The sequence below is a fragment of the Vigna umbellata genome, chromosome 8 (assembly GCF_029865625.1).
Source record: "Vigna umbellata cultivar VRB3 chromosome 8, Vumbellata_1.0, whole genome shotgun sequence".
Taxonomy (NCBI): Eukaryota; Viridiplantae; Streptophyta; class Magnoliopsida; order Fabales; family Fabaceae; genus Vigna; species Vigna umbellata.
In genome coordinates, this window is record NC_142172.1 from 41,223,300 (window position 1) to 41,367,478 (window position 144,179).

The 144,179-nt window shown below is 31.0% G+C and overlaps 15 protein-coding genes and 1 long non-coding RNA gene across 26 annotated transcripts; 6 read left to right on the forward strand and 10 right to left on the reverse strand.

The window, feature by feature from the left end:
• The first annotated feature begins 8,672 nt into the window (after positions 1-8,672).
• LOC148194734 (uncharacterized) lies at positions 8,673-14,981 on the forward strand. Its single transcript, XM_088097501.1, has 3 exons — positions 8,673-8,822; positions 9,609-10,234; positions 14,775-14,981. The coding sequence occupies exons 2-3, from the start codon at positions 9,681-9,683 to the stop codon at positions 14,842-14,844; spliced, it is 624 nt and encodes a 207-aa protein (XP_087953627.1). The 5' UTR covers positions 8,673-8,822; positions 9,609-9,680; the 3' UTR covers positions 14,845-14,981.
• A 1,569-nt stretch (positions 14,982-16,550) lies between these two features.
• On the forward strand, positions 16,551-19,891 carry LOC148194735 (light-harvesting complex-like protein OHP2, chloroplastic). The gene is made up of 2 exons (XM_088095617.1): positions 16,551-17,044; positions 19,617-19,891. Exons 1-2 carry the CDS (start codon positions 16,638-16,640, stop codon positions 19,729-19,731), a joined length of 522 nt encoding a protein of 173 aa, XP_087951743.1. The 5' UTR covers positions 16,551-16,637; the 3' UTR covers positions 19,732-19,891.
• A 1,664-nt stretch (positions 19,892-21,555) lies between these two features.
• Positions 21,556-26,269, forward strand: LOC124836264 (putative serine/threonine-protein kinase At1g54610). Its single transcript, XM_088095613.1, has 7 exons — positions 21,556-22,309; positions 22,967-23,251; positions 23,336-23,653; positions 23,833-24,054; positions 24,516-24,610; positions 25,299-25,398; positions 25,660-26,269. Exons 1-7 carry the CDS (start codon positions 21,881-21,883, stop codon positions 26,008-26,010), a joined length of 1,800 nt encoding a protein of 599 aa, XP_087951739.1. The 5' UTR covers positions 21,556-21,880; the 3' UTR covers positions 26,011-26,269.
• Positions 26,270-27,709: 1,440 nt separating this feature from the next.
• LOC148194736 (uncharacterized) lies at positions 27,710-28,419 on the reverse strand. Its single transcript, XM_088097392.1, has one exon. It carries the CDS (start codon positions 28,196-28,198, stop codon positions 27,938-27,940), a length of 261 nt encoding a protein of 86 aa, XP_087953518.1. The 5' UTR covers positions 28,199-28,419; the 3' UTR covers positions 27,710-27,937.
• Positions 28,420-32,580: 4,161 nt separating this feature from the next.
• On the reverse strand, positions 32,581-35,299 carry LOC148194737 (peroxidase 12-like). Its single transcript, XM_088095728.1, has 3 exons — positions 34,875-35,299; positions 34,478-34,672; positions 32,581-33,361 (listed from the first exon to the last, which is right to left on the reverse strand). The coding sequence occupies exons 1-3, from the start codon at positions 35,130-35,132 to the stop codon at positions 32,741-32,743; spliced, it is 1,074 nt and encodes a 357-aa protein (XP_087951854.1). The 5' UTR covers positions 35,133-35,299; the 3' UTR covers positions 32,581-32,740.
• Positions 35,300-41,250: 5,951 nt separating this feature from the next.
• Positions 41,251-43,306, reverse strand: LOC148194738 (peroxidase 12-like). The gene is made up of 3 exons (XM_088095907.1): positions 43,026-43,306; positions 42,745-42,930; positions 41,251-41,968 (listed from the first exon to the last, which is right to left on the reverse strand). Exons 1-3 carry the CDS (start codon positions 43,278-43,280, stop codon positions 41,348-41,350), a joined length of 1,062 nt encoding a protein of 353 aa, XP_087952033.1. The 5' UTR covers positions 43,281-43,306; the 3' UTR covers positions 41,251-41,347.
• Positions 43,307-49,817: 6,511 nt separating this feature from the next.
• LOC148194739 (phytosulfokine receptor 2-like) lies at positions 49,818-51,585 on the reverse strand. Its single transcript, XM_088096012.1, has one exon. The coding sequence runs from the start codon at positions 51,186-51,188 to the stop codon at positions 50,073-50,075; it is 1,116 nt and encodes a 371-aa protein (XP_087952138.1). The 5' UTR covers positions 51,189-51,585; the 3' UTR covers positions 49,818-50,072.
• Positions 51,586-53,831: 2,246 nt separating this feature from the next.
• On the reverse strand, positions 53,832-64,246 carry LOC148194740 (histone-lysine N-methyltransferase ASHH1-like). 3 transcript variants are annotated; one of them, XM_088096942.1, is made up of 11 exons: positions 64,035-64,246; positions 63,162-63,194; positions 62,945-63,039; positions 58,939-59,095; positions 58,481-58,567; positions 58,225-58,309; positions 58,050-58,143; positions 57,712-57,910; positions 56,624-56,658; positions 55,068-55,518; positions 53,832-54,267 (listed from the first exon to the last, which is right to left on the reverse strand). In XM_088096942.1, exons 2-11 carry the CDS (start codon positions 63,162-63,164, stop codon positions 54,115-54,117), a joined length of 1,359 nt encoding a protein of 452 aa, XP_087953068.1. In that variant the 5' UTR covers positions 63,165-63,194; positions 64,035-64,246; the 3' UTR covers positions 53,832-54,114. The 3 variants fall into 3 exon arrangements, with proteins under 3 accessions (XP_087953068.1, XP_087953066.1, XP_087953067.1); XM_088096940.1 differs by having other exon boundaries at positions 53,832-54,253; positions 64,035-64,242; XM_088096941.1 differs by having other exon boundaries at positions 53,832-54,253; positions 62,945-63,009; positions 64,035-64,241.
• Positions 64,247-69,535: 5,289 nt separating this feature from the next.
• On the forward strand, positions 69,536-74,169 carry LOC124824248 (protein S-acyltransferase 8-like). The gene is made up of 5 exons (XM_047296658.2): positions 69,536-69,865; positions 71,808-71,993; positions 72,418-72,729; positions 72,852-73,085; positions 73,303-74,169. The coding sequence occupies exons 1-5, from the start codon at positions 69,824-69,826 to the stop codon at positions 73,804-73,806; spliced, it is 1,278 nt and encodes a 425-aa protein (XP_047152614.1). The 5' UTR covers positions 69,536-69,823; the 3' UTR covers positions 73,807-74,169.
• A 917-nt stretch (positions 74,170-75,086) lies between these two features.
• On the forward strand, positions 75,087-75,720 carry LOC148194741 (uncharacterized). Its single transcript, XM_088096618.1, has one exon. The coding sequence runs from the start codon at positions 75,128-75,130 to the stop codon at positions 75,656-75,658; it is 531 nt and encodes a 176-aa protein (XP_087952744.1). The 5' UTR covers positions 75,087-75,127; the 3' UTR covers positions 75,659-75,720.
• A 2,228-nt stretch (positions 75,721-77,948) lies between these two features.
• Positions 77,949-78,611, forward strand: LOC124824247 (uncharacterized). Its single transcript, XM_047296656.2, has one exon. The coding sequence runs from the start codon at positions 77,980-77,982 to the stop codon at positions 78,508-78,510; it is 531 nt and encodes a 176-aa protein (XP_047152612.2). The 5' UTR covers positions 77,949-77,979; the 3' UTR covers positions 78,511-78,611.
• Positions 78,612-88,766: 10,155 nt separating this feature from the next.
• LOC148194742 (ethylene-responsive transcription factor ERF110-like) lies at positions 88,767-91,481 on the reverse strand. 4 transcript variants are annotated; one of them, XM_088096063.1, is made up of 3 exons: positions 90,853-91,224; positions 90,573-90,735; positions 88,767-90,335 (listed from the first exon to the last, which is right to left on the reverse strand). In XM_088096063.1, the coding sequence occupies exons 2-3, from the start codon at positions 90,574-90,576 to the stop codon at positions 89,296-89,298; spliced, it is 1,044 nt and encodes a 347-aa protein (XP_087952189.1). In that variant the 5' UTR covers positions 90,577-90,735; positions 90,853-91,224; the 3' UTR covers positions 88,767-89,295. The 4 variants fall into 4 exon arrangements, with proteins under 4 accessions (XP_087952189.1, XP_087952192.1, XP_087952191.1 ...); XM_088096066.1 differs by lacking the exons at positions 90,573-90,735; positions 90,853-91,224 and adding an exon at positions 91,363-91,481; XM_088096065.1 differs by lacking the exon at positions 90,573-90,735.
• A 15,901-nt stretch (positions 91,482-107,382) lies between these two features.
• On the reverse strand, positions 107,383-116,400 carry LOC148194743 (polypyrimidine tract-binding protein homolog 3-like). Of its 2 annotated transcripts, XM_088096249.1 has the most exons (15): positions 116,243-116,400; positions 115,563-115,630; positions 114,447-114,518; positions 114,269-114,345; positions 114,044-114,122; positions 113,625-113,748; positions 110,484-110,548; positions 110,342-110,391; positions 110,173-110,214; positions 109,987-110,038; positions 109,823-109,880; positions 109,708-109,721; positions 109,120-109,227; positions 108,902-109,045; positions 107,383-107,934 (listed from the first exon to the last, which is right to left on the reverse strand). In XM_088096249.1, exons 2-15 carry the CDS (start codon positions 115,617-115,619, stop codon positions 107,545-107,547), a joined length of 1,332 nt encoding a protein of 443 aa, XP_087952375.1. In that variant the 5' UTR covers positions 115,620-115,630; positions 116,243-116,400; the 3' UTR covers positions 107,383-107,544. The 2 variants fall into 2 exon arrangements, with proteins under 2 accessions (XP_087952375.1, XP_087952376.1); XM_088096250.1 differs by lacking the exon at positions 115,563-115,630 and having other exon boundaries at positions 116,243-116,387.
• A 955-nt stretch (positions 116,401-117,355) lies between these two features.
• On the reverse strand, positions 117,356-120,423 carry LOC148194744 (large ribosomal subunit protein uL3-like). The gene is made up of 6 exons (XM_088097790.1): positions 120,318-120,423; positions 119,963-120,048; positions 119,522-119,632; positions 118,769-119,073; positions 117,925-118,334; positions 117,356-117,831 (listed from the first exon to the last, which is right to left on the reverse strand). The coding sequence occupies exons 2-6, from the start codon at positions 120,045-120,047 to the stop codon at positions 117,573-117,575; spliced, it is 1,170 nt and encodes a 389-aa protein (XP_087953916.1). The 5' UTR covers position 120,048; positions 120,318-120,423; the 3' UTR covers positions 117,356-117,572.
• A 4,424-nt stretch (positions 120,424-124,847) lies between these two features.
• On the reverse strand, positions 124,848-131,049 carry LOC124824253 (cellulose synthase A catalytic subunit 2 [UDP-forming]-like). 2 transcript variants are annotated; one of them, XM_047296666.2, is made up of 14 exons: positions 130,479-131,049; positions 129,681-129,876; positions 129,366-129,592; positions 129,160-129,262; positions 128,850-129,033; positions 128,401-128,667; positions 127,982-128,327; positions 127,740-127,877; positions 127,524-127,649; positions 127,207-127,419; positions 126,844-127,114; positions 126,553-126,749; positions 126,115-126,465; positions 124,848-125,796 (listed from the first exon to the last, which is right to left on the reverse strand). In XM_047296666.2, the coding sequence occupies exons 1-14, from the start codon at positions 130,557-130,559 to the stop codon at positions 125,215-125,217; spliced, it is 3,282 nt and encodes a 1,093-aa protein (XP_047152622.1). In that variant the 5' UTR covers positions 130,560-131,049; the 3' UTR covers positions 124,848-125,214. The 2 variants fall into 2 exon arrangements, with proteins under 2 accessions (XP_047152622.1, XP_087953915.1); XM_088097789.1 differs by lacking the exons at positions 129,366-129,592; positions 129,681-129,876; positions 130,479-131,049 and having other exon boundaries at positions 128,850-129,049; positions 129,160-129,264.
• A 5,910-nt stretch (positions 131,050-136,959) lies between these two features.
• On the reverse strand, positions 136,960-142,875 carry LOC124824254 (uncharacterized). 4 transcript variants are annotated; one of them, XR_015781404.1, is made up of 6 exons: positions 142,542-142,874; positions 142,293-142,458; positions 142,025-142,179; positions 141,212-141,428; positions 139,703-141,097; positions 136,960-137,574 (listed from the first exon to the last, which is right to left on the reverse strand). It is a non-coding gene; the product is annotated as an uncharacterized LOC124824254 (long non-coding RNA). The 4 variants fall into 4 exon arrangements; XR_015781405.1 differs by having other exon boundaries at positions 139,703-140,183; positions 140,917-141,428; positions 142,542-142,872; XR_015781406.1 differs by having other exon boundaries at positions 139,703-141,428; positions 142,025-142,099; positions 142,542-142,875.
• Positions 142,876-144,179: the final 1,304 nt, after the last annotated feature.

Below are 144,179 nucleotides of genomic sequence, written 5' to 3' on the forward strand. Positions count from 1 at the left end.
TAATCTGTGAATAGAGAGAATAAAGACACGCATTTAACCGCAATTCATACAGTCTTATTAGGGTAAACTTAAGAAAGTTCTTAAGTGATGATTCATTACGTTTGGTGAAAGCTTGATAGTTTTTAAAAGAAAGAAAAGAGAAGGGTTTACCCTCAGACAAATGCAGTGTTCATGGAATGAGAATAGAATGGAAGAAAACTTAGCATTGGAATCGCTTGTGCTGTTGTGACAATGAGATGGCATTGGCCCAAAAGGCATCTTAGCATCAGAAGAATTCTTGAAGCCAAAGGATAACATAATAAAAATAAAATAATTATATAGTTTATAATTTATTCTTTTCATAATTTTTACATTTGGTAAAATGTGTGAATAGGGGTGTTTCAGTAAAATTCAGTTTAAAACGGTCGTGGGAAGTAGAAATTTGAGGAGGCAATTCGAAACATGGATCTTATGAAAAGCCCGTAATCTTCCTTTGGGCCGTAAGCTCTTGTATTGGTCCACAGATATTTAATCTAATCAAAGTGTATGTAAGTGACAACACATCTTAATTTAGGAGGTTACTCCCTACACCACCACACATTGCTTCCTGCACCACCACACTTTTCTTAAATTCCAAAACTATCCTTAATATTTTAAAATATCCTACACCTCCTCCTTTTCTCTCGAACGGATGTCGACATCCGTTGAAGAAAAAATTCTTTAACGGATGTGCCACATCCGTTAACGGATGTCCCAAATCCGTTTAGTTTTTTTTTTTAAGTTTTTAGTTTTTTTAAGTTTTGAAATTAATATATTTTCATTGTAAAACTGTTTGCTCATCTTCATGACTTCATATAGAATCAAACTTGTCCAGTTTATATAATTCTATAGAATCGACAATTAATATGAGATACAAAGGTTTAAAGAATCCATACCATACTCATCAATTGGAGCATCATAATCATAACTAGTAGAAATGAAAGGTCCACCGGTAGTTCGGCCAAAATTAGTCCCTCCATGGTACTTTTTCCAAGCAAGGAACAGAAAAAGTAGAAAGCATAAGCTCTTTTCCTATCTTGAATAGCTTAAATCATTAAACAACATGCAATATTGTATCATCATGTAGTAATTCTGAAAAGTTCCACCTTGCTGGTAAAAGCGTGGCACAGCAAAAGCAAGATCTTCCACTGGTCTGTAAGGCACAGCACCACCAAACGAAAGAAACCTATAGTTTCACAGAATTCAAAAGGTTACAACAAAAAAGAAAAGTAGAGTTGATTGAGAAAGTGCTACACAATCAATCAGATCATATTTTGAGTATGACATTCAAATAACTAAATGATTTATATAGCAAGGACACTAACCATCCACTCCAGTTCTCAGTCCACATTTTTGGTTTCGAGTTAGAGTTTGGTTTGAATTGATCGCAGTAAAATCCATTGCATGTGCTAATCTGCGTATAGTTAAGATTACAAATTATGGAGTAAACAATCAAGTAGGATAACGGATGTCGCCACATCCGTTGAAGGTTTTTTTTTTTTAAATAAAAACAATAAATTAAAATATAAAATATGTGAATGGACGGATGTCAACATCCGTTGAAGGTGAAACGGATGTTGACATCCGTTTTAGAGAAGGGTAAAATTGGTATGGGGTGGTGCAAGAAGCATTCGGTGGTGGTGGAGGGAGCAACTGCCCTTAATTTAATCTCAATAAAACAACACCATCAATTCTCACGCTTTCTTTTCCCTTGGCCATAATATATACACATACGAATTTTATTGTATTTCTTATCGTCTACGTATTTACAAATGACTTCTTAAATACTAAGCATATTATTCTTACTAAGTTATTATATTAAACTCATTTTTCTCTTCTTCAGATTATTATATTAATGAATATAGGTTATAAATTATCAATAACTAATATTTTAGTTTGTGCATTGCACAAAATAAACATCATTTCATATATCTAAATTTATGATAAACAAACAATTCAGATATATAAATTATACCATAACTAAAATTGTAATAAATAAATATTTTTAACATATGAAATAATATAAAGTGTATTGCAGTGTATTGTTGTTTTCAATTATTGATATTTTTTAAAATATTACAATTTAAGTTAGAATTGAAAATATTATATTAAAATAGATAAAATGTTGAATCATTATGTTAATATGGAAAGCATTAAAAGTGTTTGAATTTATTTAAATTTTATTTGTTTTAAGGGGTATATTAAGAGACTTAAAAAAGGATGGAAATGAGAAAAATGAAAGTGAAAAAGAAGATTGTTTAAATTAAAGGAAAATAAAAAAAATTATAATTTTATTCTCAATACTAACAACATTACTATTAATTTTGATTATTTATTATTAGTATTTAATTTATATATTTTTTATTTTATTATATTAATTATATATAATATGTAATGAATATAATCGATGAACATGATTGATATATTAAATGATATTTTGAATTTTAAAGATAAAATATGCATTTGGAATTTTATTGTTATTGTTATATCAGTGTTTTTTTTAATATATTAGATTAACGAATAATCATCTTATTTGTGTAACTTAATACTTACAAACTTGACAAATCTTTACGCATACAAGTACAAGTATTGAACACTAATTTGCCACTGGATGGAATTGATTTTTTATATTCTATTACAACTTGTTGATTTTTTTAATTGATATTAAAAGTCAGAGTAATTTTTATTTGAATTTAAATAAAGTAATTCAATTATATATGTATGTTAGAAATTTTGATTATCTAAATGTAATCACCCATTATTTTTCTTAATTTCAGGTTCAAAACATACTGATATCTCTAGTGTAGGTATGGAATGAGATGAGACAGCAGTTCTAAATGATATGATAGTGACTAATTAAGATAATGGTGGGACCCATAATGGTGATTGAAATTAAAATTGATGCTGTCATGCAGTGCAGAGAGACGATGATGGTAGGTATAGCAGCCTAAAACAATTCACAATTTCAAACGAAGTTATTTAGTATTCATTTCAATCACAACGACTTGTCATCATTTTTTTCATAAACAAACAAACAATTTCATATTATTTTCGTTAAATATTAAAAATATAAAACATTCGTTCCCATGTCCGAGGTGATGAGGTTTTATGATGGCTTGTTTGTTTCTCCAAATAGAAAGTTTGTAAGTGTAAAAATGTAAAGAAAGTTAGAATATGGAAATAATAAATTATAAAAAGTAAGAAAAAAATTCTTCGTTCAGCTTTTCTTCGAGGAGAAAGTGTGTTTTCTTTTTAATTTTTATATTAAAAACCAATTTCATGATTATTAAATAAATAAATCTAATTAATTAAAAACATAATAAATAAAATAATAATAATATAATATAATAAATAATAGTATTATTAATAAAAATAATAATACCATTATAAAATAAATAAATAAAACAATAATAATAAAGTAAGTATAATAATAATAATCTTTCAATTTTATCAATTAAAATATTTTTTTAATTTATTAAATCTACCATGTCGTTTATTAATTTTTATAAAATTTTATTTTAAATTCCTTAATCCAAACTAATTCATTTTCACCTCCTCTTCCTTTCAAATTTACTCATTTCTAATTCTTTAAATTAAGTTTTCAATCCAAATACAAGATACAAGCTACATGAAAGACAAAAGGAAAATATAAAAACTATTTATATATTTTATGGTTGATGTTTTGTTAAAGATCTTAAATCATTTTTCATAATTTCCAAGTCCAAAATTTATGAGTAGTAATATTTATTTGAAAGAAAATGAATGATTGATGCAAGAGAGTGGTGGTGGGCTCTCACAATGATTACGTGGAAGAGGAATTCACATTGGAACTTTCATGTTTTACTCTTCACGCATCATACCAATGAATTGTTTTATACTCCAAACTTCAATCGAGGCATTTCGACTCACACTTCTAAAATTAGGTTACGATGCTGATATTTTGCAGTTCCATTTTTTATTTCATTGATAATTTACAATTTTAGTATATGATGGTCTACCAAAAAGGTACAATTGAATTAGATTTTATTCACTCGTATCGTAATATCGTTTTGGATGGTACTAAGTGGAATAAAGAAGATTTTTATTTCCTTGTCTCCTACTTAAAAGAAAAATTTTAGTTTTATCCTCGTACTAATTTTAAAACATAAAAATATTTAATTTACATATATTATTTAAATATAATTATACAAAAAAATTGATAAAAGAAAAAATATATTATAAATAAAATAATAAAAAGAATAAAAGTGTGTAATCTATTTCTTTCTCTTTCTTTTATATATATATATATAAACCAAATGTGTTTTAGTCATTTAAACAAAAAGAGAGATAAGGACGTAGATGAGTATCATGACAAGTATGAAAGAGATGAGATAAATTAGATATGTGCATATACATTCTTATCTATATATCTAACTAAAAAATTAGGTATTACCCATAAAAGTTAATGTAATTTTTTTTTTCAAAACGATGATAGGTTCACACAATATTAATGAGGACGAGTTTATTTGTCATCCATATCTATAGTTCAACTCTGGACAGAGCTGATATGTCATGACTTTTAGTTTCGACCAGCTTGGCTCGACATTCGACTCGAGCCGACTTGACTTAACCTTTAGCTCGAGTCGACTCGACTTGACATTCAACCTTCATCAACTAAGCTCGAAATTTAGCTCGTGTAGACTTGACTCAACCTTCAATCCAGACTAATTTGACTCAATCATCGGCTCACACCAACTTAATTTGACCTTTGACTCCGACCTCACTCAACTCAACGTTTGGTTCAGGTTGACTTAACTCAACCTTTGAGCTGAGCTTGACTTAGATCAACTTTTAGTTTGAGCTTGAATTGATTTAACCTTAAACACGAGCCTTACTTAACTTAACATTTGGCTCGAACCGATTCACCTCGATCTTTTATGGAGACTGACTCAATTCGATCTTTAATTTGATCTTTTGTTAGATTCATGTCGTGCCATATGAGAATGTTATGTCATGTGATAATATCAATGTCACATATCATTGTTAATACCATTATTAAAAAAAGTGACATTGACATATAGGATGTCATATAACAATAACACTATTATGCAACATATCATGAACTTGATAATAAAAAAAACTTAAAAAACAAAAATTAAAAAATAAAATAAATTTTTAAACAAAAAATATAAACTTACACGTGACACGTACAAAATTGTGTTGACAATGTTTATACAAATCTAATAAAAAATATTAAATTGAGTTAATTTAACATTCAATTTAATTAAAATAAAAAAAAAATCAAATTGAATACCATAAAATCGGGAATAAAAATATTTTAGCCAACATATAAATAAAATATAATTATTGAAAGAGAGACAGATAATCGTACTTCCCCTATACCTATTTAACATCTGTTATAGTATATGTGATTACGGATAAAATTTATGATAGATAATTAGTATGTATATATATTTATTATTGTACGTAATAATTATTTTAATATCAGTTTATAAGTAAGTCAGATGTAAGTATTATATAGTATCTATTATTTATAAAAAATTAAAAATTAAAATTTAATTTTTATTTTATTAAGTTAATTTTAATCAAAATTAAAATTAATTTATATTTTATTAGATTAAATTGAATTAAAATTAAAATTTAATTGATATTTAATTTAATTTTTCTTTCATTTTAATTTACTTTTTGTAAATTTATTTTAAAAATTTATAAAGTTCTTTTATAAATATTTTCAAATATCCAAAGATTTTTACATAATTTAAAATATTAATAAGTATTTTTAAACAAATTTTCGATGAATAACAAAATAAATAACGAATGAATATTTTTATTATAATCCGAAGTATTACCATCCTACTTATTAAGCTTCAATCCATTATGGTTTTGACTTATATGTGTGTGTGTGTATATATATATATATATATATATATATATATATATATATATATATATATATATATATATATATTTCTCTTTTCTCATTAAGATGGTGATTTGCATATACAAGTTTTAAAATGACATCTCTCATTTTATATTATATATAAGGGACAGAGGGGACACCATTTATTTGTGTATGGAGATTAACAATTTTTGTTTGGTTCGTAGCAAGGTTTTAACAACTTTACAATATTAAAAGTCTCAGCACGTTCTTATTCTCCAAATTGCAAGAAACAATCAAAACATCAAAAGGTGTTACATCATTACATCAATATTATATTATACAGATTAAACATTAGGTTAATTCTCATGGTATGTATGCTTTTTCTTATCAGTGTATGCGTGGGAAATAGTTATTGAAAAATAATAACTATAAATACAGAGTATTATATTTAAGTATTGTAATTTTGATTATTTATGTAAAGCTGTACCACTTACACAAGCAAAGTTAGGTCAGGTATTTGGAAAACTTTTTTTTTTGACATTTTTTTTTATTATCGGAAACATCTCCGATACAAGCCACTTGTGAGATATTGCAACAATCTTATATTGGTAAACTGAAATATTCTTATTTAACGTGTCAGTTGTGTAAATTTTAGTCACTGGTAAATATAAATAAAGCAAAATTATAAAAGTATTACAACTCATATCTTGAATTTGAACTATAGTTTTGAAATAAAAGAAGTCTCAACTAATGTTGCATTTCTTAAGAGAATTACTTGAAATATGTGGATTAACAAATAATGATTTAATAATTACAAATTTATGTTTATATTAGTGCATTTTCAATTTATAATATCATTAAGATTTGGACCTTATTTTAAGAGAAATCTTTTAGAACTTTGAGAGATCCTTTCATTTTCACGATAAATTAGAAAAACTTTAAGTGCTTTCATATTCAATAAACAATACAATCTTAATAAAAAAACGAGGGTAAAAAAAAGAAACTGGAACGTAGTTAATAAAGTAAGTTTGATATCATTACTGATAACAAAATTACCTTGTTATACAATTTTAAAAATATAGAATGAATCTCTTTAAGAGAAACAAAATCAATAAAACACGAGTTCCATTTATATAAAAGAATAATACTAACACAATCTCAACTTTAAGACAAAAATTTAGAATTTTTTTTATATGATATTCAATTGTTTTTTATCCTTCCTTAAAAAAAAATTAAACTCACTTAAATTCAACCATAATTTTGTAATTCCCAACATAAATTTGTATGTAAAAGTCAAATCACTCCCATGCTAAAACTTGTTTTCTTCCTTCATTGAACGGGGATGAATTTATACCTACATTCCTGATTTTCCTCATATTTTATTTGGTATTAATACTATAGCGTAACATGTAGGAATGATTAGGGTGCTGAGATGTTATGATAATTTAAAAGTCCATGGTGCAGAAATCAAAGGAGAGGAATAGAAAATCTCTGGTGAAAACAACTTTTGTGTTGTGTTGTAGTAAGGTGTACTGCATGAAAACGAGCAACCATGTATTTGCTGCTGAGATAATCTCACTCTCCCATGGGAAAGTGTGCAAATGGTGAGGATGATGCTGTTCACGAGGTCAGAAACTCTATTCATTCCATTATCATAGGTTTTGTTTGGAAGTGAGAATTTTGGACCTTAGCTTTTCATTTCAGAATGCCAAATTTGGACCCTTGCTTTCCAGAATATATTCCACTCCTCACAATTTAGGATTACTTGTTCCCCTGTTTTGCTTTGGAAGAAATGTGTAGCAGCTACAGAAATATTCTCAAAAGAGGAAACATTAGCTTCTACCACTGCTTTCAAAAGTGCCACTATTCTGTGTTCATTTTTACAGCCCAACCTCTTCCTTCTGAAATTGGACCCAAACTCAAACGCAACTTACCTCAAAAACTATCACATTCTCAAGTCATTTTTCTCACTATAAACGTGATACCGTTTTCTTTTACTGTTACAGATATTTGAACAATCTAATAACTCACCCTACAAACAATTTCATTTCATCTGTTGTAATAATTGGCTCAACATACTTTTGAGACATTAAATAACAAAAAGTTTCCCCTTTACCCAATAGGGGAATCTGGCCAATAAGAATACAGTACTGTTTTAAAAAAACCTTTATGTCTGATTTAATTATAAAAATGTCAGCTTTAATTAATGTGTACTTGGGGAGACATATTGTATCCATCACTACAACTTACTTACTGGAGTTTTTTTAGTAAACATATCTTAATTAAGGTTGAAAAACATTTCTTTTTTCAATTTGATCCCTCTTTTGTTGTTAAAAAGCTGAACGAACCAATTTCCATATATCAATTTCATCATGTCTACCATTTTACTGTTTGGATTAGGGTTTAGGGTTTAGGGTGTTAAAAAGCAGAGTGACGTGTAATTACACTGTTTGGATAGTATTTTTCTTTCTAAAATTTTCCACACATCATTTGTTTAGTCATTATTGAACCAGTTTTGTTTAACGACTTAAAAGACTTGCTTTCTAGATTTGTCGTGACGATTTTTTCTCGAGAAAGAAAGCATAACAAACAAGGATTAAAATTAACCATTCTTTAACTACAGAAGAAATAAATAAGAACAGCTAAAAAATAAAACAGTTATGTTAGACAAATTAAGTAATAAATAAAAAAACATAACATGCCATTGCGCACATTAAAGAATGGGTCACGTCGCTATCATGCGCCGTGTGGGTCACTGTCCTATTCTCCTTTTAAATAATTGAAACCAGAAGAAAAATATACATAATCGGATTTTTTTCCTTCTTATTCATCGTTCAATTCAATCACTCGCCGAGTTTTCGTCCGGATGCTCCGAATCGTTGCTGTCCATCCACGCGCCGGCGACCTTCCGTTCTGATTCTCGGTACTGTAAACTCGTTCCTTCTTCTTCGATCTAGGATTTGCAGTTTGTTTCTCGGAGAAGTGTTGGAAAACCGACACTTCGAAATCTCGCTCTGCGTTGTTCGATTTGAGTGTGATTTCAGTGTGCTAGGGGCTCGGTGTTTCTGATTTTCTTTCTCATGCATTTTCAAGTAACTCAGAAGCTTTCTTTTCTTTTATCTTACCTTTTTTTGGTTTTAGCAATTTAATTTGGTTTCTTGGATTTTTTTATTGTGTTCGAGAAATTGCGCACTAACGTATTTTCGGAGTGGTTGCATTGAAGTAGAGATCTTTCTGTCTCGGTAGTGAATCGACGGAAATTGTTTATTTATGTGTGTATCATATGCATGCTCAGTAGGATGGTAAGAAAATATACATGACGGATTATATAAGATGCCTGGGAGTATTTATAAAGCGAGTCGTGTGGATTTCGAGCTTTCTTTTGTCCAAATATTTTGATGATTTTGGCTAAAATCGTATCTCAAAGTGTGGCAATTTTAGCTGCGTGGATTTATTATGTGTTTACTTTGAACAACAGATTCAGCACGTTTTGAGCATCTGGAAACTTGAGGATGCCTCGAAATGGTTCTAGTTCTGTGAGATTGCGCTTCTGTTAACTCTCAAGGCTTTTCAAATCCGTGTTTTTGCTATGAAATGCGCTTTTCTAATAGTTGAAAGAGTTAGTGGAATGAAAAGTATTGTTAAGAATGTTAAAAATTTTATAACTGAAGGAAATCATTCTGATCTCTGGTTACTTTTGGTTGATAAGGCTGTTAGGTTCTTCAGAGAGAAGGGAGCCTCACATAGAAATCATTTTATGGTGCACCGATGAGAAGAACTGATGTTATTGGCAGTAGAAGGAGGAGGATTCTTCTCTGCTTCGGCTTCAGGGTATACTAAGGGCCTGAGCCTTCTCCTCTTGGGTCAGAGGGATGAGGATAAACCCATGAGAGTAGCTCCGTGGAACCAGTACCAGTTGGTAGACCAAGAAACTGACCGCGAGCTCCAGCTGGCTTCTACAAAGAATCGCCTCACCCGCGGCTGTGCCTCCTTTGTTTGCTTTGGTCGCACTTCCGCAGGTCTTGATACTCCGTCTCCTCTTAAAGTGGGCCCTGCCCAGCAGCATGAAGTCTCTCCAGGACCTTTGGTTTCCAACAAGGGAAATGATCCTTCCGCACCACTCGATGATGGAAATGATAATAGAAAGCTTACACTTAAAAGTAGCATAAAGAAGCCGCAAATTGTTAAACCCGTTCATGTTGAGGCTGCTAGTGAGCAGGAAGCAGCAGGTGGACAGGGGATTTGTGCTCCTGGTGGTCAAGCAGAAAGAAGGAAAGTGCAGTGGACTGATAACTGTGGTAGCGAGCTTGTTGAAATTCGAGAATTTGAGCCCAGGTATTTAAATATTTTATTTTCTACACCAACTTCTCTTTTGCTTGAATGCTAAATTTTAACTCTCTTGTTTATCAGATGTTATCATTGGGAATTCCTGATACGTAATATTTTATGATTGACATTAGTGAATTAGATATACTTTTTAATGGCCTCTTCATTTCCCCCATCTTTATTATAAATGACACAAACATCTGATGTTGTGATAAATAATATGTGAAGCATTTAGCATTTCTGGCTTGTGCTTAAGTTGAATGAAATAATGTGTGAACTGAATCTGATTAGTGAAGGAGCATCTATGGTTTCTCCAAGGAGGTTTATACTCTTTTAATCTAAATGCTATTAGGTCCAACTGGCAGCTTGAAGACTAAGCTGGTAACTGGGCTTGATTATTGAATGAAAATGTGGGATTCCCCTTTGACACACTATGTGTTGAAAAATTCACATTCACGCCTTCTATGTTCTACTTTACCAAACACACCCTAAACAATCAAGGATAAGAGATTTGGAAAATTGTTAAGTCAATCATATGTTTAGTTTTTAAAATATGACCTGTAGAAGAATAGTAAAATCAATTTTCTTACTCTAAGTGATTTGGGAAAAGTCAGATTACCTGGTTAAGGTCTAGGATACGTGTTCTAACCTCCAGTTATATGGAATCCTAGAAATGTCTAGTGCTTAGGATATGACCTTTCTTGACTCTTTATCTAAGGTTTCAACTTTCAGCATGAATTTGAAGTCTATTATTTTCTCTCTCTGGTCAAGTGTCTGGTAATTTACAGAATAATAGTCATTTATGGAAATTTAGGGCCCCTTTATGTGTTTATTCATTTCTTGTTTTTATTTTTTGTTTTCACTCAACCCATGACCAACCAATTACTTCATCCCTTTTTTGGATGCTGTAATCTAGGATAAGTAAAAAGATTTGCTGTTACTTAGTAATCCTCTATAACGCATTGTGTTGTGAGCTTTACTTAGTCTAAACTAAAGCCATTTGTTTTTGCATTATTTAGCTCTTTTGTATTGTAATTATAAGTATTAAAAGGATGCTTTTCTCGTAACCTAAAAATAATAGCTTTTGAAAAGATGTTCTAAGAGAAGAGATCTTTTACAGGCCCTTTTTGTAAAGCTTAAGCAAATGGGCCCTTGAATTCTTTTATTTTAAGCTATTTTTTGAGGTGTTTGATGGAAAAATTAGTGGCGATGCTGTGGCAACAATCAACATGACTGTTTTGAAGTTTTTTGGAATCTTTAATTTTAGAAGAATGATAGATATTCGGGTAATTTTTCATTTCTCGCACTTTGGTTCTATATGAAGTGGATTTGTAACTTGGAAGGGTTAAGTTGATTTGATTACCCCCCTTTGGTTTTTCTTTTTGTCCCTTTATTAAAGGATGCCTTACGCTCAATCATTGTACTTAATTCCATTATGATCAAGTCCACAGGAAGAAGTATATACAAGGGTTTCCTGAATTTACCTTTTTGTTGGATGTGTAATCACTTAGTCTCTGCTATTTTCATTTCTTGCACCTTATTGATCACTAAAAACATCTGGCACTTTTCTCCTTATTTTGAAGTTGAAACTTTCTTGAGTATATGCACATAATGCATACAAGGTTATTCATCATATATGTTTATTTAGTTATTTATTTAACTTATTAAGCTGTATTACTTTTGCGAACTTAAGTGGGTTTATTTGTGTTGTATGAAAATTTCCACCAACTACTCTAAAATAATGCTTTTTTGCCCAATAAAAAAATGGAAGAAAACTTTAACTAGTAATAAAGAGATATTTTACTCTCTTGTTGAGCCATGGACATCTTTTGTAACATTGGTTTGGCATAAAGATTAGTTCGCATGTTGGTTGTGGAGATCAAATTGCAAATAGCATGAAAATGGAGCATTTGCTAGCATTTTGACACGGTGGGTGGGCATCGATGCTCAAGGAATGAGTATAGAGTCCCAGATTGACCTTGGTAGCATATGCTTGCTTTTGATTTTTATAAATCTTTTCAACGTTAATACACTGTTTTTTGATCTTTATATAAATCTTTTGATGTCAGATTCAGTTTGTTTTTTTGCTTGATCGCATAAAGTTTATGACAGGTTTTACTTGGGGTGGGGTACTTGATTCCTCTAAAATGAGGGGTGTACTTTAAAGGACAAACTACAATTACGGCAGTTGATTAAAAAATTAATGAGTTGAAATTTCATAGTCTGTTTTATACATGCTATATTTTTTTTACCTCTAAAGTACATTGCCTCAGTTTAGAGGAATCAAATCCTTGGGAATGTTGTGGTGTTTGATGGTGTCTTTTTTTGACAACAAAAGCTGCAAATTTGTATCTGACCATTTTTTTCAAGTTGTCTGAAAATCAAGTTTCTTTCGATAAGCACACTGGGCGTTTTTTCAATGCTGCATGGTTGTTGATTATGAGAAGTGTATTTAAAATTCTGCTGTTGACGTTTTAAATAAACATGCTAGGTGGCTTTTCTCCTTTGAATTTTCAACCCGTTCTAGAGCTTTGTTTTAATAGTTCTTTTGGCACTTTAGATGATCATAGCAGTTTTACAATAAATTATTCCAAACACGCCACCAACCTGTGAAACAATAAAACCATTTTAGAATAAATTGTAGATATTCTCATACAGCGTCTGCTTTTCGAGGCTAAATCATGGTCTACTCAGGTAAAGACATGCAGTTGATTATATTGCCCTCCATGCGTGGATTTGTATAATGTGTTTGTGTTCTCGAGATCAATTGCTCTTGGTCAGTATTGATCAATTTGATTTACTCTAACTAAAGTTCACTTTGGTTACGTGATTGTTTTTCAGGGGTAAATAATCTTTAGTAATCATAGCTTCACATAATTCTTTTTTGCATGCACCTTTTTCCACATGCGAGACCTTTTTAAGGTTTTCCACGTGATACCACATCTTGATAACAAAATTTCCTTCCCTTTCCTGTGACAACTCTTCACTGTCTCTCGTTTTTCAACCCCACAAAACAGTCAAAATTTAAAATTCAATATTTGCAACTTCTATATATAAAGCCCTGTGGCTGAATACTTGTCCTACTCTGGTAAATATGCATTTCTTGCTGTGCTGATTGGTGCCTTCAGCATCTTTGTTTGTTGGTGATTGAATATTCCATAGCCCAGAAAATAGTTTCCTCTGGATTTCTAATGCTATTGCCTGGTAAATACATCTTATAACTTCCTTCGTTACCATTCTAGGCCCAGTAGAATACAATTCCTTTTCTAAGGACAAAGGTTTTGCCTTTTGTTCCTGTCATCTTTTTGGGTCATTTGTTTCAGTTCAGCACTCCCTAGTAGGTTGGACTTTTGAAAGTCTGTGGCCCTTCAGTGACTAATGGTCCTATCCCGTGCATCTGTTTCTGGACCTGGTGGTTGTTGGTATCATATTTTTGGTAGACTGGATATGGCAAAGAATGCATCTATGGTCTTTTGAAATGTTTTCAGGAGATAGGGTTGTAATCTAATTCCCAAGGGACTTTGTAAAGGAACGTGCTTTGTTTTTTAGAGCCGAGCAGGTTGTAGTTAATTCTAATTGAGGGATGAGAACATTGAATTCTCACTAGTGGTTTTTGCATATGCCACATCAGCAAATTTTTGCATTATTATTTCTTGTGTCAGTATCCAATAAAAAATAGAATAATTGTAGGAATTCTATTTAAAGAGGCAAGAATCCATACTTGTTTTAAATTGCGTGTCACTTCAGGTTTATGTAATGCATGTTGTAGTGATAGGAAACCTTGAGGTTATGTTTCTCATTTTGTTCAATATTGCTGTTTATATCTTTAACGAGTACATTATAAATCAGACCATGCTACTATTAGTTTGTCAATTAACTGTCTTGTGATGACACTGGCACGGAGTTGGGGTGGGAAGTACCTCCTTAACCCCAACCCTGTCTATTATCTCCCTACTCCTATTTCCTCACTCTTCTCCTGTTCCCATCCTTGATTCCATGTGTTAATATTTTCCCATCCCTGACCCTGATTCCTTGAAGGTCCTCGTGTGACCTTGAAATTGTAAATATTAGTAATAAGTATTCAGCAAACTCAGGTCTCCTTTAACAAATTCCAAATTGTCACAAATAACATTTATATATTAGTTATTAATAGACACACTTAAATAGAGAGAATAATTCTCATTTTAAAGATGTGAGGATAATATTGTGATTATACATACTTATATATGGGCAGTCAAGAATAAAAATTAGTGATCACATTGTCATTTAAAAGTCTTGTACATTTATCTTATAATTAAGAATTTTCAATAAAATCTTAAAGAGTCATATCGCGTAATTAGTTTTAGCCGAATAAGAGTGATATTTTTCATTCTTCATATGTGGAAACCCTGGATAGGTTTGCAATCCTCAATTCTCTGGATTTTTGGCTGTACTACCTTTATCTATTCGTACATGTTTATAACTTTTTTCCTTGTTATGTGTATTTTTGTTTTCATGTTTTATTATCTACTTGTAATTCAATACGTTGCAATTTGTCATTCAACTGCAGTGAAGTGGATGGATCGGATGATGAATTTGATAGTGGAAACGACAGAACTTGTTCATGTACGATTATGTAAATTGGAGTTTCATTAAGTTGATAGGTTCGTCGGGGTCATTCACTGTACACAACCCATCACTCGGTTTGAGGCAAAAGAGGCAAGGTTTCAGTTTCCGTGGAGATATGTTCAACCAACACCTTGCCAAAGTGATGTGTTTGTCATTGCTTGCTGCGGCTTTAAATTTTGTTCCTCTGCTCAGCATCAATTTGTATCATTCTTGTATGTGTGAATTCTTTGCCTTTGATTCATCATTTTTATGCTACTTTATGTTCTTATTTTTATATGGATTAACCAAGTTTTCTTTCTATGCTCTGGCGTTTTCTGGAAGAAAGATAATATACAAATGTAAGATTTTGTAAAAAAGAGTGTGGCAACTTGGTAACAAACTTACGATGAGACGGGGATTGTTAAGGTATATTATCTGTTGAGAGGATAAAGAAAAGTTAATACTGTTGCAATTGCTTTGTTGTTGAAGATTGATCGGGATTTTGATAGGGGTAAAATTAGTTTTGGTCCATCATGCCTATAAGATGAAGCAGTTTTCTTGCATTCGGGCTCGGATTTGAAATACCATTTGTGTCCTATTTTTCTTTACCTGCTGTGTGACTTAAAGTACTCCTGCAGCTCCAATTTCACTATATCTAATCAATTAGTTTGATTTCATTTTGTTGTCATAATCCTGGATTTAATTTATACTAAATTAAAATTAAAGTATATTTCACTGCATTCGTTTCAAAATAGTTAAGATAGTATATTATTATGTTATTCCAAACATTTTTTATTAAATACAAACTATTATTAATCATTAGTACGCAATTGTTGGAAAAGGTAAAAATAATAGAAAAATATAATATAAAGTTGGATTAAACAAGTTTCAATAACATATTTAACTAAGAGTAAGATAGATTTATAATACAAGGGAGAGTGTAAATTTTATTTTATAAGTGAATTTTATAAAATTGAGTTAAATTTAAAATTTATTTTTTAAAATAATATTATAATTATGTGAAATTTATTTGTTAATTTGCCAATAAAACATGCTAGTCTAATTTTAAAATATAAAGTCAAAATTAGACAGGTTTGATTGATAAGGAAACATTCCATTACTGGAAAGTGGTTTTTCTTTAGTATAGGTTATATAGGTACCATAATATTTATTAGTATTGTTTACTTAATGAAGTGCACTTAGCTTATTTTATAATTTTTATTGTTTTTTCTACGAGTTTTATAACGAGAAACTATTTCAATTAATAATATTCTCAAACTTATTTGAACATTTTTAATTAATTAAAATTTATTTTTAATTACATGTCAAGAAATATAAATATATATATCCAGTAATCGACGGAATGGGAAAGCAATTATACCTAAATTATAAATAATTAACAAGAGTGATATTATGTTAACTTGACCAAAAAGCAAAACAAAGGTAGTGGGTAATAATTCTAATATGATTGAGGAAACGAAATTTAATCCACTTAAATATAATATAATAAAGTCATAATCATATAAATACAACCAAAGCAATAATAAACTGGCGATTTAATTTTTCTATTTTAATAAAATAATGGGAGTGAAACAGTAGCGAAATCCCACTGTTGATGTTTAGCTACTGAAGAGGTATAAAGAATAAAGACGACATAATGGAAGCCACCATCCAGTGGATACTTGGCCAAACCTTGTCCACACACATACTCACCCTCTCAGTTTGATAAGACCACATGTCCAACTCTAATGTTCAAACAAAGACACAAAAATAAAAAATTACAAAAATAAAATCCAAGGATTGAGTATCACCAATCCAAAAGAAAATGTCTGTGACATCTTCGTTTCCATGCATCAAAATCCCAGCTTGTTCCTCCTCTCCAACATGCACATCTTCATCAAATTCATTCTTTAGATTTTCTTCTTCCAAACCTTATGCTTCTATCACTGTAAGGAATTCTCAGACTGAAGGGCCTCTCAGAAGACCGGTGTCTCCTCCTGTTAGGGAACCATCTAGTACCATCCCTCAGCCTCTGAAGCCTTCACCTCCTTCTCAGCCTCCAGCCCAGAAGACTGCTCCTGTTGTTGGAGACGATACGAATGTCATTACATTAGAGTTTCAGAGGCAAAAGGCTAAGGAGCTGCAGGAGTACTTCAAAAAGAAGAAACTTGAAGAAGCAGATCAGGGTCCTTTCTTTGGATTCATAGGCAAAAATGAGATTAGCAATGGAAGGTAATTTATCTATTTATATTTTTCTTTTGGGACCTTTCAAAGTTGAAGTTTATCTTATGCTGGTTTGGCTAATTGCAGTTTTTTTTAACATCGGTAGAACTAGTCAATTGAGAGCTACTATATATTTGGTTGAATGTTGGGGGTCATGTGGTGTTGATCAAAATATTGACTGATCGTTCTAGCAAATTTCGAGGGATAGTACTTATAAATCGGTTTCATTTATGTTCTTCCCCTTTTCTGTGACAAGGCTATATATGAAAATTCATAATTAAAAAACATAGCATCTTTCACTGTGACGGTAATCTTAGATCTGTTGTTATGACGGAGTAGGAAAATCAAGATGATAATAGGAAGAGATCACTTTACCCGTTGTTAGGGAGCCAATTATAATCTAGGTCCCCTTTTGTGTTTTTTCTTCCATTAAGGAATGGCAAACATTTGAATGTGTTCGGTTCAATTTATTTTGGAAAAGTACTTGCTTATTTTTGTCAACTTTGCGTAAGCTTTTGAGAAATAAGAAATTCAAGAATCACTATGTTATTGTAGATTTTGTTACTGATATTACTGACGAAAATAAGGAAGGGAAACAGATTGCAAAACTTCAATAGTTTGAAAGGAAATTAGAGCAACCTACGAAGGACTAGGCTTCAATGTAAATTAAAATTTTCGGACTATTTTCATTTGGGTTCATACAGAAGTAAAAAAGTCTGAATTACCTGTATTTTCATTGCTGTCTCTTCTTGCATGAGCGACCAAGCTTGCCCCTTTTCTTCCGGGGCAGTGGTGCATACTTAAGTGTCGAAAATAATTTAAGTATGAGTCTAAGTCTTTGTATATAAATAACAAAAATAAACATTATATAAGAAAGAAGATCTATAAATTCATAATATTTAGGTTTTGGATTAAAAGTGATGTCAATTCTTTACGTAGGTTAGACTCAGATCACATTTATGTAACCTTTCTCTAATGAACTCCCCTAAAAGAAACCCATTACTAAGAGGAAGGGAAAATGTGACTTGAGGAAGGATTGAACTTCCAACATCAATGGCACACCCCAAATGTTAAAAAAACTTGTCCAAAATTTGCTCATTTTTTGGGCAGTGTTTCAGGAACAATTGTTCGTGTGTCAGAAAATCCAATACACATCAGTGTCAAACACAGGGGAAACCGTGTACTAAGTTGTGTGTAGTATAAACTGACGAGTACTGAACTGAGTACGGTCCCAGGGTTTATGTCCAAATATCACTTTCCAAGTTGAACAACCATCTACACTTATGTTTGGGATGAAGGCAACTCAACATAAAACAAAATATTAAAGCTTTTTGGAATTTCTTTTAGGAATTTAAATAACCACTAAGATGGCAAAAACGGAGATAAAAGTACTAGGGGACTGATTTCTCTTGATTATGAAACCAGACACTCCCTGGATAAAACATCCTTTGAGTTGTCACTTCCAATTTCCTTGTTGCAGATGAAATCCCCTACATTTGTTATAACTAAGGGTGGGCGAAATTAATCTAACTGTATTAAACTATAGTTAACTGCACTATATAATACTATACAAAATTGAACTATTCATAATAAAAACTGAACTGTACTGATTTATAGTTCAGTTTTAAAAAACTGAAATTTTATAAGTTAACTACTCACTAACTGATATGTAACTTTTATTTTTTCCTTTCTCTTCAATCGTGTCCTATCCTAAATAAGTTAAGATCCAGTTTCTTTGTAGCTTTTAGATTGATTAGTAGATGTGCTTTTGTAAAATCTTTTAGCACTAAAAGTATTTTCATTAAAGAATTTATTACACCTATTTGCATTTTTTTTTCATTTTACTATTTATTTCATATTTCCTTTCCTTTTGTTATAAAAGTTGTTGTATTAATTTTAGGTAGAGCTTCTTATAGCAAATTTAGCTATGCAACTCCCAATGATAGACAACCAAGATTCTTATAAAGTAATTGAAAAGGAAAACTGATAAAAAAATTGGTAGAACAAAAAATAGTTTAGTTCAGTCCATCTGAATTAATTTTCAGTTCAGTTCAGACTAATTATTTTATGGTTCACTGTAGTTTTAAACAGTGTAGTGCAGTTCAGTTAATTTTGTCCACTCCTAATTATAACCATGGTTTCTTTAGTGTAGCAACTTTACCCAAAATCTCCTGACAAGTCGAATTTTGTAGGTCAAATTAAGGATGTAAGGTCATGAAGTTTTATGATATCTATATAGTTAACTTCATTCATAGCCATGCTCGTATCTCGCTGTTCCTGGCATAAACATGAGCCGAAACAACAATTGAATGGTGTGGAGCATCAAAAAACATCACGCATAGCAATTACAATTCAAACAAAAGAAAACATTCGTAGAATTACTCAACTAAATTAAGTTTAAATATCATCAAAGCCAAATTAAACCATTACCTTGTGTTTGAGATTCAACTTAGCCAAATTTGCTCTTATGCGAATGCAAAGCAAACGCATAGGAACTTAGGTAGTATGAAATTCTCAATAAAGTATTTAAATGTTTCATTCTTTTTAGTATGATATCATTCTGGAATTTTGTTTGAAACAGATGGGCAATGTTTGGTTTTGCTGTTGGATTGTTAACAGAGTATGCAACAGGCTCAGACTTTGTTGATCAAATAAAGATCCTTCTCTCCAATTTTGGGATTGTAGATTTGGAGTGAATACCACAAGATTATATATACTGTCAATAGTTTCTTGTAGCTTATCCTAGCGCAAACAATGTTCATCAATTTGTTTCATCTTCATATATGGCAAGCAATCTTGCTTCTTTGTCTCACATTTACGAAATAACAAAAGCATCATGATTTTCCTTTTCCTTTATGCTCAAACTCTTATAAATATATGGTAAATTAAGTACAAACATGTTATGACATGAGTGACTGATAAGCATGTATCTTAAGTTTGTGATCAATCCATGTATATATGGAGGAAAATTTCTTAGAAGTAGTTAGTTAATTTAATGAATCTTAATTTTTCGTTAAATTAAGTTTGAACGTGTTAGCATTGGATGATGTCTCCAAAGCCGAATATTGATAACTTCATAGTTAACCACAAAATTTTGGTGTTTTTTTTGTTTTATTTTTTGCTTGAATTTCATTGACAATGACATCAGACAAAGATAGTTTAAAGGTGGCAAGCATTGATAATTTAATATCAATGGCCTTTTATGCAATGCTGTGAGAGTATTGGCTTGAGTTTATATCAATTTTAGATGGAATGGATTAAAAAAATAAAATAATATATGGCAGTTATGAAAGACTGCCTCTGGCTATTTTTATTTTCTAAATGTTCATATACCTTTTGGAGTTATGGTTGCATGGATGTATAAAGGAGATAATAAACTTATTTTCATATCTTTATTCTCTTTTTCTTCTACCGAAGGTTTATTGAGGATTTCATTCAAACAATCCATATACAATTTCTCCTTAAATTGATTACCTCAACCAAAATTGGTAGTCGTTTTGTGAGAAAAATAAATAAATAGATTAAAGAAGAATATTATAGATCTTTGAATAATTATTGAAGGAAAAGTAGGTTTTTCCTTGACAATTTTTTTATCACATTATTAATATGAACAATATTTTAGTTTTGCAATTATTTTTTTATAGAAAAATACACATAGATATAGATTAAAATCCTGACCCATGTGGAATGTGATCTCAACAAGGAAGTGCCTAAATGGATTTTTCGAAAGTATATTTATTTCCTAAAAATTCATTTTCTTTAATTATTTTGTATATTAGAATTAAAAAAAAAACTTTCCGATTTCAATAAATAGTGTATATATTTTTAATGTACCAAAACAATACATTCTTTGTTCCAATTATTTGTTGACTATAATGAACTGTAATCAGTAAATGAAAAATGTAACGTGGAGTTCTTTAGCTCATTTTAAGACTTCGCAATTTAAAAAAAAAAAGTTAATATATTGCAGAATACGTTTTTCCTTTACAGTTTTTTTGTCGTTGAAAAATTTTAATTGTTATTTTAAAATATCGATGTTTTGTTTTGATAAGGATTGATTAACATAAGAAAAATAAAAAAAAATTGTGAATTTATCCATACTCATTTGGATAGATAAAACAGAGAATAAAAATATATGAAAAATATTTTATAACAACTAAAATATACTTTTTACTAAAATTAATTTTCTTAACATAAATTATTTACCACTTTAAAAAATATATTATAACTTCTTAAAAATTAAAGCTAGAAATTAAGAGCGAAGTCATTTTCCTTTTATTTCATGTACTTCTAGTAAGAAAATATTTTTGGATAGGTTTCGTAGGAATAAGTTTTCTCTTTTTTATTCCTGTTCTGAGATAGTAAATAGTATAAAAAGTAAATAAACGTGTGATGTGTGATGATGTGTTAGCATGGATATACGAATCTTGGTGGGTGTCCGTATTCTGCAAAGGTTGCCGGCTGTGGGACCCAAACAAAAGAATAAAAGATCTAACATCTCTGCCATACACAGACACGTGCGCCCAACACTCACTCACGCCATTGCCTACTGTCACACTCCATATGTCTTTCCATCTTCAAAGTTTCACCCTTTCCTTTCCACTTTCAAAACTCTCTCTCTCTCTCTCCCATTCTAGTAACTGCGCAGTCATTTTCTCTCTCTGCGGAAAACCCAAAGAGGAAAACACCTCCATTGGTTTTGCCTGTGACTGAGAGTGATTACCCACAACAACATTCCAAATGTGCCGTCCGTGGTCGGCTTCTACCGTTATTCTTTGTCCCTTTCTATATCTCCCTTTTTCTTTTCTTTGGAGCTGCACTCATAGAAGCTGAAGAACACCTGTTATGGGCTGTGTTCAGGCCAAGCAATTGGATTCGGAAGGTCCAGACTACCGGGGCCTAGAGAGGTTGAAGTTGGATAATGGGTATGTCGCAAGCTCTGACTTTGTTGCTCACAGGAGATCCACTGGTCAAAGACATGACCCCAATAAGGACCACCATCACAGGCTGCATCAGCATCAGAGAGAACAGCCCATAAAGAATAAAGTTGAGTCCGGTGTTGCCAAGGATGGTTCTGGGCATCATAAGGGCAAGGTGGTTGGAAGGGAGGGGAGGCGATTCACGCGTCTTGATGATAAGAAAGTGACAAACAAGTGTTGCTTTGAGGATGAGATGGTAGATGGGTGGCCAAGGTGGTTGGTTGATAATGTCCCTGCACAAGTGTTGGCTGGCTTGGTTCCCAGGAGTGCTGAATCCTACAAAATGATTGATAAGGTTTTTTATTTCTTGGTTCTGTATGAATTTTGTTTATGATATGGTATGAAGGGTTGTGGGGAACTTTAAGTACAAATGTGTTTTTACAGAGTTTTTCTTGCAAAATTATTTGGTTATTCTGTGCACAGTGAATATGGTTAGCTGTAGGCTAGAGCTCATCAACAAGCCACATTGTGTTTGAAAAATGATTTCAGACATTTTTTAAGGTGTGGAGTCAGTGTTCTGCAATTTATAATTTTCTCTGCTTGAATCTCCTTGAGTTCCAGGTATCTCTACTTGCTCTGGGAATGGGCGATTTGAATTTGGCAATTTATGGAAGCAGACAGTTCAATTGTTTGTGCAATGCACGATTGATTTGAAAGCACTATTAATCTTAATCTCATATGTACTTAGTTTAATCGAGGTTTGATCAGTTATATCATGAAAACTTCAAGCAATTGAGTCGTGATATTGATTTCTATCTAGATTATAGAAATGTTAATCCGGAGCTGTATTCAACTACTTCTTAAGTTTTATTGTTTCCAAACTATTGACAATCCACTGTGCAAGTTTTGTTCAAATGCAGTTCACTTATAACAATCAAAACTGAAGTGTTGTCGTAACTGATAATGGCAGGATGGAGCAGACAAATTGACTTGTGTTATTTACGTTTTGCAGGTTGGACAAGGAACCTACAGCAATGTTTATAAAGCTCTGGATAGAGACACAGGAGAAATTGTGGCCCTGAAGAAGGTTCGCTTCAATACATCAGAGCCCGAAAGCATAAAGTTTATGGCAAGAGAAATTACCATATTACAGAGACTGGATCATCCCAATGTAGTCAAACTTAAAGGATTAGCCACTTCAAGAATGCAGTACAGTATATATCTAGTTTTTGAGTTCATGCAAACAGATTTGGCACGAGTCATTGCTCGTCCTGAAGAGAAACTATCAGAACCACAGGTTAAAAGATTCTCTTTGATGCTTTGGTCATTTTAACATTTGAACCCCTTTATACTCCTTAATGATCTTAAAAAGTTAATGTAGGTCAAGTGCTATATGCATCAATTACTATCAGGTCTGCAGCATTGCCATGATAGGGGAATTCTTCACCGAGATATAAAGGGGTCAAACCTTTTGATTGATAAAAATGGGATGCTTCAGATTGCAGATTTTGGACTTGCCAATTTTTATGGTCCAGATTATCATCAGCCTCTCACTAGCCGGGTTGTGACACTATGGTACAGAGCTCCTGAATTGTTGTTAGGTGACACAAACTATGGAGTTGGTGTTGATCTGTGGAGTGCTGGATGTCTCCTGGCAGAAATGTTCAAAGGATTCCCAATCATGCCTGGCAGAAATGAGGTGATGAAGATAGTGGCTTCGTTTTATGTTCAAGTATCTTTGGCTATTTCTGAAATTCCTTTCTTTTTATACTGTCTTCTATTTCTGTTGTTCTGTATAAGTTTGTGTTATGTTGCCTTCATTTCTTACTGACTTCAATTTTTCTAGATCTGATAAGAATGAACTTTCCCTGCTTCCAGGTTGAGCAAATTCATAAAATTTTCAGGCTATGTGGCACACCATCAGAGGAGTATTGGAGAAAATTGAAACTTTCTACTACTTTTAGACCTCCAAAGTCTTATAGACCCAGCCTTATAGAAACTTTCGGTGATCTCCCTCCTTCTTCTTTAGGTCTTTTATGCACCCTGCTTGCTCTGGATCCTGCATTCCGTGGAAGTGCATCCAAAGCTCTTAAAAATCAGGTTAGAAAAGTGTAAAGATTGAATCTTGAAAATCATATTCCTAAGTTATTCTGTCTCCAAACCATTAAACTACGCAATGCACAATACATTTTCTATGAAGATCGAACCTTTTCTCCAGTTGCAATTTGTTGGCTATGACTTTTCAATTTCGCACACCAATTTGCAATTCCAGTTTTCAATACATAGAATATATACTTTATACGAGTAGTTGGGAGTGTGAATGGCTTAGTAACTATGTGCACTTTTTATTTGACGAATCATCTTCAATGAAAATTACATTTTATGGATTTAATGTTCTCGTGATGATTCAGCAGTGGCCCATTGTCTTGTAGAACTTGTAGATGTAGAAAAAATGTGAAATAATATTAAATTCAATATGCAATTCCCAGTGAGCAGCTAGGAAATAATTAAATACCTAAATTACTTCAAATTTCCAACGTACGAGTGTCTTCTGTGTGCAGTTTTTCTTTACAAGCCCATTGGCGTGTGACCTCTCTGGTCTGCCTGTTCTCTTCAAAGAGGATGATGAGCATGTTCAAGCCAACGAACAGATCAAGTAAGTCTTTTTTGGTCATACAGGTTTTTGACAATCGTTTCAGTCATTTTATTACACATACATATCCTTCTTCTGTTACATAAGTCACATGTATATGTGACAGTGATTAATGGCATACCTCTTATTTCCATAGTGAGAGTGAACCATATCGGTTATTTTGTTTTCATAATTTAGCAAATTGTTTCATTTAAGCAGTATAAAATGAATCTAGTTACCAGAAAGACCATCTTGTGACGAGCTATTGGATGCCATTATTTATATCCTGTATTGCCATCATTAATGTAATTCTATTTTGAATTTGCTAGAAGTTGAGTGTAAGACAATGCCAAATGCTAGTAAATTATATAAAATCTGTTTTGATTTTTGATGAGAGAAGAGAGATTCTGGGCAACAATGCTGATGAGAGCAACTTCGTATACGAACCCCTTGTCCCAAAATGGATAACTAGATTCACTGTTCATACATAGGTTGCTACATATTGGTATTTGTGATTGGGTTTGATAATCTGACATATGTTTATGCTGAGGAATTTTTGTTCAACATGTGGCATTGAACTATATTTGAACTATATTAATCCAGGTACATTTGTTCAAATGTGGTGATTATATAAAAAATTATTGTCTTAAAGATTTAAATTATTAATTTCAGTACTGGCACAGAGATCTTAATGTTTTATTAATACTTACAGGTACATGAACTCTAAAATCAGACGTTCTCGTACATATCTGGAGCGTCGTAAGAATTCAGCATCTAAGAGGCCAACAGAGCATACTGTATCTTCTAAAGAGGTATTAATGAAAATTTGAGATTCCCCACTCTCATGCTTGATGGAGTTAGATTCAAATTTTTCTTTTGCCCAATTCCCCGTTAAGTTTTCTTCTGTTTAAGTGTTTGCACCAATAATTTAAAACTACAGATGTTATGTCTTCATTTTTATAGCTTGATCTTTAGCCATACTTTTCTTGTTATCATTTTGGTTATGCAGTCCTACTATTGCAACTCATTTGATGTATGTTTAATTGATGTATTGGTTTCACATGTTCTTTCAGGAATTGATAAGGAATGCTAAACCTGAAACTTATGCTCCAACTGTAGACATGGGTAGCACAAGTAGTACCTCATCTAGTGTAAACCCAGGAGGGGCTAAGGACCAATCACCTTTTTTTCTATCTCCATTTGGGGAATTAGATCGAAAGCTATCTCCAAAAACCCACCACCACCATGTTAATGTTGGTGAAGAAAACATCAAAATTCTTCCTCCATTACCCAAGTCTAAACCAAATGCTACGAAGAAAGATGACAGTAGATACAGACCAGACCAGTTTTTCAGGTCAGCTTCCACCAGAGAATTTAGATACTTGAAAAGGGAAGAACGTTTACTCTTGGATTTTGATCATTAGGCTATCGGAGAATATGTAAACCCAAAATGGTTATTTTTATTTTAGTATTTGGTGCATTCTGAAAAACTTAACACATTCTTTTCCCTATTGCTGTGGCCTGATTTCTCATCCCGTTCTCCTGATATTTTGATTCTTCCGTTCAATAAGCATCAGCACAAGTTGCATGCTTGTCCAAATCTCTTTGATTAGATTGTAAATGAACTTTACTACTGTACTATACATTTCATAGGCACAACTTTATGCACATGGTTCAATTCCCCTTCAGCGTCGAATAATTGATACCATAGGATACTGTATATTTATTTATCTTCTTTCATCTCAAATTTACTCTAAAATTTGATGGCACGTCAATTTTTTGTACGACTATACTGTTAGCCCGTTTATTTTGGAAAATGCTTTTCATAGGAGAGTGTAAAGGAAAAACATATGAAAGTGAAAATGGGCATTACGAAAATTATTTGATATTTAAATTAAAAAAATATTACGAAAAGGTTAAATAATTATGCTACACCACAAGATGCTTGCAAGCATGAACTATTATGACTGCAACTGATGTGTACGTAGCATTATTGTCGTAGTAAATAAACAACCATCTACAACAAAAAATTAAAAATCTAAATAAATTCTTATTTTTATTATTGAGAGAAGAAACATGCACTGAATTGTTCTATCTTTTGGTCCTGCTGTTTTATACAACTTGTAAAGGAAGAAACTTTCACACAAGTACTCACAAAATGTCTACTCGGAAAAAGGAAGAAAGAATGAATTTAGAGCTAGAGACATACAATTGGGTTTGGAACTTTCAATTGATTGTTTGACACTGCTGTATCAATAATTAAAGCAAGCATTTGCTTATTCATATCATTATCAAGCCTAGGAAATTTTACTTGTCTACATCATACATAACGATCTGTGAGTTGGGGTGTCACATATCATGATACCCTTGTCTAGATCTCTACCATCCTTCCTACTTGTTTGTTTCAATCCTTCGTCGTTTTCTGTTTCATAATCAATTGAAACAGTCCAGTCATTGAATTTGGATTTCAGGATTTTAAAGTTGGATACTGAGTTTGGAGGGTTAAAGTTGCTATTTTCGAGGTAAAGAGGTGATATATTAGAAAAAGATTACTGTGGGACTCACATAAATTTGGTGAGAAACTATGCAGCTCTTTTTTAATTACAGGGTTTCTTAGAACCATGTGTGGTGTGTTGAACATTGCAAATCCAACTACAGATATGAATATTGGAACAAGGGAGGCGTTTTTGGCTAGAATGAAAGGAAAATAATTTAGATTCTTGAGAAAATTAAATTAGGCAGGTTGAGGATAGACCTGTCTTCATCTTGAAAAAAGTCATCAACAGATATTGCAGCCACTCAGAGAACTGTGTTTAGATTGCAGATATTGAAACATGGTAAGTACCATCACAAAAGTTATGACCAGGAATTAATAAATATTTGTTTGTCTTGCAAAAGTGAAGGATAAACTAAGTTGACTCTTATACCTTGAAGCAGGGAATGTTTTAAGTTACTTTATTACCTGTATTGGATAGGCCTCAAATATGTAGTTTCTAGAATAAAAGATAGAGCACAGGTTTATTGTTAAAATTGTAAAGTAGGAACCCGTATTAAGATTTTTACTATTTCAGATCATTGGATAAGAAGTTCAAAACACAGATCAGACATTCAAAAGAGAAAAACTAAACAAAGAAAAGAGTTTATTACTAATCACAATTTTCAGAAATATTTTGAATCCTTGCTTGTTTGATACAAAGCATGCTAGTTAGCTCTCCCTCAACCCAGCCAGTGCTCTCTCATTTTTTATGCATAACATCTTACCTCACAAATACACAACTGCAATACTTCCTTCACAAAGGCCTTACCTTCAAAGTTGCTATAACTGAACACATGCTAGCACTTGGTCATAGTTCACACACCATAGCGAATGTCACTGAACTTGTTCTTGATCCACTTGAAGCTGTTTCTGACACTTGTTTTAAGCTTTCCTTCCACTGTCAACACATTATAGGCCTTGATTCTCTTCTTCCTCTTGAGTTCTGGATCATTTGATGCAGTAAAACCACTTCCCTTCTGGGTCGGCCCATTAAAATTATATGAGTTGGACCGATCTCTGAAACCAAATTCAGTGTAAGAACAGGAGTATTCAGGAAAAGACTTGCTTTTCTCCATGAAAAAAACTTCTCTTTGATCTCTCAATGCATGAAACAGGAAATATTTGTATTACATAGGCAAAAATGGACAAGCTGGTAGAGGGTTTTTAGAGGGAAGAGCTACATCATGATCCTGTGTGGTGGCACCCCATGTGTGGGCTTTGAGAATCATGAGGGTCATTGGTAGTGTGGGAAGTGGGGCAGGCTTGTAGAAATAGGAGCTGCCACCATCTACACTAGTGATGACACAATATGAATTCTCATGGCCACCCTTTATAGTGGGGGGTCCCAAGTTTGTTGTTTTATTTAGTTTTTGATACCGAGATAAGGCACTAGGCTATGCTTTGAACAAATGCTGAATTGCCATTTGCAAGCTATTATACATTCACACATTTATTTTGTTTGGTCGCGCCAAACTTCTACTGTCCCAACCATTTATTAATGAAAATAAAATACGACTCATCTCTCTCTTTATGTCAAAATCAGTGGCTTAGTGCTCTGTGGTCCCTCGACTTTCATGCAGATCAAAGATTGAAAAGATTATCTTCATCCGTTTGCTTTGGTTGAGAAATTATCTAATGCGATTATCATCTGCTGTGTATGATTGACCAGTTTAGTATCATTATTTTTTGCACAAATGGGACAAAACCATCTGTGCTCCACATTTTCTGATCAAATGTTTGATGAATTTCGCAAAGCCTTTCCATTCGGAATTATCCATTCAATTTTAAACAGCCAAATAATGGTTTGAACCCAAATAATTGAGGAAGTCGCATGGTTCTGCTGTCACATACGAAGTTGCATGCTCAAACCTCTACTTTCATTAATGAAATTGGATTTAGTAATACGTTATACACATAATACAAAGAGAAATCAGAATCTGTGTATGATTTGATTAGAGTAGACTTTTAGTGATTACAGATGTTAGAAAACTGAAAAATAAAGACTCTGATACACGGTAGACCCACATGTATTATGGTATGGGTACAAAATCAAGTGGCCTATAAAAGCTTTGGTTCTCCGTATTCTTATAGCCTCCAAAATATATTTATAGCTTCTGAATGAATCACTCGGTCGATTTGGTCTACTCAGCAAGCATCTTCATGAATCTTCTCAAGTTCAAGAGGAAAAGATTGCCAAAATGAAAGTATAATGCCCATAAAAGAAATAAAATTAAGTCAAATATATATATATAGTCTGAATTCTTTGAGAATAGGCATCTTATCAATTTGCTGTTTTGAATCCAAAAGAAGAAAACCTGGCAAGCCTCTACCAAAACAGATGCCGAAAAGGGACCTTGCTTATTTCGGAATACCATAATGGCTAAGTCGATGGATCGTTTGAGCAACCTATGCATGAAGGTTTATGCTCCCCTCCTTTCCTTTTTTACCTTTAAGCCTATGCTAATGATTATTCTAATCTTCTGATTTTACATTAATGTAAGGGAATAAAATCCAATATTTTACATAGAATACCTATCTTACGTAAGTCTTGATTCTCATTTAATGTTAAAGGACGTGTTGTAGCCGTTGAAATAAAACATGTACTGGTATAGATCCAAGTGAAGACAATGAGGACACTCTTCCCAACGACGAATATTGTTCATGCTGAAAGCAAATTAACATGCAACTCATAATTAATCTGGTTTTGCATTGACTAAAGTTGGGTGAGTGCATCTTCTCATCAACCTAAAGTTTATTACAGCAAGCAAAGCCAGCATCATGATGCTGATGCCAGAAGCATCTCTCCCTTGGCAATTCAGCATGCAATACTAGTGATTTTTTTAACATAAATCCTTCGATATTTAATGACTCATAACAATGATTGGTCCACATTGCATTACTCTGTTACCTATTCTGATCCAATGATGATACGCCATTATTTCATTTTGTTTAGATTAAATTTAACTAGACTTTTCCCTTTTAGTTCTAGGCATGCAGATAAAGACTTCGCATGACACAAACTGTTCTTCGTATGGAGTGGAGTGAATATGTTGCAAACTGCAATCATGTTTTGCCAAGCGGCTTATCTCTTGCTCTTTTTTTTTTTCTTTTTTTCTTTACACTGTTATGATCATTTCATAAGGGTAAAACTATACATCAAATTAACTGTATATGATCATACACAATATGCTTATTGCAGAGTAATTTATACAAACATCTTGGTGTGAACTACGATCTTTCTTGAAAAACAGGCATTCTAATTGAAAGTAGAAGAGTAAAACATGATATTAGTTGTTAAAAATTGTAATCATTTTAATGTTTAAATATACGAAGAAAGATACTTTCTCAAAGAGTATAAACCTTTTTGTGAAAATAGAAAAGAAAGTGGGTTTGATTTAGATGAGAGAAAAAATTAAAAAAGTTTGAAAAAGTGAAAATAAATGAAGAATAATATTAAGGATGTCTAGTTCTTAGTCCCCCAATCTCCCTACAGTATCATTAAGTACCCTCATTCTTGTCTCTTTCGTTCTCTTCATTTCACTTTCCTTTATTCATTTCTTTTCCACCCAATTGCTACTTTCCTATTTTCATGCTACTTATCCCAACATGAATTTCCTTTAACCCAAGTCTCGTATAGTGCTTTCTTACCTAAGCTTTTTCTTCAACCTTTTCTCCATTCATTATCATTTTTTCTAAATTTGATTTGATATACCACTACACCCTGTCGTTTAATTCAACGAAATATAGCCTCACAAAAAAAAAATTCTGATATTAATATTTTTAATTGGGAAGTTCACATGATATTTCATTTGCAAACATTTCAATTTAAAATACATTGTGCAATTATTATAACAGTTAAAAAAAACTTATATATAAAATTAAATTATAGTATATAAAAAGGTAAAAATAGATAGAAGTTTAGTTTTTCTATATTGATTTAAATTTTGAGTTATTATTTTATTTTTACCGTCCAAAATTTTAGGCACTGTAATAGTAAATGTACGTAGTGTGAATCTAAAACATATTTTAAAAAATATATATGTAGTTTCTAGTATTGAACTAAAACATACAAACTATGCAAGTATAAAAACTAACTAAATAAATAATTAAATGTTTAAGGAGGGTTTATTTGCATTTTTTAAAATTTTCTATTTCACCTTTTAATTAAAAAAACCACATTAACTTGAATATACTTTCTTAATTCCTAATATTTATACAGAAAATAGTAATTTTTGGTATGTTTCTTGCATATATCTTAAAAAATAATGTTATATTTTTATAATTAAAAAGTGAAAAAGTGCAACCAAAAATTCCCTTTTCTTTCATCATGTACTGTATAAATGATAATAAAAGAATTGGGAGAATGATGTAAGAAAAGAAAAATAAAAGAGCATTTGCTTCCACTATTCTTTACTGATGCAAGGAAAGAAGCTTGGTGATCTGGACTCGTTGAAATCAGCTAATTAGAGCTAATTTGTGCGATGGATTGCTAACAATTTTTCCTCACAAAAAGACAGTAAGAAAAGAAGGGTATGTTCCCTTGGCTTATAATTTGTATATAAAAAACCGAAATTTCGTTTGGGTTAGGTATTTCTCTTTCTAATATAATAACAAGTAAAATTATTAATAACAAATAAAAGTAATCTAAATAAATTAAGTTTCCATAATTTTTTTTATATATTCAATGTCTCATGTTTGATCTTTTAATTGAAAGAAAAGCTTAAAAGAGATAAAGAAAAAGAAGTGGGTAGAGAAGTAACTGTGATGAAGGGTTTGGAAAGGGATAGTTAGCTCCATGAGTGGTCTTGTGGTTGAAGTTTGAAGTATCGTCACGGCCCTGGAATTTGGTTGGCTTAAATCCATTTCTAGACTGTGGAATGACTGTGATTCTCTTTCTACTAATTAATGCCTGTCATAATCATCTTCAACCTCCCTGCATTCATTTTCTTCAATTCTATTCTATTCTATTCCCACCTTTTATTTTTCCTTAGTTTCACTCTATTTCGCCCTTTCACCCCTTGTTACCAAAAAATAACATTCCAGACAATCCAAGTCCACAAAACTACGGACCAATTTGAACCAGGCCCGATATAGGCATTTCCATCATTTGGGCCGTATGATCTGCTATGCAAAAAATAATGAGAAAAAAATTATGGAAAGAAAATTTTGGTCACCAATCCACAACAGGTGTTCTCTTGTGGGGTATCTTAGTCACCAATTTGGTTTCAATTTTATATAGTTGTATTATACTCCTCTAGGTCAAAATTGTAAATATGACAAGCTTTTTTTTATTTTATTCATGTTGAAATCCTCTTCCTTAAATGTTTAACTTCTTCAACGAAGCCTTATGTTCAGGATTTTACTATCACGGATGGGTTCAGGTCTGCTCTAAGGAAGTTATGTAGAAGATATATTGTGCGCATGATGATTAAGATGAAGTGTATTGTATACATGCCAATGAGAAGCTCTTATTCAGATTTTAAAATTTATTTCAACTCAAGTACGTATGTATATATAACTAGGAACATTAGAGAACGGTTCCCTACCACGTTAGATCATCCAGAAACAAGGGTTACGCATTATTCATGGTCATAACATATACAACAAAGAAGATCCGGTTACATTTCTATGAATTCTTGGGCCACATTTTCCACGACGGAACTCAAGAAGGCCTTGCTGTTGGCATTCCTCACGGAGCAGTTGGCACGAATCTCCCCTTGATTTCCCGTGAGCACACTGAGCTGACCCATCTTGAGCATGGCGAACACAAACTTCTCAAAGAAGAGACTCTGGTTCACGGCAAAGCTGGTGACAATGCCTCTGGTCCTCTTATCGGTGTAGAGGTCTTGGTCGGAGGTGAAGAGGCCCTGTCGGTTCATGAGGTCAACGTAGTACTTGTTGTCGAAGGTATTGGGGGATCGAATGTCCAAGACTGTGGTGTTGTCGGTGGTGTTGGTGGGGCAAGTGAGTCTGAGGTTTTTGCCAAAGGTTTTGTCCATGACAGGGTCCTGTGTAGGGTAGAGTCTGTTGTTGAAAGAGCTGCAGTGACTTATGCCTATGGTGTGTCCACCAGAGAGGGATACCACATCGGTGGGGTCGAGGTTTTTGGTGGCGAGGGAGTTTAGGATGGTGGTGGTGTTGCTTGAGGGTGGTGGAAGGTTGTCCAATGTCACCTGTCTAGAGGCAAAGGTTAACCCATCTCTCCTTCCCAAGGGAATCTCATAGTCTGGTCCCCCTGACTGTCATTCATAATAAAGAAACAATTTTTATACATTATCAATCCACAAAACGAGAAAGAAGGCTTTTGCTTTATAAAAGAAAGTGTCAAATGGAGAAAATGTAAAAACAAAATGTTGACCATTGTTTAAGGGTATGGTTGGATTGACTCACTGAACATCCTTTTATGTATTTTGTTTTCCATGAATATGAATGGTTCCATTTTCTTCAACGTGTATTAGTATAACTAGTTGTAACCAATTTGCTGACTTTCTTCTATGTATTATGATGTACAAAAAGAAGAAGCAAGTATTGAATAAAACATGCGTACTTATTTCTTCAGTATTCAAATGACACTCCCTTAATTGTTTAAAGTAGTATATTTAAAGAATGACAATTATTTTAAAATAAAAATATGTATATTATTTTTGTTTGTGTACGTTTTAACGATAAAAGATATAATGGTATTTTAAATATCTGCTCATTTTTAAGTACCTTTTTTTTTCAAATTGGAAGGAAAGGATTATATAGTACGGGACCTTGATTTTTTTTTTCTCTTAAACCTCATGTATTAAATGAGGGATTTATTCTTTTATATGTGCGTATTCTTTCTGATGTTGTTTGTCATGTCCTTTTCTCGTATTAAACGTGTTTTTCTCGTATCAAACAAAAGTTATTTTGAAATATTTTCTTATGTGTTTTTTTTTATCTTATGTTTATTTCATTTAAATCTAATGATAAAATGATTAATTTTGGGAAGAACAAAAAGTGTTTAGTTTCATGTTTGGAAAATACGTAACCTTCATCACTCCCTCAATTTTCTTTGGTAAAGATAAAGTCACATACGAATGACCAAGACATATTTTTCTAATTTTATAATAATGATTTTAAAAGTTATGTTTAGCATATTTTTCGATAATAACTAATACACAATCTCTGAATAATATTGGAAAGAAAAAAGTTAGTTTGTGACTGCTTTTTCTTCCATTTGACAACTGTGTTATTATTAAATTAGTATAATAAAATTAAATTTAAATGAAATTATTGAATAAAAAATGATTATATAGAATTGTTAAGAAAAAGTAAGAGAATAAAAAGAGAGTGAAAACATGAAGTCTTTCCAAAATAATGGTACTTACAAGGAAAACAGCATCACGTGCAGCGAGGGCAGTGATGTCTGAACATGAGACGACTCTTCCACAGCTCTTCTCTAACAGACCACGAATCCTTTCGATGATCCTAAAAGCTTCAGCTCTCAAAGTCAAGTTTGGTGGCGCATCTTTCTCACTCGGCCCACTTGCAGATCCATCCAATAAAACTGACCCATCACATCCCTACATCAAACGCATTTCTCACCATGATTTTTGTACACCCAAATCGATGAATGTTTCATAACAGCTAAATGTGGATTAATTGTTATCAAATTCTTTCTTCCAAAAATGTTTAGTGCCCACGAGTACCAAGTGTTTGTGTTTATGTTTGTGGAGTGTGTTTTTCACCGTTATTCATTCTGTAAACTAGTGTTTGATTAATTACCTGAACAAAGCAGTCATGGAAGTGAAGGCGAAGCAAGCCAGCAGCTTGAGCAATGTCGCTCTTGAAGACCTTTTTGAGCTCAGTTCTAACTATGGATTTAAGCGTAGGGCAAGTTTTGGAATAGAAGGTATATGATAGACCTCTGACAGTAGGAGGCCTGGCTTGTGCCTCACACACTTTAATAACTGAAACAGAAAGAATGATAGAGAGGAGAAGAAAGCTGAAAATAGCATTCTTATTAGAAGAAATAGAAGCCATGATCAAAAGTAGAAAGGTAATGGGTTCAGATGTAGCAAGGGATGTATAGTATTTATAGAGAATTAGTGAGTCTGAAGAATGGACCACTGCGTGAATGTGAATAATAAATGGAGTTTTGCAGATTACGAGGATTCTCAGCAGCCGTGTGGTTGGTTCAAGGACGTCTCCAGAGGAAACAAAAGGTTAGACAATGACAAGGCAAGTGAACGAGATTATATTACAATGAATAGAGCCTATATATTGACGATCTCCTCCGTTCAATTTTCTTTCACATAATAAATTGATTTTTAAAATTTAAGTAATATATTTTACATTTATTTGACAATAAAATGGTATGAAAAAATTTATAATTTTTCAGAAAAAGTAAATTAAAAAAATATATATATCAAATAAATATAAAAAATTTATGGATATTAAAATATATTTTTTTCTAAAATTTATCTACTTTTAATATTAGTTTTTCTTAGCTGTCTAAACTTGAAAGCTCCCTCGACTGTTCCTACTGCTCAACAGGGCACGTGTACAATTCAACTTTGACGGCCATCAATATGTTTCAAATTATTCTTTTTCAGTCAGTTTTGTTCCAAATTAATTAAAATACACGAATCCAGTAATATCATCTTTACCTCCATTTATTTATTTTTTCTCCTTGAAAGTAAAAAATTAAGCTGAAAATTAACCATTTTATTCAGTTTATTTTCAATAGCTAATAATTTTGGAAAAGTAATAAAGCTTTTATATAAAAAAAAAATACCTATAGGAGTTTTCAAACCTTACGCAAAGCTTAGTAGTTTTATATCTATTTCAATCTCATCAATATATAACTTGTGCTGCTTTTTATAACTTTATTGTACTATTTCTTTTATATCTATATTTTGCTCTTTTGGTATATTTTCTATGTAGTCCCATACGCCTTCTTGAAACATGTTTCAAAATTGCTTTATTTATTACTTTACTATTTTTTAATGTTTTATTTTGATAAAAATTATGTAAAATTAAACAACAATATAAATCAAGATGGTCTTTTCAGCATTGATAATTAATATTTTAATTTATTTTATTCATGTTATTGTATTAATCAAATAAATTAGTTTACCATTTAAACTGTTTTTTTTTTTAAATTAACTATGTGATTTTAACGTTTTATATTTGTTTGTATCGTTAAAGCATAATTATGTCATTTGTGTTAAGCTTTATCCAAGAAATATACACAAAAGGATAAGACTGTAAGGCCCGTGGGTCAACATTATTTGAAACCTAAAATTGAAGTTAGGTAGAAAAAAATATATTTGCTCAAAGTATTACATAAATGTTTTTTATACGATGACAACTCTTAAATACCTTTATTAATAAACTAAATATTAAAGATGACAATATTTAAGTCATTATTTCTATTATAGTTTAGGTGTTTTGTTATAATTTTCATTCTTGTTTTAATATTTCTTTAATAAAATATCACAGTAACAACTTTTTAAACACTAGTGAAAAAAGGTTTTTAATGTCTGTTATTTAGAGTTTTTAATATTTGATCTCACATTGACGTTTTGTTGGGAGACGTCAGATAGTATAGGCCGGACGTCTATATAGACGTCCAAATTGTGGGACAGTTGACTTTTAATGTCCTCGACGAATCTTGGTTTCTGTAATCCATTAGACGTTTTCATGTGCACCGTTCAAAAACACATTGGAGGGAAATGGAGGAGTGCACCGTTCAAAACCGCAAGAATCACCGGCCAAAAACGCTCAAAATCGTTGGCTAAGAACACGCGCAAAACTGCACCAAAACGCAACGAAAACGCATTATAATCAGTTCAAATGGAAGATAATTCATCAAAGAGTAATGTAATCGGAGTAAAACTAATTTTAAACGATGCAAAATAGAGAAAACAAACCTCAAAAGCTTTGGACATGGAGAGAAAACGTGAGGAAGATGATGAACACTAAGTGTGCGTAACTGTTGTCTCGTGTTCGCGGTTTTGGTAATAGCAGACATTTTAGAAGTCGGGCCCCCTCCTAGCACGTCTAAATAACTTTAGAAGTCGGACCTCCTCCTAGCAGACATCTAAAGGGCTTAAAATATAATTTTAGTGGACATATTTGGCGTCCGGGTTAGGAGGGGCTGACGTCTAAATAAGATTTTAAACGTCGGTGTGGCGGGATCGAACGTCTAAATGATAACTTTTGGAATTTTGACTACCTCATTGGCGTCCAATGGTGGGCCCCGAAGTTTAAATAGGTCTTAGACGTCGGATATCCTGAACTTGGACGTATAAAGCCAATTAAAATATTAACGTCTATTTTTGGCGTCCAATTGTAGGGGCCGACGTATCTTATTTTTTAGACGTCAAGAAACCCCCAACCAACGTCTAAATGGTGATTTTAATTACAACAATGTCACCGATCATTTTTTACATCAGATATTTGATGGTCAAACGTCTAAAAGTTGACGTTAAAGAGTTTTTCTGCACTAGTGAAAAATGATTAATCTTAATTACTTAATCACATAATTTTCCTTCAATTTTCATTTTAAAAAAGGTAAACTTTTATTACAGTGATCATATAAGTTTTACACGGTAAAAAAGAAAAAGCGTATGACATTATCTTTAATTGATTAAAATTAATTACACTAGACTGGGGACATGAAAGTTTGTTACATTTACTTGATAGAAAGTCATATAACAAAAGTAAATGTTGTTGGACTTGAGGGCATGATTGAGATCATTGGATAGAAGTTTGGGTCACTGAATTTTAAATAAAGTTAACAGACATTATATGTCAATGCATGAAAATATTATATAAATGGAAATTATAATTTGAGATTTAACATAATAATCAATATTGATAATTTTAAAATTAATATAAATATTAAAATTATCTATATTATTGTATAAGAGGATTTTCGCTTTTGGCGTATACATTTTATTTTTTTTAAATTAAAATAATTATTTTACCCTTTTTTTCTAAAATTTAACCTTTTTTAACTAAAATAAATATTTACAATAAAATAATTATCTAAAATAATAAAATTACCAATAATAAAATTATAAAATTATTTAAATTTAATTTTATAATTAAATTAATAACTTTATTACTTTTTGTTATCATAAAAAAGATAAACTCATACATTCAACACAATAATAAAGCCAAGATTAAAGTAAAAGTGTGTTAAAAATAATTAGATGAGAAACTCAAACCATGACTTATATAAATAAAAATAATTTTAAATCTTAAGAGACTTCATTGAATATCTAGAAACTTAATTTTTATTCCCTTTAAATTGTAAGTAATCTGGTGTAAAATAGACGAAAAAAACTAATCAAATAATTTATCATATGATTAAATTAGTAAAAAGACTTTATTTTTCAAATTTTTATTCACTCTCTATTGTCGGAACAATTGGCACCGATATAGAGTCGCACGGTGGAATAAGATATTCGAAAAGCGTGTTACGGTCACAAATCAAGTTTCGATGGTCCGTTTTAAAAAATCAATTTTCTTAGAGAAAATTTATCAAACAGTTGAAGTGCATAAAACAGTAAAGAGTGTAGGGAATAGAAAAGTTGACACACTGAATTTTTATCCTGGTTCGAATAAAAAGATTCTACGTTCAGTCGTTAATCACTATAAATAGTGATTAACCTTTTTCACTAAAAATATAGTTGTACATATTACAAGATAATGAAATGAGCAAAGAATAGAAAACACCTTCCTTCGACAAACGAACCAGAAGAGTGCAACAAGTAACTTCCTTCGACAAACGAACCGGAAGAGCTTCCTTCGACGCACGAACCGGAAGCAACAGCTCTGTCAACTTGAAGAGAACCGCTCTGACCTTTGATACACAAAGCGCAAGCTTCTCCTGTTCACAAGACCAGGCAAGAGCACTCTACCACTTTGAGAACTTCCTCAGACAAACTGTATTCTGAAAATGACATAGATCATTTTCACTCAAAGAGAGTTTTCCTTAGGCACAAAGCTCTAATACTCTCAATTGAAAAGTTCTTTCTAAGAGCTGTGAAGACCTCTATTTATAAGCCTAGTTTCGTGCAGGGTCAAAAACTGAAAAAACATCTCCCAAGTGCCACTGGTAATCGATTACCATAAGTGATAATCGATTATTTGTGTCTGTTATGGGGTTTTCAAAATGTGATAATCGGTTATCCTGAGCAAAAATCGATTATTTTAAAGACTTGGACAGTATTAAATGAAACAATGATAATCGATTATTCTGTGTAATAATCATTTATTTGTGCGAACAACTCTCTTCTAAATTGGCTCGTGATAATCGATTATTTGCGCAATGACTCACTAAATACGAAAACTACATCATTACAATTTATCCTATAGATTTGTTTCTACAAAATGCATTTAACAAATATGCATTTAGAATCTTCAATTATTCAGCTTTATCATCATTAAAACTTCACAGTAGCTTCAAGATATCAATGCTCCTTATTGGTAACATCTATCTTGTTTTGTGTAAGTCATATTGTAAACATTAAATTTTAAACTCTCTATGTGTCTATTGAAATATCGTAAGACTATATTAAATTTTATTATTTACATAGTTAGCTCAACTATAAGCATTTGGCTTCCGTTAGTTTTAGGATGTTTATTTACTTTAAAAGTATTTGCCTATTTGTAAATAATAAATATAGTTATAGAAATATGATTTTAAAATGTTTCATGTATCCAGTTTGAATGTTGCATATACCTATGGAAAGAGGGGAAAAAATTCCAATCCTATATTGCATTCATTGACATAAAGAAAATTAACTTTCTATTAGTCTAGACTTACAAATGAAAACACATTATTTCTTCTAAGCAAACATCAAACATGTCTAACTATTTGACATGTTATGTATTTCTTTATAATTTAATTTATTTTAGTATTTTAATTTTTCTTAAATCTTATTTTTACTTAATATTTTACTAATTATCCAAACGAGTGTTAACACAAATAAACATTTTTTTTTTGTTTATATGGAAACTAGAGTGATCTTTTCAATTTTACATTGTTTATTCAAAATTGTGAAAAAGAAAAAGAAATTATTTACCGATTCTCTTCTATTTTTTAAAACCTATTATTCAAAATAATAACTCTCGTCTAAATGTTATTAAGTTTTAAAAATATTATAAAAAAAACATCTTAATAATTAAAAATGAAAAGAACTAGAAATATTTATTTTAATTTCCTTCTTTCACGTTCTCCGTTGAAATATTCAACAAGACATGTTCAAATATACTGAAAACAAGAACAAAATTCTAAAACAAATAACTAAACAAGAAAATAAGCGAAAATTTATGTGTTCCAGGTAAGGTATCGAGGTCCCTTACTCAAAATGCTCAAAGCTGTCTTGAAGATGAGATAGACTTCCTGATAGTTCTCTTTTATCAAAGATGCGTTGTTCGTCTCTCTCTTCTATGTGAGAAAGAGTGCATGTCAAAAACACTCTGAGTAAGTGATTTTGCATAATGATAGTCCTCTTTTATCAAAGATGTGTTGTTCGTCTCTCTCTTCCATGTGAGAGAGTACATGTCAAAAACACTCCGAATAAGTGATTTTGCTTAATAATCTTCTAATAAAGATTGGTAATCACCCACAGTCCTTTTCGACATATATTTATAGATATTATATTAAGTTTGATCCATTTATTATCAATAAATGATATTATTCATATTAATTGTCAATTAAATAACTATTATTTTCATTAATTATCTATTAATAATTAATAATTGTTATTGCTAAGCTTAACTTTTGAAGATTTCAAAAACACAGGAAAAATGTATCGTATGTTGTAAAAACTAAATTATTAAAATTTTATTGCCTATATCATCTTTCTATTTCCATTTATTATAATAATATTTTATAAACTAACGCCGCCGAGGATATATTCATTAGAAAACAAAAATTTAAGACATTTCATTTAATTGATATTATTTTTTATTGTTTATTTTTTTCTCCTTTTCACCTTATTAAATCCAACGTGGCAAAATAAGACTTTAAAATTTTATTTTTCATTTTGAGGTTGAATGGGTTGGTTTTATATTAAGAAAAGTGTGATTTTTGAAGGGATGAGAGTATAAAGGGTTTAAAACTGGTAATCAGAATACGAAGTGATAAGAAAAGGTGAGGAAGTGAAGATTGAAAGAAAGTAAGGATTACACATTGCAGAAACGGTCATTAATTTATTAAATTAAGAAACAAACATTCCTTAATGTGACATGTGACCGCGTAAATCCACAGCTTCTTCCACCACGGAGGTTACCACCAAACCCTCCTTCCTCTTGTTGGCAACGGAGCACTTGGCGCGAACCTGTCCTTGATTCCCCGTCAACACATCCAGCTGGCTCAACTTCACCACCGCATCGGCAAAGCTATTGAAAAACACTTTCTCATTGGAAGCAAAGGAGTTCACAATCCCTTTTGTCCTCGAGTCGCTAAACAGGTCCTGGTCCGAGGTGAACAGGCCCTGCCTGTTCGCCAGGTTCACGTAGTATTTGTTGTCGAAAAGGTTAGGGGTTCGCACGTCCAGCACCGCCGTGTTCGGAGACTGCGCGCTCGGACACGTATTGCTCAGGTTCTTCGCCAAGGACGGGTCGATTGGTGTCTCCGTCTGGTTGATTCGACTGAAGAATGTGGAGCAGTGGGCCCGCCCGAATGTGTGCGCGCCGGAGAGCGCCACCACGTCGGTGGCGCTGAAATTTCTGGCGGCGAACGTTTCGAGGAGCTTGCCGGTTCTGGACGACGGCCCTGGAAGGTTTCTTGTGCCGTTTATGCTGAAGGTTAGACCGTCCTTTCTTCCCAGTGGCACTGCAAATTTTGGACCTCCAGACTAAAACCAAAGTGAAAAGAAAAAAAGAAAAAAATCATCAAGAGAATGCTAATCATTCTTATACATATAAGCAACACTCATTGATTCTTTCATTAAATAGTTAATATTCTTAATAATATAGAGAGTAATGATTAAAAGAATTAATATTTTTTTATTAAAGTGGTGTGGTTCATTGTACCGACCAATGAAAAAGAGAAGTATTGTCGTAGTCATTCTAGTAGAGAATAATTACACCCCTTCTTTTTAGGTCATAGTGCTATGATGATGATCACTTACAGGATGACTTGGTCAAGAGAAGAAATTATTTTACACAATTTCTTTCATTTAACTTTTGTGGAATATTTTTAAATGGGAGAAAAAATACATCTTTGTACAAGTTTCTGTACTAATATTTATAAAAATAAATCAAAGTTAGTTTAGGAGTAAATTAATTCTAAATTCTTTAGAGTTTTTTAAAATTAAAAATTTCTTTAAAAGTAATTCTGAAATTTTCTTTCTTTAATTCCAGTTTCTATACTTGTATTTTCTTTGTGTGTGTTTTGAAGGATATTAGGAAGTTTTTGTTGATTTTATTAAGGAAGATGTTTAACAAAAATTGACACCACTCTTTAAGATAACGAGTCAATGAATTTTTTTTCTTTATATTACTTTATTTTTTCGTTTTTATCTAACGTAAACTTGTACTAATATTTGGATATACATAAGTTTTTGGATGATTTTAGTTTAGAGATAAAAAGATATATTAGAAGATGCATGAAATGAATTAATAAATTTACCAGAGAAACAGCATCACGTGCTGCTAGAACAACGAGGTCAGCGCAAGAGACAACTCTTCCACACTGTTTGTGAACAAGAGATCGAAGGTCTTCAATAGTCTGCAACGCCTCTGGCCTTATCCCTATGTTTGCCGGTTGATCCTTTTCATTAGGACTTCCATCCAACAATATCGACCCATCACAGCCCTTCACCAACATCATCAAAATTTCAAAATATGTAAAAAAGCATCCATGCATGTAATATTAAATATCATCCATGCTAATACATATATATTAAATACCTGAACAAAGCAGTCATGGAAGAAGATCCTGAGTAAGGCGGGTGCTTGACCATTGTCTTGTTTGAAGACCTTCTGGAGATGGCTTCCGACTATCCTCTCAAGCCTGGGACAGTTCTTGAAATAGTAGTTCCATGATAGTCCTTTCACAATTGGAGGCCTTTCAAGTGCTTCAGAGGAAGCAAAAAGTAAGGAAGAAAGCAATAACAAAATGCAGAAGGACGTGTTGGTAGCAATGCCACTAACACTAGCCATCATTCTTTTGGTTAAATCATACTTCAAATTATAACATCTATCCACTTATTTATAGGACTGGGAGCCTTCTTCCCACTCAATCAGAGACTGGCACGTTCATGCCTCCCACTTTGTTTCATCACATGTGAATTGTCATCATTTTTTCAGAAATACTAAATCAAAACCTGATATAAAATAAGATAACGTATTTTGATAACATTTTTTTGACAATATTTTAACATCATCTACATGTTATGTTGTGATTGATTCATGTTGTTGTTTATGATTATTATTATTATTGATTGTGGAGTAATTTTGGACTAATAACATAATGATACGTAAATAATATTAAAATATTGTCAAAAAATATTGTGAAAATATCATTATCCTATGTAAATACACACGTACGGAACAAATAATGGAGATGACCGGTAGAAAATATCTATTAATAGTGAATAGATTCTTAAAAAATATATGCAGCTTTTTACTCTCTATATAGGTTTCAATGATTTGTATTTTCAGAATACACAATAAACTTTTTAATTAAAAAACATTAGCTTTGTATAAAAATATAAACAACAACTTTTTAAAGATGTTTTTTTTATATTATTAATTTACTTTATAAGCCAATTCATTTGCTTAATAATTTATTTTAAAATTCTTCTATAAAATTACATTCAGTAAACGATAAATTTAGTCTCTGAAAAAACTACTTAAAAAGTGAATTACGAAATAAGACCTTGAATTAGTTCAAATTAATGGTCACTGGGGATTTAGATCTTAAATTTCAGTACACAAAAAAATAAATATAGTTACTAAAATAAAACATTAAAACATACGCACCCGCCGTTTTGGTAAATAGAACTGATATTTAAGAGTATGATTCGAGTGGTGGTAAGTTTTCTTCTTCTTTTTTTAAGAAACGACTTTTAAAATATATTTTTTTTATTAATTTAGGATTAAGTTGGTTCTTAATTTAATTTAGAATTTATATAGGTCTATTTTAAAAGCTAAAAATGTAGTTTTTTTTATGAAAAATATGTTTAGTTTTGTTTGTATAACTGATGTTTGTTCTTAAAAGTATATTTGGTTAGAAAGAAAAAATAACAATTATTGGGATCAAATTCATTTTATCTTTATAGTTACGTGAATATGTGATTTTATTTTATATATACATTTAATTACATATTTAGTCGTTTAATGTTTCGAAACTAAACCATCATCATCTGCTATTTAGAGATATAATATATATGTTTTGTGAAAAAATTGCTGTAGTTACTCACCTATTCATATATGATAATATAAATGTTAAATAAAAGTTATTATGAGATATATTATTCTTTTGTTGTCAACAATTTAACAATATATATTAATATAAAATCGTACAGTGACATAATTATAATATTGTATAAAGGTGGATTACGCCTACTTTATAAATTAGATTAAAAAATAATATAAAATTGCATTTTAAATTTAAATCACTTCATTTCAAACTACTTCTATAACATTTATTTCCAACCAATTTTAAGAATATTAAGTCAAATACCACAACATTCTAGGGATAATAATGGGTTGAGTTAAGTATCGATAGTATTTATCTACAACCCAATTACCTATGTTCGACTGCAAAATAAAAATTTTACATGTAACTCATTCATCATCCGCATTGATATTCGTTTGAAAAAATTCACAGATTTTTTAAACTATGGGTATCTACGGATACCCACATATATTAAAAAAATATTTTATACATTTTTAAAATAAATTTAAATAAAATTACAAAAAATATATAAAATTTAATATAAATAAAATAAAATATAAATTAAAATTAAATTTGAATTATATTTAATTCAATAAAATATAAGTTAATTTTATTTTAAATTAATTGAATTAAATAAAATATAAATTAAATTATTACTTTTATTTTTTTGCAGGTAACTGGCACCACAGATCAAATAGTACAATACTTATATCCGACCCATTTATAAGCGGATATTAAAATATTCGTTACCTGTAAATTCTAGATAGTAAATATTCGTGGATACCAACTATCCGTCGTGAATTTTATCCACAAATATTCGCAGGCGCGGATCTTTTTCTATCCTTACATTCAACCATCAATTATGTTTTAAAAAATCAATATTAAAATTTACTTGTATTTTTCCTTTATGAATATTTATAATATTCAGTGATCGGTGAAGAAAGAAATTTGATGGGGTGCAGAAAAAGCCTCCAAATTGCACTTTTGCACGGCCCAACCCAGTCCACCTCTCAAATTTATATATCCTTTTAGTACAAAAAAAACAAACAAACTGGACAAAAAATACTATCTGCTATACACTTTCTGTGACAACATGGTGAGACAATCATTTTCATAGTCTTTAAAAACATAATTGGATTTAAAAAAAAAGATAAAAAGGAAAAGGAAAATGTAGAAATAAATAATACAATAATGGTTACAATTTATAATTTTTACAAAGTATATATTTATACCTTAGAAACTTTGATCCATAAATTAAGTTTTTTCATCTACCCTAGATATTCGGATTGTGTATTCTTAAAGGACTTTAACTTATCACAGAATAAGTTTTTCATTTTTTTTTCTTCGACTTGGAGGTTGTGTACTCTAAATATATATATTATAGGCAGTGTAAATAAAAGAAAATTTTCATTTTAATTTTTTAATTATGAAATATGAAAGTAAAAAATAATTTTTGAATTACATACTTTTAAAATAAAAAATGGTTAAAAAATATACATTTGAAAATTTTATTTTGATTTTCAAACTATATAATGTGAAAGTGTTTTTCTTTTAATTTCTTTTAAATATAAGCTTTTTGGTGTATTGGACTCGAGCCTTGATGCATTTGTTTCTGTTGACGGAATTAACATTTTTTACTGTTGATACAGAAAGTACAAAAAATATAAATAGAGTAAATACACAATTTAAAAAGTTTTTTTTTTTTTTAATTTCTATGGGATGTTGGAGAGATTTAGAAAAAGTAGATATATAATAGATGGGTAAAATCATACTCCATTATATATAGTTAATAGTTTATCATAATTTCATTTTTAAATAAATTATTAACATAATAATATATAATTTCTTATCTATTATTTTGTTATTTTCTCTGAGAAGTGATGAGTATAAAGAAAAGAAGAGTTGAATGGTAGAGTTTTGAGTAGATAAATAAGTAGGGAATGAATAAAGTGGGAGAACAGTTTTTTGGAATACTTGAATTGACCATTTACTGTGAGAGGGAGAGAACAATCTCAAATAGAAACGAAAACTCTGATCAACATTTCAACTGTTTCCATCGTTTTATAATAAACACATGTAGAATATGGTGACGAACTATATAAAAACAGTAGGCGCGAATGACACGGTCTCATGTATTCGTATAAGTCGCCTAAATATCAAAATCAAATTATAAAAAATAACATACCATTATAATGATTTGTGATTTTAAATATTATGTTCCTGTCTTTGTCATTATGACTTACAACTGCTACCGATACAAAATAATATTAAATTTAACATATTTGGGCCAACCAAACTTTATAATAAATAATGTTTTGTTTACTTTGAAATTTGTGTTGTGTGTATTACATACGGAAGAAATAGATAAAAAGAATTGGATAAGTAATAATAATCATAATAATTAAATAGGTTTTGAGTAATAATAATCATAATAATTAAATAGGTTTTGAGTTTTAACAAATTTAGTCTTAAAACTTTAAAAATAAATAAATATAATATTTTTATTTATTTATGTGAAATAATTTTAATGTTTTAAATTATTTTTAAGTTGATATTTGAATTACTTATACCCGTTAATACATTTTACTTTTCAGTAACAGATTAATATATAAAAAAATTGATATTGTTGGGTTAAAAATTGTTATATTTACTATTTTTTAAATTTGAAAATTAAAATGTATTAAAATTTGGATAAAGACAAATTTTAAAAATATTTAAATTAGTTATTATATGATGTAGCTAAAACTAATTACTTTCATTATGTCACTGAAAAAAATGAAAGATTGAACCATATTACAAAATTTTAAAAGAAAATAGTTAAACTCTCCATCCTATATAATACACCCATCAATATGAACATGGTATAGCTTGGAGAGATTTACTATTTGTGATAAAGAAAAAGAGAGTTGAGAATGTTCGTGATTTGTGTGGATTTGTGAGTGAGAATTTGAGAGATGAGGGTTAAAACCAATTCCTCCTTAGTGGAGAGGATTCGAGGGATGAGAAATAAAATTTCAAAAATAACCCTTAATAATAATAATAATAATAATAATAATAATAATAATAATAATTTTAATAATAATATAATTGTTTTTATGTTAAAAATTAATTTTAATATTTTTTTCTTATAATAATTTTTACAATTATACATAATATTAAAATTTACAATTTTATATTACTTTTATACTATTAAGGGTATTTTGGTAATCTTCAATATTTATCAATTATTTCTTTTTATTTGTCACATCGGTCAAATTCTATACTCATCTTCACACACTTTACTTTCAAATTCACTCTTGCTCACCTCCAAATCCCTTCAAACAAACAACAATTAATTCACTCTCAATTCTCCTTAAATTCATCTACTCATTCTCCCTCAAATCAATCATCTAAAGTGATCACACCCTTAGTGTGATGAAATAAAAAAATTAAGAAAAGTGGAAGAACAAGAATTTTTTAAAATTAAAAAAAAACTGTATATATTTCTATAACTTATTTTATTGTAAATAAATATATTTCTGAATGTGCAAACAATAATTATTTTTATTAATCTTTAATTTTATAAAAATAAGTGACATATAGTATATATTGACAGGTCAAGTAATCAAAACTAACATACCAATATGTAGATTGATCAATCTACTTGATTGTCAATCTCAAACACTTGACGACTAACGCAATTAACTAGTCTAAAAGAAACATAATACAAATCAATTAATTAATTTGTATTATGACATGATTGGACCGTAACGAAGTCGATAGTAAGTAAAAGTTCATTACAAACTGTATAAATTGGAGGTCCAAATAAGATAGTTTTTAACATTAATTATTGTATTTAATATATTCTTACGTTCAAACACCTACTTAGTATTGAAGCACGTTACACAAGTACTACTCGAGTCATTCAGGATGAACGAAACACACTTAATAATAAACAAATTGAAGATAAGAGTGACAAGAAGGCCAAACCATCAAGTAGTTCAAAGTACTTAAACGATTATACAAAAATACAAATAATATAAATAAGAGGTCCAAGTAAAGTACTACTTGAGCACTTTAATACAAATTTAACACATTCGATAACAAACAAATTGGAGACAGGAGTAACTAGAAGACCAAGTCATCTAAGAGTTGAAAGTGTATGACCGGTCATGTAAAAATAATTTTTTTTTACATTTCACCACAATTTTTTTCTATATTTCAAAGTTGGTATATATATATATATATATATATATATATATATATATATATATATATATATATATATATATTTGGAGACTTTGTGTTAAAACTTTTATAACATATACCATCAATATTTGAATTGTTATTATTCCAATCCAAAGTTTTTCAAAACTCTAAATTGAAGCATTCATGAGTAGTCCTCAATATGAGGATATATGTGGAGATCTTAGTCTAGTTAACGGGAAACACATTTTTTATTGCTTGGTATCTAAGGGTGTCATGTACTTTTCTTCAAGTCATCTCATGTTATGATATAAATCGTCTAAGTTTTGTAGGACGGATTCATACTTCACACAATTATGTTTGTTTTAGGTCATGAAATATAAAGGGCTTAAACATTCAACCGATGATAAATATCAATATCCAATAGAAATAAGATTTTTAGATGACACTCAACAAAAACTAATTGTTGTACACTTTAGTTAAAATTTATCTTAATTTAGAATCATTTTTTGTATAATGTTCATGTAGTATTGAATACATGAATGAAAAATTCATTTCAAAAGGAAATCTTGATGATAAAAAAGGAAGTTAAGTCCATTGTTTCACTTGATTAAAAACATTAGCTAACTCTCCATCCTTTTCGCTCAAACAAAAATGTAGCCTCTTAAAGCGAAAATCACCTTACTGCAACACTTTTGAAAATTTTCACTTAAATGAGAGTGTCTTATTAGAAATCTTTTAAAGAGTTGAAGAGAAAAAGAGAGGGAAGGGAGCGATAAATCAACTAGAAATGGAGGGGTTCAAATTCAATTTATCCTCACTTGCATATTATACTTTATATGACACTCGTGACTAATTTATTTATTTATTTTATTGAGATTAAATGTAATGAACTTATTTATTCAATGTTATTGGGTTAACTTTGTTCCTAGTGTTAAGGTGAGTTGATCACTCATCTTTTTTATTTTTGGTATAGATCCAAGTTGGAAACCATGTTCTAAATCTAAGCTAAATAAAATCATGTAATAACTTTGAATGGTAGAAATAAATTTGAACTTTTTCGTTGAACTGGTTTTGAACTTAATATATTGGTGTACTAGTTATACAACCAGGCATGAGAGGAATCGAAAATCTTCAATATTATTCAAATTTTGGTTGAGGTGAAATCTACAAACACAATGAAATCAATATAATAAATAAAATAATCACACAAAAAAAGGGAATGATAATCTCTAAAATGGTAAAGAAAAGAAGACACTGGAAGCTTGAACAGAAGATGTATGATTATAAGGTAAATAATGTTTTAGTAAAACAAGTGGAGGTAGATTTAATGGGGGTGAGTGTAGTAGGAGTAGTAGGTATTTACATGATTATGGTGGGATGAAAAGTTTGAGAGGCGTGGAATCCAACCATTCTACAACTTCTGGCATTGATGGTCTTTCCTTCTGCAATTGACTGGTGCACTCACAAGCGATGCGCACATACTCCCTCACACTTTCCTCACTCAACCCTTCTCTTGAAATATTCACATCAACCATCTCCATCTCCGCATTTTGCTCCTTCATCGTCCTCGCCCACTGGACCATCCCAATGTCACTCTGGCCCAATTTCATTGGCAAATTGGGCCGGTGACTTGACATCGTCTCGATCATCAAAATCCCAAAACTATACACATCCACCTTCGGGTTCGCCACATTCGACCCTTCAATGTACTCGGGCGGCATGTACCCCATAGTGCCGGCGAACTGCGTCGAAACGTGGGAGTGCGTTTTATCCATCCTGCGGGCAAGCCCAAAATCAGCGATGTGGGCCTGAAACTTGAAGTCCAGCAAGATGTTGCTGGCCTTTATGTCGCGATGAATGACGGGCTTCTCGAGCCCGTGGAGGTAGGAAAGCCCATGGGCCACGCCGCGTATGATGTTGACTCGAGTTTCCCAGGACAGGGGGGAGCGGGAGAGATCGGGCTCGTGGAGCCACTGATCGAGGTTTCCCTTTTCGATGAATTCATAGACGAGTAAGCGTTCCGGGCCGGAGGCCCAGTACCCGAGGATTCTGACGATGTTTGGGTGGTTAAGTTTGCTTAGGGTTTCCATCTCCGCCCGGAACTCGCGGAAACCCTGGAAGGCGTCAGGAGAGAGCTTCTTGACGGCGACGAGGGCGTTGGTGGAGAGGCGGGCCTTGTAGACGAGGCCGAAGCTGCCGTCGCCGACGATGAGGTGCGGAGAGAAGTTTTCGGTGGCGACGGCGAGCTCTTCCCACGTGATCTTGATGAGGTTGGGGTCGGAGGACCAGCTGGCGTCGACAACGGCTAGAGAAAAAGAGGCATCGCGGGCGGGGGCGGGTCGAGTTGATCTCTGAATGGCGCGGGTGCGGGCTTTGGAGGAGTTGCGGTACTGCTGGCAGAGGATGATGACGCCGGCGAGGAGAAGCGTGACGACGAAGAAGCTACCTATGGCAGCGACGATGGCTTGGAAAGCGTGGTCCATGGGAGGGGTGGAATGATTGATTGACTGAGTGATCTTGAGAGAGAGAGATAGAGATGAATGGTTAAGGGAGAGGGAATGGAAAATGGAGAGGAAGTGTGATAGTGATTTCGTGGAAATGCTGATGGGAGACCAGTCAACGGATTTGCTTAACTCATGAACTCCATTTTAACCCCACTTTTCTTTTACTTTTTCCTCCTCTGCTGTGAATTTTGGCTCTTGTTGACTTCAGTGGTTCATTATTAGTGGCTCTGTTGACCTTAGAGAGGGAAGGAGAAGGGTTTCTCACATCAAATGGCTGTCTTTTCAGCTTCAATATCTATACTCTGTTATTATGCCACAGTTTTGAATTATGTTTCTTCATCTATAATCGTCAACTGAACTTCTTCACCCATTATCTGCACTTACTTCCTTGAGGATTGAAAATCTGGTTTCGTATTCATGCTAAATTGTGATTTCACATGTTTATTCCAACGGGGTTGGTTGGATTGTTGCATTGGGATTGGAACCATTCAAACTCCAAGGTTTTGTTCTTTGGGAAATATTTAGAGGTGATGATTTGAATGGATTTGAGGGTAATTTTTTTTTGTTGTTTTTTTGAGTGGATTTGTGGGTGGCTGAGAGTGAATTTGGAAGTAATTAGTGTAGAATTTGATTGATGTGATAGATTTTAAAAATTAATTTAATTGATAAAAATTATAAATTACCAAAATACCCCTCTTTATAAAATAAATATAAAATATTATTTATTAACGCATCCAATCCGTCTTTGAACCACGCTCAAGCTGGAATAACCGATTACACCTTTGGCAATTCGTATAACTTCCCAGCGTAACCGGTTACGCAGTTTCCGTAACCGATTACACTCCATCCAAAATATTTTTCTGTAACCGATTATGCAGTCCCCTAAATCGTCTTCAACCTTTCCTTGTTCATGCCTGCTGGTATTTTCATAACTCTGTTAAGGGCAAAATAGAGATTTTATTGTGAATCAATGCAAATCTTCGCATATATGCGAGTGACCGTATTAAGGGGTATCCTGCAAATCCATTCATATCCATCCTTGCAAATCCACAGAAGCGAACACGGGTTATTTCAATTCCATAATTTCTTTTCTTTGACTAAAAATGAAAGAAATTATGGAATTGAAATAAAAAATAAAAACATACAGGATCAAAATAATAAAATAAAAGAATAATAAAAAAATACTAAGAATAAGAAAAGGGTATATTATGATATATATCGGCTTAGCTATAATCACTAGAATTCCTATATACTAAGTATAAAGATATAGGAATTCTAGTGATTATATACTGTCTTTTTTAATAAAAATAAGAATAAAAATCGACAAAAATAAAAATAGATATAGTACAAATAGTCAATCGAGGTACCCATAAACTTTCCTTCCATTTTTGTTTCTTTAGTGGATCTAGTATTTCCGTCAATTGCAATGGCTTCTTTATTTCTTATGTTCAAAAAAACAAGATTTTTTAGATAAGGCGGTCAGTAGGAAAAAAATATTAAATATATTTTTAATTTTTAATTTTGATTCAAAATCAAAATTTGTTATTTTGTTTTAATTGTAACATAAACTTTAATAAGTTTTGGATTTTAAATTTTGAAAATAAATATTTTTAATTTTGTTACGTTAATTTTTTTTACTCATTTGACATCTAAAAAAATATTATGATTTGATTAAAAAAATTGTATTAATTTATTTTATAGTTAAAAGTTAAAATATATTAAAATTTCGAACGTATAACAAATTATAATTTATCACCAAATTTTCATATACAAAAATATATTCAGTCCTATAATTTAATTTAAATACACTAATATATACAACGTCCCAATCATTTATTAACATGGAAGTTCGTCATGCACATACTGAAAACAAGTGACATAAAACAACAGTAAAGAGAAAAAATAGAATAGCATCCTTCCGCTTAAAAGGACATTTATGTTGCAATGGGTAGTCATGAGGAGACGAAATAACTTCATTCTCCTTTCATTTCACATGGTCAAAATGTCTGAGACTACTTTCCAGTTACAGAGACTTCACAAGAAATATCGTACTTTTTTTGAATATACCCCTAAAATTATAATTCTTATTTTATTTTATTTCTTTGATTTCACCTCTGATTGCTTTTTATTTCCTCCAGTGCAAAAAATTTATAATTCCGCTTTAGTTAATTTCAATTTGTACCACCATTATTTCATTTTTCTTCCCTCACTATATCAAAGACTATCTAGACAAGGTATTTTAGAAATAAAAAGAAAGGTATTTTAGTATAATGAGAAGGTCAATATATATATATATATATAACACATTAGAGAAATTTATCAGTCTTATCAACTCTCGGTGTCTGTAGCTAATAGGAGGAATATCCACGATGAATATGCGATACCAATGGATTAACAATTCGCTCTATTTGAACCAGTCAATCAGACAGGGATGTCTGGCAAGTAATTAATGAAGTTATCATTGATTTGGCCTCTATGAGAAGATTACATCCATGCTAAAATAATTCTTCTTATTAACAGGCGACCAACGAACATACCATTTGTATTTCATTTTTCCAATGCAACCTATAGTTTATTCCATGTATTTTCATTTCCACAAAAAAAGAAAAATATATGGGAAAATTAGGCAAAAATAACAAATAAATATTGAAAAGATCTATTCATCGAGTCTTAGATTCTCAACTTAACGAATTTTAAAAAGAAGTACCCCCCAAATTTGCCCACACATTCAGTGACGTTGAAAATTACAGATGGGAAAAAATGAAATGAGAATTTCAACCTGTCAAGAACTTAATTTCGTTTTCATTATCTACTTCAGTAGGTTTTGCTTGTCCAGGTGCCCTTTGCGCAGTGCAAGCAACATTTTTCACAATTGACGAGTAGAGATCAAACTCAGCCTTCAATTTTAGGCAGCAAGCCTGTATCCACTTCTCTGCGACAGTGGTGGATACACTGTCTTGGCTATCCCTCTCGTGTTCCTCAATAGCAGGCCGTATTTCATCGTATAAGGAATCAAGAGTAGATGTAGCATCATCCTTTCTTTTCTGCATGGAGACACCTTTAAATAAGAGATGAATGATTGAGTGATAATAAAGCATTTACTATGATGCACAAAACCCCTATTCCAATTCACATCTAAACTATGCCCAACAATTTGATTATTTTCGTCTCGATGTTGACATTGATATCCTTTTGTAATTTCTTACATTAGCATTAAGCAGTGATGGTAAGAAGAGATGTGCATTAAGCAGTAATTGCAGGATGAAGAGATTTGGAGGGGGTTGGGACCAGAGGAAAAGGAATTCCTCAATATGAAACCAAAGGATTTTACTTCTTTGAAGCAAGAGTGCAGAGTTCAAAGGAAGAATTCATTTACCATTTAGTAGAATCGAAGAGCTTATAAACTTACTAATTTCGAATGAAAAACAAATGCACTTTTACTTTCTCACTTGACATTCTTGATTAGTGTGAACTATATTAAAATCAGTAACAAATACGATTTAGGTGATTTGCAACCGCACAATATAAAGTGATAGGATTGGGGTTTGCCACCAAATTAAACAACTTTTACGATTTCAAAGTTACAAAATCATGCACAGCCACCCCCTAGATAAACTCTTCGAGGCTTCCAGCTAAGTTCAAAGACATTTACTTTTCTCTAAATGATAAATCTAGATTATGAACTAGTCATTTAAAACAAAGGATCCTCCAGATCCAATCACGAATCTGATAACTACATTACTAAAGCTATCTTTGCAAGAGGACGTACCTGAGATTAAGTCCCCGCTAATGACAACATTAAGAGCCAAGGTTATAATGTTCAGTAATCAGCAACAACAAAATCTAACGAAAATGTACCTCAGAATTTAAAATCTCCTCTTGTGCTTCCTTGGATGCTAGGAGGCCAGCAGCAAACTTGGCATCAATTCTCTTCTCTACGAGATTTTTAAACCTTCCGCCATTATATGCCCTTGATCTTTTGGTAGAAATGGACCTAGGTCCAATGTGATAGTTTCTGCCTGCAGCATTACCTCGGATTCGTGATATCATTGCATTCTTTTGTGAAAGCGTCTGTTCAGTATCGTGGGTGTACAAGTGCATATCCTCATCTGCTACTTCAGTCTTAATCTTTTTGACATCTAAATCTTTCATCTGAACTGAATCAAGGGACTGAACATTGAAACCAGTGGACTCAGATAGTTGCTCAGCTTTAAGCATCACATCTAAAGAGGATTCAGTTCGTCCATTAACATTTGACACTGGTTCATCCTCTGCAGAATCATATACAGGAATTTTCTCAACAGAGTACCTGTAACCAAAAACATCAACAAGAAAATCATGCACCAAATCACCATGAGAAAAAGGAATGAAAGGAACGGTGTAAATAAATTTAGCATTATTTTTAATTGTGTATTAAAACTTACAATGTAGATATGTTGTACATAAATACAATAAATATCAGGAAAAAGAGTTGTTAATCTTAATCAGGCATTTTAGAATTATTAATCAGGTATTTTAGAGATAATTAAATTTTGTTTATTGAAAAGTTATAATGCTCACATTTCTTGCTCTGATACAATAAAATAAAAGTTCAATGGCTACTTTACACTGTGGTCTGTGACCGAAAAAGTGTAAAACTGTTTTCCATTTTTCCATTGTCGATGTATATCTATTTTCTTTAAAAATAAATATCGGGAGAAAAAGTTTATTTCAATAAGGAGAAGAAAAGAATCTTCTAAATTAGGTTAATAAGTGAAAGTAAAAAAAATAGTCATTTTCTTCGGTTTTGTATATTAAAAATGAAATGATTTAATATTTTAATCTCTAAAAAAAATGTTTTTGGAATTAATCTATTTGACTTTTTTATTTGTATTTGCAAAGAAATACAAGTCGCTCACCTTTTCTCCTGACAGATGCACCGGTGAGAGAATAAAACACGGTACTTTATTTTCAAGGTTAAATATAAGGGGGGAGGGGGGGATCACAACAGAAATTATAGAGGGGCTAATCACAAAATAACCAATATTATCAAATAGTAAAAACATTTATCCCTAAAATTATAATGTTTAATGCAATATATATATATATATATATATATATATATATATATATATATATATATATATAATGACATTTCATGACATAACTTTTAACTTTGTTCCAAAATTAAAATGTAATGACTGGATTTTCAAGATTTCCATGTGCTATTGTAACCTGGTTGATGATGGTAGTTTGTTTCCCCATAGTAAGAAAGCAAAATTTTGAAACAATGACAGTAGTTTCAGGGATAGGTACTCAATACTAAATCATTTTATGTTTGATTATTACAGTGGTCAGCAGATTCCTAAAAGAGAAGATGAAAGCTGTTATTTAGAGAGGAATGAATCGTAACGAAAGAACACATCAACAATTACCTATCATCATCATCTTCCCATAGATAAGTATCCTCCTGCTCATAGTTTTCCCAACATTAGGAAAAATAGTGATTAAAAATGAATAATAATAATAATAATGATAATAATAATAAAAAAAAGGAAAATTAAGAAAAAGAAAGGAATAAAGCTAGCTATTTCCAATTATTAAAAAAAGTGCTTCCCCCGATTAAATGATTTTCAGCGCGTGCATTCCACTAGATCAAAACTGATACAACAACAATCAAGCCCTTTACCAGTAAGTCAGGCTGGTTACATGGATCAATCAAAGAAAGCCTTTGTTTCAAGGTATTAAAAAGGACTCCTAAGAAAGTGAACTACTGAATACCAAATTACCATGTTTGGTACAAGTTTATAATAAATTTTCTCAGGAATTATTGATTCTTAGTAATGAGATGTTCATGTTTCCCTTGGTGATGAAAATATTCTCACAGGAACATAAGTTATATAAGTTTCTTCCACTTTCATTTTTTCAACTTTTTATTGAATAAATTTATTTACCATAAAATTACTAAATGTCAACCAAACATTTTAATGGAAATTTTGTTCTTGAACATAGTATTCATGAGAATGTGATTCCTGGATATAAAACATAATACCTAGAAACAATTGCTCCTATGTTCAATAGGCAACCTATAGACCTTTAAATTCCTCCCAAAAATCTCTTATAATTTTTGGGCTTCCCTCTGCCCCAAACACTAAGGCTACCCTCAATGTGATCTACTCTCCTAATTCAGACCTTTAGTGATCATCACTACACATGCCCAAACCACCTATGGCAAGATTCTACCATGTTTTCTGCAGTGGATCAAAACTGATAATCAAATTGAACAGAAGAGCTCGTCTCTTTAATAAAGCCTCCATTAACACATTTTCCATATTATTTAGGTTTTATAATCAATCGTCTACACTACAATAAAAAAACATCTAACCATCATCTTTCAAACTATCAGCGGGACTTAAAAGCTCATAATCTACAAGACTACAACAATCACGCCTTGCAAAGTATCAAAAGGATTCATCCAAGCACTTCATTTTTGTAGGGTTAAAACTACCTATATAAAGCTTACCTGAAAACCACGAGATTTTGCTCCAAGGAACCCTGAACATTTGAGTGCACCACATAGGCAACGAACCTTTGCACCTCCAAACCATTCAAAATTATAATCATAAGCTAATTCAGTTCCAATAGGAATATCATGTTTTGCAAATATTCCAACTCTTATTTCCCCCAACACATTCCATTTTCTCGTCTCACAATTCGGTTGACTGCAAACTTAAAAGTATTCATTTGATATCAAACCTTGGGCAAGGGAAACAAAGGAGAACAAGAAAAAGCGCCTACTATATTTTGCATACTAGCAGGTTCGATTTACTTAATGTTCGTATTTTTGTATATAGTGATTACCAGGAATGATTTATAAATCTAGCAAGGCTTCCTTTCCTGGTTGCATCAATAGATTCAGATGCATTAAGGCAAATGATAAATGCGTCTTTAAGGCCTGCAAAAAGCAAACAAGTTTTTAAAAAACGTACAGTCAAATACCAGACAAACAGAAGCATTGAATTTATTGGCATTTTACCTTGATCTTCATAAGCCTGAGATCTACGTTTGGCTTCCTTCCATGATATAACTTCTCCACAGTATTCGATGACAAATTGTCCTGCCTATATGAAATATGTTAATTGAAGTGTGGCACTGCTGAACTAAAGGAATGACTACATGATAAGCCATGCCCATAAAATATAAAATGCATTGAAATTCATCAGGTTTTTGCAAGAAAGTTTCCCTTTTTCCTTTTGCTAATTTCATTGCAATATATTATATCATATGATTACCTTAAGATCCTCATCAGCCAAAAGACCCCATCCACGGCCTTCAGTTTTAAACAACTTTGTTTTAGCATATTCACACTTCTGAAATTTCTGTAACCAAGACATATGGAGCATGAATATAGTAATTGATATTGGCCTCGTCCAAAATAAATTCAAAGGTTCAAAAACATTCTAGAAGGGTATTCTTGAGCACCACTGAGAAGTTCATAAAATGAAAGGGAAAAAAAACAGAATATAAGTAAGCAATAATTAGGTCAAGTTCCCTCAAACACAGGTTGGGAGATAAAAAGGAATTAACTTCTCATGATCAACCCTAGCTACCAGCAGGGTAGTTATAGTAAAACAAAAAAAATGTATCTTTAAATTTTTGTGACCAACAGATGCATAATATATATATATATATATATATATATATATATATATATATATATAACCGTATACAGAGCTAAACATGAACTCACCTGATTTTTGCACAAGATATCACAAGGGCAATAACCAAGGGTGCATTCTGTGCTGGTTAAAACATTCAAGCAGCTATCCCCGCATGCACTGTCAGTGTCATCAGCATCATATTTGCATTCACATATAGCAATATCCTCCTCCTTCTGTTTTTTGTGCCTGGAAAGAAATGAAGTGAAAGGTAAACAACTCAATAAAACTTTTGATGCTTAATCCAGAATTCCAATACAAAATATTCATCAGATTTTGCATTTAAGATTGGATTGATAGTAAGGGGTACAATGGGCTTTATAACCTAGGCTGGTGTAGATGATGGTGAGGAATGTAATTAGTTAGTAAACCAGTATTTGGTTTTTTTTAAAAGATGTAATCCAATTATAATGACACCAACTCTTTTCCTAGCCAGGTTTACATCTTTAGAATTACTGTCCTTACTAAGTTTTCTACACATTCAGATACTGGGAAGGATGTCCACTATTCCTTGGATGGGCTGCTTAATCTTACTAACTCTTGTTTGTCCGGTAACCCCTTCCATTATGCTCCCTCTCCAGTTCTCCACGGGTACTGTCTCAAAGGAAATGGACAGCTTCATCTTACAAAATCTAGTCATCAGGAGACAGCCAGAGAGATGATACTTGAAATTGAGACTAAGTGTCTATTTAGATAAACTTATTTACAATCACTTATAGGAGACACAAATAAAAAGGAAAATGAAATACTTGATATCTTCAACCGCTAAAACTAACTTATACATAACTAAAATATTAGGTTTTGGAGAAACTAATATGAGGAAACTTGTACAAATTAGTTTGGCATAAGCTAGTTTTAACTTTTACAGAAACTTACGTAATTTATTTCTTTTTTTCTTCTCATATAAGTATTTGTGAAAAAAGAAATCATCCAAACAAACTCTATCAAACTTCCAACTATGTCAAATGGCTGATGAATAAGGACAACAAAAGAAACACCAATAACCATAATAGAAAGTTCAAATGAATGAAATCATACGAGACTCTAAATTACTACCAAAACAAAATTCAGCATTGCTAAATTGTTCAATAGATTTTTGTATGATAACTTCATAAAAACAACCCGATCAAGATGCATGTTTTGTGTTAATAGAATTTGTTAGAATATTTACCCTATTTATCATGATTATATTGTGTCTAGGATTACCTTATTTATCATGATTATATTGTGTCTAAGGTTACCCTATTTATCAAGATTATATTGTGTCTAGAGTTACCTTATTTATCATGATTATATTGTGTCTAATAAGGTTACCCTAATTATCATGTACTCTTGTATCAATTTATTTTTATAAATAGAAGATTATGAGAGGGATCAATCAAGCCCTCAAGAATTATTTTATACTTTCAATCTCAAGTTGGTATAAAGCAGGTTGTCTGAGTCTCTTCCTACTTTGTCTTTGTTGTCGCCGGTGGCGGCGCTGGCCCCCGGCGGCCTTAAAAAATTCATCTTTCCTAAAATACCTAAATGAGCAGTTTCGTTCTAAATTTTGTCTAGTCTTCAAACCTTAGTTGTTGTCCGCAACTATTAAGCATTGTTTGTCATTGTCCAGTGTTGTTTGCCGCTGTCCAGCATTGTTTGCCGCTGTCCAGCATTGTTTGCCGCTGTCCAGGCGCCGTTTGCCGCTGTCCAGGCGCCCTTTTCCGCTGTCCAGGCGCCCTTTTCCGCTGTCCAGGCGTCGTTTTCCGCTGTCTATGCACCGTTTTCCGCTGTCCAGGCACCGCCGCTGTGTTTGTCGCTGTTTGACATCGTTTGTCGTTGTCTGGTGCCATTTGTCATTGTCCATCTAGCACTGTTTTGCCACTGTGAGGAGTTGTAGAAGTTTGTCACCATCAACTTCTGTTCTCGACGTCATTCGTCATTGTCTGCTGCTATCCATTGTTTCCCACCGTCCGCTGCCAACCACCGTCTATTGTCCTCTGTTGCCATCTGCTGCCACAGTTTAGTCCGACGACTAGTGGTCTGGATCGCCTCCTTGAGCGAGAGGGCTAGTTCTCATCCAGGCGTCGCCATGTGCGCCGCATTTGTCCGACGTTCGCCTCCGCCATTGTCACATTTTCTCTGGCGAAGTTAGGGGTTTTGTGCGCCTCGAGGAGTGCGACCCATCCCTAGTCGTTGCCTCATTCTCATCTTGTCACGCACGACTTCTCTCCGATAAGCTTCCGGCGCTTCTTTGTCACACGCCACCTTTCCGGTGTCGGAATCACACGGCGTCAGTGTCGTTCGTCTCGTTCGACCAAAGAAAAAAAAAACTCTCTATTTCAGCATTATACCTCTGTTTTAGCATTGTTCCTTAGCCTCCTTTCATAATATTTGTTTAGCTTTGCGTATTGTAGCAGTTGTGATGTTCCTTATGGCTTGTGTCATTTATTTACAAGTCTCCAAGGAGAGTCAATAATTAGTTAGTTAACACCAAGGAATTTCAACACCAAAGTCATAGGTTGAAGGTTCCTCATGGCATGAGGAGAGTCTATTTCTGGCCAGATTCAGAATCTTAGTCAAACAATTTCACCAGTCCCTTATTAGATCTGTTTTTGGATGCTTTGATGAATAAAAGATACCATTATGATCTTCCACCTTCACGATTTGTCATCGGCGGCGTCATCATTTCCGTCGTTTGTCGTGAGGGGGAGTATGCTTCCAACCACTGCAATATGTTTCCAGCCACATGCTCCATCAGTCAATGATGGCAGTCCCTGCAGTTTTGTCCTTTCAACCACTGTAGGCCCCCATCACCTCGTCAGTTAGTGATGGCATTCCCTGTAGTTTTGTCGCTTCCAGCCACTACAGGCCCTATCCGTCAGTGATGGCAATTTAGTCCCTGCAGGCTCCATCAGTCAGTGATGACAATTTAATCCCTGCAGGCCCCATCCGTCAGTAATGGAAATTTAGTCCCTGCATTGAGGGGAGTATGTTTCCAGTCACTACAGGCCCCATCCTTACTTGATGGCAGTTTAGTCCCTGCAGTTTGGTCGCTTTCAACCACTACAGGCCCCATCAGTCACTGATGGCAATTTAATCCCTGTAGTTTGTCGCTTTTCGCCACTACAAGCCCCATCCTTTCTCTATGGAATCCAGTCTTTGTAGTTTATCGCTTTTAGTCATGCAGGCCCCATCCTTACTTGATGGCAATCAAGTTTCTGCAGTTTGTCGTTGTCTACCACTCGTCATTCACTTTTGATGGAAATCAACTTTGTCAAAGTCATTACTTGAAGGTTCATGGTGCTAGATGAAGTTTCGTGGTTGTCCAATATTATTCTCCATAAGCTTATGAAGAGTCTCTTTGGTTACGTTGGTTTGTGAGTCCAATTTGGTTTATGAGTCCAATTTGGTTTATAGACATTCTCTCTTGAAGCATATGTGCATCTTGTTCGGAGCCAAAACGTCTATTGTCTCGACATTTTAGACAAGTTGATTTTGTTGGATTGAGTTTATTTATTCCAAGCTTGACACATACAATTTGTATGCTCCAGCTTGAGGTGGACTGTTAGAATATTTACCCTATTTATCATGATTATATTGTGTCTAGGATTACCTTATTTATCGTGATTATATTGTGTTTAAGGTTACCCTATTTATCATGATTACATTGTGTCTAGAGTTACCTTATTTATCATGATTATATTGTATCTACTAAGGTTACCTAATCATGTACTCTTGTATCAATTTATTTTTATAAATAGAAGATTATGAGAGGGATCAATCAAGCCCTCAAGAATTATTTTATACTTTCAATCTCAAGTGAATTATAGTGAGACAGCATTAAGCAATAAGTAGTCAATCAAGTTCAAGAATGCATGGGTATGAATTGAGTTTCAACAATACATGGGGTGTGGATTCAATTTCATAATAAGAAGCAGTTTCCATCAAAATATGCTATGCTATGATCATAAAGAATTGGACTTATCAACAAAGAAGAGGAGGAGGGAGTGATAAAAAAAACACCATAATGGAAATACTGTATAAGAAACTACTAACCTTCGCATGAAAAACTCATTCTGATTTATATGTATGTACTGAGGCAACTCTTCAATAAAAGGATCCTTCAAAGTAACAATGTCCTTGTTAATTGACTGAAAACAAACACTAACATGAACAATATTGTTTTTTAATAAAATAATAATATAAAAATGCAAAAGGTAAGACAAGGGGAAGGAAGTAACGTAAAAAACTAAGATAAAGAAGAAAAAATTACCATCTACGCAAAGATTAAGATTGTAGTGGTAACCTGTGAAATTGGAAAACATACATAATTTTAGGGATAGCTTATCAACTAGCAAATTAATCGGAACTTCTAGTATCAAAAGTAAATGTAATAACTAATTCAAAATGGAAATGTAGAAAAACAACCACAACTTTGTAATCACCATGGGAGGATCAAGTTCATTTTTTCTATATTTAAAATATATATATATATATATATATATATATATATATATATATATATATATATATATATATATATATATATATAAATAAAATTTAATTTGTTAAAAATTTCCTTCAACAAGATAAGAAGTGAGAACAAACATATATCGCTACTTTCCACCATTAAAGACATGGGTTAGAAATAGCGCTTTACCCATTCAAGCAATCCCAATAGATGTTTTCCTTATAAACTATTTCAACCTACAGTTTCACGACTTCTCAATTGCAAGAGTGTGAATCTACTGAAAAAACACAATGTCATAACAAATTTCTCTGGGCATAATATAGAGATATTATTCCAGTTTTTGGCCCTTCCTTTTACTTGTCTTCATTTTAATTGGGTGCTATCCCTATCACAATTAAACTTAATGTATAGGGACACGAGGTAGTTGAAGGCGACCTAACCTACCGAGTCACAATTTCACAAGTCCAGAGCCGCTACTAAGAATAAGCTTGAACAGTTAGAACAATAGATAATTCAAATAGAATTTCCTAAACCCTAAAACTTAGAGGGGATAAAACGAGACATCGAAAACAATGGTAAGGCTAAATTCGCCTCCCAAATTAAGAATTTAACATAATCAAAAAATTGAACTCAACATCATTGCAGAAGAGAAAAAAAAAACGGTGAGAGTGAAACCTGAGCGACAAAAGGGAAACGCAATGATCAAGGAACCAACTCTGAATGTGCTTATCGGTTTCCAATGTAAATAGAAGATCTGCGTCGGCAACGGTGGGTTTCCATAAACGGTGCAGGCCAAATACAGATATAATGACGCCAAAGATGGCCCTGGCTTTGGACTCACAGGACCGAAACTCAACTCATCAAAGGTTTTTTCAAGGAAATATTTTCGTAACTACGTACATGAAACTTAGATCAAGTTATCAATTGATTTTTTGATTTTTTTAAATAAATTTAACTTTTTGCTTATTTTAAAATTTAAAATTTTATGTTTGAAAAGAATAAAACATTATTTTATAATCTATGTACATAATGGTATACTAAAGATTTCGAACTTGGCCGATTTATCGGTTGGTGGGTTAAGCAGGTTAACTCACTCGCTCATTTAATTATATTTTTAATTTAAATCTAAATAAACATCACACTAACCATTCAAAAAAAATAAAAAAAAAGTATTATATATAATTTTTGTATCACTCCTCTATTTATAATATTAGAGTCTTGAATAATTGAAAAATTTATAATATTTTTCTCTCTTCAAAACATCTCATTCTTTATCAGCATCTATAATATAATAAAAAAAATGCTAACTAATAATATTGAAACAAAAATAATAAATAATTAAATTAAATTAGGTAGGTTAGTGAGCCAACCCGACTCACCACGGATTCAACTCGGTGAGCTGGATTGAAAACTAGCCCGCATAAAAAAATTACATTTTTCTTCAAACCCAACCTGGCTTACCCGTGATGAATTGAGTTAGCTTGCAAGTTACAATCCATTTTGAGAACACTAATAGTTAATGAAAATTACATAATAATTTGACTATTGCTTTGATGAAACTGTCTATTAAGAAAATTTGCATCTTTATCATGATCATATGTATAAAAAAATACATTATTTTAGTCTAATTAAAGTTTCTCATGTTTCTCGTTAATAAAATTATTATAATAATAAATTAACCAATTTAGTTTTTATTGATAAAAATATAAGACAAGTGATTTAATATTTTATTTGTATATATTTATTTAATTTTTTTTCATAAAATATTTATTTAATTAGATTTTGTTGTGAAAAAACTATTTAATATTATTGTATGAATATATGTATATTCAATACAAGAGAGATTAATCTCATACATACTATATTTAACATGGTGTCAAAGTTAAGTTATTTTATAAATAAATGTTTGTTATCTTTGTGCGGCCAACGACAACCTTGTCTATTTGTATGTATCAATTTGATAAAAGTGTTAGATGTATTATTTTTATGTTTTATATTTAATTTATTTGTTATTGTTCCTTAATTGTATAGTAAACTTATCAATATTTCTTATATCATAAATAAATTACATTATATGTATATTCAAACCAAAGAAGATTAATCATATACATAGTTTTATTATACTGAACATGATACCAGAGTCAAATTCCTTTATCATTGCACCCGCTGTTGTCGATAGCAGCTCTGTTGTAGTTGGAGTTTCAGTTTTGATCGATAATCACACAGTTTTGATTGTTTTGACCATGCGACCATCCTATCATCACCAACGTATTTCTCAAAACTCCTACACATTTTCAGTGTCTTTCGAACTCCTTTTTTTTGTCGCACATGGTGATTGTCTCGTCTCCTCTTAAACATTTGTTCAAAATTTTCAGATTGTTTTTTTTTTCTCTCTTTCAGATCCACAGTTCCTGGTCGCGTTGAGCAACATTCAAAACGTAAACATAAACTGGAAGTAAATAATAATATTTTTAAGTGAATACAAACAAAAAGAAAAAAAACTATATTTTGTAAAATATAAATTTCATCAGGATTAATGTGATTATTTATAATTTATATTATTTAATAATTTTTAATACATGACAAATAATTGACTTATATGAAAAACACCTATACTTAGATGCAAGTATGTTTGTTTTATTTTATGATGATAAAAAATAAAACGTATTATTTCTTTTCTAATAAATATAATTATATTCTTTTAAATAATTATAAAATAAATCATTTTTTATAATTTTGATTTAGATCATTTTTAAAAATTGACTGAGTTTAAAAAAAATATCAATTCTAAATTATAAATCTTAAAATTGTATATCATTACAAGTTTTTTTATTAATATCATAAATAAACACGATTAAAAAGTAAACACGATAATAATTATTAATATAGAAAATTATAAAATATTTTTTTAATTTTAAAAAGTTACAATTATATGTTATGTAGATAAAATTATTATTTATTTTTGGTTCTTTTTGTAAATAATAAATTTAATATATTGAGTTATTTTAATAAATATAAAATTAGTAAAAAATTGTGAATCTTAAAAAGTGGTTATAAATGTTTATTAATAAATGTATACTTTGTTGTAAAGCATCAGTATGGAAAACTTCTACTACATTGTGGATGATTTTGGTAGATCAGTTTTTTTTTTTTCCTGTTATCATTTAAGCCACAGTTTTATGGATTTTTTTAAAATCTATATAATTTACTTTATTTATAATCATTCCAGTATTTCTTAAAAAATGTTTACTTATCAAATAGAATGAAATTCATATACATGCAACAGTAGATTCAAACAGTAAATCATCAACAATTTAATAAGTACCAAAATATATGTAAACAACAACGGAATATGTTTATCATTTTTGTATTATTTTGTCTATTTAACTTTCTACTTTATTTGTTGGGAATCTAACATTTGATAGAAATGTTGGGAGTCTAACATTTAATAAAAATGAGAAAGTAGAACAATATACAAAGATAAAAGACCATTTAATCCATTACCTTAAGATTTTAAATAAAGAGTGATATTGATTCTTTATATAGTTGTGTTAGATATTATTGGTGTTTGTGTAATCCACAGAAAACTCCTTCCTATAATTCACAGTGATATCATAATAGTGTCGATCTCTTATATAGTTAACTCATATGTTACTGATATTTATGTAACCCACAAGAAACATCCTCTTTGACATACCACCACATATAATCATACATAATAATAACAATAAGAGGAAGGAAGCTGAGAATTAATTTTATACTAATACATTATGTATATTACATATAAAACCCCACCTTAAAACTTGACAGAATCTTAGTAAACAAATTAACTAAGAATAGGTTTATATTATAAATTTGTTTTAGTTATAGTTTTTATTCAGTTTAGTTGATGGAAAAGATGTAGATGTTGGGAAGAAGAAAGACAGATATGAAGGTGAAAGAGGTGGTGTGTATGGTTAAAAAGCTGACTTTGCAAGGAGAATGAATAAAGCTTTAGTGAACAAGTTGGGCATGGAATATTTATGATTATTATTGTTAGTTGGAAAAGCAACATTTTTTTATATGGGAGAAGGTTAAAGCGTCATAGCCAGGTTGGAACTTCTCTTTTCTCTATTTCCTTCCAATCTTCTTTTTATTCTTTTTAAACACCTAAGATTTCTTCCCTGCAAAAGATCAATTCTTATACAAATAAAGTACACTCTCTCTCGTTTAATTACTTTTTTTTTTCAAAACTTAATTTTATAAAATCATAATTTTAACCAATTATCTTCATTCACTTCCATTTTTTTATTCAGAACTATTGAATTTGTTTTATCATATTTGTACACCTGTTTAATTAAAAATCACTTTCATAATTTTTAATTATTCTCTTCTTTTGTACCAGTTCCGACAAAATTATAGAAATTATTTTCGCCCCTTGGCACACTACAAAATGAATTTTGAATTACAATTTATCATATAATTAAAAATATTATCACAACTTACATAATCTTTTATGAATACTCATATTTAAAAATAATAAGAATATATTATTATATTTTAATGAATAAGTGAACAATTTTTAGGGATCGAGAGATCTTCTTAGAGACAAACCAAACTCTATTACTAAATTTGACTAGCTACTTGGTTAAGTGACTATGAATTTATACATAACAGTGATGATGTAACCGAGGTAATAATTTCTTAATTACTGGCTTATAGTTTAGTGTTCAACACTAAGATGATCAGAAAAATTTTACTGTACAAAATTATTTTTAATTTTTTCTTATTTACAGAAATATTTAAACGAGTTTTATTACCTATTAGTCTCATGATTTTCAACTATAAGGATATTTTGCATTCATAAATATACGACAACAAAATAATATTTAAATAAATAAGAATTTAGCATGATTCAACTGACTAGTATTATTTATAAATAAGGAAACTCATTGCTTAAAATAAACATAGCGAGTAAGAGGTTATCATAACAAAATTATCCTCATAATAAAAATATTTATATTAGTTTTGATTAATTTTTAGACAAAAATAAACATTTTAATAGCGATTAAAATTACTTAAAAATAACAATTTCATTTAAGTGAAAGAAGGTGAGTATTACCACAAAATGAGGACAGTCAGTGGATTTTACTTGATTTTAACCCATTAAAATAAGTTATAATTTTTAAAATAAATTAAAGTTGAAAATTATCGAAAGGGGTTCATGAAATTATATTCTGACACAGAAGATGACAAAATTTCACTGAATAATATTTTGGTTAAATGCAACATTTTGTCTTTTGGTTTTGTCAGGAGTGCCCTTGGGTAACCTAACTCCTTGAAAAAGAAAGGAGTGGTGTGGAGTATATCAATCTCAATCAGAAGCGTTGGATCATGCCACTGAATCCAGGACCCACCACATGCTGACGTGTCCAGAGTAAATTTGGCAAGTGAATATCTAAAAATGAGTTCGCAGTCACACCCACAGAGAATGACGTGAGAAGATGAAATCAAACCAAAATAAAAACAAGACAAATTTTTTATTTTTATTTTTGGTATTTTTATTTTTCAAATACTATATTTTTTACACTATTAATAAAACTCAATAAGTATTAGATCTCACTAGAGAATTCTTAAAAATATTTCTTTTATCTTATTTTCTTTAATTAATTAAATTATTAATTGTATGACAATATATTGAAGCTAACCTTAGTAATATATGTATGTTTAATGATTATCTTTCTTAATTTTATATTTTTAGTGAATTTTTTTTTACCAATAAAAGGGTGTTGGTCAAGATTTAGCATATTTGATTGAATATGATATGTGATTCATTTGTAAAACTTAGCACGAATTTGTTCCGGTGAAAAAGAAATGTAAGAAAATGTTTTTTTATTATTTTAAAATACATTTGAGATTTAATTTTTCTGTGAAGAAGTAAGCAAGTGTAATAAATTTGATAAATAAAAAGTGAAAGGTGTTTTCAATAAAAAATGGTTGTCTAAGAAATATGCTATTTCTAAATTAACAGTAAGTTTTACTGTAGTTTATAATAAATTGATTTAATAATCATCCAATTATAAAAAAGTGTCTAAAGAAAAGAGAGTGAAAGATTAAAAAAAAAAAAGGGCTTGTTGAAAAATTAGATTTCATAATTATTTTTCACTTGGATTTGGCTTGAATACAATACATTATAGCCGCGCACACTCACTCCAAATTTTCTTTTCATTTCCCCCGAAACATTCCTCAGTGCAAATCCAAAATTCCAAACTCGGAAACCGCCATCTCTGGAAACTCAATCACTCCCTTTTCTCTCTCTTCTTTTTCTTTTCAGTGAAGCTTTTCCATCGCATTCCAGACCGAGCCCACAAATTTTGACCCTCTCTCCGATTCTGTGGAGCGTGAATGGGAGTAAGATGAACACTTCCCACTCCCACCTCTCCAACTCTTTCCTCACCTAGTGTGCCAGCCAAGAAAGATCCTTCATGGCTGCAAAGCGCGTGTACCAAGTTTGGAAAGGAAGTAATGTAAAGTTTGCTTCTTGTCCTCTTCTTCGTTGCAATTTTAGCTTTTTATGCCATCTGGGTATGCTCTGGTTCGCGGCTCTTTGATTCGCGTCGTGCTAAAGGCTTTGAATTTCTCGGGTAGTTTTGGTTGCAGGAATGTCGAGTTGGAGCTGGATTTTTTTTTGTTTTTTTTACTTGGAGCATGTTTTTATTTTGAAAATTAAAAGTTGGGCGTGTGTTGAAAGTTGAGCTAGTACTGGGGTCGGTTACTGGGGTGGGTTATGTGTTATTTTCTGGGGGGACTGTACAACTTTGAATGCTGAGCTGTGTGTGCGTGATTACAGTTAGTTTTCAACTCAATTGTTTGATTTATGATTATTTAAGGGCAAAGGTATCTGCTGCAATACTTTTAATATTGCGTGTTATTAATTATTTGTAAGTGTTAGGCTCAATTAGCCTGCTTTGACTTTTGGTGAAATAATTTATGAAGTGCAGAATTTGGCCTTCATCCCCTCAAAAGTTTTGCTATTTTCGGGTGAAAATAAAGGTAGAATTAAACACAATAGTGAGTTTGGGCTTTTGATCCCCTTCCAATGTGTATCTTTGAATGATACTATGATAGTTTTGCTTAAAAAAAAATAATGAAGTAATTTAAGACCTTGGATTGAAATCATTGAATAGCACCTTTTCTTCTCTTATTTATGTTTTCTAGGTTTGTCTAAGAAGGATGAAATTTATTTCAAATAATTTTTTGTGATTCTGTCCTCTGAATAGAGTTGTCACGAAAGATTTTTTAATCCTCTCGGGAAAGTGACTCCTGGCGAAAGATAAATTGTAAAGTTGATGTATAGATTATTGATCGGGTTAAATTAGAATGTGGGATGGACCACTTGAGCAGCACAGACAGATGTCTACTATTCCCATGTTTGGTGTGATATGAGTGGTTTGGGGTAGAACAAGTTCTGGAAGGATGAGAAATATTATGTGGTTATCACCAGCTTATGGCCATTCTTCCAAGGTCAAAGTAATTACTTTTGAAGATAAGATGAAATTGATGTCCCCATTCCTTGCTCTCGCATGAAGTAGTTGTCTGTACAGCTATTGGCTGTTACATTAATTTTTTTTTATAATGGATGATGGCTGGTAATATTGATGGTATTGTAAAGTGTAAGATTGATGTTACATAATGATTGCAGCTCCATTATATAAATTATTCTATTCTGCAGCCTACATGAGGTCATCTGACAGGTGATAAGCAAAGGACGATTATGTTTCATCATGTTTTTGGTGCTTATTTGTTTTACGTAAAAGGTGTAAAATAGGATGAGAAACAAGAGAGATAAATGACCTTCAAAGTTTGCATAATATTTGTTATGAGATGATCATGGACACATTCATCAAATGGTAGCTGGACTATTGAAGTTCATAAAGAAATAGAGGCGTGTAGCCATAAATATGCCAAAATAATCTGATAATACTATAGATGGCCAATTCTGTGGTACACCTGCCGAATGGTCTCTGGCTTTTCTCTTTATATGCCCTGAAGATTTTGAAAGGCACAAAGAGTGTGAAATTTTATGGCATTCTGTGTATTTGTTTGCCACGAAATGCCATCTAGATCATCTCTTTTCCTTTTACAGTTGTAGGATAGGATTGTGCCTGTGATGGTGCTTGGTTAATGGCTGGTTCAAGGGATCGATCATTTGTTTACTAAAGTGTTGGAACACATTGCATTTTTGGGTCAGTTTGCCTCGTTGGGATCTTTATGTTTTTGATAGGATAGGAGGATTCATTATTCTCCTGTCTAATGTATGGTATTGACCTCTTGAAATGATGTATCATTCTGCTATTATGGGATTCATTTGTCTATCAAAACTTGTAGTTTTTTCACGAACTATTTTTCTGCAATTTTTTAACTTTTACTGCACTTTGTAGTTAATACTTTTCTCATGATCTTCTGCAGAAATTCATATGCGGGGGGAGGTTGGTATTTGGGCCAGACGCTAGGTCCCTGTTTGTCACCTTGTTGCTGATTATTGTTCCAGTTATAATCTTTTGTGTATGTGTAGCAAGGCATCTCAGGCATGAATTTTCTCCATATAATTCTGGATATGCTATTTTAGCAGTGGCTATTCTTTTTACTATTCATGTAAGTTCAGCTAATTTTTTATTTTATTGTTCGTTTTTTTATTTTTATTTTTATTTTTTTTATCTTTTTGTATACATAGTTTTAGCTTGGTCTATTTTAAGTTCCGAAGTCCAAATTTAGTGCAAGCTACCACAACGAAAAACATACTTTTGACTGTTCACCACGTATGCTGTCCATCTTCCTGTATACCTCTTATGAGCCAGTACTGAGAACTGCAGAAGTGTGCTTCTTTAAACTAAATCACTGACATAAACTCAACTCATCATGTATCCATGTTTTTTTTCCCTAATAGTTTTTAATTTGCTAGGTAAAAGTTCAAAGCTGTTTGGTTTAATGGTGATAGCATTTCACTATTAAGAAATTGATTTTCTCTACTGATTCCATATAGCGTGTCACTATATAATCTCACAGCCTATGTTTTTAGGTTCTGGCGGTTCTCTTTCTTACTTCCTCTGGTGATCCGGGCATTGTTCCAAGGAATTCTCATCCACCGGAAGAAGAGTTTCGTTATGATTCTTCTGTCTCTGCTGATGTTGGGGGAGCTGGACGGCAAACACCAAGTCTCCAGTTCTCTCGAACCAAAGAAGTTGTAGTCAACGGCATTGCTGTAAGGGTGAAATATTGTGAGACTTGTATGCTGTATCGTCCTCCTCGTTGCTCACACTGCTCCATTTGCAATAACTGTGTTGAGCGTTTTGATCACCATTGCCCCTGGGTGGGCCAGTGCATTGGTCTGGTATGAAAGTTGACAGCATGACCTCTTGATTTTATGATACCATTTTTCTTATTTATCGGAGGGTGCTATTTACTTGTTTTCTTTGTTCTGATGTATTTGTTGGCCTTTTCTCCAATGTGCAGAGGAACTATCGTTACTTCTTTATGTTTGTTTCTTCAGCAACTATTCTGTGCATCTATGTGTTTTCCCTCTCAGCTCTTTACATCAAGGTTCTGATGGATAATTATGACGGCACAGTTTGGAAGGCAATGAAAGAATCCCCTGCATCTGTGATACTAATGGCTTATTGTTTCATCTCTCTGTGGTTTGTTGGTGGATTAACTGGTTTTCATTTATATCTCATAGGCACAAATCAGGTCAGTCAATTTTTTTTGACATTTGTGGTTAACATTCTCATGGATTAGTGTACCTTTAGATTAGTTTGTTAACTCTGAATAAAGAAAGTTAAAAGGGATGATCTTGATGGTACTAATTCCACCCCACTTTATCAAAAATCTTCTATTGTTATTTCCGGAGTGTTCTTGTGTTACACGATTATCTTTACCAACTGGGTCAGTGTCTCTTGTGTTGCAGACTACCTATGAAAACTTCCGGTACAGAGCTGACAGCAGGATCAATGTTTTTAACCGGGGTTGTTTGAATAATTTTCTGGAAATGTTTTGCACTAAAGTAAAGCCCTCAAGGAACAATTTCAGGGCATTTGCCAGAGAGGAGGTACCGAGGCCACTGGCTCCGATCATTGCACGGCCTCGTGACCCAGATGACGGCTTGGGTGGAGATCGGCGCCCAAAGGTTGAAGATGATCTTGACATTGGTGAAGACCTATTGAAGATATCACAGCGCAGGAACATTGAAGAACTTGACGAGGAGATTCGAGGCAGAGGGAGCAATGGAGCACCCCACCATACATCTGAACCTGACTCAATTTTGTCCTCAGATCATCGAGCTCCCACCATTCGATCAGATGCTAGGCACTCAAGTTGGGACAGGAGTGGAAACTGGGAAATTGCCCAAGAGGTTCTTGCCAGTTCAAATGTCACAGAAAGCAGAAACTATTCAAAGGAAATGCGCCAGTGAGGAGTTGTGGTTTGTCTCTTGCAATATTTTCAATGGCATCAATCAACCATATATGATGTGGGGTTCCTTGGATACTAAAGATGGAAAAGAAAGATTGGAACTTGGTATAAAAACTTAGCCTACCTTTTTTGTGGTAACCCTAGTTCATTGGGAAAGCATATAAATGCGTGCATGTAATTTGTTTGAGACCCACTGTCCTTTTTTTATCCCTTTCTTTTTTCCTTATTTTTAACAGTCCAATATATGGATCTCATCTTTCCCTGGTTTTATTCTTTGTGTAAATAACCAGTTATGATACTGAAAAAGCTTCTCTACATATACTGCATTTTAGGTACGGTAAAACTGGGCCCTTTGATGTTGTAAGTGCTTTTACCTTGCCATTGACGTGATTGTGAGTGATTTTTTATTGTTCAACGTGTCTTAACATTCCGCCTTAGAATCTTTATTGCGCATGTGGTTTTTTCTTAATATTATGATATTTTAACAATTTTTTAACAACAGATACTATGTGTCATTATTTTACTTTATAGGTTTGTATATTTGAAATCGTTGAATCAGAAGCTACCAATATTGTTGTAAAAAGTTGTGAAAGAGAATTTTTCCTTTTTCATATTGGTGCATTGCATTTTCAATCTTAATAAATTACGTTCATCAGGACTTGACTTGGGACCTGCTATAGATTTCGAGAGTTAGGTCCGAGGATTCTCCAGCCTCTGTACTTGGGCTCGCATTTTTTCTTTCGGCTGTTGTTTCCTGCACCTTATCATTTCCTTTCTTCACTCTATTAATTAATTTCATTTCCACTTTTGTCCTTATTTGAAAGTTACTTCTGGAAAGTTAATCCGGAAATAGAAAATATATTTCAGAAATTTGTTTTCAGAAAAGAAAAATATGTTTCTAGATTTTTTTTTTCGATTTTCGTTTCCGGGACTGACTTTCGGAACTCACCTAAAACCGTCGTCACCTTATATATACAAAGAGAAAATATATAACAGAAAATAATAAAAAAAAACTGTTTGATGAACAAAATTTTACCATAGTCACTTTATTAGTTAGTGAATTTAATAACTAGTTTGTAAAGTTGAATTAAAAGTTCAACCAAAAGCTAAGCATTATATCTTTTATAGTACGAATTTGTTATATGACTTTTTTTAGCTTAATTAAGCACGGTAACGAGTGGTTGTAGGTTCCTAAAAACAGGTAGCGTTAACCTAAATTAGAATTAAAGACAATATAAATATTCCAATTGATGTTGAACAAAGTACTCACTCCCCCACACCAAACCCTAAGGGACCAATAAATAAAGCAACCCCATCACAAAATGAGTTCCTCAACACGTTGCTTTGTTGTGGCCTTGTGTCTGGTGATGATTTCCTATTCTCCCATGGCAGCAAAGGGTGAACAAGGGTTGGCCGAACAGATCTGCATGGAAAGCTTCGAAGACAAGGAGGGGTGTTTGGCGCTGCTAAAGCAAGCCGATCCTAAGATCGTGAGTGCAAAAAGCTTCCAAGATCTGGCACAGGCAACCCTAGAGTGGGCTGTGAGCAAGGGATCAGAGGGTCAAGCCTTTCTGAAGGAGTTGGCTCAGGTGGACAATAGTCCAGCCATAGTGCAATGTGCGAATTTCGATTACGATGGGGTGGTTGAATCTTTCAAGAGCGCCTTAGGAGAGTTGAAAGATGATCCTGAAACCGCTAGCTATGATGCGAAAGTTGCTGGTGACGGACCTGATTGTTGTGACAGAGGTTTGGCTTCAGCAAATATTAGCAACCCTGCCATTGCCGCTCTTAACCGCCAAATACTCCTCCTCAGCAGCTTGGCCTTCAATGCCGTCAGTAAATGCGGTGATTAAGTGAATTCGCCACCATGCTCAACCCAAAGTGTGGGCTGTTGCTATATTTTTTTTTTGGTGTGGGGGAGTGGAAGTCATTAATGAAATTAAACCTGTTGCTTCTACTCAATCTTTGCTTTATATTTACAGACATACGGCTAAACTAAATTTAAATACAAAGCAACATAATTAAGAAAATAACATTTTTAGAAGGATTAGAAATAATTGTTTATCAGAAAATAAACCCGCAATTTGACACGATAACAAGCAAAAACAAAACTAAAGATTTTTTTTAATAATATATGAAGAGAAAGTGAGTAAAAACAAAATTCCTTGACTTAATAAAATAAAGTCTTCTTTTTATCAGGGAAGTATATTTATATGAGAGCACTTGGGCACAAACTATATATTTAATCGTATCTTGATGATAACATTGGTTTAAGAAATAATGACGAGTAGCATTGTTTATACCAAATATTATATATCAAAAGATAAACATTTTCTTAATATTGAATAAAATATTACGTTATCAAATCATTTTTTTATAAAAATTAACACAATTAAAATATTGTATTATGAAATATTAAATATTAAAAAGAAAGGATTTTTTTCTTCAATGTTAGATATTAATAAATAACTTTTAATTATATAAATATTTATAAGAATATGAAATAACAATTGAATGAAAGTAAAACAATTATATAAAAGAATGAAAAGTTATCAAATGTGTGTGTCTAAAAAAATTACAACATTAAATACTAAAAGATAATTCATATAAATTTTTTATATTATCTAATAAAAGTGTTTTAATAGTTTAATTTAAAATAAAGACATGTACGAAATATACTATTCAATATGGACCTTTTTCATCAAAATTGAAACGAATTGGAATAATACATACGAAACTGGTTCATTTACAATCCTTATATACAACGACATCATCGTTCTAAGTTATGAAAAGATTAAATATTTTTTCTGTCAATTCTATACTAAAATTTTGACTGACATTTATTATGATCAAATATGTTTTCTCCTTTGTAAATCAACAATACAGATATTAATATATAAGGATGGTAAAATAGATCTTATTCCGCGCTCCCAAAATTTGTACGAGTACATAGAGCTTTTCAATTTGTTTGCTATATTTTTAATTAAAGTTAAAATAAAAATAGTTTCAAATTTTTTTTTTATTATTATATGAAGATGTAAATGTGTCATGACCATAATAATTTTAGTTAATTCATTCAATTAAAGATATGAATATATATATATATATATATATATATATATATATATATATATATATATATATATATATATATAAATTTAAAAAAAATGACGGAACGATTAAATTTTCAAGCCGTTTTATTACTGCTGGTAAAATTAAAACAGGTCAGACTAACTTATTTTAACATCCCTAAACCTCTACACGCTTAAGAGTTGGACTGATCAAAATAAATAAATTGGACTTAGGTTTTAAATTAATAAACTGAATTAAACTTAAGCAAATTGAACTATTTTCAAAATCTTGATTCTATTAACTCTCAAAAATCTTTTTTATTTTTCAATTGAGTAAAAATTCTCAACATATTTTCAATTAATTATTTAACATATATTATTCTAATTTATTTACGACACTCGTAATTTATTCATGAAAACATTAAAAACAATTCTCCTTTCAATCCATATATGTTTGGCTAATTAAGACTTCATAAATTAAAATAATGAATACATTTCACTTCCATTCAATAAAATTTCTCGAATGGTTTTATAAGTTTTAACCAATTTTAACAAACAGCATATGAAAATGAATATATTTCACCGACTAACATTCTTCATATATTGATAATGTGTTGCACCTGATGATGTTCTTCTTCTCAATCACTTTTAAATATAAAAATTCCAGACAAGTAATGGGAGGATTTAATCTTTCTTATTTATTTATGGCGGAAACGATTACTTATTTATTTAATTGTTTTTTCTTGTCATAGATGGTGTTACACTCTCGATTAATTCTGTCGAATAATTTAATTTATGTTAAAACGTAGTTGTCAAAATATTTTTTTTTTTCCTTTGAAAAATGCAATTTGATGATGAGGAAGAGGCTCAGCAAGATGATAGCACTATTTATATGGCAAATTTGTTGTATGACTTTTTATTTAACTTAATTAAGCATAGTAACGAGTGGTTATAGATTTCTAAAAAATGAAACGTTAACCTAAAATAGGGTTTGAGAAACTATAAAAGATCCCAACATCATGAACGAAAAACTCACTCCTTCACACCAAACCCTCCAAGGCAAAAAAAAAAAAAAAAAAAAAAAAAAAAACTCTATCGCAAAGATGAATTCCTCAGCACTATGTTCGTTTGTTGTGGCCGTGTGTCTGGTGATGGTTTGCTATTCTCCCATGGCAGCAAATGGTGAAAAAGGGTTGGCTGAAAAAATGTGCATGGAAAGCTTGGAGTACAAGGAAGCCTGCTTGATGCTGCTAAAGCAAGCTGATCCTAAGATTGTGAACGCAGAAAATGTGGACGAACTGGCTGAGGCAATCCTAGAATGGGCGGTGGCGAAGGCAAAAGACGCTCAGGCCTTCCTGAAGGGGTTGGCTCAGGTAGACAACAAGAAAGCCATAGTGCAATGTGCGAACTTCGACTACGATGGGGTTGTTGCATCCTTCAAGAGCGCCTTGGAAGAGTATAAAGATGATCCTCAGACTGCTAGCTATGATGCCAAAGTTGCTGGTGATGGACCTGCTGGTTGTGACAGAGGCTTGGCTTCAGAAAATATTAACAACCCTGCCATTACTGCTCTTAATAGTCAAATTTCCACCCTCAGCAAGTTGGCCTTCAGAATCGTCTCTAAAATCAAGTGATTAAGTGCATTCCTCACTTTCTACTTGTAGTGCCAATGCATGCGTTCGTACGTGTTGGCGGTGTCGTTTTTCATTTTTTGTCTCCTTTGGTGTGCAGGAGAGTGATTTATAAAATCCAACTTGTTTCTTTTATTCAATGTTTACTTATCCCTCTTCTTTCTGTCTTTCATTTATATTTTTATATAAACGTAAACTAAATTTAAATAAGAAAGAGATAACTAAGAAAAAAAAATCCTAAAAAGATTAAAAATAACCTTTTATGTGAAAAAAAAAACACGCAATTTGACACGACATAAAGAAAAAAAAATCCTAGCTAATTACATGAAGAGAAAGTGAGTAGAAATAAGGTTCACTAAAAAAATAACTACAAATATCCATATGTTTGGAGTATGCAAGACAAATTTAAGAAGTACAATACAACAATCAAGTAGTGGTTAATCTTTTTTATGTATCCAATACTATATGCAAATTTAACAAAGAAACAATCAACCATTGAAGAGATGGACAATTAGCATAATAATAATTAAATGTGGGATTTGGAACGGAGGAGACAGATGTTTGAATGCCTGGAAAGTGATTTTGAACAAAAGTTACAATAAAGAAAAATTTGGAGAACAGATGTTTGATTGGAAAGTGATTTTGAACAAAAGTTACAACAAAGAAAAATTTGGGGAATAAGGCGGTAAATATGAGTAATAGATTATGTACTATATAGAATGTATGTAATAAATGGCTGAATCTGTGTAATAAATGGGTGAGTTGATGTCTTAATTCTTTTTATACTCAAATTTAGAATATAACAATATAACAGAAAAAAATAAATTGGTAAACCAAGAATAGACATATGCATAATATTTTTCTGTCTTTTTTAATGATATCGAAAAATATTTTTTTGAAATATGTATGAATTATGATAGATAAGATGTATGATTAAATATGATAAAAGGCTTAAATATAGAGCAATAATATATATATATATATATATATATATATATATATATATATATATATATATGTATGTATATATAAAAGTTTTGTTAACTTATCCCACTTAATTAATATATTTTGTTTTGCTCTTTATAAAAATTCCAATTGACATAAACATAATTAACTAAAAGATGACATTATTTATTTATGGTTTGTGAAATGTATAGCTAACCTAAAAATATTCAAATACATAAGCCTGTCTATAATTTATGGTTTGTGAAAATTTAACAGTCGTACGTGTTTAAAATAAAAATTTAAATATTGATGAAAAATAAAAGAAGCTAAAATAGTTGGCACAGGAAAGTTGAGAAGTGTGGGGTTGTAAAGTGTAAGATTTGATATTTTGATAGTTATCCAAAGAAATAATAGCATTGGGAGATAGAAATCACGCAACTACCAAATCTTACATCATTTTCTAATTATATTATAATTGAAGCATAAGGTTCAAACATTGTTCTCCCATGACATCAAATTCAGATGCACATCACATTCAATACTTATCCTTTTGCAGCTTATATGATGACTCTAATGCATATTTTATTTCAATGGAGCCAATTTGTCAAACAGTTACCATCTTACTCAAATTTTATGATGGCCTCTCATTATAATGTAAGTTATCCAAAAGTAAAAAAATTAATAAAAGAAGAAGTATCTTTCTTTTCTGAAAGTAAAAGGAAAAAGCTCTTATCCCAACTTGGCATATGGTATTGGCAGATCCAAACACGCGTGGATCCAAAACCCACCCATGCTGTTTACCCAAATTACTTGCTAACTTAGCAATAAAACTCAAAACCCACCCACCAAAGTGCTCCACCCCACTATATAGCATCAAAATTATCAAAAATATTAGGGTTTTTGCAGCCATGTATATTCTTTCTTAGAACGTCAATGTCACTTGTCGATGCTCTAAAGAAGAATTTTAATCTCTTATTCAGACTAAAATAATGTATTACATACCCACTAGAAAATACGTACGTCATGAGATGTAAATCATTTATACATAAAAATATATAGTATATATGAAGTATGTCGTTATTCTATTTCATAAGATCATGCATATAACCTATTGTTTCGAGAGAAAAAAACTCATTTGTTTGTTTGAATAAAAATTGATTATAATCCTGTAATATATATATATATATATATATATATATATATATATATATATATATATATATATATATATATATATATATATATATATATGATGATGATGATGATAAACAAATATATATAAGTTTTTGAAAACATGTCGTTATGTTTCTGTGAAAACTTCATTACAGCCTTGGACGTGTGATGCATATAATACAGTCAAATATACGAGTGAGTGAGAGCAAAATGGTTGTCAAATCATATAGGTAGAACATACTATCAGAACAATGCTAAGATAAAAACAGCAAATCATGAACTTTTCATCAGATTGGTAAAAACAACTGTAAATAACAGAAAAAATATTTTCACATAAAAGACAGCGTTTTCATTGTTTATATTCATAAACTATTTTCAACTTATTTAAATAATTCTTTTGGGTGATTTAAGAAAATAGTTTGTAATTTGTATAAAACCGTTTAGTTATCTTTCTTTTTCAATTATCTAAACAATTTACATATAAGCACTTGTTTAAGAAAATTATAACTAAGTTGTTCAATTATGTGACTAGTTCGTAATTAGGAATGCCTAAAAAAAGCAAATATTAACGACTATAGACACATACTAAAAAAGAGTTTTAAAAGAACTTCATCTTCGTACACTACTAGACTTGAGTTAATTAAAAATCTAACATGACTTACTGATCCGAGGTTTCAATTTGCGTCAGTAGAGAGGGCATCTGATAATCTAGGTAGATTATAGGCCCAAACAAAGTTCACGATAATGCAAATTCTACATTAAAATAATTATGTGGCAAAAATAACAACAAAAAAATGAAAATTAATTCATACATAGTTCATTTTTAAAAGTAAAATAACTTTTCATAAAATAAAAATGAAAAAAATATTAAAATAAATCTTTATACAAATAAAAATTATTTTTTCAATCCAAATTTGATCCAATTAGTAATCGATTTAGACTTAGGTCAAGATAGACTAATTATGGTCATGTCAAGATAGCATAGCCTAAGTTATATAAAACTGAGTCGAGTTTAAATTAGGTCAAAGTAGACTGGAATCAAGTCGATCTAAGTTAGAATTGGCTAAGTCATGTTGATTGAGGTGAAGTTGAGACAAGCTTGACTCATGTTTGATCAATTTGAATTGGATCCAATATGGGTTAAGTTAAGTCAAACTCATGTTAAGTAAGTTATACCTAATTAATACGAGTGATCAAGTTAGGTTGAGTATGGACCATCTCAAAAGATCATACTAGGCCCAGGTTGGACCAAGTTCATGTCAGTTCAAGTCCATGTCCAAAAGGGTATAATCAAGTTAAGTTGGGCCTAGGTTAGACCAAGTTTGATTGTGCCACATTGGATTAAGTTGAGTCAAGCTAAGGAGGCCCAAGTTTAAATCTTGTCATGTGAGTTTGGGTTGAGATAGTCCCAAGTCATATATAGACTCATGTTAGACAATGTTAGGTTTGACCCGAGTCAAGCTAAGTTAAACGAGCTAAGATTGATGGAGTTGGCCCAATCAAGTTAAGTCCACTAGGACCAAAGTTAGGCAAAGTTGCGCTCAATAAAAAATGGTTAGGTTGCATTGAGTCCAAGTCATGCAAGGTTAGGTCAAACAAACAAAAGTCATGTTAGATCGTGTTAGGTTGAAGTAGGTTGGGTTGGGTTAAAACAAAAATATGACTAAGTTGGGCCTAAGACATTTTGAATTGAGTTAGGTCTGCCCAAGTCTAGATGGGACTATGTTAAGTCAAACTCAAATTAGTTTGATTCATGCCAAATAAACCCATGTTAAGTTGGTCAGACTTAACTATGTCAAGATAAGTTGGATTAAGTTGGATTCAACTGAAATCAATATTAAGTCTAATTGTGTTGAACCTAATTGATAAAAAGTTAATTTGGATAGAATCAAACTAAGTTAAACTAGATTGAATATGACTAACCTACACAAGTTAAGTATAACTTAAATAACATGAATTAAACCTCAACCTTACAATTAAATTACAAACAATAAAAATTATTAAAAGTCAATTTAAAACTTTTAGGAATCAATTTACAATTTAGAATATTTTAAACATTTAAGAAACTTATAGTAAATTAATTGAAGTTTTAATGGACTAAAATTACTTTTGACTACAATAAAAAATTTACTTTATGAAAAACCTTTGAAAATTGAAGCTTTTTCAATCTGTTGATTTGATATAATGAATGAAAATGAGCCTTATTTTAAAAGTGTATTGAAATTATTCACAAATCATTGATGAAATTTATATTTCTAACCACATTACTTAAAAACATAAATAATATACGAAGCGTATGTATATATTTTATAATCATTAGAATAAAAATAAAAATTAACATTTTAAAAAGTTAAAAAAAGATTATATTATTTAAAACTTGAATACTAAGAATTATTTATTTTTTATATATTTTTCTTTTTGTTTAATGGAATTTTTTTGCAGGTGATAAAATAAAAGAAAATTAACATAAACAATACTTGATATAGATTTTAATAAATTTGAAATTAAAATTTTTCATATAAAAGTTTTCATAAAAAGACAAATAAGAAAATAGGGTAAAATTGTATTAAAAAAAATAGTTAAGGAAAATATTAGCTGTAGATAAAATTTTAACAAAATTGTGCTTTGTCGTATTGGGGCACATGTAGGAAAAGACCTCGGAATGTTTAATGAAGGCCTCTGGAAACCACGCATGGGGTGACGTCACATTGTACCAAAGTAAAATGAAAATAGAATATGAAGAAAGAAAATGATTTTGAGATACTTATATTCCTCTCATTTTCTTACGTTGTTGGGATCGGAGATGTAAAAGTGATGGTGATGTTTGCCGTTTGGGTTTGGTGCTTCTGACGAGACGTAAACCTTAATCTCACGTAAACTCATTCTGATCACTATTATAGCATTATTTTTTCTATAAGCCACTATTTTACTATTTCTTTTGCTTAATGTATTATTATAATAATTTCACAATCTTCAAAGAGATCAATTATACACCTAGCATCTACCTATAGTAACCTAATTTTTTTTCAATAATTTTCATTCACTAATTTACAGAACACTATTTTTGTCTTTTTTCGTGTAACATTGTGGAGGTTGCTGTTTCGCAATTCATGCTTCATGCTTTGGGTTCTAGCTGGTTCAACGTTTTTCATGCACTACTCACTACATTTGGCATATTTTCAGTCTTTTAAAAGTTAAACCTGGTATCGATTAATTAAAACCTAAGTAGGTTCAGTATAATTCCAGATTTAAATACACCACGTTACGCACCTATAATTACACACAAGTTATAAATTTCTCAATATCATCATCACACAAAAATAATATGAGATAATAATACACTCAAAAGACAAAATAGAAAAATAATTAGCTTCTTTTTCCTCAAAAATAACTTGTCCAAACTAAATTATATTACACAATAAATTAAGTTACTCTCAACTATTTTGAATTTTGATTAATAATTTCTTTATTTTTTATTATTTTTCTAAAATGGAAAACAATATGCAAACATATATAGAAGAAGCAAAAAGATTTTCATTCCTTTTATCTCAAATATCTATTTATAAAAATTTATATTATTATTACATTAATATTTTAAATTTTTTTTATGTTCGTTTACAAGTTCTGCATTTACATTCGAAAGTTATTCTACGTTATTATAAAATATGGATTCATTATTAATTGGCCTCACAAACTATCTAATATATTTTTCCTGTTCTTCGTGTGCTGACCATATTCAACGTTAAGTTACTTTTTATGACTCAATCAAAGTAAATTTACATGTTCTATAACTTTCAATTAATTTTATATTTTTACTTTTAGTTTATAATCACCTACTAGCTTATAAACTAGTTTATTTTCTCTTTTTTATTCTCTTTTAATGAAGCCTAAGTTTCTAAAGAGTATATTTCCCATAGCACCCACCACGTGATGACTTCACCTTGTATGACTAAATAATTCTAACTATTTTATGATCATAAATTCCAATATAATAATTATAGTTTTCATAAAATAAAAAATCTTTTGAAATAAACTCACGCATATAAGCCGTCTTTTTTTTTCAAATACAATTTGTGGCTTGCCAATGCTGGTTGCCTTCATTGAATGACATTAAGTCAAAATTCAATGTCTATGAAGGGGTTGAATTAATATTTTAATTATTATAGTTGATTTTTACGTAATAGTATAACATAATTGCAACAAATAATGTCTCTAATAAGCTGGTCCAAATTTTGATTTATTCAATATGACGCTTGAAACTTATAGCAACCATACGTTATAAAAAGCTCAAAGTCCAATCAAAACCAATTATACCATGACAAATTGATTATTAAACGTTAGTAATTAAAGTCCTGCACAAATTATTGGAAATGTTCCAGACTAATATTCCTTCACACCCTATCACATGACAGAGCCCAGGGATGTAAGAAAAGTAAGACGACATTTGTTAAACGTAACAACAAACATTACATGAATATAAAACATGAAAAAATATGTATGTCATATAGTTCTTCGTACTATATTATACTCTTGTATACCACCATGATATATAACCGAATAACACAACCTATATTAGTTAGATAACATCGTAAGACATGTTTTATTAACTTAAATTAAACAACAATGAAAATGTTATTTAAAAAATTATAGATAAAAAAGGTAATGTATTGAACTTTTTTTTCTTTATAAATATTCTTCTCTTTAAATTTCTAAGATATTTTTTCAAAGCAGATTTTATGTTAAATTTTATTTTTAACTTTGATATTTCAGTTGACATTCAAAGTTTTAACAATTATATGTCATCTTGTGAAAAAAATATTTAAAAATAGACACATCAAACCAATATTTTATACTAATTAATAATGTATAAAAATAAAACTTATTTGTATCTATCTTAAATATTTTATTTCTTTTTTATTTGTGTAGCTTAAATGAAAATATGTATTTCTTTTGTTACTTAACAACATGTCATGTTTAAGTTCATAAAATGTCAACATTTTAAGTTTGTGTTGATTTGACTTGTCCACATCGATTCATGGGCACTCTCAAAATATAAGATATGAAAAAGGAATAGCACATTCATGCCGCTTATGTTAAATAACTAAGGCTTGGAATTCAAAGTCAGTTCAATTCATGCAACACTTTGATAAAATAATAGTCATCATCTCCATCATATAAATCTACCTGGGTGATTAGTAACGTGTTAGTTGGTATTATATATACATATATATATATATATATATATATATATATATATATATATATATATATATATATATATATATATATATATATATTTATTTAATGTATTCATATTTTTGTTTACACAGTGCCTCTTGAACATTTTTGGTTAATTAGGGGAAAAATTTTATGTTACTAATGTATATTAAAATTCATTATATGAAACTTGTGTACTCTTGTCTAATGTTGATTTATGGTTAATGTTTTTTTTTTCAGATGTGATTACATATTATTTTTAAATTATTATCTTATTTTAATTAAAATTGGTTTTCAAAATATTGAAAAGTTTATATTACATCATCCAAGCATAACATCTAAAACATTTGAAGACATAATAAATAAGCATTTAACATTACCTTAAAATTGATGATTGAGCTTTATTGAAACAAAAACAATGTTTCATTTAATACAAACTTCATTCCTATCTTATTTTGCAAAGAAAAGAATTTTTTTTTGGAACAAATTTCAATTTTCTTGTGAGTACATAACGTTGATTTTGACACTGCATTTCAACTAACATCCGATGTTATTAATTTCATAAATTTAGGGCTTGGGTTGATCCACGCGTCAATTTAATAAATTCAGATAGTTCATTCTATCTATTAATTTATTTCAATTTTTTCAACATAATATTTCAATTTATACAACTTTGTAGTATTAATAAAGATAAAATCTCTCATTTTAATAATTAATTATTATACTCAATACCATCTTACGTCTAAATGCAAATTCCCAATCAAATAACATAACACACTTATAACTTTTATCCATTATTCAACTAAATTAATTTAATATACTTTTTAATCCTCTTTCGTTTATGTTCATTTAAGTTGAAATAAAAATTAACTTGAAAGTGGACACTAGAAACGAAATTAAGAAAAACTAAAATGGACCAATTCTTCATTTAAATCTAACAATTAATTAGCATTGGTTATTTGATTATAAATGGACTAATATAACACTAATCAGCCTACTTGGAATTCCTACCATGAATTGAGTTTTAATTTAATTAGGTTTGAGAAAATATTTTTTCTTAACTTAAATTAATTATGAGACTCCAATCTCATCAATTAAGACAGAAATTCAAACCATTTTATACCTAACCTCAAATTAATTCAGAATTGTTCTAAACTCTGAAACATTGCACAAAAATAGACAAGAAGAATGGAATATAAAAAGCAGAGATGATTCACTGAAAATTATATATTAGTGATACATAAAAGAGAACATTGACCATGAACCTTAATTTATGGTTGCAAGTCAATTTACAAATGTTTTCACATTAAAATTCATATAAATCTTTAGCAAATTTGTCTAGACTTAAAAGAAATTCTAAAAATTAGTAAGCAATTAAAATCCAAAGAATCATGACTATTTTAAAAGTGAATAATTATAATACATAAAATTAATAACACATATGCACTGCTATGAGTAACAACAAACCATCAATTTTTGTATTACAAAAATTACAAAACTAAGGTATTTATAAAAAATTAATGTATTATACTGGATAAAAATGGTGAAAGATAAAATGTATGAAAAGTCAATTGAAGAATAGTAAGAGTATAAATGTGATTAAAAAGTATGAGTATAATAGATATGTTGAGTAAATGTTCTTGTTTGTATATAGTATTGGAGTAATTCCAGGGTCATGTAAATGTTATTGCATTCTTGGTACCTTCTTTCTATAAAATCATTGATGAAAACATGGAAATGAATAACATGTTGAAACCTTCTTGATATTATATAGTTTTTGAATAGGGATTTTTAGTGTGATAATTATTTTATCAATTTGAGAATTTTGTAATTGTCTTAAGGTTGAGAAATATTGTGACATAAAATGTAGTAGATCTTTAATAAACAAGCAGTGATATTGTGCTTTTATGCTGAATACTTGTTTTTATATTTATTCTTGTGAAAATGATATGTCTGGGTAATTTTTCTATTTTTTTTAATATAAAAACCATATGTTTGGATATGTACATACAATGTGATTTATTTAAGAATTTTACACCAAATTAATTAATTTTTTTAAAATTATAATCTAATTGCATCAAATATAGATTAATTAGTTAAATTTTATGACAAATAGTTTAGTATTAAATTTATTATCATAAATTAATAAATCCAAATCAAATAAATAATTATTATTTATGAAGTTCTATAATGATGATGATATGATTTTCATTATTATTGAGTTAATGTAAGATAATTATAACAGGTTAACCTTTTCAATAATAGAGTTATGTGTGATTTATTTTTTGATAAAATTACATGTTTTTTGAAAAGAAAACACTATACATTTTCAGACATCTAAATCCAAACCAATTGAATTTTATTTGGTTAATTTTTATTTGGATGGTAAAAGTTATTAACAAATTTATACCAATCCAAATTATTAAAAGTTGGCTAATTGAGTTTTATGTTCTCATTCATCCAAATCAAACTAATACCTAAACACCCCAATGCAGTATAAAAAACGAGTAATGGTAACATATATTTTTATATTTATTTGATATTTGATAGAGTTTAAGAATAAAATAATTATAAAGATATAATTTGTTGTATTTTTTTTAAAAATAAATAAAAAATGAATAAAAATAATGTCAAAAGAAAATGTAGGTATATCAAAAAATATTTTTGAAAAAGTGTCCATCTTGTTCATATATAAAAAAGTAAGTCACGTAATATTAGAAATCACGGTTTAAAATTTTAGTACGATGTAACAAAATTAATTTTATATAATTTTTTAATTACAACGTGGACAATGATAGAAACCACTTATTGGGACGCATGGTTTAATTTCATATGCAAAAAGTGAGTAAACTGGGTTCGTGTACTTGAGAGTGGGCGTGTAACAATTGTCTGAAGTGAAATAGTGTATCAGATAAGAAAAGATAAAAAGCGAACCCTGGCATTGTAATCATTTAAAACTGTAAATAAGTTGTCTGAGAACAAAAAGTTGGTTTCCTGGGAAGAGATTTTGTAAAAAAAAAAAGTTGGTTTGTTCATCTTTGCGTGGATTGTTGACAAAAAGTATACATCAAATCGATCCATTAAGTTGAGAATTTGGAATAATCTCATCTTCAAACCTAAATGCTGCTTTGTCTTTATCATCTCTGAACTAAGCTTCAAAATCTTGCCTTGTACCACTCAAACTTTCTATCTCCCTTTATCATCACCCACCCATTTCATTCCCACTTTTCAACTTATTTTTAGCAGCAACCAATATTTTAACCCAAAAAAAAAATCACTCAACTCCAATTCTTTCTTTTTGAAAACGAATTTAGTTCAATAAAAGTTAAAAAATATATATATTAATTAAAATAAAGTAAAATAAAATAAAAACAGAAGAAAAACCTGTTCTTTCTTTCACAAAAGAAAGAGAAAAAATAGTATAAAAACAAAGGCTGTGCTGTGTACTCCACGTCAACCGGGTGGTGGAGGTGGAGGAGGATAACTACTCGTATCTGACCATGACGAAGGTGGAAACTCTGACCCGCTACCACTGTCCCCTCCGCCGTGATGCTGTTGCCCCGGCGGCCGGAAAACTCCCATTTGCTGGCTTGAAAACAGAGGAAAGGAAGCAGAGGATGGTGCATACGCAGGCGGCAGCGGCAACAATGACGATGAAGAGGATTGAAGCGCTGCCATTTGCGAATCATAGAACCACTGATCGAGTCCATGGAACTCCCCCGTGCTCCGCAGAAGCTGAGAATAACCCCAATAGTCTCTAAGCAAATCAGGGGAACTCTGAAGCGGTGCCCCCTGCATCACCGTCGGAGAATAACCAGTCACCGCTGGAACATCACCGGAGCCCGAGAGTGAGGTGGCCGGAAAATCGGGAAGGTGAGGAGGTCGAACCGCGGTAACGTTTTCGGGGAAGTTGAGTTTGGCTCTGTTACCTCTGAACCTCAATGCGGCCTCATCGTAGGCTCTGGCAGCAGCCTCGGCGGTGTCGAAGGTGCCAAGCCACACTCTCGCCGCTTTGTGAGGATCGCGAATCTCCGCCGCCCACTTCCCCCACGGCCTCTGCCTCACCCCTCTGTATCTCCTCCTCCTCTCGCCGCTTTCTTCCTGTGACGCACTCCGTGACGAACCACCCTCACCCCCACTCGCGGCAGCAGCAGTGTCACCTTCACGCGCTCTTTTCTGCCCAACCGAGCCCGAGCCCAGAAGAGGAGGCCCGGGAGAAGAAGACAAACCCGGAGAAGGCGCATGCATAAAACGTGGCACCATGGGAAAACCACTTGCCGGGACCCACTCCGTGTTGGTTTGGGCAGAGGAAGAGGGTGACACCACATGGGTCGGAACCGAACCTACAGTACCCCCTTGCACTTGCACATCCCTTGGGGTGAAAGGCTCTCCTGGGTCCGCCGCGAAGTTTCCCGAAGCGGAACCTGAAGCTGAAGGTCTCTGGTGCGCCACCGTTATACACACGTGCGATCCGATGGAGTTGATTATTCGTTCTGAGAAAGAAAGTTAAACACGTTATTGTATATATATATAAGGATGGGTAAGCGAAATGGAACATGATGAAGAGGTGGCTAGCCCCCACAAGAACAGTGACCCTGTTGCGCCTCTATTACTCTACCTTCCACCATGCATACACTTAATTAAACACACTCCACTACCAATACCTTTCTTTCCTTTTATTCTTCCCAAATATAAAACAACAACTTAATTCTGCAAATATCAAACTCTACCCATAAATTAAGAAATATACATGTGCTTCCTGTTGCCGCCTCTCTGCTTATTTTCGCTTCTCGATTCACACACACCTTATCAGATTTTGACTGAAAATGAAAGCAGGATGCAAAATCAAACTACTATCTGCACTTTCTGCAAATCCTTCCCATTGTCGGTTTCCTTTTTCAGATATACAGAAACAAAGAAATAGTGATCATCTTTGAGTTGAATTCTATGCCCAGTCAAATAAAGAGAGAGAGAGAGAGAGAGAGAGAGAGAGACAATATATTTACATACTTTAATTATTTTGGGCTCCCCTACTTTAGATCAGCCCATAGTTAACTCACGGATCTGGTTGAAAAAGATAACACTAAATAAACTCAAGATGTGCTTAAATAAGGTAAATATGTGATAAGGCTTCACTGTGGATTAGGCTCCGAATCACTGCTCAAATATTTAATATCTTATTCATATATTGAACTCCATATAATATATATTTTTAAATATGTTTATCTTTTCGCTGCCATCAAATTTTATAAAATGCTATATACAAAGAATTAAAAATTGAGATTATATTTGGAGAGTTGTTGTTGCAAAGGAAGGTGTTGTCGAGGAATAAATATGTGATTAATTGTATGGTCAAAACACGTCTCTGGAAGAAGTGAGACAAGAATTCCATGCATGATTGTATAATGTTAAGTTAAAATAAAAGGAAAGAAATGCAGCATTTGACCTAATATGAATAGGTAGGAATATAAAAGAGGAAGGTGAGGGTTAAATCCAAACATCTAAGTTAGGCATCCATACCGAATTGTTGAACTTCAACAGAAGGTTTTTGAGAGGCAATGCATGTAGCGAATGATCCAAACAAAGACTAAGACCATGAAATTTACAAGGTTTCGGGTATTGACATTGCTTTTCATAATTAGCTACTGGTCTTGTTTTTATAAGAGAAGAAGAGGTTTTGTATCTATAAGGAGTGCCAAGTAGAAAAGCACATGCATAAATTGAAATTTATTATAATTAGATGATAAAGATTATACTGGAATCAAAGTGTGGATTGTATGAATTATATTGTTTTAGACTGACTCTTTGGAGTTATATGGATCGGTGGGGCTTCTCCTCATAATTAACTCATCATTCAAAAACAATAAAGACAATTTTCTATCCCATCCCAACTTATATATTTTCCTTTAAGCAATTTTTATTATCAAATTTAACTCTAATCCAATATTATATGATTATTTTTAAAAGTATTTAATGATATTAATAGAATAATTATTATTTTATAATTTACAAACAGTTTTATCTGATAAACTCGATTTTTTTAATGAAAATCAAATTTTATTTTATCAAATTTAAATTTAAACATTCTTATATATCATAATATGATTAAATATCTAACTAATATAAAATCTCCCATAATAGTTAGAGTTTCTATTGGAGAATCATAGTTCGTATAAACAAACTACAAATAAAGTTCTAAAATCACAGTTAAAATGAGATTTTCAATGTTAGTGGAGAAGTCAGATAAAATGGATTTCACTAAAGTAAATTAAAACTAAGTTAGATTTTTTAAAAATAAAATAAAATTAGTCCGTATTTATATATTTTGCGGCAAAATAATGGGATTTATTCATTATAAAACTGCTTTCAAATTAAAATAGTATATTAAATATCCATTACTCGTCAATAACATTGTCAAATTAAAAATGAAATTTAAACTCATTATAATAATACATCTATATGTTGTCATATTGTATGTTCACTTTGCTTTCTGGTAATTGTGTTTTGAAATATTAAAATAAATGTTTGATATTTTTTTTCTTTATTTTTTTAATATTATTATTTTACGAAAAAGTAACAATTGAATCCATGTACATTTCACGAATTGCAAAGAAATAAATTCAAATATTTATTTAAGATGACATATTTTAATTACAAAAAAAATCTTCTAAATATATTTATTTGTATAAAAATAGTGAATGCGTACTTGAATAATTGAAAATATTTTTACAGTTTTTTTTACCTTATATTAAATGAGTATTTTTTTTAAATGAAACAGTAAGTTAAATGATAAAATAATAAAAAGTACACACAGTCATAATGGATGTATTAAAAACAATATCATTATGCAATGTATTATTTATAAATTTTATTATCTTTGATTGAATTATTACATACTTTAACGATTTTTTTTATCGTGCATTGGGAGAAACAATAAATATTTTTAAACAATAATTAAAATACCTTAAATTAAAATATTTTCAATTGAAACATATTTAGGCTACAAAAATTAATGATACATAAATTATATATTGTGTTTAATTGGCACAAAAAAGATATTGAGAAATGTTAGGTTAATCATATTCAATTCCTATAAATATATGGTTTGATTAAAATGAATTTGTTACTGTCTTAAAATCTTAGAGTTTAACAATCAAGCTTTCATTCTTCAATGTTTCATACTATCAATTTGTATGTGAAAACCTTTGCCAGAAAAAAATTACTATAACGAATCCAACAAAATCAGTTCAAAAAAATGTTAGAATTACAAATCAAACACCAACAAAGATAATTTAATAATTGCCGATAAAAAAAGGTTAATCATTTAAAATCTTCCATGTCAATTATTTTAAAAAGACATTCCTTTACTAAATTTTAAGAATATGTAATATATAATGTACTAGCCAGTCCATACATTATTTTAACTTAATACATAATGATTGCTCAAATTAACCAATAATAATATGTTAAGTGAAAAATACCATCACCTAATTGATGTAATAATGAAAAACAATAGGGCAGGCAGCATGTATGATGCTTCTCTACCTTTATTTTCGTGGTGGGCATTCATTTTCTGAATGGATATTTTTTTCTTTTACTAACTCATATCCAGATGGATGTAATAATTTAAAATTCTTAAAAAATTAATACAGTGTTTTAATAATATATCAAGTTTGATGAGGCTCTATAATAATTTATGTAAAAAATTTGTATCCGTATTTATTATTTTAAACTTTTATCTAATTTCAAACTGGAAAGAAAATTGTAATATCCAATAAAAATTTATTCATATTAAGTTGTTTATCGTACAGAAGATTTTTTTTTAATCTGATTATAACAGATAGTTTTATTCAAGTGAATTTAACGTCAAAATTCAACTTAAAACTTTAAAATATTAGTTTTATTATTACTCTCTTTTTTCTCCTACACAAAGTATAACATGTCTTTAATTTACACTTTTTGTCGCGTCTCAATTAAGTTTAATTTTGAAGCATGAAAAAGTACACTTTTAATTAATCTATTTTATTTTACATATTTTTAAAAAAAGTTAAAAAAAACATTTTTAATCATACGATTACACAACGATATATAAAAAATTTATATTGTAAGTATATTCCAAATAAATTATTCTCAGATTAATTATGATAAGAAAAAAAGGTTGAATTTAACCTAAAATAAAAAAATTCATAAATCATAAATAATAGAAAGTTAAAAGAAAAAAAAAAGTTAATGTGAAAGCAATATATGGAAATTGAAATCCGTGTCTATACGGTACTACATCCTAACCCTTGAAACATTTCGAAATATGAGGAGTCATGAACCCGTTTGACAGACAAGTAGCCAAACTATGTTTTCCACTATGAAGGGTGCAAAGTGGCTGGTATAACCACCCAAACACTTACATATTTATAGTGGGTCTCAATAATTCTACTCGTTAAAATATTATTAAAAAAATATTTTAAAATGCTAAAATGGTATAAAAACATTTTAAAATAAACATATTTTTACTTTTAATTTATTTATTAAGATTTCTGAATATTATATTACCAGAAGGCACCGACCGGTGGTCGACACGTGCAGGGTGAGGCTTCTTCCATCGTTTTCAAGAGCACAGACCATGCTGTATCGTTCATTAATCATTCACCATTGTTAGCTTTCCGAGTTCATTTTTTAGGTTCCAGTCCGTTTTAGGCACGTGTTTTTTTTGTTGTCTTCTACTTTCAGAGACACCAATAGCATAATTCAAACTTTTTTATTTATTACAATTCATTTTAGGAAAGTTCTTTGAACTTGACCAAATGAGCTAGATTGCCCAACTTTTTTATTTTATAAAAAAAATTCAGATACATAAAATGAAATAAATTTTACATATAAATTAACATGTAGAAAAAGTTTCTCAAAAATATTTTAAAATTTGAAAGTTTTATTTTACATAAATTAACTTTTAACTGTAAAAAAAGTTAATTTCACTTCTTATATATATATATATATATATATATATATGTATATATATATATATATGTATATATGTATATATATATATATGTATATATGTATATATATAGAAATAATCGTTTGACATATCCCTACTTTATTATTCGCACTGCATTATAGAAACTTTAGGTAGTTAAATAATATAATTATAACACTTAAAGACATTATATGAATGGTCTAAGTGGAAGAGTACGCCTCAATTATAATGCTTTTAGAAATAACAAATTGATTGATGAAGAAAATGTTTGGTGTTATTGGTGCATGTTTGGCAATCTAGATTGTAGTTGGTTTTTTATTATGATTTTAAGCATTAACTAGCTTTTTTGACGATAACTAAAGTTAAAACTTATAATTAAAAGTTAATAATCTTCTCGTTTCGTTTGACATTTTAGTAAAAGAAAAATATTTTAATTGCCATTTTACATATAATCAAACTATTGAATACATTTTTTTCTTATCATCAAGTAAAAGAACGAGAGATGGTGTAATTAATATAAATATATATATATATATATTAGAACATGGTGTTATTCTATCGTTTACAAACAGGTAAGCATCTCTTCTTATAGTTTTACTGTAAACCAAATATCTAAATGAGATCATTTCTTACAAAAACATTTTTTACACAATACATCTAACTATGAAGCATTACATAATACTAGGATACAACAATGACCGAGTTATGAAAATAATATTTTTTTCTTTAATCAAAGAATACGTAATCTTAATTATATATATATATATATATATATATATATATATATATATATATATATATATATATATAAAATTTATAAACATCTCAATGACATCTCATAAGTATAAAGAATATATAAGTTTATTTTATGAAATGTCTATTTTACATTTTTCAATAGAATATTATGTTTTCCAATACTAAATATTTTAACTTTAGTGTTTGTGAATGGATATAGTATATTGAATGATATATTAAGTGTCAAACACTTCACATTCATTTTTTTTAAGATATTTATATTATATTATTCATTTACTTTATGAATTATTATTTAATTTATCTAATTAGCTTTATTATAAGTATAATATAATAAACAAACTGAAAAATATAAGTATATTATCCAGTGGATAACCACTTACAAAATAATTGAGATAAAATAATATTATATTATCTATTTTTAACTTTCATATACTAATTTTAATTTATTTTTATAGAATTTTAATAACAAATAATAACCGATGAAAAAACATTAGCATATGTTTATCAAACATGGAAAAAAATATTTATTTCTTATATATAAGAACATTTAAATATAAAAACATAGAGTAGATTAAGTTAAATTTAGTTATATATATATATATATATATATATATATATATATATATATATATATATATATATATATATATATATATATATATATATATATATATATATATATATAGGGTTTGCTAACGCGCGTAGCCTGTTTTTCAGTTGGTACATTTTAGCAATGTGTACCGGATTTTAGTAGACAAAAATACCCTTATATATCATGGATTCTAAGTTTTAAGGTTAAGGGTATTTTAATAATTTTCATTATCAAAACTTAAAAAAAAAAAAGAAACCCCCAAAGTCTTACTCACCTCTCTCATTCCTCTCAATCCTTTTCTTTCATCTCTCTCACTTCAACCTTTTCTCTGTCATCCCTACTGTAGCTCTAATTGAAAACATCATAAACACTTGCCTTTGTAAAGAGTTGAGTCATTGACATATTCACAGTTCATTCAAGATCTCTTCAATTTCACCATCTTCATTAACCTCTCTAATTTCATCATCTGCATATGTTGAATCATCATCTCTAAAAAAAACCTTCCAAGTCAATTACCAATTCTTTTGGATGTCATTATGCTTGTGAAAATTAGATAAAATTATATACGACAAAAATTATAAAACTCATTATAAAGTCATTTTTTTGTAAGAAATTGTTTAACAACGAGTGCTTCTGAGTTTTTCCAGGCCAATTACCAATTCCTTTGATGTCATTATGCTTGTAAAAATTAGATAAAATTAGATAAGACAAAAATTATAAAATAAAAACTCATTTTAAAAAATTTTACTAAGAAATTGTTTAACAGCGAGTATTTATGATTTTTTCCAAGTTAATTACCAATTCCTTTATGCTTGTGAAAATTGGATAAAATTAGATAAGACAAAAATTATAAGATGAAAACTCATTATAAAATCATTTTTTTGTAAGATTGTTTAACGACAAGTATTTTTAATTTTTTCAATTGGGACTACAGTAGGGATGACAGAGAAAAGATTGTGAGTGAGAAAGATGAAAGAGAAAGGGTTGAGAGAGGAATTTTTTATTTCTTTTTTTTTTTTTAGTTTTGAGAATGAAAATTATTAAAATACCCTTAACCTTAAAACTTAGAATCCATGATATATAAGGATATTTTTGTCTACTAAAACTCGGTAAACATTACTAAAATGTACCAACTGAAAAACAGACGTACGCGTGTTAACAAACCACAAATATATATATATATATATATATATATATATATATATATATATATATATATATATATATATATATATATATATATATATATATATATATATATATATATATATATATATATCAGTTAGTTATTTGTTCAATTTATGAAATTGTAATAAAATCCAATTTGACCATTGTCAAAAGACATATTTATAGTAGTGATGACTTAAAATTATAACATTATATAATTACATTTAAAACTTAAACTAAATAATGATTTAAATTTTAAAATATTTATTTGTGATGTTATTCAAACTAAAGATTGCATCATTTGAGTGTTTTATTATTATTTGAACAATATAGATATTTAGGGATTATAAATTTAATACGGATAATCATTCAAATTTTTAAATATTTATTGTTTTATTAGTAGATATAGTTTGATTAGTGAATATAACTAGAGTGAAGGATGGTAATTACTCATTCCTCACTTAAGATTTATCCTTTAATTTAAAGAAAAAGTGTTATCTCACAAATTGTTTGAGTGATTATACTAATCACTTTAGTGATAATACTTTACACTACCATTATACTAATCACTTCAGTGATAATACTTTACAATCACTTTTGAAACACTCATTTAAATGATTATTTAAAAGTTATTAACAAAACTCTAAAATTATAACATGACTTAATAAAAGTTAAAAAAGATTGTGAAAAAATTGTGGATTGAACTTCTCAGTAATACTTGAAAATTATAAACTTAGTTTGATGGGTTTGGAAGAGAGAATAGAAAAAAATTTAGATTCAAACTCCTTTCATTAACAAATTTTATCACGAATTTGTTATCTTTTTTTTAATTAAAATTTTTATGAACTTATTTGAAAAAAGAAAAATAATAAAGTAATTGAAAATTTCTTATTTGACAGAATCTTAACAAAATATTTATGCACAAACACTAGACAAGATTAGGAAATCCGTACTCAGAAAGATATACTTTGCTTCTGCTTTTCTTTTTTACGTTTTAATTTCAAAATTGTGAATTTTTTTAATCCATTTTATTTTTTAAAAATTATACAAATAACAGAAGAATACACAAACTGTTCTCATTTTATTTTTTTTTTCATTTTTTTTAATTTATCTCCTAATTCAATAGAGTATTAGGTGATCTCATCTTTCAAAATGAAAAAGTCGCCTTAATTTTCCATTTCCACAAAATCTGTTAGTTGTCTGAAAACAAAGTTTGAGTGTGTATTTGACACTCCCTCAATAGAGTAATATATCCTTAGTTATATTCAGTTTGAAATATTTGCATATTGTGAAACATTTACTATGTATTTTGTAACATGTATCAAATGATTTTTTAAACCAACATGTTTTTTATGGTCTTTGGAGAAAATTTATTAAAGAAATTCAATAAAATATAAGTGATAGATATTATATTGAACTCAAAATTTTAAATAAATAAGTTTATATGTCTTAATTTTTATACATTACTCAACTCTTTTATTTTTAGTAATGTCAGACTTAGATTTTCAACAAAGTTCACTATCAAATTAAAGTTTTTAAAAATCTTTCTCCAATGGAGAAAAAAAAATACAGCTTGTATGAAATAATATTTTGCTAATATGTTAATTTTTATTTTTATTTCTAATGGTATAGTATAGTTTAATGTCTTTTTCAAAACAGTTTTAATATGTTTATTTTAATCTTGTGCGGTACACAAGATTCTTGCTAATTTATTTATTTTTAATTTAAGTAGCTCACTACTTATTAAAAAAGGTTTAGTGGGTTATGAAGTAATGTAATTAAATGCTAATTAATTTTAAAAACACATGAACTGCTATTTCTGTAAACTTCATCTAATGCGAAATTTTAAACATAAAATTGTTTGATATATAATAAGTCCTTGTATACTTTTAAAAAGATGTTAAAAGTATTTTACAAACATTGATATCTAATATTAATTTAAAATGTAGCGGTATTTCAATTCATTATCACTAGATTATCTTTGAATGGCATCATCCTATTAGCATATATATATATATATATATATATATATATATATATATATATATATATATATATATATATATATATATATATATAACAACTTAATTTACTTGATGAAAAGCAATCGTACATGGATAAGTATAGGATATGAAACGTACCTGCTCACGGTATGTATATATATATATATATAGCAAGATTTTATTACCAAGCGGTCTTATATACTCTTATATCATTAATTTATTTTATAGATAATAGAAAATAACCGGTAATAAATGTGATATTGAAAAGTATTTAATAAATTTTGAAAATATGATAAATATATAATTATTCTTCTATAAATCTAAATTAAAATCATAAAGTTATTAATATAAAAATTATAAATTATTATTATATAAAATATTGTTACTTTATAGATTAAATATTTAGTATCGATATAATATTATAAAATATTAGACACAAATAAATATCAAACATAAGTATGTAACTTAAATTAAAATATCAGTATATTATGAATGAAAAATATTATCTTTTCGTACACAGCACAATAAATTTTCTAGATTGAAACAAGAAAGACTAGTCACGGCCTATTGTAAGGTTATTGTCAATTGGCCAAAATCACCAATTTCTCCAGTTGGCTATTTTTATTTTTATTTTTTGACTTAGACTCTTCTGCTATTACAACAAATCTTCATGACAATTGAACAGAGCTAACATTTAACTCACTAATCACTATACATAAACTTTCATTTCTAATAATTTGACCGTATTTCTTTGATTAATTGCGTTTTTGTTTGCGTCACGGAATGAAAGACTTTCTGAATTTTCTTCTTTTGCTCCATCAGCCATTGAATATAGTTGTCTTCTGCCAAACCAACACGATATGTACAGTTAATGTGATATGAGAATAATTATATCAATTTGAAGTACACATACATATTAGTGTGTAAGCTTTATAATGTTGTTTAATTACAAATTTGATTATTATAATTATTTTTAAAGTTATACTAATAATAATCCAGATATGTTAAAAATGTAATTATCTACCTAACTGACCTGACCATACCTTGCCACATCCATAACAAATTGTCTTCAACATCTCTGGCTGCTTCTTCCGATACGGTGGTGATGATGATCTTCTTTTTGCTCGAATAGCTGACAATCGAATCTATTTTTCTTCATCTGTTTCATCGTTTTGTTTGCTATATTTGTCTTTTGGATTTCTCTTAGGTATATTAGTCGTACTTGGTAGCGCTTCCAAGGAGAGCATTCAGGTAAAATAGATTTCACTTTTGTGTGATTTTAGTACTGTTATTATGCTATTGCCTTGTTGAGCTTCTCGGAACTGGTTCTAAAGGTTATTGTGTAAAACAATGCTGCTCTTGTTTTGTAGAGGTTATGTTTTTCTTTATCTTTTCTAATAAAATAGATAATAACAAAAGTTTTCATTTTTTTTTCTCTTTGGTGCCAAGATCCTCCCCCATAAGTAAAATTGCAAATGTGTGATTCAGTCTAACAAGCTAATAAATTATTGCAATTTTGTTAATTTTCTTTTTCTTTGAGTTTGATATTTTCGTTAATGTAGCTTGTTGCCTTTCTCGTGCCTTTTGTGCGTATGGAAATTCCTTTTGTAGGGGTGGTGGTTCGGTTTTAGTCTATCATTCTGTGCCTTCTACATTGATATCTCTATCGTGCTTTAGGAAGTGGTTTCGAATTTAAACCACTTTGGATAGTGATCAGCTTTTAGTTAAAACGAAATGTGGTAAACTTGATTTGTTAAACAAAAATTTCATGTTAAAAGTTGGATTGTTTAATTTCTATTCCAAAGACAATAACAAAGTCTTGTGATAGGTCTATCAAACAGAAAGTTTATTGAGAAGATACGAGAAAATATAAATTAACGAGATTTGAGACCAAATTTTATGAAACACTGATATACTCTTTACTTAAAATCTTAAAATAATGAATTAATAGATTTTTAATCTTACTTTCTTATATTATCCGAAAGATTAAATACGAGAGTTTGGTTTTTTTTTCTTGGCACACGTTTTCACTTTATTTCATTTTGATAAAAATGAAGTAGGACAAACCAAATTCTCTGAAAAGTAAAAGGAAATAATTTATTCCAAAAGGACATATATATTTAGCTAGAGAGAGTGAAGTGCATGGGGCCATCTAACCTAGAAGATGTCGTAAGTGTCAATAAAATAAATTTTGAACTTAGAAGGAGCTCTAGGATTCGAAGTTGGCATATAGAAAGGTTCATTCACCTTGTAGGAGAATGTTTGAGAAACTGAAATTAATATTAGAAAAAAAGTAGTAAAGCCGACATTCCATGTTCCCATATCAATATTAGACGAAAGAAAAGGTTCATAGTGAAGTAAGGCAAAAAGAAGCTGAAGTTGATTAACTTATTTATCATTTATATTTTGGACAAGTATTTAAACATTTCTAAGAAATTGAAATATTCTTTATTTAAATTACTTGATGAAATATTTGTTTAACAATCAAAGCGAAAACACACTAAAGATATATAGTAACTGGAATTTGTAATTTTCTGAATTTAGTTACATATTATAGATGATTCATCAACGGATTTCATCATATTGGACATTTTATCATGCTTCTAAAATGGGATTGTAGTGTCTGTAAGATAGATATTATACAAGCTTTTAACAACTACGAACGCATGAGAAGAATTTTCTAGAGCAGCTGGCAATTCGATACATGTCTCATAAATAAATTTTTATCAAGAATAAACTTTTTTCTTTTAAGAAAATCCTAACTTACGAGATTGAAAGAAAGTACCAACACACAAAGTTTCTTTAAAAAGAAGTTACTGTTAAAATTAAATTAAAGTAGTTTTAATTTCATTACAAAACTTTAATTAATTCTTAAAAGCAATATCTTTAATTTGGAATTTGGTTTAAAGATTGAGTCAAACTTTATCGGATCCTAAGTCAAGACAGAACAACCTAAGCTAAGATCAAGAGAGTAATCTTGGTGACAAAATTTGAGAAGGGACGACATCAGTCGAAAGTTGAGACAGAACAGCTCAGACCAAAGCTTGACACATGTTATCTTAATCTGAATGTTGAGTTCGACTGGATTGAACGGTTTAAAACCGAAGCTCAAAATGAGTCGATGAGTTCAAAGATTAATAAAACTATCAAATATCGAAAATTGAAATAGTTAATCCGAGATTCTAAATTAAAAATTAAGAAAAAACAATCTAAACTAAAAATTAAAACAAGTTAATCTTAACCAACACTCATAACAAATCGATTAAAACTAAATATTAAAACAAACTAATTGAGAGTAGATTGGAATAGAAAATAAGAAAACAATAAAAATATTGAGTGAATACCAAAGCTATCCTTATATAAATTTTAGGAAAAATATAGTTGTGTTCCACATTTTTAAATATTTTATTTTGAATACAATGTACATTTAATTATTATATTTATATATAATAACAAAAATAACATAATGAACATTATATATATATATATATATATATATATATATATATATATATATATATATATATATATATATATATAATTTATACTTATAAATAGAATTTTTTGTGTTCATATTTATTTTACAGTTTTATCTTTTAAATAAAAGTTTTTTTAAATTTCAATAGTTATTTTCTTAAAAGACCATTTCTCTAAATTTTATCTTGACTTTTTTATTGGACAATCTTTTTTAAGTTTACCATTTTCTTAATTATAAAACTATTTACAAAATATATAAAATTAATTACAATAAATTTATACAATATATTTTTATTTAATTTATAATTAGAATAAAAATAACCATAATAATAATTTTATTATTTTTTATTATAATAAAAAAGTAAAAATATATTTAAGCATCGCGTATGTTTTTATTAATATATATAAAGAAATATAAAAGATGATAATAAAAATAAGGATATAGAGATAGAGACACCCGGATGTATGTGGCTTTCCTGTGAAAATTGTGTTGAGAATCCAAGTGTGAGTCTAAGTTTCACATTGGATAGAAATGAGAAAGTAGAGCACCTTATAAAGGTGAAAGACCCATTAATCCATTGTCTTAAGGTTTTGAGTAAAAAGTGGTGTCGATCCCTTATGTGGTTAGGCTCATATCTTATTTGGTATTGTGTCTCTCCGGTGAACCCCCTCTTTGACAGACCCAACAGTGGTATCAGAGCCGATGGTTTGTCTTGGTGACCAGTTCAGACGAATACAATGGTCCCTATATCGGTTTTGGCTAAAGAGTGATGTCAATCCCTGATGTGGTTAAGTTCATATCTCATTTGGTATTGTGTCTTTCCAGTAAATCCCTCCTTAATAGACCCAACAAATTGTTGGTAGAATGTTCAATAAACAATTTTCTCATAGATCATTACTTATTCATAGTATTAATATAATTCATCATTTCAACATTTCAACGTATTTGCAAAATTGACCAAAAGAAAAATGGATTCAAATAGTGAAGCATATGTGAATTTACTGAAAAGAAAACATTAAATATCCCTGAAATTAAGAAGAGGTTGTATGTCTCACAACCGAAAACAATGAGAATAGTTTTAAACAATGAAATAAAGTAAGTTGAAAACTTTAAAGTTCAAATTGAACACTTCAGCATCATGAATTCATATAAAAAAGGCGAACAATAAGGAGGAGTCTTGCAAGTTTCTGGTTTTCAATTTCTTCACGTTTAATCAAACTTGTGACAAATTTTTTATTCAGTTATTCTAAATCATCACAATGACTTCGTAGAATAAAAAGACAAACAAACATGAGAACGACATCTTGTGACAGATAATCATATATAATCAGCAAACTCTGTTTCTTTTATTATTTTTTTCATGAATGAATCATCTTGTTGAAATGCAGAAGCTTGATTACTCAATATGGATTTATATGAAAATAACATATTCTGAGCCACTTTAAAACCTTCCCCAAAATAAACTGATAAAAAATATAATTAATTAACAAATCCAAACTTATGCTTGATATATAGATATATTTATCTTTCTTTTTCTTTCATTTATCTAAAGTACCATACTTATAGAACTGAGTTACTTACACATTTTCAAATTAAAACAAATTTTATCAAACAGTGTGTGCATACACACTAAATAGATATGGATATCGTATCTGAATAAAAAAGGATTTTTCTTTTCATATTACCAAATTAATATGTGTCTTTAATATATCTATAGGATCAGAATTTTCATAACTAAATTAATATATCCTTTAATATGTTTATTGGATTGAATAATTAATATATAGTTGATATAACTCTTCTTTCTGAATTGATGTTGATTAATATATGGTTAATTTTAATGAAACTAAGTTTGAATATTTCATATGAAGTTAACACTAAATTATAGATAAAAATTGATTAGAAATAACTGTGACTCGTTAAATTTTCTTTAAAAATTTAGTAACCAGACAGGATACTTCATAAACATTTTTGTGTTAAAATACTTAGTATTATTATATACGAACTAATAAGAAAATACAGATATTTCAATCCTCTCCAACAAAATACCAAGAAGATTCTACGCCAATAAAATATTAAAAAATTATGCACCAATGAGTCATAAGAGTTTAATATAAAAAAACTCAAAAACATCAATGTGTTTGACATTCATTTCTACTTAATTTAAAATCAAACTTACACTTAAAATCTGAAAGAGACTTGAAGAACATTCCACCTCTGGAACTGAAAGAAGAAAACTTATGTATCAATGTTTGATTTGACTTTGGCAACTAACAAAATCCAAGTGGCAGCAACATGCATCACACAATATCCTATAGTCGGTGCTCACTGACAGAATGAGCAATTCTACAACTTTCTAACAAAGATCAAAATTTTCAACTACTTCAGTCAACATTTTCGAAAGTGAAGAAAAAAGGAAACAGAAAAAGAACCAATCCAAAGGAAAAAGGAAATTGGAAGATAGATAGCTGGGAACTACAAGGCACCAATTACGTTTAATATGCTTGTTGATATCATAATTACGATAAATTTATTTTAGTTTTTGGTATAAAAAATTTGCTAGTTTGACTTTTATAAATGAAATCTTATTGACGAAATTTAGATCAAATACATTAATAATATTTTCACATTCATAAACTATGATATCATTGTATATAAAAAAGACCTTACACACGTACAAAACAATAAAAAGATGATACTCTCAATAAAAAAAGTAAAAACAAATAAAAAACATGCCATAGGATGGTCTAAATTATATAATAAACAACTCATCTTACATAGAATAATAATAACATACAAATTACTTGTTTGGCATAGTTCCCACAAAGAATTATGAAAGAAAAATTAGGCTTGATCTGCTGTGTGATCTAGCTTATGCCAAAAGCAACCAAATTAATGTGACAACAACTAGAGGAATATAAAATTTTCAAGCTTCACTTAATCAACAAATAGAGCATTTATCAATCTTACAATGTGAGCATTACGTGCAATCAAAATAGAACCGGACATGTACATAAAGCACAATTAAAGAAAGCATAAACAAAGTAAAATGGTTTGAGATACTATCATGTGAGGGGTGCTACTTTGTCTTTGATAACGACATCATTATAGTTTATCAACATGCTGACAAGAGTCTCACATTAAATAACATGAACTATTTATATAATGCTTAAGTTTGAAGACTCTCACAAAATAAACCAGTTTTTAGGGTCAAACCTTTTTCTTGTGTCTAACTTCTAATGATTGATGTTTTCCTTATATAAAGACTACATCATAAAGATACAAATTGATATATGAGTAAACTTGTCTTTGTTGGAGAATTTACACAGTATATAAAATGAATGAAAGCTTCAGTTTATAAGGTTGATTTAGATTTAAAAATGTATTCAGTTGTGATGTTTTTTTATAGACACAAGAAAACAGATGCAGAACTATGCCTAAATATATGATGTTATGCAATGGAGAAAAATCCAGACAACTTTTTTAAAATTAGCCACTGACTGAGGCATTGAAAATAACAATAGTACAAATGAACTCAGGCTGAAATATCATGATCAATTTTATTTCCTTAAAACTCTAAGGTCCCTTTTGGAGCTTAAACTTGGCTTAAGTTAGCCTTCGACGATTTCTCTGAAATATTCGTGTCAATTTATTTTCTTCTCAAATAGTATTTCTGGGCTATGGTTGGATAAGCACAATTAAAATGATTATTAATCAGCAATTGTACAATCCTTTACTAATTAATATGAATTGAGTCATTGACAAAGTTGGTGTTTCATAGACCTACAAATTTTAACAGGCAATTTTTTTCCTTTTTCTTTCAATGAAATCTATTGTAACATGAAATGGTTTTTTCCCTTTTGCCATTGCAGTGTGGTACAACTACAAGTACCTTGATCTGGGTGTAGTTTTTGAAAGTTGTACAATGGTGAGGTGTTTCAATTCTACCAATGAATTAAACAATGAACAACCTTGGAGTTTCCGTGGCTCGATTTAACTCGTTGAAATGACTTCACGCTGCAACTTGCCCCGTTCACCTGCTTTTCTGCGTTGCAAGCAAGAACTTCTAATAGAAATGACCAATGACATAAAGTTCCTCTTCTCAACCTTAGGTTTCAATGTTGCATTATCACATTGAGGATAAAACAGCTTGCTGGTCAAGGGGAGGAAATGGTTTGAGAAAGGAGGAGGAAGAAAAATAATGAGTATATTCTCAATCCATATGCATGCAAGAAGAGAGAGATGCTACAGGTGGTGGAGGGAAATATGTAGTTGCAAACATGAAGAGTAGACCAATGGTTAGATACTTCAAAAACAAACACACAAAAACTAATTTCTTGCTCAATTAGATTAGAAATTTTTGACATGGATTGAGAATACAACAAAAATGTGCACCTCCCCACTACATTACAAACCATATACAACAATGATTTATAAGGAAATAAGGAAGTGAATCCTCCTCTCCCTTTTCCCCAATAACCTATTCTCAATCATACAAATGTGCACCTCCCCACTACATTATGTTAGCAACCTAAATAAGTAGCACATCAAAGGAGATGAGAAGATAAATGAATAAAGATGAAAAATGGAAGAGCGGATATTATGAGTAAAATCAGTTGGAAAGCAAGGCGAGCATTACAAGATAATGAAGATGACTATGATCTACATAAAAAAACATCCTTCCCAAATTCAGTATCCCTGTCCCTGTTGTGCTCAACAACTTCTTAACAAAGACTCATATATTCTGTAACTGCGAAAAGGAGATACGGATTACTGAGCCAGAAAGTGTGCTGGCATTCTTGCACACAAGGGCTTCAGTAGCCTGTTCCTCATTCTCAAACTGAACCAGAGCCTGTTTTTTCCCACTCATCTCAAAGACTTTGCTGTTGACAACGGTTCCATGCTCCTCTACAAGGTTCACAATCTCCTCCTCAGTGATGTCTTGTGGGAGTGTGGACAAATGGATAATCTTTGTAGGAGAGCAGCAATAACGGTAGTTTTTGGCTGCGTTACGGTTGAAACGGTTGAGATTTGAACTGATGTATTCACGTGTGTCAGCACCTTGGGTTATGTGTGGATGCTTGGAGAAGTTGACCTCTAACTGTTTCTCAAACAACACGGCTCCCTACAACACAAAGTTGAAAATGTTGACCAGCTTAAAACGAGAAAAGAAGGAATATATAATAATTTGCAGGATTATAGACGATATAAAAAGTATTCAGTGTAATATCTTAACATAAAATTGCTACCAAGATCACTACAGAAAATCATGAATATAGTTCACCGTTCTTCAATTTTCTCACAGAATCAACACAAACCAACAATCAAAATTAAAGTTTTGGTGACTTAAATTTAATGACACTAAACTATGTTAACTCGTCAGAATATTCAACTGCTGTTTTTCATTAACAGTATATTTAACGCTGCCATCTCAAAAACATGGAACAATACCAATGATGTAACAAAAACAATGCATCAAAAGATACAAATGAAATAGTATAGAGCGCAAACCAAAATTGTTTAATAGTGAAAATGAAAAGAAAAAAAAATCTACTATAAACAGATAAGTTTTCTCTCATAAAATAAATCCATTAATTTCAGTCTAGCTCCATACAACATACATCAGCATCAAGAAAATAAAACCACGATAAAGGAAATAAATTTTAAGAGCTTCTTGGTAAAACAATTTCATGGACCGTTGTAGGCAACGCCAGTTGACATGGTAGAAAGTTCATAAAGGAAGATATATTTGGAAGTAAATATATCAACAGAACAACCAAAGTATGATAAATTTTAAGAGGGAACTTAAATATAGACGGATTAGAAACTGACGACTACAATCGAACCTTAGAAAAAGAAATATGACTTTGCTCTTACCAAACATTCTTCATTTTCTTTTAAAACTCTACAAACTCACTAATCAAACTTGCAACAAGTTGTCAAATAACATTGAAATTGTAGATAAAAAAATATTTAAATCATATATATGATGATATATCACCAAGAACAACAATAACCCATCCCTTGAGTAAGAGGCGTGACAAAAATCTAGTATCATAATATTTGAGCAGCAAGGTCTGAACTAAACACACCTTCAGAAAGTGTACAGCCAATTCAGCTTGAAAGCCATCACCCATCTGGATAAGTGCATGATCTGGTTTATTTCGGAGAAGTTTAATTCTCACAATATTCCCATAAATAGAGAACAAGTTGAATAGCTTATCCTCATCAATTCTCTGAAATAAGCAGATTTTAAGACAAGTAAGCAAGAAAGGGAGAGAACTTTATAGAAGCTAGAGAAAGTTCTTACATCAGAATTAAGATTTGATACAAGCACTGTACACCTCTCGTTTGTCCCAGTTATTCCAGGAGGCAAACCTCCCCCGAAGGCAGCTGCAATGGCTGCAGCATTAGCCATCTATAATTGAAAAAACAATAATAAATAAGTAAATTGCTTCTTTTTCAAAAAGAAAGAGAGCATCTTAATTTCTGATGTTTGTAGCAGTTTTACTAGAAATTAAAGATAAAAACAATGTTTTCATATCATCATGTAATTTATCTTAATCGAAAGAAATATCAGAGTTCAAGAAGCAAAATCCCAACTGACTGACTTCTCCCTATACCAATTAAAACCCAATTTGAAAAGCAAAATCAACTAAAAAGCACTAACCAAGTTGTTAGTAAACAAAAAATCCTATAAACTGGTAGGCTATAATTGTACAAACTTTGTATTCCGTACCTTTATATTTTACAAAGATTGGTAAGAGTTGGGATTAACTGTAACATATTTCTAATGTTACTTTCACACGATACAAAATGAATTATGATAACTTCATATAATCAACTGCGCAAGAATAGTATCTAATTGGAACTTCAAGTTGATCTGAAAATTACCCACCTGTGGAAATCCAACTGGAAGGAGAGAAGAAAAAGAACAAACATCAGTACATTAAAAAATAACACATTATGATAAATAAACCAAACCAATCAAAGCAGCTTAAAATATTTAGCACCTGCCCTGCCTCCAGAACCTTGAGCAGCATACATATTTCCCGCATCACCATATCCAGGCTGCTTAACAGAAGATAAAGTTAAAAAATATATATTAGAATGGACTTTATAAAGATCAACAGACATGATTCATAAACATATAAATGAAGAACCAAACAGAAAATACTTGCGAAGGTCTTCCTTTCTGCTCCGTTGGGAGATTTGGGTTGGTGAAGTCTCTGCGAAAGATGAAATGAAGTCAGCAACAATGTCATAAATAAGATGTCAGAAAGGAGATTATTCAGTGAATAAAAACAGAAACGTAAGGACTGACGGAATCAATATAAACAGAAACACAAACTGACTGAATCACCTTGAACGGTCATTATTGTAGTTCACTTGTAATTCATCAAGGCTGCAATTAAAATTAATTAAAAGTCCATGTAAGAAAACAAAGTAAATAAAAAGGCGGAGAGAAAACAAAGTAAAAAAAAAACAAATCTATAAACACAAACAAAATTAGGTGGATAAATTTAACCTACTTTGAGAATTGAATGTCCAGCTGACAGCAACCATCATAAATATTGCGTCCCTAGAAATTTCCAAAAGTTCTATAGTTATTCAGAAACAATATTAGAACTAATAAGTCAAGTACAGGATGAAAGGAACTGTAAAACAAGCAACCTGAAGTGTACTTCTCGCATTAACAGCACTCTGACGTGATTGAAACTGGATGAGAGCTTGAAAGCCTACAAAGTTTGCAAAATCATGAAAACAGAATCAGTAGAACATACACTAACAATACATGCATAAATGAAATGTAACAGTTATAAAAAATCTAATAACAATCCTTATATCTGATTAGAAGGCAATGGCATGTTCACTATGTTACGTTGGTTTGTCAGCTCCTGTCAGTTTAGGTTTTTACAACTATTAGGTGGCTACCAATAAATAAAGTTCAGTTGTACTGTAACAATATATAAATATTAAGAGCAAGTTTATCCATTATCTATCTTCATATAATGTGGAATTTTTTTAAGTTGTTAGTTAATTGGTCTCTTTAGATGAATCTTGCATAAAGTGTCTTTTTCAATGATGATCAAGAAAGGAATGAAATATCTTTTTCACTTTTTGGACTTCAGATACATGGATTAGATTCATTTTTATATTAGGTAACAATATGTTCAAATTGTTATGTTTAACTAACTTTTTTATACATGATTTTCAATATAAAAATCTTGATTGTCAATTCAAATAATTCATAATGATATTCAATATATATATATATATATATATATATATATATATATATATATATATATATATATATAACCGTGTCCTACATCTTGGAATTTATGTGTTGCAATGTCCGTGGTGTTTGTGCTTCACAGATAAAACCATTTCTATATAGCAAACATCTCATTAACACTTATTATTTCTCTCCACCTTTTTTCCTATGACATTATATCACCTATCATAGCTATATTTCTCTCTCTAGATGTTCATGGATGATTTTTTATTATTGTATTTTAGGAAAACAAGAAAGATGAGAATATAAGTGTAGGGCACAGTTCTTTGATCTTTTGGTTCTCTCATCTCCCTCTTTCTATCCTGTGTTTTGCTCTTATTCCCTCTTGCCCTCTTTCTTTTCTGTTTCTTTCTCTTTCAATCAGTATCCTACATTAGTGATATCTAGAGCCTAGTTTTCCTGTCACTAGACCAGAACCTATAGGTATGTAAACACAACTACACAAAATGAAAGAACGCTTCGTTCAAATTTAACAAAGGCTTGAAAAGGTTGATACACTGTTAGGCATGGGGGAGCACAATTCAGATCAGCTTTAGAGGCTATTGCCTGAAAGGGATATAACACCTGCAAGAAAATCATATGCGTTTGCGACAGCATCACACCTTGGCAGAATTTATCATAAATTAGATGCAATTCCCAGTAAACTTCCTTCATCTAAAGAATATCTTGATGCTTATATGGTTGGTCCGGTTTACAGGAAGAATATGCTACACTATCTCAGTGTGTTTATTCAAGCCAAGAGAGAAGCTCGTAGCTTGGCATATGAGCAACGAATCTCATTACAACAGCAGTATAGGGGAGAATGTTGACCAAAAACATGAATTAGTTGGCTCCAGGCAATGGGAACGCAGTAGCAGGTACACGAGATAAGGGGAAGCAGAGTAAGAATGTGTTCGGGAAGCAAAGTAAGTCGGCAGTTGGGATAGCCTAGAATGAAATTTTTGCCCCTCAAGAATTCTTAAAAAATGTTGAAATCTTAACTTTAAAAAAAGAAGCTTAATAGCCTATAATTTTTGTTTTTACCACCATACCAAGGTTGCCATTTGGGACATCACTTATCACAAAAGCAAGCATACATAACTTTTGTCATTTAACATTCATATACAACAACACTTCCTCAATACTGCATGTATCAGATCTACAGGTTACATGGAGCACTATTTGAGATATAGTGCTAGAGATCTTGTTTTTGTGTGTAATTTTGGGAAGAAGTTCTTCAAAACTTTGGGGAATGAACAGAAACTACACTCCCCTTACCATTTTGTTTGCATTTCAAGACCATTGAGCAATGGCTGAGCTTAAAAAGAGTTGGAGGGATAAAAATAATTAAGATTATAATGTATAAGTTAAATGTAACAATACCATCTCTGATAGGTGATTTTAAAAAAGTAATGGTATTCAAAAATATATTTTTCAACTAATTATCATTTAAGATATTCAAATATTACGTTAGTGATGTTTTCCTCCCCCATGGAATGGACAATTTTTTGTTTGGCAACTTTCAAAACTCTAACTTTCCGCACCTGCATTTTATAAATACACAAACTTTCAACCGTAATATGCCAAACTTTCATCCTCAAAAGTTGTATAAAAGAGTTTGGGTATTTACATAATGCAGACTAAAATGTGGAATCATAAAAAGTCAGATAAAAACCAAATGTTGTCACTTTTACAAGGATGAAAAGCATAATTAATTCTAAAATATTTTTTCTACTTCGTTAATAACACTTCTCAGATTACCTTTTACAACTATTAAAACCTCACCTGCTATTGAATAAAAAAAATAGAAAAGTTATTTATAATTTTTGTGAAGACTTTTGCAAGAAACATCAATTGTTTATAGAAAATCTAATATGTATAACATAAAAAATATTTCTATTAATCAAAAAATTTTCAGACAAATTTTGCACAAAAATCACGATAGCTTTAGTTAGTCGGCAACTGTTAGCTGGGATTACAACTATTGGATAGCTGCCTATAAATAAAGCATGGCTGTTGTATTTTTGACACACTGGAATGATAATACAGGTGGAGTGAATAGTTCGTTCATTTAATCCATCTATTTATCTCATCTCTCTCTATATCCTTTCCTTCCCAGAACTCCTCCAATCTTTCTGTGTTTTTTTTCTCTTTCCCCCTTACGTTCTATGTCACATTATGCGTTGAAAATTAAGGAGCATTCCACAACACATTGAAAAACCAAAGCCTTTACAAATTCATTAAATTTAAAGAACCCTGTTCTACTATTGTCCCATTTACTTACAAGCAACAACAACGTTTATCCTATGACGGCAGTTAGTTACATGGATCAATAGAAGACGCTATTGGGAACTTTCCAATTGAAAATTTTCATAAAATATTTTTCTATTTACATTCAATATATATAATATAAATATATATTTCCACATTTCGAAACAAACTATTACTATAACCTCAATTTAGCTAGTAAATGTCCAGATATAAAAAAAGTTGACAGGGAAGGAAAGAAGAGAAAGGGAGAAATCTGAAAATCTGACCAGCTGACTTCTGAAATGTTACAATCTTTTCCACAGATCCATGGGGTGAAAATACTTGAAACAGCACATCCACTGTTATAGGATACAGCATGTGATGAATTGTAACTAAGAGAATTCGGTTTGGCTGTGCATCCAGAGATCCCGACAGCATGACAGCATAGAGAAAGAGAAGAGATAGAGATAAAGGAGAATAAATAGAGGAAGTACATGATAAAGAGAAAGAGGAATATACAGAACATAACAATTTAACACTGGTCCGCGAAATGGGACAATCTTACATACAAAGACATTGGGGAGAGGGGCTGAAACTATATCATACAAAATATAAAAATAATAATTTCAACATGTTTTTTTAAGAAATAGACAAGATAGAGCATACACTCTTTTAAATAAAAAATATCAACACAAAAAACACCAACCTCATCTCCTCGTCCTTGACTTTGATCCATTGTTGTCAGTTCTTGATGTGAGGAAAACTGAACATAAACATTCCTCCCCCTAGGACAAAACAAAAGGATAAATCTATCGCTAAGGCAGTTTTATTATCAAAGAGAATGTACTAATACAAAACCAAAAATCTAATTATGAAACTACAGTCAATGCAATCATGTACATCCCCAAAATACAGAGCAAGCCATTTGTACCTTATACTTGGCTGGATATTTGCATAAAATTGTAAAGCATTAACTGCAGAAGGAACATCTTGCATTTGGAGAAGAGCCTACAAATATGGCACAGGTTGTACAAAAAATAATGAACTGAAACAACCTTAAGTTTATGCAGGAACTATCAGTTTCATTTAAAGGAATGAAAAAAGAAAACCTGATTTTTGGCACGCAACATAACAAGCTTGGTTATGACACCAAAAGGCTGAAACAGCTGGAGTAAATCATTCTGCAATCAAAGGAGAAAGGGATTACTAATTCCAGAAAGTAAAAACTCTAACATGTAAAGGAAGTATAATCATTCTATGATAAGACAATAAACACTAAAGTTCTACAATGAATCAAAAGTTGACTTCAACTCGCTTTGACAAGCAAAGATGTCTTGCAGCTTCTATGATATATCATGTGTGCATGCATGTATTTATTACAGCTCACAAAAAGGGTTGCAATCAAAAACTAAAAATCTAAAACGGAAAATGTAGAACCATATTATAAGAAGATTCAAAATTAGATATCCTGAGTGAGCCGATTTGATTTCCTTTTTCACTATTATTATTGTTTTCTAGAACAGTTCTCACTACTTACCTATCAATTTCTCATACAAATCCAATTAAATTTTGGAAACTGTAGAATGAAACAGTTACGAGATATTTTTTCATTCTCGATTTTCTTCTTGCTTAACATCTCTTGATTCCGAACTCTGCTTTGCGCCTCGCACCATCTCTTGATCTTTTGCGTATTGGAAATTAAAAAAGAACTTCCGAAAATAGAAATCAAACACCCTTGGTTACCTTACCACTCTCATTTCAGTCACCTTTTTGGTAATTGTATTGTTCTCATCACATCAAAATAAAGCTAAAGGTGTGCTTGCTAGGTGAGGAAAGAAATAAGGTGAATGGAAATGTGACAAATAATATAGATTTTAGAAGATAAGTTTGACAGAATAGAGAATAAATAGCCAAGAGAAAAATAGGACGACCAGTTTTCAACTGCCATGGAAACCAAAGCCGTGCCCTGTTCCTTTTTCATAAAAGCCTTTCACTGTTCACTTCTACTCCACTGCAGATAGTGAAGAACTAAAATTAAAGGTATCCATGGCTCTGTACTTTTCTTCTACCCCATTTTCACTCTACCAAAACACAATCCAAAACTTATTATATCTCCTGTGTTTCCTCTCCCTCCTCCCTATTTCTCCTCTATTTCATTGCTACCCTATTTTCACTCTACAAACCAGCCATGAAAACATCCAACAAGAGAGAGAAAGAAAAAGTACTTCAGATATTTCGTGCCCAACGTTTCGAACGTGAACGACTTTGGAAGGTTCGGTCATTGTAAACTAACCTGCAAATACCAGAAAATACATATAATGATGACGATGTTGATGAACCACTTCAACTGTTTTTTTTTTTTCCGTTTCACTTGTTCAGTTTATGAATAGCATAAAAACACAGTTCTAGTTTGAATCAAACTAAAAACAAAAGGCAAGGAACTGGAGCAAAAGCTCGCAGTTGGCATGCTCCAAAATCCTCACTCTAAAACTGACGAACAAGTACAATAACCCCCCAAAAAAGCTTGAAGGCTTCCACCATTCCGATTTTTCGCAAAACCCAATTGGACTAAATCACGATCGATGCCAATAAATTATAATGCAAAGAATCATGGTGCTTCACAGACGAAGCACCAATCACGAAAGAAGGAGAAAAATAAAACATGAAATTTTAATCACGCACTCTATCAAACTGGAAAAAAGTCGCATATCCAAGTGGAGACCTAAATCTATGAACAGTCAGAACAAAAGGCAGTCAAGAAAATCCCAAAAAAGGAAAGGATATGTCCAAATTCAAGCCCAGAACCCTAAAGTTGAAGGAAATTGTGACATATCGGCAAAGCAAACACACCGCAGGTTTCTTCGTTCCAAAAAGAGAAGCAGAGAGAGGGAGAGAGAGAAATTGCCTGAAAGAGGTGAGAGACAAATAGAGAAAAAGGAAGAGGATGAGAGAGAGTTAAAGAAGAGTGGCACGTATGAAATCGTGAATCTGTTACTGTTACCCTATCTTATGTTGGGTAATGTAACTCAGTTGCGGCTTTATACAAGAGAGAACCTTAGATTGAATTTAAGTTCGCATTGAAAGTGTGATGATTTGCATTTGCTCAAAAGTGGTTTTTGGTCTCATTACAAACATTCAATCAACTACTCCAAACTTATCCATCTCTTTTTGAGTTGGCATTTCGTGCTTATCTGGCCTAACCAACTTCTTTACTATTTGTTCATTTCTTTTTCATTTCATATAATTCGAGAGTGACTCATAAGTGTATAATAACTTATTTAGCTTACCAGTTAAAAAATCCCACTTACATGTAATGTGAAAAAAAGAAAAAAGCATAACGCAATATTACCATACTGCTTTAATATTATTATTTTGCACATCATTGACATCTAAAAGTAATTTTTTGTTGACATATATTAAAACTACTTTATTTTAAACGCTCTTATGATAAAAGATTTAATAATTAACAATTTTATAAAATGAAGATTTACTTAAAACCATTTGAAAACATTTATCCAATCACACACAAATATTAATCTACGCAAACAAAGAGAGAGATATCTCAGAATATATCCGTTTAATAAACCATCGAGTGTTATGTGATACATAAGGTTATGATACCATGCTCTTCAAATGCCATTGCCAGTTTAAATGGAAACAAAAATTAGGGAAATGTGCTAAATGTTGCAATGAACTTATTTTAGTTACTTATAAGTTACTCAATGAGTGACCATGTGATCATTACAGGAATCAAATTAAATTATTTACAACAAGCTTAAAATAGGAATGAAATTCAAACCATAGAATCCACATTGCATGATTCAACTCCTTCGAGGTTATTCCACATTACTACTAAGGTTCAGGATAAAATTATCAACTAAATAATTCTTCAAGCACATACGGTCCATCAAAATCTAACTAAAAACATACAGCAAACGGTCCACAGTACCAAAATATCGAAAACGGCTAGCATGTCACTTATGAATTAAGTTTCAGCAAAAAATAATATGAAAACCACTAACTAAAACTGGGACATTATATAAATAAAATCATAAACAAAATTTGAAGTATTTTTAATAGAGAAATCTCCCTCGAACAAAAGTTAAGTGAAATTACGAAGGGAAACACTACAACCCATAATGCCAAAAAGGAAACACTACAAAGTTTAAAAGGAGCGATGGAAAACAAATAGAATTTTAAAGGTAAGTTCCAGCTTTTCCATCCGATTATCATATTTATGCTTTGAGGCGTCCAAAGAACTTCTGCTTCTCCTGTGTGGTCTGGAAGCGACCGTGTCCAAACTTTGAGGAGGTATCGATAAACTTGAGTTTGATCTCCTCAAGGGCAACACGAGAAGTCTGCTTAAGCAGGGACTGGCGCAAAGTAAGAACTCTTTTCTTGGGGCCAACACAGCATCCTTTCACCATGATGAAATCGTCCTTCACAATACCATAGTGAGGGAACCCACCCATGGGGGTAATGTCTTTCTCAGTCCTGCATCCCAAATAATGCAGGGTTAGTTGGACTTGAACAAAAATTACTGCATAACTTATTGCAGGTAACCATAACCAAAGACACTAAACTCACCTATCGAACTCGGTAAGAGCAGAGTGAGACTCATCTCCAGCTTTACCGAGCTTGTAAACCTTTTTGTTCAACTCGGTCCTGTGGTGGTATCCATTCTGACCAGCCCTGGCAACAGTGAATGAAACTCTGGCAGGGTGCCAGGCACCAATACAAGCTACCTTCCTCAAACCCCTGTGAGTCTTACGGGGAAGACGAGTAACACCCCAACGAGTTACAACACCCTCATAACCCTTACCCTTTGTCACTCCTATGATGTCAATCATCTCATCTTTCTGGAACACAGCATCAATGGGGACCTGTTTCTCAAAGAAACTGTACGCAAAGTCCACCTTCTGTGCAATAGAACCACCATTCACCTGAATTTCCATGATATGGGCTTTCTTCTGCTTCAGCCCTTTCATTTTCCTGATCTGTAAGATCAAAGGCAGAAAGCTAAGATTAGAATAATATTTCAATAAACAACTCTTGATAAATGGAAGTGACCTTAAATTCGGAATTTTACAAACACAACTCAGAAAGAAACCAGTATTACAATTCGACATCAGTACAAATAATGGCCAAAAGCAGACAATGACAAGACTATAGTTGCGCAGATAACACTGAAACAGCCCAAAAAGAAATATTTGAAACAGTTAGGAGTCAGAAATCTCGTGTGGAAAATGCCGCTCATAGCACCAAAATTTATGATGCTGCGTTAGCACATGAATTTCATCATTCTCAATAGGCACGAAAAACAGACGTAAAAGTGGGGTAAATGGTTAAAGACAAGCCCAAACTTCCATGTATAAAACAAAACCACCACCGGAAAAAATGAAATAAAGTCAAAACAAAAGTATGTGAGCACCTGAGTGTGAGCCAAAACACGAATCACAGTAGCATACTTCTTTAGTTTCTCCAGCTGAGTCTCAATGTTCTTCTTCCCCTCGTCAGTTTCATACTGCTTTGAGTACTTGGTGAAAGCCTTCTTCTTGGACTTGCACCAGTTCTTATAGAACCTACGCTTCAGTTCCTCGCTCAAGTGCTGAGCCCATACAGTGTTCAAGGTACGAAGACCACGGGGAGTTTTCACATAACCCACAACACCAACAACAACCATGGGAGGGGTCTCAATAATTGTCACAGGCTCACAAGTTTCCTTCTTGTGAAGCTCTGATATAAAAGCATAAATACAGTTAAATGAATACAGGTTCCATAATATCAACATCAAACAGAAAGCTAAATGAAAAGGTTAAATAAGGCAATACTGTTGAAAACAGGTACTAGTGAAACAATGAAATAATATTGGCATTACAAATTTGAAAACCATAAAACACTGAAAGCATCCAGTTTAATACTTTCTAAACCGATGAAAACTTAACTAAAATGAAGTGATAATGTAAAACCGAAAATTATAAACGGTTAATTTCAATTCCATTATCCGTATCATTATTTACATGCTCTCAACATGCAAAAATACGGCAACAAATCACACCGACAACAGACCTGTAGTTGACAATCTACTTGGTATCCGACTAAAAAACAGGATTGACAACATTCGTATATTCATTAACCTAAATTAGTAAAAAAAAATAAAAAAGATGGACAGAACGGAACTTACTTGATCCTGGCTTCTCGACCTCTCTAACAATGTGAGTCATACCAGCCTTGTAACCCAAGAATGCAGTCAACTTGGGTGACTTGGATGGATCATCCTTAGGGAATGCCTTCACTGCAAAGTTAATGACAATTACAGGATATCAAAATCATGGTGTTATAAAACCAATAAATAAAAACAGGCTCCTCATTAAAAAACATAAAAATAAAAAATGTTTTACTATTCAATAGCTTAAAAACCTGATAGAGTAAAACAAAACAGCATTAGGAGTTTAAAACAACATTCAAAATTGATGTGGAGGTAAATCATCATTGGATCTCTTAAGCAAGAACAATATTCAGCATTCAAAATTACATGTGTAACTATAGTGAAATCGATAATTAAATAAAAGTAAAAGCACACACTTAGAGGATAAGGAGTGATAAAAACAGAAGAAAAATAAACCTTTTCCCCTGTGACGAGCAGCACGCTTCCTGGGGAGAAATCCCAGAGACCCGTGCCTTGGGTGTTCGAACTTCCTGTGAGACATCCTATAGAGAGAAAATGCAAATAAAAAAACGTGAATAATTCATTCAGACGAAAAAGTGAGCATAAAATAGGAGATAACTTGAACACAGAAGCCAAGGAAACAAATTGTCCTTGCAACTGCTTCCGGATTCGGAAAAGTACAAACACCACAAAGAATTGAAATGAACATAAATTTTGCTACGAATTGCAGCGAAAGAAATCAAGGAATGCAAATAATTGAATAGGAAAACGAGAAAACACAAATGAGCAGAGAGATCGGAAAGAGGAGAACCTGAGACTGCTCCTGCTGCTACGGCGAACAAAGACCCGAGTAGAGAGGCACTGAACTAAAACCCTACTTCCTTTGTGCCATTTATAGGACTACGCCTTATTCATTTATAATTTATGGGCTAGGGTTTGGGCCATTTGAATGGGCTTCAATTTTAATTTCCCGCTTTAGTATACCCATCCAGTCCAATGGTAGTGGTGGCATTTTCAAAAAAGTTAAATATTTTTTTAGTGTCTAAATTTATGTATTTTAATAATTATAAAAATTATTTATTATTAGTTATATATATATATAATGTAGGGAAAAATATCTTACATAAAATAACTAACTATTTTAAGATCATATTAAAAATAAGTAATATATTTTTATTAATATAAATAAGATAGTTACATATATTTTGTATTTACATGTTTAACCCATCACGTAGTCTTAACATTATATTTTTATTAAGAATAATTATAATCTACTTAGATACTTAAAATTAACTTTCTACATGTTAATTTTTGTATTTTATGTTTTATGATTTTAAAAATTTATTTTCTAAAATATAATGAATAAGAATTTTTTTTATTTAAAGACAAAAATAATAAATTGTGTGTTATACTTTTAAGAATAACTAATTATAATATATTATGTGATATTAAAAGTTTACTATTATTATTATTATTCTTTTATTTGTTAAATATAATATAATGTAATTTAATTCATAATATATTTGTATATTTTGGTATTGCTGTTTATTCTACATGCAAAATGATCAATATGTAATTATAAAATAAAATGATACACAGTAATTTCCTTTTAATAATATTTTTCAAATAAAAACTAATCATTATTCAAAAATAATATAATTTTTTTTCATGATATATTAAAAATAAAAAAGGTACATTCGAGTATATTAATTATATAAATATTAAATATATTACTCGAAGTATACATAAAAAATGTAATTGTTTTAATTAGAAATTCACTTTTAGTACTATAATAAATAAATAATAATAATAACTAAAAAATTTATATTTAAAATAAAAGCTAAATTAAGCCAGGATAATATACGAGAAACTTAATACATGTTTAAGTTTTATATTTTTTGTTTTAAATGTATTTTGTTTGGGGTGGAATTGCCTTATTTTTTATATTATATGTAATTTAAATATATTTTATTAATACTTATAAAACAGTAAAAGGTATGTTTTTTTTCTTTATAGATAAAATTTGTGTATGATATTATCAAAAGTATTTTATTATTATTTGACATTGTAATATAAAAATTAATGTATAGAAAATAAATTATAAGCTCTAAGTAAAATATAATTATTTAAAAAAATATATAGTGTTCTTAATAAAATATAATATTAAACATACTCATCAAATAAAATTATATATAATTTATATAATTATCTAAGCGCTTACTTTATCATTAAATAAGTACGTAAGATAATCTACCAGTAATAAATGGATTTAATATATGTTTAAAATTTATTTAATGTAAGATATTCTTATACAATATTAGTTGATTTCATATTTAAGCATAACATTATTGGTTTTTTTATCTACTAATATATTGATCGCGGATGAAAAAATGAATGACTTTATCATATAAGTGGATTTGAGAAAATGAATGAATAGAGAATATATGAGAAAAACAACTCAACTCGTCTGGGTTTACACAAAAGTCCCTAACTATAAAAGAATCTATTATTCAATGAAAATCATTGCAAAATACTATTCTAACTATTCTCAATCGTTTTATATATGGAGAGATAGATAAATTTCAAATAATGGGTTTTATAATTATATAATAATAATAGAAATGTTAACAATATAAAAATTAATAATAATAATAATAATAATAATAATACAGTAGTTACATTTTATTTTAAATTAATTTTTAAATTCTAAGATTAAATTATAATCTTATAATTTAATTAAATAACAATATATATATTCTATTAAATCAATCACCTCATTCATCAATTTTTACAAACTTTTATTCCATTTCTCAATGTGTTTTCTTTAATTCAAAATACTTCATTTTTGTCTCACCTTTTCCTCAAATTCACTTATTTTAATTTTTCTAAATTTATCACCCGATCCAAATATAAGTTAGTAATAATTTATGTTGAGAGATCTTTGATCTAAATCACCCTCTCTTATTCATAAAAAAAATAGAAATTTCTCCCTTCTTCCTCTGTTTACAATTCAATCCTAATTTATTTCCTTCTGTCCTGGTTTTCTTAAAACCCTTTTCTCCATTTTGTGACACATTAAAAAGCAAGGTAAATTTTGAATAGCATTATATTAGATAAGTTTTCTCAATTCTCCTTCTATTTATAGCTAGACACGTATGATAGAGTTGTAAAAGAAAAAATAAACTTTTTGAGTTAAGATGTTAGTACGATAATTGTTGGTTAAATTTTTTTTTAAGTGATTAAGGAAATATCGAGGTGCTTTTAATTTTATCCGTTTCTTTCACCTTGGGCAATGAGACCACCAGTATTGATTGAATGCTTAATTTCTTAAATTTGTAAACCATCTTTAGAATTTAATTGAATTTATAAATTGTTGCAAATTATATGCAATTACAGTGTAACAATTATAAAATTTAATTGACTAAATAAATTATATTCATGAAAATAATTAATTTAACGTAAATATGTCATATTATCATTCATATATATATATATATATATATATATATATATATATATATATATATATATATAAGAAATTACCACCATCTCGTCTCGTTGTTTAGATAAATTATATTCCATAAAAAATATATTGAAGAATACTATATGTAATTTGAAATTATGCATTAAATAATAAATCACATCTAATAAAATCTTAAATAGTAAAAAGTTAAAAAGAATCAAATACACATTTAAAACGTCACTAGTTCTAAATTTTGATGACTTAAACTTATCTTGAATTAATAGAATATCTTTTTAATTGAACATATCATTAGCTTATCAAATAATGCATTTTTATTTATATGATTACAGTAATGCGTTTATCCAGGGTATATATTGTGACAAGTAAAATAGTTATGTAAGAATGAACCAAAAGAAAAGTATTTTGTTATAAGTTTTAATTTTTTTTTCTCATGCATGCATGTTTATGTGAAAATTAAATTAAATTGCTCAAATAAAAAATATTATATATATACATATATATTAATTTAATGGCATATAATCTGTATTGCTTTTAAACATCTAATCAATATTTATTTATTTTTTTTGTCACATCGTACATATGAAATGTATTAATTTTTATGTTATTCAGTATTTTGGGGGGTCTACCGTTTTTTCTTTTTCATTTGTTTATTAGTTTACTAAATTTTATTTTTGGTAAATGTGACATTGGCAATTAAGAATATCTACATTGTCCAGAATAACTATTTATTTTGGTAAATATGACACTGGCATAAATAATTATTCTTTATTAAAATTATTATTGTGCGTGATTAACTTAATTAAGTAATCTAAAATTAACTCCACCTGTTAATATTTAAATATTTTTCTATTAATACCTATCCTTTTCCCAATTTTCCTAAACAACGATCTTAATTAATGTCTTGAAATGAATTGCCAGAAATGGTTTAACAAATTTCGCATTAAGGTTCGAGTCATCGATGATTTCTATTTAAGTTGGGTTCTTTAAGCTCATGTCGGTTTGCTTCCATTATGTGTATGAAAATAAAATAAAATATAACAATAAAATAAAATAAACTTCAATGACCTTTACACCGTACCAAGCTAATAATAAAAATGAAAATCATATAAATTCTAACATGTTATGAAAGACAATAGATAATTTTATTAATACAGTATCATTAGCAAAAGTACAAGTTGTGTATCCTTTAAATATTAATATTAAATAACTTTTCTTTAAGACCCGAAATAAAGGAATGTTCTGTCTCAAGCTCGGTTCAATCTAGATGTCATTTGTTGACTAGGATGACAGGAAAAGTAATTATTTTACGACAGTCTAACAAAATTATATGGTTTTAATTTAAAAATCTTTTTTAAAAATTTAAAACATTTTAAAACTAAATTAGAAGGAACTTAATGTATGCATGATAACGGTGACCGTATAATAAAATCACACCCTGCTTTCGCAAGAAAGCTATTTTGCTATAGAATTCCCTTTTCTCACAAGATAAGCACCACTGCAAATTCTTTCCAGAAAGGAAATAAATAAAGTTCAACCATTTAGTTTGACAGTTCATACAGAAAGCTCAGATGATGATGATGATTGCCAAGAAGTTTGTTTCCACACAATTTTGGTTATGGCACACTATTAAAGCATCTTGCACGCCATTCACTTTATTTTCTAGGAATCAATCATTCTTTAACATTAATATTGGCACTCTAGAATTCAATAAATCAATTATTTGATTATTGGACAGTAACAGATTCCAGAAAGTATGGTTGAGGATTTCTTAGCTATTAATCTTTGTGTGTTACATTGTTTATTGAATACCATTTTATCAAATATTCAAAGATGCACAATGAAAAATAACCATAAAAATAAAATAAAATAAATTGGTTTTTCTTACTAATATGGAATAATTTGTTTATGAAATTACAAAAATGAGATACTTTATTCAGAAGGAAATTGTAAATTACAACCACCTCAGTGATCGGCAATTCAATCTTCTAAAACGCACAGAATGCACACGTACAACAAAGAATAATGCTCTAAAAACAAATATTTTGTGTCAGATCATAGCCATCTGTATCTACACACACACCCCTCTAAAATTGCCCTTTTGGGTAGCAATGGCTATCACCAATAGACTCTACTGCATGCAATGTCGACTTTGACAAAAAACTTTGTGCATATTGCAGTCATTTTCTGCATAAAAGTATATCTAACCATGTAAGACCTGCATTTCCTAGTCACAATTCAACCCACAAAGTTCCAACACAATGTCATCTTTTGACAAAAATGGGTTGATCCTCACCCATAGAAGTGAGAAGATTGAAGCCAGAAGAATAGACCAGACCAAAATGATGGTGGGAACACCTTCCTGTTTTCCCATAACTCCCTTGAGGAAGGGGTAAAGATGGACAATGACCCAAAGAGCAAAAAATAGTTTGCCAAACAGAGGACCCCACGAATCATAACCATTGTTTATTGCATCCGAAACACCTACAATAACTCCAACTATGTTAATGATGAGCAAGGTCAAAGGAGGGATCAACAATGATGTCCACTTGAAGAGGTAGAGTTCAGCAAAGTCTCCATCATCTGCAGCTTTGGATGTGACTGTGAAGTTTGTGTTAACTCCTGCCAGAACCTTGAGCAAACCCTGAAAGAGAGCGAAGAGGTGTGAGGAGGCACCACCGATCACCCAGAATTGCTCATTCCTCCACCAGTCATGTATACCAACACCTCCCCACTGCATTTCAAGGATGCCTGTTGCAGCTATGGACATGAAAAGCGCCATGAAAATGATACTGGCGTAGTTGCTAATCTGGCAACAAGATAATGAAGCATCAGCTAAAAGCACGATACCGTGCGTCACAAGCATCCTATCTATACGTATGCATTGCTCGAATATAAAATTCCTCTTAATCGAAAGACTATGTCTGCATATCTAACAATTGATCAAATAGCAGGAAATCGTTTTCTTTCATTCCATCCTATTATAAGCAGCATAAGCAATGCTGACTAATATAATTTCATTTCATTCCACTCCACTTCATTTCATCTCTTTGCATAAATTCAAACATAAAAGGGTTAATCAACATTCACTTTATGATATCAAGTCCAGAGTCGATTTTATCCTTACCTCTGGGACTATGAACTTTCCAGTGAGTAGACAGACAGCCGGCAGGGTGCAGTATGCAATTAAGGGAAGTGATGTTAAAGGATAAACTACTGAGTTTATGTAAGAAAAGCGCTCCAGCCATTTCAAGCCACAGCCATAACCATACCATATAGGGCAATGCTTACTCAATAGGATCTCAACAGATCCAAGTGCCCAACGGAGAACTTGATGCAGACGATCTGAAAGATTTATGGGAGCTGAGCCCTTAAAAGCAGGCCTTTTAGGCATGCAATACACAGATCGCCAACCGTGACAGTGCATCTTGAAACCTGTTAATATATCTTCTGTAACAGAACCATATATCCATCCAACCTGAAATACAAGTGTAATTTAGTATTGTTACACAAACACATGTGATAACATAAACTCCAGCTGAGAGAGCCAAGAAATGTCTCATACCTCTTCCCCCCACTCTGTCTTATCTTCATAACCGCAACTGATGACATGAATGGCTTCTTTCAAGAGTGATGCCGATGTTGCTCCTTTTGGAATACCCCCATCTTCCATAAGCGTTGAAGCTATGAAAACAGGTGATTGCCCAAATTTTTTCTCAAATTTTAGTTGAGACATTAACCACGACTTCTCGCTGTCAATTCCTGTGATTGGGATTTCAAGAGGACTAGTTAGTATTGCAGAATATTTTTTAAAACTTTCAAATGACAGGCAATGCCAATTTGAGAAACCTTGTACCTTCAATCCCCTCTTCAATATTTTCTAGTGCATGTATTTGCTTTGTAGCATCCTTGTTTTTTATTTTCTTTCTTGGACTTGACTTCACTTTCCTATTTTTGTTCCTAGATCCACAACACAGACAGCACCATTTGGGCCAACAGTTACAAGTCTTCCTTGGTGGTTTCTTCTTAGCAGGGGCATCATATCCATAGAGTGCTTGCCTTCTAAAAACACACCCAGTTCCTACATATATTGGTCCTTGGATGCCATCTAAACCTTTCATGTTTATCTATATAAATATAGAGTCAAACATAGATTAGTCTTTCCTTCAAAGCACAGTAAAGTAAACGTAATATAAATCCGCAACAATTTGTTACTTACATCAAAGAAAACAACATTGCGATTTGAGTATCTATCATGACGATCAATCCCATCAAATCTTTGAGGAAATTGTACATAGCATATTTTTTTTCCTGATGTAGGATCCATCATGAAGCACATGGCTTCACGAAGTGCTTTGCTGTTATTTATGTAGTGATCACAATCGACATTGAGTAGGTATGGAGCATTTGAAATGACTGCTGAGACTCGCACCTTGACAATTAATTAACCAAACCGACACATAAAAAAAGTGATCAGGAAAAATGAAAGGCGCAAGAATGCTAAAAGTTTATCTCGAAAAAGAGAAGAGACTATACCAAGGCATTCATAGCACCAGCTTTTTTATGGTGTTCAAATCCTGGTCTTTTCTCTCGAGACACATAGACAAGACGAGGTAACTCGTTCCCTTCAATATCACGAAGACCATTTTGACCAAGGAAAACCTGTGCAAACGCATCACAGTTGAATTTAAACTTATAAAATCTGGCAAAATATTTTCACCAACGTAGAATTCAGACCAGAATAATACCCACTTGAATCATTCCAGGATGATCCCTGACACTGTTTCCAGGCCACGGAGTCCCATCCTGCATTGTCCAGCCATCCTCAGGAACCTTCTGTGCCATTGCAACCAATGCATTGATACGCACTTTGAACTCTTCATACTCCCTCTGCCACCAGCATTGAAAACACCAAATACAATATATCATTGGCTTTGAGAAAGGCGCCACAATGTAAAACAAAACCATAATGAGAAGTGGTTCAAAGTTCAAACCTTGATAGCACGACGCTCCCTGATGAATATTGCGTCCACTTTGTCTTTCAAATAGTCAACCTTCTGAGCAAAATACCATTCAGGTGCCCGAGGCTCAATGCTGAACTTCTTACAAAATGGAACCCACTTTCTTGCGAATTCAGAAGTCTCTGACAGGGCTTCGAATGTAAGCATAGCTGCACCGTCATCTGAGACATAACATGCAACTTTCTCCACTGGATAATCCACAGCAAGGATGGATAGAACTGTATTTGCAGTTATAAGGGGAGGTTCTTTCATAGGGTCAACTGTACTAACAAAAACGTCCATATCAGCTAATTCAGATGGCTTTCCTTCTTTCTCGTACCTGGTAAATTTTCAGAGAATTAGCTATGGACTAGTAAAGCATAACATTTCCAAGCACGCAGAAAGAAGTATACCTCAATGACAAACGATCCAGGTATGTTTCTCGCTCAATTGGGCACCATTTGGGAAATTGATCCAAAATCCATGACACGGCAAACCAGATTTCACAAACTACTGATGTCAGCCACAATGCATATGCGTCATTGACCGGGTGGAGAATTCTATAATGAAAAAATAGGCCAAGAACAACAATCCGGAGTACTACTATAATTCGATATGGACTGATCTTGCTTGGACTAATTGGCAACTTCCTCCACAGTGGCTGCCTCCCTTCATCCATTCTGTTACAGTTTCAAATAAATAACTCTTAAAACACAAGGGAAGGATGTGATAGCAATTAATGCATATTTAGTTGCATTATTAAGTAATCTTAAATATATAAGCTCACGAAATGAAAACAGAAAAAAGAATCATTTTATCCTATAGCTTAGCAATGATAAGAATTAAATAACAGCAGACCTACTTTGGCAAATCAGGGTCATCAAGCTCGTCACCATTTTTCCCACCATCGTGACCCCGTTCATGCTTAACTACCTCAGTTTTTTCATTCTGCCTTTTCTTCCAGTCCTCCATTCGTTCCTTCCATGCGACACTTCCATATCCATAAACCGCTAAATCTTTTTTAGGATCCATAGGCCTGGGTTGAACTGCATCACCACCAGCCTTAAGTGTAAAAAAACACAAAAAATGGATATAGAAAACTAGGTTGAACAGAAAACAGATTATAGTAAACATTGTACACAAGCAAGCCAAAGCTAATAAAAACAACATACCTGGTACAGTTGAGTCAGGAAAAGGCATAGGATGGACGCGTTTCCCACGAGACATAAATGGGGGAACAATTAGAGCATGTTTATCAGCAGAAATCCCAATATCCTTAATTGAAAAATAAATCATAATTAGACAACGAGGACCCAGAAATGTCATAACTCATAACTATAACAAATGAACTACGAAGAGATTTGAAAAATCAATTAACCTCGTGATCATATGTGAGTAGAGGAATATCAGCAGCCACAGAAGATGCATCAAACTCTGATGGTGTGGTGATGCCTGGAGCATTCATTTGTGAACCATGGCCAGTGTTGTGGTGAGAAGAGAGTATGGCCTCAACGTGACCCTGCCTGATATTGCTTCCAATGTCAAACTCATTTTCCAAATCATCAATGTCCTCTTCTTCCTCATCACCCTCAACTCTGGGACTACCTGATATTTGTTCCATTGTTACTGAAATCTATGTCCCCCAGGTTATATATAACAGAGAGATGAAAGTAAAAATTGGTTGAAGACTCACCCTTTAGGCGCTTGTATCTGGTTTTGCACTGAGGGCAAGCTTGGTTCCCCTCTCTTCTTTCATACTCATAGCAAGGTCTACACACCGGGAATGCACATTCATTGCATGCAACAAACGGTTCACCATCCACAGTAATCTCTATCTCATCCCCACAGATCTGGCAAATTTGCCCACTCAATTCTGTGACAGCGTTCACCTGCAAATTATGTGCAATGTCAACCTCAAGCTAGATCCCGAACATTAAACAACTGGGTATTAACAGAAGATGGAAGGTGCACGGATTTTCATTGCAGAAGATATGTAGCACCAAATTGGAAAGGCTTCAGGCAGTTAATTATCAGCTCTGTAATTGTGAAAAAGTAGAAGACCATATAAAGAGTGAAATAAAGAAAGAAAAAGGACCCCCAGGTACTGAATTGGTTGAAACAGTTTTTCCTATTTCTTTCACCATGAAGCCGGAGGAAAACTAAAAAGCAAATGGAAGATTCTCAGAATGTCAATACACTAGTGGCAGCTTGAAACTCTCAACGGGAATAGTAGAAAACATAGGAAACTTACTTCCACCTAAACAACCGATAACTCATTAAAATACAAAATGTCTCGAGACTAAAATGAAAAGCTTCGCCGTGGAAATCTACGAGAAAGAAGTACTAGGAGTTTTCATTTTTATTTTATTTTTTCAAATTCTTCAAGCGGCTTTGAGACATGAGTTATAGAGCAAAAACACAAGCAGAGAAAGTATCGGATTTTGAAGGCTATGAAGCTGCAAAGAAGAAGAAGCCACAGACACTCCCTCACCCTTGCAGTTTCATCAGCATTGATGAGAACAAACTCATTCCGGTTATGTGAGCCCGCAACAAGTCTCCCCTTAGTATCCATCGAAAGCAGCACTCACCACCACCACAACCACCTGAATCTTCAAATAACACAAATTCACATTGAAACACAGAAACACCTCACACCCTCAGGTACCATCACATTCACAAGAAACACCCATCCTCACACACAGTACCGAGTCAATGACAGAGAAGGAGGAAAACATAGAAATTTAAAGGCATGGGAGTGTTGGAGAATGGAGAGTGATTAAATGCAGCAGGCTAATTAAGAAAGCAAGTGCCTTTGGTGGGTATAATGAATGAAGGAAGCCTCAATGATTCTTTTCTTGAGAAACTGAGCTTCGCAACAGATGGGGTCTGGCTGTAAAAAAAAAGAAGGGAAAGCCGTAAGAGGGGTGGTAGCTCCGTGACAGACAGCAGATAGTGTAACAACTAAAAAACAAGGGAAAAAATTGACTGTGAGAAAGAGGGGACAGAGAATCTAGACAGGGATTGGAAATGGAATTCAACGAGTATCTGAGACACCAACAGAGAAAAACAACGCGGGATGGGATATATAATAAAAATAGTCGTGTGTTTGTGTCAGGAGAGTCTTTGGATCCATTTTTATACAGTATTTACCAAGAAATCTTATTGGGTAAAACAAATCTATTTTATTACATACCATCTCATATAATAATAGTAGTAATTAATAAATCAGTGTAACTGTATGGTTTGTTTTTAATACCACCTATTACACGTTTATAAAAGTTATGTGTGGTTAACTTTAAAATGATGTCAGTATGTTGAGAAAAATGTTGTTGACCTCCATTAACAAATATGTCGGTTTAGTTTTTTAAAGGACGTGTTAAATTGGAGTTAAAATATTCTTAAATACTCACAATTCTTTAAAAAAGTGTTCGAAATATATATGACTAAAACTTAAACGAGCATTTAATATATGTTTTAGCAATATATACTTTTTTACACCGACACCAAACTATAATTTTTTTTATAAATTTTTATAATAACTATTTAAAATAGTATATAGATAGTTTTTGTCTGGACGTAAATAATAATTTTAATTAATTGAATTAGTAGTAAAAAATATATAATGAAAGGATAAACGTATTATAAAATAGTGTTCTGAAAAATTAAATGAAATAATAATTTTACATGGGATTTTTCTGGAGACTTTTGAGGAATCCTATGATTGGTTTAACGAACTAAAGGGTGGGGCCACCACTCAACCACGGTGTGAGCGGACGCATCTGGGAATTAATATACATATTAGATTATTTTCTTTGAACTTTTTTAGAGTAAAATAAAAAACTTTTTTTTTCTCACAAACTAAAACTAACTTATCTTTACTTTTAATTATAAAAATAATTTCATTTTTATAATTTCTAACTTATAAATAAATTAATTTTAATACTTTCCTTTTACTTTCCTCTTCTTAAGAGAACTTTAAAAAATATTATTCAAACAAAATCCTAACTTTTTTCTTTTTGTAGTAGTAGTAGGTGAGACCAACTTATGGATCAGGGGTTATGGTTCCGCTTTTTTAATGATTTGATTTCTTGGATATATAAATTCAGTTCAGACGGAAAAAATTATTGTTGGTGTTACTACTACTATTATTATTAATTATAAAATTAATATAAAGCTTTAATTTTTTTTAAATTATTATTTAGGTAATTAATAAATAAATAAATTACCGAAATATCTCTCGCGTGTTTGTTTCTTGCCTCATAATTTGCAACTAAACACCAAAAACTCTTCTTGGTCTATCTTTCTTACTTTAATGTTTGAAATATTGACAAAGCATCATATCAACAATGTTGGCACATATTTAAGAAAAAAAACAAAAAGAAAAATATAATAAGTACTAAAAAATGTACAAATCTTTATTTGATGGTTTGAAAAGCTCAAATTCATTGTACACTTACAACTAAAAAATTATTCACGGTTTAAAAGAGCACAATTTCAAAATAGTATGTATAACTAATAAAAAAATAAAGATAAAAGCCCACGAGACAACTAGATTATCGACTTGGTTAATTTAACTTACATAACACTAGTATTATTAGAATAAATCTATTAAGAAATGGATTTTAAACGTAACTTAACCCATAAAATCGGTTTGCAAAGTGAAGTTTGCACCCACTTATATACTTTAAATTGATTTTATCTCTAGTAGATGTAGACTTCCAACACATCCCCTCACACTGAGGTATCGAGCATGAGATTAAACATTAATGGATGGTCTAATAGCGGGTGAAACAATTCTGATGTGTTATTTCAAAGAGTAGGGTACCAAATATATAAATACAAGAATCATATAATCCTTCATTTATTAAAGGAATCACAAATATATAAATCTGCACAAATTATAATAATATATAAATTATAATTAACACAATATTTGATTACCTAATATCCATTAATAGAATATTTGACATATCTTAACCAAATCTGTTTAATTCTTTGCAATTTTTATACTAGGTTTAGCATGATGAAAATAAATGTTGTCATAGGAAATATTACCAGCGTATCTTCGTAAGCCTAATGGTGTTGATTCATTTTGTTTCCATAACTGACAATATATAAACAGTGTCCACAATGTACAAAATAAGAGAAAAGATGGAAAAGAAAAGAAAAGGTGAAACACGGACAAATAACTTCTGACTTCACTATTGCTTGTGAAAGTAATTGACAAACCGCGATAGTGGCAAAATCATGTTTCTTCATTTATTTCTCTAAAGAAATAGGCAACAAAATCATCTAACAATTGTTTCATTATAGACCTTTGACCTCAATGTAATAATAGAGCATTACAACAACAGTGCTGATATATTAATATCCAAAACTATTTTATAACTACAATCTTTTAATTGAAAAAAATCTTGAGAAGGGAAAGCTTTGAATAAAAGAAAGACCTGATAAATCTTCTACTAAGATTTCTGTCAAGCTTTGTAGCCGAGATGAGTTTTAATTAGTAAGTATATCTTAGTGCTTAAAGTGAACCTACTTTCCACTAAATTTTTGGACTTAGTTAACTACTTATCTGTGCTCATAATATCATAGTATATATTAAAAAAAACTACTGTAATATGCAGATAGCTTAACTAATAAGTTTTTGGTGCAACATACGCAAAGTAATTATTTTGAACAACATTAACTGAGTGAGTTTGGTTAAAAGACAAAGGAAAGGCGGGACCATATGGTCTTTAATGTCGAAATAGGTCACCTTCTCATAGTCTATGATTGCATTTCTTAATTAGGTGACCTTCAATCATGTCACATAAGATACATTTATTGTCACTTTCTTCGCGATATATTTGTAAACTCAGAATAGGAAAATAACTACCATATTCATTCTTCTTTCAACTTTCTATATTCAAGGAATGATGGGACATTTTCAACTTTCTACATTCCATGCGGCTTTTTGCAGTGATCATGTAAATCAGAATTTCAAGTACGCTTTCTTTTAGTTTAGCTAAGCCAAGATAATATTTTATCAAGCTAGGGCTACAAACATGAAAAATTACACAAACTAAAGCACACTTTTCAACAGAAGGATATATAACATTTTTATTTTTATTTTCAAATTTACATTGATATTTTTTTCTCAAAGTCTATTTCTATTATTCTTCATCATCGTATTAGTACACATTTGTTTGATTCTTTATTAAATAAAATTAAACACCAAAACTAATTATTTTTAAAATTGGTTAGAAGTTCCACGGCTAGAGATAAGACTAATTCATAGTATATAAATGGGTGCAAACCTCACCTTACAAATCGGTTTTGTGGGGTTGAGTTAGGCTTAAAACCCACTTCTTATGATATCAGAATTATGATTAAAGCCTAACTTATTAACAATATGAACAACAAAATTTAAATCAAATTACGATAATTTTGTAAAAAGGATTCTTATATATTGAAGTATAGTAAGGACGAGTGGATATTCCCTTGTTTGTTTTTATTGATTTTCACCTCCTTAAACAAATTAACTTGTTACATACAAAAAGAACTACTTATTTGTTCCCTGACTTGTGAAACGAGAAGTCAATATGAGGTGTAAGTAGATACATGTGCGACAACGTATATATGAAAAACACGTTTTCATGATCGTGGTTCTGACTATACAGTTATCGAAGCACTTGGTGGAAGAAAAGGCAAAGGTGGAAAGATAAAGGTTTAAAGAAGCAAAGGGGAAAGGAACAATAATTGTAAAGTGTAGTGACAATGAGCATGAGTGTGGTGCACTGTAGCTTATCTTTTCTGGTTTCTTCTCGACGACTCAATCGATCTACCTTTGTTTTCGAAGGAAGTTTCGAGTGCATGGGAGCAAGTTTCCACTGAAAGCCAAGAGTGATCCAGTTGTTGGATCTCCAAAATTAGTATGAGTTGAAAGCCTTTCATGGTCAATTTAATAATAATCTACTTTTAATTCAAGAAAAACCATCAAAGGGTATTGCACTGGCTACCATCTTCTCATTGTAACTCATTATAATGTTAATTTATGGTCATGCACATGCACTCACTCTCAACCTATAAACTTCCAAGTGTAGGTATAAGATGATTTAAGTTTAATTTTACACAATAATGAATGGGCAATTGAACAATTGTCCACCTAATAAAGGATACATAAATTGTGATAATTTTAGAACAGAATCATACTGATTCTGGTACCCTCATTATGCTACTGTCCACGTGGCTAGCATCGTATGGTAATCTTGTGTTTAGTGCAGGGTTGGTCCTAAGTAAGTAACCTACCTTGTTTTTCAAAAAATTTAAAGAACCAATTGTCTTCAAGGCTTTTTGCTAAGATACATTTATGCAACTCCAACCAACCCTAATTTTTATCAAGGTTTATTGTACTACTACTACCTCTTATTTCATGTTTGATTGTATAAGGAATTATATCATTTTTATTATATAAATGATTAAACTATTAGTTATAACTAAGCTATAAATTTATTAATGAATTTATTTATTGAGAGTATTACTGAAGAAAACATGATACGTGATGACTGTTTTTTTTTCAGTGATAAATAATAAGACGAACACTAGCTATTAGAAAGGTAAGATAAAATAATAAAATTCAGGGCTCATATATTTCAGTCACCTGCCACGTACCATGTGGCTCAAATTAAAGAATTTTAAACAGTATTAACTGTGGGCAGTATTTTCTTTCTCCTTACAGTATTCGCAGGATGATTAAATTAATAGGATTAAAGAATAGTAGTTAGGTAAAAGGATAATGATTGATAATTATGAGCAGCATTTAGTTGCTTACAGGAGTCAGACATGCCACGTGTGCTAAATAACTGGTGGTGGGTCCCACTTAGAATCGTAGAGTTATAAAAGAAAATGAGTCACTTTGGTAGTGAGTAAAAATTTTAAAATTTAGTGTGATGGTTGCGAATTGATTTATTTATCGACTTTTTTTAATTTATTTTATATATTTATTAAAGTATAATAAAATTATATTGATTTGATTTATTTATGTAGTATAATTAAAGTATTTATATATTTTATTTGATATTATTATAAAGATAGCAGTTACAAATTAAAGTATTAATTTATATGATTATAATTTTTATAATTATTATTGAATAATATAATTGTATTTAAAAGATATAATTGTCAATTTATATAACTAGAAAAATTATTAAATGATTATTGTTTGTGTGTTAGGGATTAATCTATTTTCAACTTTATTTTGAATTTGTTTAACTTACGGATTAAACGAACTAGATCTAATTTTATCCACATTTAAAATAACAAATATTTTTCAACTGATATTGCATACTATTTTAGTTTTTTATAATTAGTTTGTAAATGAATAACTTTTTTGCTAACTATTTTATTATTAACATATTATCAATTCTCATAATTTTATACATTAACACATTCTTAAGAGTAAAATTAAATTCTATTTTAAAATAATGAATTCAAGTAACAGATTTGTTTGACGAGAAAAGTATTACACACACACACATATGTTTCAAATCCTTACTGAAAATACCATATCACTTTCAGAATTAAAAATAACTGTTTCATTTGAAGCTTGGGCCCTGGGAACGAAATAATGATTCAAAATATTATTTGCTTACTTACAAAAATTTTTAATACATACAATTCAGTAAATATGTAACCCAACTTGAAGGGCACAAGAATACTACTATGTACATTCTGCCCTAAGATTCTCCACCTATCGGTCAGTCTGATATAGCATTAGGAGATCATTTGCAGATCATCACATTAAATAAGGTTAGGAAATTATTAAATCACTATTAGCCTCGCTTAAAATAAAAGTCCATTAAAGACTTATATTCTTTGAGATCCAACTCTTCTTGAATATTGGATTACCTTTTACAGGTAACCGATCCAACGGAAACGAGAAGAACTGGAGGACGAGCACAGATAGAAGACGACCTGTGGAGAATGGAAAGTTAGAAAAATACAGGGTAATCCCAGCCCTGCAACAACAATATATGATAATGGACTTTGATGATCATAATCATCGTTCTGGTTCTCATTCAAGAGATGAACAATACACAATTGTGGCAGAACCACCCAGACCCTTTATTAATGGAACTAGAAGTGCCGAAGCTGAGACCAAATAAGTAGTGGAATCAACAGCTGAGTCCTATCTTGATGTGAAAGAAGGTTGTGCATTTACATGATCAAATTACAAATTGGTCCTGCTTTTGAGGAACCACTCAATTATCAAGTTCATCTAGAGTGCGTAAACGCAATCGACAATCAGCAATCAACATGAAAGCTTTCCAACAATCGAGCTTTCTTTTATAAGACATTTAGATTAACCATATTGGCTAATGGCTATTTATTCAGTTTTCCAAAGGGTTCTTCAGTCAAGAACTTGTTTGAATACATTGTGGCCTCTATCAAAGTTTCAATATTTTGTTTCATCAAACCGGTTTGATGAGTCTTCAGTCTCACAGAAGTCGAGGAACAGCTACAGCTTCCAACTGTGATTATTGAATTGCTGAAGTCCTGTACCCCATTGCCTTCATTGTTGAATGAGTTTACAATGCTTTGGCTTCCTGTAAGACATCAAATATAAAACCATTAGTTGGACAATGCCTTCAACATGTACAGGAACTTCAACAAAATTTCTCAGTTGGCAGATACCCACGTGCAGTTCCTATTTTATAGGAATGTGGGTAGAATATGAGATATACTGAAACCAATATTCCTATTATGAAACATTTATAAAACATTTAACCCATAAATGTAGTCAATTTTCAAACCATTACTGAACAGTTGTGTAGAAGTTCTGATACCGTATTATCACAATTTTTACCATTCTATGATTGGACAGAGCACTATAAATAACACATTGATACTCTGTATTTTGTATCATCAAATCTTATACTACACTGTCAGAATTTCAGAAAATGAGAATTTAAAATTATGAAAACACAAGAAAAAAATTCTTGTGACAGCAACTATTACTGGAGGTTAGTTTCATTCTCTATTTCCACTTCTAAGTTTTCATTCCAATGGTAGTATTTCCGTAGCAATCTACCCTACAACATGTCTAAAAGTGTTGTTGAATCAGTAAAAAAATATTATTGATTGGTATTTGTTTTAATATATAATATCTTAGCACATATAATATAAATGTCATGTTACTAGAATCATTGTTCTTGAATCCTAAGGACTTAAAGTTAATCAGAACACAAATCCCAAACATAATGTTCAAGACCATCTATGAAGGATATGGGCACAATATGATGGCTTAAGCCCATTTGCTGACTCAATTATCAAAGCCCAATATCAGGTGTCAAAAGACATTTATTAAGAACTTTCCCCATGTGGATCAACTACAGTACATGTACCTCAGCATTGCATTTAGGGCCAAGAGATAGTGGAAGAAAGGTTCGGGAACTGGTCCCATCTTCTGTTTAAAAAAAAAGTCCTATATCTGATTCTTTCAAAAGGAACACTAACCAATTCTTTTATAGGATTTACTAATCATTAATATAGATATTTAATAAAACCACTGAACTCTTAGGAAAAAAAAGGTATGGAATAATTTGAAATTGATTAAAGTTAACCTGAACTTTACGGGATATATGAAGTTGTTTAGGATAAGGGAGTAAAAAAAAAAATATCACAGTCTATGCCCTTAATTTTATGTACATTATTAGATCTTTGTTTTTTCTTCCTATCTCTCTTTTTTTTTATCACATCATACATCCTACGAACCTATAAATTTTATTTTCTCTCTGTGTGTATATCAAATATTGACAAACTTTTTAGTGTACATCATTTTTCTATAAATAATGATCAAACTAAGATTGTCCTATTTCATTCCAACTTCTTTTATTCATTTATGTCATGCTCAAACTTACATAAACGTGTTTTCACACTTTAAGTCCTATATCCAGACATTACTTAATAGAAACATTTTAATAGTCAATATATAATTTTTTCTCAAAATAGTTAAAAATATTTTCGTACAACTTTTACAAAGATAAAATTAAAAATTCTTTTATGCAACTTATACTACAAAAATTGTAACTCTTCTCTACAATTTTCACATAAGAAACTTCTCATTCTTTTGAACACCGAAGTACTCAAATCTCCTATACATCCCATTGCAACCTTTTATCAGGATGCAATTACAAAAACTCTCAAAACACACATCTACCCCAAATTTTTAATACGCACAAAAGATCTAAAAAATTTCAAATCACCACTGAAATTTGTCTTGCGACAACTTGGGAGATTGTATTGAAATATTTCCAACTCAATAATTGGTGCTGAGCACAAAGTAAAAGCATGCATGCTGAGAAATATATTTCAAAATTGTAACTCTTCTTTACAATTTTCACATAAGAAATTTTCCATTCTTTTTAACACCGAAGTACTCAAATCTACTATACATCCTATTGCAACCTTTTATCAGGATGCAATTACAAAAACTCTCAAAACACACATCTACCCCAAATTTTCAATACACCCAAAAGATTTACTAATTGTAGTAAAAAAATTCAAATCACCACCGAAATCTGTCTTACGACAACGGGTGGAGATTGTATTGAAATATTTCCAACTCAATAATTGGTGTTGAGCACAGAAGTGATAGCATGCATGCTGAGATATATATATTTTAAATAGAAAAATTTAGTGAAAATCAAGATGGTGAGTAAAAGACCAACATACGAAGATCTCGCGAAAATCGGATCTTGTGGGGTGGCCATTGCAGAAGACAAAGAAATGGTAGCAGACGCGATTATGGAGAATCACGAATGAGTGGTATTGGCGAGTGGAGGTTCCCTTTGAAGGATAATTGACCTCGGCATTGGATCGAGTGAAATCCAATATTGTTGGTGGATGTTGATCTCTGGTTGGGATCAGCAGCAGTGCAACAAGGGCTCTAAGAAGAAGCAGGAAAATACGATACCATGTAAACCGAGTGAACCACGACAACAGCCGGTGATGATTATGATTGTGGCATTGCTGAAGTTCTGGATGCCGTCACCCTTGTTGTTGAATGAGCTTGCTATCACACCCACTTTCACTCCGCTTGTTGAGCTACAGCTATACCCTCCAATTTTGATTGTTGCATTGAAGAAGTCTTTCGTGCCGTCCCTTTCATTGTTGAATGACTTTGCTATGGCACCTTGTCCAATACTTTCGCTTCCTGAAACATCAAACATAAAACGATTAGTGTGGTGTTAGGTTCAATAAATGATGCTAAGGTTAAGGGACTATATGGTGGAAGGCCATAAGCCCAGTACCAATTGGGATAATTAAGTTAATAATAGTAAAAGGTAAAGATAAAGGGACGGATAATAATAAAGAAAGAAACACTTAAAATGAGACATAACAGTTAATAATGTTTTTTTTTTTGGAATCTAAAGTCAGATAGGAATTTGGAGATGGAGAGGGAATAAAGGAGATCTTTGGCAGTATCGGAAAGGACAGAGTTCTTTACCAAATCGGAATTATCAGACTAGAGCAATTAGCAAGTGAGTACTCTCATATGAAACGATGCCTCTAACATACACAGGGAACTTCAAAGATGCGCAAAGCAAAACACTACTTTTCCTATATAACTGTAGAGAAAGGTAAGTTGATAATCCAAAAAATAATAAATTTTATAATATAATTTTAAAAAAATTATGGATTGATAAATCAACCCTACTTCCCACAAATTCAACTTTAATGAGCTGAATTTTTAATTAAACTCAAAATTAGACCACATTAATTTTTTTTTTAAATTCAATCCTACACAAATTCATAATAAACTGAATTGGTCACTGTAACTACCAAGTAGGATTCATGAATGTGTAATTAATGGTAAATTAATGGATAATATTCTCTGAAAACATATAAATAACAATCGATTGAGAAGTTAAAGGGTTTGTTTTTACTAAATTTTGATAGACTTGCAAGGACAAATTCTGACTTAAGCGTCGTCGGAGTGTTTTCTATAGATCACCCCATTTTTGGGATTGAGAGAGCGAGAGTCACGAAAGAAGGAAGAAGTGAGAAGGACCGACTGGTAGAGGAAGAGCGTTTCCGAACGGTTGCAACAGGAGTTGTCCTCGGTCCCTTTCAGCAGAAACAGTTACACAGTTTTAACAATACTATTCACGAGACCAAGATGCCAATCAGTTATGTATGAGATAAGAGATTAAAGAATCTAAGGTGAAAGAAAGTACTTACAGGTAAAGTACTTAATGTATATATTGAGCATTAGCATTAAAAACTGAATTTACTTGAGGATCAAACTTTAATTGGCACATAACACCTCCAGAGAGTCTGAGGAGAGAGCAATCCAGTTCAAAATTAGAAATCCCCCCACCCTATAGTCTTCATGTGGGGACTGTCTTCTTTTGAACCTTTCGAAAACCTGGAACTTAAGGCCCAAATCCTAAAGAACCTGCAAAATCAGGTCAAACACATTAAATCACAAATTTTTTGAACAACGGAATTAGTTAAACAATGAGCTCTGTTGCATTCAATTTCATATCAAACCATGTTTCATAGTGACAATGTGATATTTTGCCATTACTTTGGCTATTAACTAACGGTTGATTACTGAAATTTCAAATCCCAATGATAATATAAGAAACCAAAAAAGCTAATTTGTATAGCTCTGTAACACTGAAAACCTAGTTCCAACAGAATGTCCTGAGAATACATGATCTCGGCTGTCTGTTCTCTTGTTACCCCGACGGTCTAATGCCTAATAGAACAATATATATAGATATATGCATACCAAGTAAGATAAATTAAATCCAAATATCGGAACAAAGTTCCAAAATTCTTCAAACAAATTGTTTTCGACCACTCTGAAGAAGTTGGGAACGGTTAAGCAAATTAGGCATTCAAGGCGTTAACCCTTAGAAGACATCCATTGATGACCTTCAGTAATGGACAAACACCAATATACATGTGAAGCATTGAATCGTGGTAATAGTTTACTAGAGGTGAAAATTCTAGTAAAATTTGGGGGAGAAGTTATTTTCACGCTACCTCATCTATTAAAACCCAAGAGAACTTGGTTTGTTTCTAACTTTTATCCTTAATTTCTTTGTATCCAGCGTATAGCTTCAGCATGAGTGAATTGCAGCACCAGCTCGTGAGAACATATGAAGATTCTGTTCCTCATACATACTTGAGACCTGGTGCTGAACACAAAAACAAGGCACATACTTTCAGATCTAATCTGCTTGGAAATAAATAAACCAAAAACGCAGCATATATAAAATCATACACATTCCCAAAAGGAAGGAAAACATACAAAGACGTCACCGAATTTGGATCCGGTGGAGGAAGAAAATTCCGTTGCAGGAATGTCTTTGTCGTCTACAACGGAAAGTGGTTATGGAGAAACTAAAAATGTTGTTGGCGAATGGTGATTTAGAAGTGGAGGGGTTTTGTCGACGTCCGATTGGGAGAAACAGTACCTGAGAAAGACAGAAAATAAATAAATAAATAAAGAAACTAACAAAGAAATCGAACAAGAAAGTATTTGCTGATTTAATGATACCATGCAAATCAAACGAGGTACAGCAACAGCAACAGCCTCCAGTAAGCACGATTTTGGCGTTAGCAAAATTCTGAGTGCCATTCCCCAGATTGTTGAATGAATCCGTCACTTTACGTCCGCTGGTTTGAATTACATCAAACACTGAAAAATTAACAGAAGAAGAAATCTTTTTCGATAGAAAAAGTGAAGCCATTTTCAGATTCATTCTCCCAGTATATCTGTTTTTGTCTTTGATGGAGAGAGAGTAGGTCCTTGCAACGAGTTGACTTTCTATATCTAAGAGCACGTCCTCTTGGTCAGTGAGGATTCATTTATTCTAGAACATTCATACGTAAGAAAACAAATGTTTTGAATTAAAACAGTTTGAATAGGTTATACAGCCAAAATAAAATATCCATAATCATAACCTTAAGGATATGATTCAAATAAAGTAATAGACAGCTCATAATTATATGCAGTCTTTTTAAGCCGCCGGTGCTCTAATTAAAGAAGATTCCATTCCCACTCTAATTCATAGTGTATAGTTATTGAAAGAAAAAAAGAAGTTACACTAGTTTGTTTTTTTAAAATTAAAAGGTATTTATGTATAGAAGCTTTATATTTATAATTCCATAATTAATAATAATAATAATGAACAGCAAAAATAGAGACGGGAGTACTTGTTGGTGAATTAAGGATTTATTTGTCCGGCACATGAAATTTTACAAATTTACTTTATATGTTTTTAAAAGTTTACTATAATTTATTTCAATTCAATAAATGTAAAATATATTAAATGATTGCGTGGTAATCTTTTTAAGCTTTTAATTAAAAGCTAAGATAAAAATTTTCAAGAAAACATAATATATTGTGTCGAAGTCAACGTATTCTTGTTATGGTCGTCCCTTTTAGACAGTTGAGACAATGAAATTATTTTATATATTTAATTATATAAAATAATTATTATTATCACAATTATAGTTTGTTTAGTATGGAAATTTAATTTTTGTGCAGTAATATAGAAAATGATATGTTATTAAAATAAACTAAAATAAAAACTATCAGCAAAAAATGGGCTTAATTTTGGAAAAGAAACTATATATTTTCAATTGTTTTCAAATATTCTTCAAGACACTGAACGACTTTCATTATGTAGAAACTGAAATGAAAAATTAAAAATTATACTAGTTATTATAAGAATTTAAAACTGGTTACGTGAACTTATTTTGGTAATTTATAACTTAAAGATATTCCTGAAATGGATGATTGAAGAAGGACAAAGCTCATCAACACACAAAGTTCTAACTTTATAATTTTTCTTCTTCTGCCTTTGTTAAGGGAAAAATATTTGTAAGACTGGTAAAAAGTAATCTACCCAGAAAAAGAAAAAAAAATAAAATAAAAGAAAATATTATTTTTCATTTTCTTTATTTTTTTTTTCATTTTACTTTCTATAAAAACCAAACAAAAGGAAAGAAAAAGTTTTTTTAACTTTATCTTAACAACTTAAAATAGCCTCTCTTTTATTATTATACTTTCTTTCCTTTTATTTTATTTCTTAAACGAGACATATACCTTTATTCTCTGGACTAACTTCAAATAACTTATAGTGAATATAAGTTCTTAACCATTTTTTTAAAATCTTTTACTTTTTCTAAT

Coding starts and splice junctions, on each gene's coding strand:
- LOC148194734 (XM_088097501.1), top strand. CDS start 9,681: ATGTTATTGGCAGTAGAAGGAGGAGGATTCTTCTCTGCTTCGGCTTCA. Junction 10,235..14,774: donor ATTCGAGAATTTGAGCCCAG/GTATTTAAATAT, acceptor ATTCAACTGCAG/TGAAGTGGATGGATCGGATG.
- LOC148194735 (XM_088095617.1), top strand. CDS start 16,638: ATGTCTGTGACATCTTCGTTTCCATGCATCAAAATCCCAGCTTGTTCC. Junction 17,045..19,616: donor AATGAGATTAGCAATGGAAG/GTAATTTATCTA, acceptor TGTTTGAAACAG/ATGGGCAATGTTTGGTTTTG.
- LOC124836264 (XM_088095613.1), top strand. CDS start 21,881: ATGGGCTGTGTTCAGGCCAAGCAATTGGATTCGGAAGGTCCAGACTAC. Junction 23,252..23,335: donor AGAAACTATCAGAACCACAG/GTTAAAAGATTC, acceptor AAGTTAATGTAG/GTCAAGTGCTATATGCATCA. Junction 24,611..25,298: donor CAAGCCAACGAACAGATCAA/GTAAGTCTTTTT, acceptor TAATACTTACAG/GTACATGAACTCTAAAATCA.
- LOC148194736 (XM_088097392.1), bottom strand. CDS start 28,198: ATGGAGAAAAGCAAGTCTTTTCCTGAATACTCCTGTTCTTACACTGAA.
- LOC148194737 (XM_088095728.1), bottom strand. CDS start 35,132: ATGGCTTCTATTTCTTCTAATAAGAATGCTATTTTCAGCTTTCTTCTC. Junction 34,673..34,874: donor TCCATGACTGCTTTGTTCAG/GTAATTAATCAA, acceptor CGTTTGATGTAG/GGATGTGATGGGTCAGTTTT. Junction 33,362..34,477: donor CACGTGATGCTGTTTTCCTT/GTAAGTACCATT, acceptor TATGAATGACAG/TCAGGGGGACCAGACTATGA.
- LOC148194738 (XM_088095907.1), bottom strand. CDS start 43,280: ATGATGGCTAGTGTTAGTGGCATTGCTACCAACACGTCCTTCTGCATT. Junction 42,931..43,025: donor TCCATGACTGCTTTGTTCAG/GTATTTAATATA, acceptor ATGTTGGTGAAG/GGCTGTGATGGGTCGATATT. Junction 41,969..42,744: donor CACGTGATGCTGTTTCTCTG/GTAAATTTATTA, acceptor CTTTGGTTTTAG/TCTGGAGGTCCAAAATTTGC.
- LOC148194739 (XM_088096012.1), bottom strand. CDS start 51,188: ATGGACCACGCTTTCCAAGCCATCGTCGCTGCCATAGGTAGCTTCTTC.
- LOC148194740 (XM_088096940.1), bottom strand. Junction 59,096..62,944: donor AATGAGTTTTTCATGCGAAG/GTTAGTAGTTTC, acceptor ATTTCTTTCCAG/GCACAAAAAACAGAAGGAGG. Junction 55,519..56,623: donor TGGGAAGATGATGATGATAG/GTAATTGTTGAT, acceptor TTTTGGTTACAG/GTACTCTGTTGAGAAAATTC.
- LOC124824248 (XM_047296658.2), top strand. CDS start 69,824: ATGGCTGCAAAGCGCGTGTACCAAGTTTGGAAAGGAAGTAAT. Junction 71,994..72,417: donor CTATTCTTTTTACTATTCAT/GTAAGTTCAGCT, acceptor CTATGTTTTTAG/GTTCTGGCGGTTCTCTTTCT. Junction 72,730..72,851: donor TGGGCCAGTGCATTGGTCTG/GTATGAAAGTTG, acceptor TCCAATGTGCAG/AGGAACTATCGTTACTTCTT.
- LOC148194741 (XM_088096618.1), top strand. CDS start 75,128: ATGAGTTCCTCAACACGTTGCTTTGTTGTGGCCTTGTGTCTGGTGATG.
- LOC124824247 (XM_047296656.2), top strand. CDS start 77,980: ATGAATTCCTCAGCACTATGTTCGTTTGTTGTGGCCGTGTGTCTGGTG.
- LOC148194743 (XM_088096249.1), bottom strand. CDS start 115,619: ATGACCGAACCTTCCAAAGTCGTTCACGTTCGAAACGTTGGGCACGAA. Junction 114,346..114,446: donor TGTTGCGTGCCAAAAATCAG/GTTTTCTTTTTT, acceptor CCATATTTGTAG/GCTCTTCTCCAAATGCAAGA. Junction 110,392..110,483: donor ATGCGAGAAGTACACTTCAG/GTTGCTTGTTTT, acceptor GGAAATTTCTAG/GGACGCAATATTTATGATGG.
- LOC148194744 (XM_088097790.1), bottom strand. CDS start 120,047: ATGTCTCACAGGAAGTTCGAACACCCAAGGCACGGGTCTCTGGGATTT. Junction 119,633..119,962: donor TGCTCGTCACAGGGGAAAAG/GTTTATTTTTCT, acceptor TTAACTTTGCAG/TGAAGGCATTCCCTAAGGAT. Junction 118,335..118,768: donor GTGTTTTGGCTCACACTCAG/GTGCTCACATAC, acceptor TTGATCTTACAG/ATCAGGAAAATGAAAGGGCT.
- LOC124824253 (XM_047296666.2), bottom strand. CDS start 130,559: ATGGATACTAAGGGGAGACTTGTTGCGGGCTCACATAACCGGAATGAG. Junction 129,263..129,365: donor TACTCACATATGATCACGAG/GTTAATTGATTT, acceptor TTTTCAATTAAG/GATATTGGGATTTCTGCTGA. Junction 127,115..127,206: donor GCAATGTTGTTTTCTTTGAT/GTAAGTAACAAA, acceptor ATATTTATATAG/ATAAACATGAAAGGTTTAGA.